At 43.9% G+C, this 142,192-nt stretch overlaps 9 protein-coding genes and 2 pseudogenes across 15 annotated transcripts in view; 8 read left to right on the top strand and 3 right to left on the bottom strand.

The window, feature by feature from the left end:
- ube2q1 (ubiquitin-conjugating enzyme E2Q family member 1) overlaps positions 1–996 on the bottom strand; it is an 18,100-nt gene extending 17,104 nt beyond the window's left edge. The window contains exons 1-2 of one of the 2 annotated variants that reach the window (XM_015952871.3): positions 615–996; positions 297–513 (exon numbers count right to left, since the gene is read on the bottom strand). In XM_015952871.3, the coding sequence (XP_015808357.1) occupies positions 297–455 (159 nt within the window). In that variant the 5' untranslated portion in view covers positions 456–513; positions 615–996. The remainder of the gene's footprint in view (positions 1–296; positions 514–614) is intronic. The other variant, XM_015952872.3, reaches the window with a different exon arrangement.
- Positions 997–26,352: 25,356 nt separating this feature from the next.
- On the top strand, positions 26,353–36,486 carry chrnb4 (cholinergic receptor, nicotinic, beta 4 (neuronal)). Its single transcript, XM_015952870.3, has 6 exons — positions 26,353–26,628; positions 29,468–29,613; positions 33,269–33,313; positions 33,490–33,599; positions 34,327–35,374; positions 36,020–36,486. Exons 1-6 carry the CDS (start codon positions 26,577–26,579, stop codon positions 36,182–36,184), a joined length of 1,566 nt encoding a protein of 521 aa, XP_015808356.1. The 5' UTR covers positions 26,353–26,576; the 3' UTR covers positions 36,185–36,486.
- Positions 36,487–39,444: 2,958 nt separating this feature from the next.
- Positions 39,445–54,593, top strand: chrna3 (cholinergic receptor, nicotinic, alpha 3). Its single transcript, XM_015952869.3, has 6 exons — positions 39,445–41,283; positions 41,552–41,691; positions 43,435–43,479; positions 44,696–44,805; positions 52,740–53,940; positions 54,023–54,593. Exons 1-6 carry the CDS (start codon positions 41,223–41,225, stop codon positions 54,149–54,151), a joined length of 1,686 nt encoding a protein of 561 aa, XP_015808355.1. The 5' UTR covers positions 39,445–41,222; the 3' UTR covers positions 54,152–54,593.
- Positions 54,594–59,536: 4,943 nt separating this feature from the next.
- On the bottom strand, positions 59,537–72,048 carry chrna5 (cholinergic receptor, nicotinic, alpha 5). 2 transcript variants are annotated; one of them, XM_015952868.3, is made up of 8 exons: positions 71,808–72,048; positions 71,413–71,541; positions 65,364–65,515; positions 65,205–65,249; positions 64,345–64,454; positions 64,090–64,267; positions 63,330–64,013; positions 59,537–60,745 (listed from the first exon to the last, which is right to left on the bottom strand). In XM_015952868.3, the coding sequence occupies exons 2-8, from the start codon at positions 71,495–71,497 to the stop codon at positions 60,587–60,589; spliced, it is 1,413 nt and encodes a 470-aa protein (XP_015808354.1). In that variant the 5' UTR covers positions 71,498–71,541; positions 71,808–72,048; the 3' UTR covers positions 59,537–60,586. The 2 variants fall into 2 exon arrangements, with proteins under 2 accessions (XP_015808354.1, XP_054587874.1); XM_054731899.2 differs by lacking the exons at positions 71,413–71,541; positions 71,808–72,048 and adding an exon at positions 65,616–65,658.
- An 817-nt stretch (positions 72,049–72,865) lies between these two features.
- Positions 72,866–77,917, top strand: LOC129152236 (UDP-glucuronosyltransferase 2C1 pseudogene; annotated as a pseudogene). Its single transcript, XR_011521535.1, has 2 exons — positions 72,866–72,981; positions 73,914–77,917. The product of XR_011521535.1 is annotated as a UDP-glucuronosyltransferase 2C1 pseudogene (transcript).
- Positions 77,918–79,810: 1,893 nt separating this feature from the next.
- Positions 79,811–83,012, top strand: LOC129153085 (UDP-glucuronosyltransferase 2A2). Its single transcript, XM_054731894.2, has 2 exons — positions 79,811–79,973; positions 80,424–83,012. Exon 2 carries the CDS (start codon positions 80,424–80,426, stop codon positions 82,002–82,004), a length of 1,581 nt encoding a protein of 526 aa, XP_054587869.1. The 5' UTR covers positions 79,811–79,973; the 3' UTR covers positions 82,005–83,012.
- Positions 83,013–84,225: 1,213 nt separating this feature from the next.
- LOC107381276 (UDP-glucuronosyltransferase 2A2) lies at positions 84,226–93,137 on the top strand. Of its 2 annotated transcripts, none has more exons than XM_054731889.2 (2): positions 84,226–84,917; positions 88,044–93,137. In XM_054731889.2, exon 2 carries the CDS (start codon positions 88,062–88,064, stop codon positions 89,643–89,645), a length of 1,584 nt encoding a protein of 527 aa, XP_054587864.1. In that variant the 5' UTR covers positions 84,226–84,917; positions 88,044–88,061; the 3' UTR covers positions 89,646–93,137. The 2 variants fall into 2 exon arrangements, with proteins under 2 accessions (XP_054587864.1, XP_054587863.1); XM_054731888.2 differs by having other exon boundaries at positions 84,226–85,111.
- A 6,303-nt stretch (positions 93,138–99,440) lies between these two features.
- Positions 99,441–111,951, bottom strand: LOC129153086 (neuronal acetylcholine receptor subunit alpha-5-like). The gene is made up of 8 exons (XM_054731897.2): positions 111,712–111,951; positions 111,317–111,445; positions 105,268–105,419; positions 105,109–105,153; positions 104,249–104,358; positions 103,994–104,171; positions 103,234–103,917; positions 99,441–100,649 (listed from the first exon to the last, which is right to left on the bottom strand). Exons 2-8 carry the CDS (start codon positions 111,399–111,401, stop codon positions 100,491–100,493), a joined length of 1,413 nt encoding a protein of 470 aa, XP_054587872.1. The 5' UTR covers positions 111,402–111,445; positions 111,712–111,951; the 3' UTR covers positions 99,441–100,490.
- An 818-nt stretch (positions 111,952–112,769) lies between these two features.
- Positions 112,770–117,821, top strand: LOC107381274 (UDP-glucuronosyltransferase 2C1 pseudogene; annotated as a pseudogene). The gene is made up of 2 exons (XR_011521534.1): positions 112,770–112,885; positions 113,818–117,821. The product of XR_011521534.1 is annotated as a UDP-glucuronosyltransferase 2C1 pseudogene (transcript).
- A 1,894-nt stretch (positions 117,822–119,715) lies between these two features.
- LOC107381277 (UDP-glucuronosyltransferase 2A2) lies at positions 119,716–122,916 on the top strand. The gene is made up of 2 exons (XM_054731895.2): positions 119,716–119,877; positions 120,328–122,916. Exon 2 carries the CDS (start codon positions 120,328–120,330, stop codon positions 121,906–121,908), a length of 1,581 nt encoding a protein of 526 aa, XP_054587870.1. The 5' UTR covers positions 119,716–119,877; the 3' UTR covers positions 121,909–122,916.
- Positions 122,917–124,118: 1,202 nt separating this feature from the next.
- Positions 124,119–133,029, top strand: LOC129153084 (UDP-glucuronosyltransferase 2A2). Of its 2 annotated transcripts, none has more exons than XM_054731891.2 (2): positions 124,119–124,809; positions 127,936–133,029. In XM_054731891.2, exon 2 carries the CDS (start codon positions 127,954–127,956, stop codon positions 129,535–129,537), a length of 1,584 nt encoding a protein of 527 aa, XP_054587866.1. In that variant the 5' UTR covers positions 124,119–124,809; positions 127,936–127,953; the 3' UTR covers positions 129,538–133,029. The 2 variants fall into 2 exon arrangements, with proteins under 2 accessions (XP_054587866.1, XP_054587865.1); XM_054731890.2 differs by having other exon boundaries at positions 124,119–125,003.
- The last annotated feature ends 9,163 nt before the right edge of the window (positions 133,030–142,192 follow it).

The following is a 142,192-nucleotide window of genomic DNA, read 5'->3' as shown; positions in this document are numbered from 1 at the left end:
ACTGAACGCTGAATTAAAAAAGTTAAATTCCGACTTGACATCCTGATTTCAGTTTGATAGCTAGCCTGATGCTAAGGTAGCTTCCTAACCGCTGAACTTCACATTCCCCGAACGTAAACCCCGCCGAGAACAACGCCTCACTTTGTAACAAAATTAGTTTTAAACACCGACGTATCCTGCCAGTATAGAAGTAACCTGCAGTCTGTTTAGCAGGTTCACTGGCTCAGTTTTGAACCGAGCACCAAGGGAAGTGCCTAACTAGCTTAACCTCGGTGCTGCTGCTCCAGCTTACTTACCGTAATGTTACAGTGGATAATTAACAGCTTTTCCCCAGTAACATTAAACTGGCAGCTCAGCTCATCCGGCTTCCAGTCAATGATCCTGAATCGTTCGTGGTTTGGATCAAATATCGACTCCAAAAACTTCAGTTCGGCCTTCAGCCCCGACACAGACATCTTCCACGCATCTCCGGCTGGGCCGCTGGGGAGAAGTCAGGACTTAGCTTTCAGCTAGCTAGGGCGACAGCATCAACTTTACTCAAAAATAAAAATGAAAAAGAAAATAACAAGAAATTAAAACAACGACTGTCTCAATCTGTAGGTGTGACAGGGTACCCGGTGCCAACTGCGGTTCCCGTCCGGCTGAATTTCAACACAAGCTGGGAGCAATGCTAATGAGTTAGCTGACGTTAGCTAGTGCTCTGCAAACTGCTAGCGTTGTTGTTGTCTTTCCGTCTATTGTTATTCTCTGCCTATGTTCACAACATTGTAGGTCTCGCGGTTTCCCGGGACGGTCCTCTGAAAGTCCCACAGGACAAGTCGCAAATAAGGACTCGAGCTTCAAACGACGAGACTATCTCGTATATTTGACCTGATATCAGGCAGTACGAATGTTGTTTTTTATCCCAGTGCAATTGTAGCTGGCCTCCAGTGGGGTTTAAAGATGGCGTTGGTCTAGCTCCCCATTCCCGCAGAATCCCACACTCCAGCGCCTCCTCTCCTCAGCAGCTCTACAAATACAACAACTCGATGCAACTGGACCATCAGAGGAGTTGTTTTTTATTAAAGAAAAGAAAATTCAGAAATTGTTTCAAATTAAAAAAGATTTTATTCAAATTGTGTTTACATTTTAATTACGTGACCTGCATAATAAATATTGTCCTCCAAATTATTTACTTTAGGTTGATGTTTAGCAAAAAATCAAATGCATTTTTCTAACGATGCACAGTGACGTGAAATACTGCTAAATAATTCCTTCCATTAACTATGATGAACTGCGTTTTATTTTTTAATGAAACATAAAACGTTGAACTTTGAATTTATTTAAACATATGTTTGACAAACAAATAATTTAATTTTTTAACACGTGCGAGTTTTTTCTGATTAATTTTATTTTTGAAAATGGAACATTATGACATGTAAATATGTGAGATCAAAGAGACTTTTTTTCTAGACCCACTGGCAGGTTTGTGTCAAACATACAAACAAATATGGAAATAAAAGTGAAAATACTTTGTCATGAAACTTAAATATAGCTGTGACGACAGCTCCGATTTTATGATAACTACTAATTAAGATGTTTGGTGAAACTTTATCTTTTGCACTTGATTTTGTCATGCCATATTCTTGCACAGTTGCCTCTAACCTGGACTCTAGCCTTTCTCCAAAATGGTAAAGTTACCTCATGAATGGACAAGTGGGGGATTACAGGGAGGTGGAGTGTACAGTCGGTAAAGACGGCTCTCCCTTGTCCTGCCTCCAACATGCCTACATCTAAAAGGATAGGTTATCCAGAGTTAACTCTGTAGTTATGCTGCTATAGGCTTAGACTGCTGGAGGATACACTGACCACTTTCCACACTCTACTGCTTTCTTCTACAATCTGCTCTTTAACTGTATTATTTCCTGCTATTCCAGCTGTTAACTATTTTCTCTCTAAGTGTTTTTCTCCCCAGAAGAAACTACAACGATGTTCTGCTGAGCTGTGGTGGCCTCATGGAGGGGGCCATCGACTAGCACACTGCTGCTAACCACTAAAACATTCTCTCTCTCCTGATAATAACTTTTTACTTTCCTTGACGTTGGATGTGCTACTACTAGTTTATCAGTTTAATTATAGATCCACTAGGATAAATACAATAAAGTTTATCTCTCACCAAATAGAATATTTACTAAGACATCACAATATAATTATAGACACATTGCTTGGGGTGTGTGTGTGTGTGTGTGTGTGTGTGTGTGTGTGCGTGCGTGCGTGCGTGCGTGCGTGTGTGTGTGTGTGTGTGTGTGTGTGTGTGTGTGTGTGTGTGTGTGTGTGTTCTCCATCCCCAGTGAGTCGTGGAGGATGGCTGCTTATACTGAGCCAGGATTCTCTGGAGGTTTCTTCATGTTAAAAGGGAGTTTTCCTCTCCACTGTCGCTGCATGCTTGCTTAGTATGAGGATTGCTGTAAAGACTCTGACACTCGTCAGTGACTCGATGCGACCCGTTGGGTTCCTTCTATAGGAATCTTGTTACTGATTGGCTTAATGACCTGACCTGTATTGGAATGTTTACTGTGTGAAGGTCCTTGAGACGACTCATGTCGTGACTTGGCGCTTGATCCTTGAATCCTGTTGTGAAGATGAAGCTCCACCAATGTTGGTGCATATGACAGAGTCCAATGTCTGTTTACCATCAACATCACTGTAGTGTTAAACACCATCAGGCCACTTGTTTTAATTTCTTTAGATGTATGATTGAAGACCTTTGAGCATACTTTGGAATGTTTGCTGAATGATTAGTAAGTCTGATAAATGATGTGCTACTAATAAATCAAGTGGTGGACAATTTTCCAGTTGTTTAATGATACTAAACTGATAGTAAATTTATTAAGATGCCATCCATACATTTAGATTATTCTAATTAAGGCTGCCTTTTCTGCACTGCACTAAAAGCAACATTCTTACTGCCTGTGTCACCTGACCCGGTGTTGTGTTTGCACCTGAACTGATCTGCTCTGATCAGCACACTGTCTTGTATTTAGTAGCCGTTTCTCCAAGTTTTGCCCCTTTACATTATTATTTTATCATGATTATATTCTTACTTCCTATGTTTGCTTATCCCTTATTTTCATCTTTCTTTTGCACCAAGTACTGCAGCAATTTCCTAATGTTGTGATTTCTAGCACATAGTAAAACCCTTCTGATTCTTTTTATTGTCCTAAAACGTTCAGAAACTGAAGAATCCCAGTGAGACACAACAAAATAAAACTTAATATTTAGTTTTAGTATAAGCGCTGCAGCTGCTGTTGCTCTGTGGTTCATGTAAAAGCACTGATTTAAGACTTGCAATGCAGGAAACATGTAGTCCACCAGTACTGGTGCATCTGCACTGCTTACTTTATCCCACTAGAGGGCAGTGTGAGTTCAATAAATGCTTCAAACGTGTGAGGGAGAGTACATTTATGTGTTACAAAAGCTATTTACAGGGCTGTCAACTGTCACATGTGGGACACACACAGCTGACTGTGTTCCCATGCCACACGACCAATTCCCCACACTGAAAAAGAAAAGAGATCCTTCAAACCTTCAAAAAGCTGCTGAAAACTCACTTCTTCAAGCTGGCTTTTGCATGACCTTCATCATCACTCTCTCCTGCACTTTCCATAGATGTGTACATACATCTCTCTATAATTAATGAGTTAATTATTAATTAACTGAATTAATCAGTTTGAACTGAAGCTGAACTCTATGAGTGCAAAAGTCGCAGTATCCATATGGCTTTCCCCCTGCTGCACAGTGGGAGCATCAGTGAGGCGGAACGGCAGCGGAAAGGTTTACTCGCGACGATCGCTGCACTCCAGGGCACATCAGGAGAGTCTCAGCCGTGAGGCGGCTGCTCCGCTGTGCTCCTCGCTCGACTCACGAGATCATAAAATCCTTCGGGTTACTGCTGTCCACCATTAAACCCTAAAGAAGGAAATCATATGTGCCATCACTGTTTGATGTCATTTATGATGTTGTTCCTCCCCACTGCCGGGATTAAAGCCATGAAAAACACACCGCTGCACGTTAGAACGATGCAGGGAGTAAATAAGCTGTTAGGCCACTTGCACAGACATAGTCTACATTGATAAGAAAACGCATCGCTGCAATACACTTTTATTTTGAAAATTTGCGGGATTTTACACTGAAACCGTGTCTGATTTCCTGTCTAGATCTATGTTAACTGCAGAAATTGTCACGGCAAAAACAGAACCCGATCCTTAGCGGTGCGGCGCAGCGTGCAGCTTCTGGGATGCTCCTGAAAATTGTTAGGTAAATGTGTAAAACAACATTTATCGTACGGGCTCCCACACCTGGAAAAATGGCGTTCCCATGTATTTTAAACCCGATTTTTATGGTTAGATGTTACAGAGTGAATCAAAAGGGTCAATTTTCACCATTGAATTGACACAATAACCTTTCACACACGCCAGATCTGCAAAGTCAAAGTTACACCAGCTGGAAGATCCAGACGCACATCAACCTTTTGCTCACTTATTGTTCTTCAACGCAGACATAAATAAACTGTCATGGTCTCCCACAAAAGCCCTTCTCTCTCTGCTAAAAGTCAGACTGCTGGATTCCTCACTCTGATTAAAAGTGAATCCTACAAGGTTTTACAACTTATAAGTTAAATAATCATATGTGAGGAATAAACAAGATGTCTAAATGAAATGTTTGAATAATCTGTGCTTAAATCAATGAATTTGAAATGAATATTGTTCTTACAATGATCCGTTTATATCACAAATCACTATGTGTTTGATTTAACAAGTTCATCGTTGTTTACACTCACACACATGACAATAAGACACATGTTAAGTTAAAAACATGTTTGTATCTGAAGGAAGGCGTGGCTTTCTGAGGGATGTTTTGCTAAAGCCTTCCAGACATGGCACATTCTGATTGGCCAGAATGGTCAGAAATCATAACAAAGTAGTTTAATAAAACAAGAATTAATTCCTGAGTGATTCAGGTTCTAGCAGAGTTCTGAACCGGCCAATCCGGAACAAGCATCCTTGAGACATCTTTTGACATTCATTTAAAACCTGTTTGCACGCTGCAAGCTGACACAACCAGACGGCTCCCTAAGAGCCACGTCCACTTTGGACACAGAAAAGCAATCCAGCTACTGTTGTGACCTGGAGACATCTCAAGACTGGACGGGTCGTATCGGAGTTAATCTATGAAATCCCGGTGCCGTGAGGTCCACCCGACGTCTGACAGTCCGGATCTGCTGGGGGGTCTCCGCCAGGGTTTGTAGACACAACAGATTGCGTCTGATGCTGTTTTATTAATAATCAACTCTAGTTTATAGCAGACAACAATTTCTTTTACACCCAGATTTCACATTTTCTTTCAGATACAAAGATTCTGATAAACATCTAGCTTACATCACACCACCTACACATCTCACTCCATCACCGCGTATCCACTCCATCACATCTCACTGTTCATATCTTGTCATGTATAATCATTAGTTTAGAAAAGAATAAAACTCCTTCTTAACTATTTACATGACTCTGTCTGAATAATACGAAGTGTGTTTATGGTCCCTGAACAAGTAAAAGTAACTGTAATCATATGAGAGTGTATGTGTGTGTGTGTGTGTGTGTGTGTGTGTGTGTGTGTGTGTGTGTGTGTGTGTGTGTGTGTGTGTGATAACCTCCCAGAATCAGCCTACTGTGTGCAGTGAGGCCAGGACATTTGTTTATGTACTGGTTCCTGCAGAAAGGTCACGTTTCCAGTCCAGCAAAGGTAATCTTCGTTTGGAGGCTTTAGGGTTTCAGGTGAAGCTGACGTCGTTTATTCGGCACACGAGGAGTCCGAAGAAGAACGCGTTATCTCATGTAAACGTAACAGAAATCTTCATCACATGAAGGAAAACGGGCAGGAATTGTATCTTTTGTTCTAAAAGTATTTTTTACACATTAACATTCATGTAGAATAAAACGTTGTATAGACATAAATATATCATTAATGCATTTAAATGCTTTAATAATCAGAGTGAATCAGTCTAACGTTTACATGTTTACACCCACTTCTGTGGACCAATATAAACCTCAGCGGTTTTTGTTGATGCTATTTTTACCTCATTTACCTGAAGAAGAAGAAAATATCATTTCTATAGCGTCTCTCAAGATAAAGATAACGAGGAGCTTCACAAAAACAAAAAATGTAAAAATATAAAAATAATTTACAAAATTGTTAAAAAGAATATTTCAAATGAGCAAAAAAATAGACAATTGTGATTAAAAACATGTTAAGAAAGAGAGAGAGTGAACAGGAAAGAGGGAAATCAGTGGTTTCTGAGGAAGGTGGAATAGGTGGGGAGAGCAGAATAAAGAGAGAGAGGTGAAGAAGGTCATACAAAAGCCAGCTTGAACAAGTGAGTCTTCAGCTGCTTTTTAAAGGAGACCACTGAGTCCACTGGTCTCTGTCAAAGAAACAGGAGCAAAGCTATCTAGGATGATGGGCCTGGTTGGAGTCGGGAGAGGCGGCGATAAGGCTGAAGGAGAGATGCTAGATCTAACCTTATTGACTTTGTCCACAAAGAAAGACAGAAAGTTCTCACAGTCTGCAACAGAGTGGATGGAGGCTGTAGGAGAGGCAGGAGAGACGATGCTGCTGATGGTGTTAAACAGCACCTTGGGGTTCCCTTTGCTCTGGGACACCAGGCTGGAGAAATAGGAAACCCTAGCATCTCTGACTGCAGAGTTAAAGGATGTCAGAAGATCCTTTAGGTGCAGCAGATGGACGTGGAGATGGGTTTTCTTCCACAAACGCTCAATTTTTCTGCATTGGCGCTTCAGGCTGCGAAGGCTGTCATTAAACCAGGGAGTAGGGTTCACTGCAGGAACTGATCTGGTTCTGACAGGACAGATGTTGTCCAGAATGGAGAGGCAGTGCTTGTTAAACTGAGAAGTTAAGGAATCTGGGTCGTTATCAGAAGAACAGGGTGGATCAAAAGCAGCAGAAAAATTGCTAGCTGTGCTCTCATTAAGAAAACGAGAACTAACCAGACGGCGAGCAGGAGGTGGGGACGCAGAAACTGACAAGTTAAAGAAAATGCAACGGTGATCTGAAATATAAACGTCCTCAGGACAAACACGGTCAGCATTTAGACTCAGGGTAAAAACAAGGTCTAGAGCAGGGGTGTCAAACATGCGGCCCGCGGGCCGGATCTGTCCCGCAAGCGGGTTAAATCCGGCCCGCGAGATGGTTGTGTAAACTTTATTTTCATACTTTACAATGTAGAGTGAAAATAAACTTATCTTTGTGAGCAAGTTTTATCTGTAATGAGTATAAATAAAACAAAGCTGCGCTCAAGGCTCACACAAGAACTTGAGTCCCATCCTGAAGTTGGCCGCCACTCAGGATGTGACTTCTGATGTTGATGTTCTGGTGAAAGCTAAACGATGTTAAGTAACATGAGTCAAATATACTTTAAGTGCTGCATGAAACTGATCTAGCCATGTGATCTGTAAGCTCTGAATCACTAAGGAATGTTTTTATTTATTTATTGATTTTTTATTTTTTTCAAAATTTCAAGTACACTTCAGGTGTTGTACTTGTACTACGCTGTCCTCAGGCTCCAGCCTTGTTTTATAGTGATTGTATTAAAACAAAGAAAACAATCTTTAGTTGTTTTTAATTTACCGGTCCGGCCCACTTGGGACTAGATTTCCCTCAATGTGGCCCCTGAGCTGAAATGAGTTGACACCCCTGGTCCAGAGTGTGCCCCCTGGTGTGTGTGGGGCCAGAAACATGCTGGGTAAACTCTTACTTGTGACGCTTTATTAGTTTATTACTGCATATCAGCGGTTACTTTGTGCTAGCTCGCACCGAATTGGGCTAACTCTGCTCCTTCTACATGGAGCAGCAGCAAAACTGGAAATGAACCGAGTTTCTCTCCTTGAATACATTTAAAACCAGACTGACCCTTGAGACGGATTCCCTGTGTTGTAACTACCTTCTGTAGTGTGTATATGACACGTCTGTGCAGCTGAAACATCTGCAAGCGTGACTTCTGCTGCCAGGACTACCTTGATGATCAGGTTTTTAATCTCAATGGGAATTAAATAAAGTATAAATAGGACAGTTACTGCATTGAAGAACCTGCAGGTTTGTTAATAATTCTCTAAACTAACAAAGAGTTGCTCATTTTCCATTTCCTGTCCCAGTCATTGTGATTACATCTAATCAGGTCACATGTAGCTGATTGTGGGAAATGATGGAGATATGCTCATCAGCTGTTTCATGTCAAAGTTGTAAACAAAGAAGAAAACAACTTAAACAAAATGAAAGACTTCAGGATTATTAACATCCTGGGTTTTATGGACTAGTTTTCTTTCCATCTTCATGCCTGAGCTCGCATGCATTCAGCCGCCTCACCTGGATCACGTTATTTATGGGCTGGTTCGTTTGGAAGCTGCTGGTCCGACTGGAGGAGAAATCGATGGTGTCCATTCGGGCTGGAGGGTAATAAACTCTGCATTGATTGTGCTGATCGAGGAGGTCTGCTCAGGATATCATGCTACAGACGATAACATCCTGCTAAATCCAACCACCCTGGCACGCTGCTAACCCTAACCCACACACAGGTGTTTTGGGCTCGTTTCACAGGAACATCTGCGTTTCACTCGTTTGCATTGAAACAATTGTTGATTTTAGGGTCCATGAAACAAACGAGAGCAAATGTAAGAACGTAGAAATGGAAAGCATCATGCCTTTAGGCAGTTATTTTATTGACTTTGGGACCGAAGACAAACACAAACCTCATCACGGGTCAGAAGAGGTTTACGCCGGAGCAGCGCTGTTGGTCTGAGCGACGCTCTGTGTGCTCTAATGAAGAAGCAGATTGCTCTTGTCCTCTGAGATTTATCCCACTCTTCTGTCCTCCATCTGCACAAGAGAAGAGTTAATTAAAACCCGTGTTGTCACCTCATCTCGTCCCCGGCAGCATGAACAAATCATCTCCCACCATTCACAGCTTTGATCCGTTCTCCACAAACACCCGCGTGTGATTCCTCTGGACGACCTCGTGTAAAACACGTCATCACCCCCCTGCAGACTCCAGCTCACTTCTTCGTCTGTGGAGGACGGGACGCCAGCAGGACGGGGCTGGAGGACGCCATAACTCTTACCCTGCTTTATGTTTTGATGCTCATGTCGGTTTATCCAGGCTGAGTGTTTAAAGTTTATTAAGGATTCTAACGGGAGACGCTGCAGAGTTAAGCTAATGTGCTGTGGGTGTTTGGAGGCACTTAAACGTTCATCTTTGGATCACTGAAGCCATTCCTCCTGCCTCTACTGCTGATTCACCAGATACAGCCGGCTGTTTATCAGAGAGGACAGCGCCGTCCTCGCCGGGAGGGGAGATATATCCTGCTGGGCGACAGAGAGGAAGCTTTATATCCACGTTACCGAAGACAATATGTCGTCTTTGAGATTTTCCTTTCCCCCCACTGGTGTTTAAATTTGTGCTTTGATGAAATGTTCAACACTCATTCCTTCACAAAAGGCCTACTTCATCACTTCATCACTTCATCACTTCATCACTTCATCAGGGTCATCAGCAGTCTGCCGGCGTCTACGAGAGATCACATGTTGGGTTGGAGTTAAGATTAGGTGAAGTTCAGATATAATCCAGATGAAACGCGACAGAAAACCCAGAGATCTGGTGTCAAATGGAGAGATTTTCAGTCCCTATTGGGGGGCTTCTATTTCAGCCACAAAGCGAGAAATAAAACTTTGTAGGTGCTGGTAGTAATAATAATAATAATAATAATAATAATAATAATAATAATGAAAATGATAATAATAATAATAATAATGTAAATAATAATAATAGTAATGAAAATGATAATAATAATAATAATAATAATAATGAAAATGATAATAATAATAATAATAATGTAAATAATAATAATAATAATGAAAATAATAATAATAATAATAATAATAATAATAATGAAAATGATAATAATAATAATAATAATAATGTAAATAATAATAATAATGAAAATGATAATAATAATAATAATAATATTTTCATTAATAATAATGAAAATAATAATAATAATAATAATAATAATGACAATGATAATAATAATAATAATAATAATAATAATAATAATGAAAATAACAATAATAATAATTATAATTTTAATCATCATAATAATAATAATGAAAATAATAATAATAATAATAATAATGAAAATAACAATAATGATAATAATAATAATAATAATAATAATAATAATAATAATAATAATAATAATTATTATTATTATTATAGGCTGCACAGTGGCGCAGTGGTTAGAGCTGTTGCCTTGCAGCAAGAAGGTCCTGGGTTCACTTCCCAGCCTGGGATCTTTCTGCATGGAGTTTGCATGTTCTCCCTGTGCATGCATGGGTTCTCTCCGGGTTCTCCGGCTTCCTCCCACAGTCCAAAAACATGACTGTTAGGTTGATTGGTCTGTCTAAAATTGTCCTTAGGTGTGAGTGTGAGTGTGTGTGTGTGTGTGTGTGTGTGTGTGTGTGTGTGTGTGTGTGTGTGTGTGTGTGTGTGTGTGTGTGTGTGTGTGTGTGTGTGTGTGTGTGTGTGTGTGTGTGTGTGTGTGTGTGTGATTGTTTGTCCTGTGTGTCTCTGTGTTGCCCTGCGATGGACTGGCTCTCTGTCCAGGGTGTACCCCGCCTGATCGCCCGCTGACCGCTGGAGATAGGCACCAGCCCCTTCGTGACCCTACATGGACGAAGCGGGTTCAGACGATGGATGGATGAATGGATAATAATAATATTGACAAAATAAAGATTGTAATTGACGTTTCATCTTGTTCTCTCCGTGTTTAACATCGGTATCATTTAAAACACTATTAGGTTAGATGGGTACTTCTCAGTTGGCCGGGTCGTGGCCGGTTTAAGTGTCTCTTCCATGGCTCTTAGGGACATTAGCTCTTCACAGTATTGAATAAAGAACCAATGTCACCCTGAACTGCAGAAGTATCAGAGCACTTTATCAGAAGGGTACTGACGAAGTCTGTTTGAAAGAGAAGGTCAACGTACCCTAACCCTAACCTGTGATTACATACATCGTGTAGACGAGGCTTCACATTGATGAGCTGCACCTGCATCGTGGTTTCTGAGCTCGTGGAACTGACACGTTCAGAAATTTAAGCTCATAAAAATCTGAAGTGTGGCATGCAGTTTTGTTCAGCCCCCCTGCAGCAGGAGAGCTGTCATTACAGCTGCAAGTCTGTTGAGATGCGTCTACCAGCTGCCACAGATGCTCACAGGGTTGTGTCTGTCTGTCTGTCATGGACGGACGGACAGATAGAGAGACAGACCGTCCATCCGTCTGTCCGCCCGTCTATCTATCCGCTCACAAACGGTATTCAGCAGAGACGGTTTTGGTCTTTGGCTCCTGGCTACCTGAGCGAGATCGGTCTTCGGGCCATGGTGAGACCATTTACCGGACCCGGTACTGGAGGAGAGTCTGGTGGAGAAACGGCTCGAATGAGATGCTTTTCTGTTTTAATCTACTTAGATGAAACCTGACATTCATGCGTTTGTTGTTGTTCCCTTTGCATGATTTCATGTTTCCTAAGGTTAGCAGAGTAATGGCTAGATGCTCTGGGTAAGTGGATAAGGGTTATCTGTGGAGCATCTCCTGCTCGGTGGGATCTGCTGTTCCTCTCATGCACTAACCAAGTCAACTGCTGCCTAATCACATTCAAGCCAGACTCTATTTACTCTGTGGGGCACTGCTGCTCTGGCAAAAGGGGGTCTCATAACGCACGCACCATTCCTAATCCATCCACCCTAATGCTCGTACAGTTTACGGGGCTGCTGAGGGGCTCTGACAGGCTGACTAGAGGGGAATGAGGTCCAAGCAGCCTAAATCAATTAGCTTAGAGGACAAATATCATCTAAATCATACTCTGCCTGGCCTGGAGCAACGAGGCTGAAATGGAAGGCTGGGAACAGCGCTCACGCAGACCGGGCCAGAGTCAAAACACAACGAAGCGACTCTCAGCGTATTCATGAGAAAGCCTCAAGTTAAACTTTGTACAAGTCAGCAAACCTGGATTATTCATCTGGATCAAATGTAGGACTGTCCTCCGTCCCTAGCAGCACCAACTCTGTGGTCTCGTCTCTTCTTTGAAATTTTTCCTCGTGAACATGTCGACACCTCTGTGACCATAAAGCTGCTGGGCCCATCCAAGGAGCTCTCCCAGTTCAAACTGGAGGATTTAAAGAAAATCAAAACCACACCAAAACCCGGCTCAGGCCAGCTCCTCTGGTCAGGACGCTGCTGTCTTCATCCATCTGAAGGACCATGAACACCATTCGAGGACCTAAATGCCCACCTGCGGTTTCTGTACCTCACACTGAGGTTCTGGAGCAGATGAATCCAGCTGTTACTGAATGTGAACTTTAGAGGGCAACACTGGAGAAAAGTGAATCCTTCAGAAGCACTTAGCTAACTCTGTCGCTGTTTGCCACCCAGCTGTTTACGTTCCTTCCAAGTGGAGCGCGTTGATGGCCTTTAAGCTCACGATGCATGGCGCCACTTGTATTTGCTACCGTTTCATTTGCATCCCAGCGATTAGTGACAGAAACGTCTCGTTTTTGTCCTTTTTGGTTTCAGTGGAGCCGCCTGCTTCGTTTATTTCACTGACAGAAGGACTCTAGCGTGGCCAGACTGCACAGACTAGATTCACACACCTTGCTCTGCGGGTGGGTCTAGCCACGGTCCATTAAAGCCTCAGCTGGCCCGACCAGCACTCTGGTGGGCGAGTTGATGTGACCGAGTCAAGCAAGGTGGCGGTGGCTCATTTGAAACAGCTATGGCATCAACTGTGGACGGTTTAGACTCGGGCTTTTCTTTGAGTCAAGAGCAGATAAAGGTACTTATGCCCTTTATTCAGGAAAATGATGTATTTGCAGTTTCTGCAACAGAGGATGAAGGGCTGCTCTGTTGACTGACAACCGTAGTGGTGAGTACACAATGTTGTTTGGTGTCCAACAGCACGTGGAGACGGTTCGTGAGTTATAAATGAATCTAATATCGTAGTTTCACTTTTGAATAGAATTACTGAAGTAAGTCAGCTTTGTCACAATGTTCTGATTTTCTGACCTGCACCTGTAGGACGGGTTGCCAGGCAACAGGAATCACAGCAGGGATGCTGCAGAATGAGAGACGGCGCATGGTGGAAGCTGTACGTAGCAGATGATGTTTCCCACAAAGACTCTGATCACTGTGGAGACTTTCAGCAGGAGACGGTCGCAGGGGAGGAAACGCGCCATCTGGAGTCCCACGAGCTGTGACACATCTCATCACCTGTGGAGCTCACAGGGTGACAGCCAGCTCCGATCGGGTTGACAACACCACAGCAGGACTCAGAACAATAACGGAGTTCAGATTTAGTTCAGAATAAAAAGCCTTGGCTTCAACTCCGACTGCCAAGCAAACGTCTCTTCCTGTTACGACCGCACTGAGAGCACAGCGACATCATTCACTCCAGCGTTTTGATTGCTGCGCTGATCCAATCAGACCAAAGTCGTTGCTCTAATCTTCTCCTGGGGTTTGATGCCAAGAAGAAGCACCTGACCTGCTCATTAAGCTGTGGTGAAAAAGCCATCAGCCACATTTAGCAGGAAGGTTCCTCCCCTAACCCTGACCCCCTTGCAGCTTTTCTCCGTTGGTTTGGCTCATTTCCTGAAACAGGAATTACGTTTTCAAAACAACACGGACAAACCTCCGAACCTCTTGGCAAATAATCACAACAGAACGGCACTTCTCATTCATCTTATCACACGGCAAATGCCTTAGTACATGTCTCAAATGTCTCAGTGCATCACGTAGCCCGCAGTTATACAGCTAGCCCACATTTAGCACATTTTCCACATGAATAGATCTTGTAGATCTAAACTGATCAGTTGATTCTCAGTCTGACGATCGTTCTCGCAAAAACATGTCAGCATGATGTCATTGTACAAGTCCTTGCATGCACAACATGAATACCATGATGACAGTCGGGTGAAACTAGACTAACGAATGGGGACGGTCACACACGGGTGTTTTCCATGATCGCGTGCTGCCAAACACAGAAATATAGAGCTTGGGGAAGTTCTTCCTCAAGGAAGAGGAGGAAGTATCCGCTGTGACGTGGACCAGAACCTGTGGCCAGACGGACAACAGCGTGTAAATGATCAGGAGGGTGAAGACAGTGGACAAGAGCGGGAGACTGAGTACAGCGACCGCTGAATACGTCCTTGTTTTTTGATTTTGTGTTCATACAATTTACACTTTTACTGTAATGCACATTTTCTTTCTACATATGTATGACACTTTATCTGCATGTGAATAAAAAAGGGTTATAATCTCCTTGGTAGTGTGAGTGCGACCTGCTCTTGTCGGTTGTGTGTTGTTGGTCCTCTGCCTCAGGGACATGTTGCCTGGCAGGACTCACACGATGCCAAAGGGATGATGCGTTTGGGGGCACTGACTCTTCAGATTAGAGTGAACTGTTTCAGGAGAGATGAGCTTTTGCAGGTGAACCATGTTGTTGTGGTCAACCATCCAGGTTTACTTTGACTAGAGCACCAAGAATGACGAGAATGTCCGATCTGTGTCGAGGAATGAGCCAAAGCTGTTCAGAAGGATCTTTGGAGACACTGACTGTTAAAATGAGAGCGGGACTGAGGTTGAAGCCTGACTGAACAGTTTTGCAGGTGAGCTGTAGCGTTGCGCTGAACTGTAAGCGTGTTTTGCCAAATGATCTTAGAGGTCTGAGAATGTAATTTCTGTTTCAAGGAATGAACCAAACCAATGGAGAAAAACTGTAAATGAATGTCCTGATGTGGGCCGATCAGAATGAAGCAAGACAACACAGGAACTAACCATCTGGTAACTCCAACAGCAGACATCCAATGTTTATGAGTTTGCTTTTATTTATCATATTTTCACCTTTTTCATGGTTGTTATAGTAAATCAGGACCAGAGAAGCTGGAGTTTTAGGGTCAAGGCGCCTTGCTCATGAGGACACTGTCCTTCCTCTAGTGGAACAGACCTGCATCACGTGACCACAGCTTCTGTCATGTGACACGGGAGGTATCGTTATATTTTGCACGTATACGTTTCAATACAAATATATAACGAGCCTTTTACTTTTTAAATTTTGTTTATAATAAAATTAAATGTGTACGCGAGCTACTACCTGCTAGCCACCGGAGCTAACCATGGAGCTAACCAACGATAGATAACTGCTTTGATATGAAAAAACATTTCAGGTATCAGCCCGATTATTGGACCGGCTTGGGGGGGGGGGGGGGGATTGGTGGGTGGGTGGGGGTGGGGGTACTACTGCTATAGAGCATCTTCTTCCACCTGAGGCCTTCACCTGCAGCTAATTGATGGATGATCAGATTTCATTGGCAGAAAAAGCAGCTTTACATCTAATCTGTTTCACTTATGTTGGAGTAACGACCAGCCATGAAGCCTGGGGTCGGTTCATTATCTCAGCCCTGCATCATTAGCAGCACGTCCAGGCAGACGTCCTGCAATCAGTCACCCACCCTCTGAGCCCCCCCCCCCCCATGATGGGATCTCTGGGATTGCGAGGTGCTACGACGTCGCTCTCCCTGGAGAGTCGGTCTGATGGCAACAAAGCCATTCAACTGAATCACAGAGATACGATCTCTGCAGACGTCACCGGCTCAAAGGCTGGAAGGTGCAATCAGCTGCAGAACCATTCCTCCTCAGAGTAGCCCTCATTACTTCAGTTGAGTCATGATCAATACTTCTGCTGCCAGGAACCGGTCTCAGCGTCACACTCCCGTTTTGGCGTAGGCTCTGGTAGTGATTTCATCTGGTCACCCCCCCTCTACAAGCCCCATCAGGGGGCCTTGGCTAGTTGTGCTGTCCGTCCTCATCCATCATCATTACCTCCATCCAAATCTGGTGTCTCCTGCTCTTCCTGTTCTACACGAATGAGCTGAGAGGACTGGGTTTTGCATCGTGAGCCCGTTAGTGGCAGAGCTGATGGAGGGAACTTTAGCTCCAGATCTCCGGGGTAAACATGGCAGCTTCATTACACAACAAACATGTTCTCGTATTTTCATTGTTGCCTAATTTCAAGATTAGGTCAAAATGTCAAGTCTAGCTGATGCGCGCACCGAATTACCTACAAAACAAACAAGAAAATAAACAAATAATGACAAAAACTGACAACAAATACTTACAAGTTAACATTAAAAATGTTAAAAGTAAAAAAGTTAAACATTTGGGCTCAACTAATTATTATTATTATTATTATTGTCCGCAGTCACTGGTAATAATAACAATAATAATAATAATAACAATAAAATAATAAACTTTGACATCACTTCACTTTCAATAATAACTTTTTTTTGTCTCACATGAATAAAAAAATGCAAAAAAACAAATTTCTACTTAAGTTTTTACTTAACTAAAAACATCTAGAATATAATGGCTGCTTTAAACTTCCTGTCCCTGCTCCTGCTCCTGTCCCTGCTCCTGTCCCTGTCCCTGTCCCTGCTCCTGTCCCTGAAGAAGGCAGTAAGATTAAGACTCATATTTGCTTTTCTTTGTCTGGACTCGAGTCTCGGACATGTTTCCAAACATGTTCAGATCCAATCTGAAGCAGGAAGAATTGATTCCAGTCGGCTCCGATGGAGTCCGGGGACGGTGGACATGAAAATGAGTTTACAGAGATAAATTAGATCAGTTTGGAGTTTTCTTCCCACAGAAGGACGGGTGGTGCACTAACGTCATTTTCAGGCCAACAGAACCATCCTGCTTTTTATTTCCTGTTTTATCTCTTTTGAACCCAAAAAAGACGTCTTTAGTTTCCTTCTAACGACCAAAGACAGAAACTGCACCCGTCCCCAGTCTGGCAGCCTCCCAGTCACCTTCAGAGGAGGCTTTGATGGCAACTTAAAAGAAGAAGAGAAAAAAGAAGAGTCCAACGAGGTCCTTGACTGCGGACATCAGCAGAAGGCCACCTCTAAATCAGACCTCTGGGGGGATGGGGGCTGGAGGGGGCGGAGGTCTGAGATGGCCCAAACCAATCGATTCATTGGGGATTTGTAGGCGTGCGCCTGAAGACAGGTGAGGTTTAGTACCAACCCGAGAGCGTTCAGGGCCACAGCGTTAAGTCATGCTCCATCTGCAGGAGTCACACAGAGCCATCCATCTACTTTACTCCTGCTGTATGAGTCCCAGGACACACAAGTCCGGAGTGGTGTCACCTTCCTGCCCGTCACCAGGAAGCAGAACACATTAATGAACGGCTAATCTGTTCCTCCTGGAGACTTTTCATTAGTGACTGTTCAGCCTAATGAAACAGACACCGAGCACTGAGACAAGCCTGAGCTCTGGCTGACTGCTGCGTCTCTGCACTCACCGCTCCAGTCTCAGCCTGAAATCAGCATTTGGGTTTAATCAACCTTCAAACAGCATCAGATCTTCTGCCTGAAGACAGTTTCTAGAGGTTCTCTGCAGCTTAGTTGTACCGAACACTTGGGAGAAGCAAAAACAAATCTTCAGGATAACTCTGGCTCGGATCCATTGGAACTCTGCAGTGACGCTGTCACGAACTCCTCCAGCTGACTCCATTTCCCAACATTCCCGCCACCAGCGTGGCCGCCGACGTCATCACGCCGACACTATATAAGGAAGTGCCGGCGTTTCATTCATTACTCTGTCATCGTTCTCACCAGACTTTGAATCGAGTTCTCAGGCTTGCCAGCCTTCAAACCTACCCTAAAGGATCTAACCACGCTGGTTATCTCCACCACTCCGCGTCTGGGCAACAGACCTTCTCAGCCACGCTTCAGCTCTGCCACCAAACTTGACAGATGCTAACTGGAGCAAACAGAAGAGCACATCACTCCTATTCTGATGTCTCTGCACTGGTTACCCGTTAACTTTAGAGCTCCTCCCTGTATTACTGACCTGTTGAAGCCTTGTGCTCCAACCGAGCCCTCAGGCCCACCCACCAGAACCTTCTAGAAGTTCCAAACACCAGACATGTTTTTTAACTCAAAGGTATAATCATGTTTTATTTGTTTTATGATATTTATGATCGTCTTATTAATGCAGTGTTCCTGAGTGAGTTTCTGCAGGAGCGATGATGACTAAGCAGTCCCTGCTAGTGACCTTGACTTCACTGCGATGCTTTAACTGCAGAGATCCTTTTCTCACTCCGGTACAGAACCTCGCAGCAGCTTTCTGAACCATCTGCAGCCTTGACAGCGATGCAGTAGTTGGATAGCAGTAGGATAGACCAGAATATCTGCACAATCAACAGAAAATGTCCTGGAAGAAAATTTCTAGGATAAAATAACCAAACCCAAATTCCCATTTCTAGTGTTGTTGTTTGCTGTTCTTCTGTTTTTGAGCAGACGGCAACAACGCGGCCAGTTAGCATCTGACTCACAGCGAACCAGTAGAGAGAAATGATGTCAGAGTGAAGTCATGCCTGAGGTCAAACGGCTGCTTCGGTCTCCGTCAAACTTTCTGAGCTGCGAAACTTGAAAGTATCAGTACTTCATCACCGAGTCGCTGATGTTGTACATTTGTGATTTTTACCTGAAGACGATCAGACGTTCAAAAAGGTTCTGAAGCTGAATCTAGGCACAACTCAACCAGATGATGATGAACTGGGTCAGTAGTTTACTTTACATCATGACAGTTTGAAACATGTTAGGATTACTTTTGCTTCAGACGTGTAGGGTCGTGGTGTGAGGTCACAACACGACCCTACACGTCTGAAGCAAAAGTAATCTAATAATCGTCTAAGAAGAGGACTTTATAAACGTTGTAAAGTAGTTTGAGATGCAGTCGTGTGCTAGAGTCAACAGAAATGCAGTCAGGCGCTGACTGACCTATAAGTCTACGGCCGTGCTGAGAGCTGCTGGTGTGCATCAAGCTGGAAAAGGTCACCAGGAGATTTGAGAGTTTCTGTTAACAAACGACGAGAACGCAAAACCAACGATGCCTTTAAAGTCAGCTCAAGCTGCAAAAACGACTCGTTTAGGTGTCAGATGTTCCGGCATGTCTTCCATAGCATCTTCTGAAGCAGGGCGCTGCAAACCTGGTCCTCAGGGTCACTATCTAGCATGTTTTTGTTGTGTCCCTGCTCCAACACACACGACTCACCTTTTCAGCAACCAGTCACGCTCTGCAGAAGTCTGTTAATCACCCGACATGCGCGCGCACGCACGCACGCACGCACGCACGCACGCACACGCACACACACACACACACACACCGTTCTCCTGCAGGTCAGACCTGCTGGCTGGTTTAAGGACCTCAGGGCCAGACAGGAAATGTCTGCTACCCTTTATTTTAGGACTCTTATTGCACAGCAGATTTTGTCTGACTTTCTTTTTTACTCCGCCCCCCCCCCCCCCCCCCCCCTTCCCCCGTGAAACGGACTGATGCTCCTGCAGGCGATGGGATGGTCGGTGATCAATATCTTCGCATGAGCTGAGACTGTGGCGGAGGAGCCAAGCACTTCAGGTAATGAACTGCCTCCTTGATATATTCCCCTCCCAGGGTGGGATTGCAGTGGTGCAACATGGTACTGCAACAGCAGCAATTCTCTGATTAGCCATCCCTCTTCCTCCGCACCCCCCAGCACACGCACAGCCTGGGCGCCTGTTTTATTGGGTCACAGGATCCAGTAAAAGCTCACCTTTTATTTCTGATCCAGCACGTTTACTTTTGTTTCACTCAAAGTGTCTTTTAAAGAAATGAACCTGCTGTTTCAGCATCAGTAACGTTTTTCATCATTACTGTCGTTCCCTGTCAGACTTACAGTGATGCTGATGAAACAGCTTCAACACATGTGAGACATTGGATGGCTCATGAGGCTTTAGGCAGCAGAATTACAACAGGAGCTCAGTAACAGCATGATCTTTCCCCCTTTTTACAGAGTCTCTCCATCTAAATGCTGCTTTTTAAAACATCTGTCATCCTAAGTGTCACTGCTTCTATGAAAATCCACTTTCCTCCCTGTTTTAATGCTATTGTTTGGTTTCAACAGCCTGAGTGAAATAAACTGGACTCCCTTCTGTAACTTTTGCTTGAATCCAGTGAACAAACCAACTTCCTGCATTCAGTCAGCTGCTGTGTTGTAGTTATGGAGACTTCCACAGTCTGTGACTGTAAATCCTCATCACTATTTAGTGAGACAGCAGGTGTGTAATATCCAAACATTGCTGAGAATAAATAAAGTGTTAGTTTATCTGATATTAGCGCTGTCGTCCTTGGTCCAGCGCGGGTATTGATCTGTTTGCAGTCATTTAGGTTTAAATTTATAACCCCAGGAGAGTCCTCGGGGCTTCCCTTCATGCCGGATGTGGGTCCTTTACTGGTCAGTATAATGAGGCTTTAAGCAGCTCGGTGATTATAAATCTGCTGTGCTAAGATTGCTCCACTGCAGCCGAACCGAACCTATAAATCCACCCGTGCAGGACAGGTGAGTTATTCACTCAGCTCCTCCGAGCAGCCAGTAAATGACCTGGAGTCACCCAGACGGTCGAGCTGCGTTGGGCCGAGCTTGACTGTGACGACGAGCAACTCGACGTTTACCCAGGATGCTGATGAATCTGGTTTCACTTTGTGATGTCATCGTGCACTTTAACCTGATCAGAGACGAAACATAAATATAGAAACAGAGTTTTATCTGTGAGGCGCCGATCCTGAAGGGATGCATAAAAGTGGTGTTCACCTTCTTTTTACTCAGCTGTTTTCTTTAAATCCAGATAAAATATTAAAAAGTTTTTAGCATCAAACTGACTTCTGCCAACATCAAAATGCGACACTGATGTCAGACAGGTGAGAAGCTCCTGTTTCACAACTTTACCAACAAAATGTAAACCGATCGTTTTGAAATTTTACGTTTATACAGACCGATCCGGACGCCAAAGAGCTTTAAACTACAGAGTAGGCTGGGTGTCTTGCCCAAGGACACAACAGCAGAGTTCTCTGCTAACTTGCAACCTTCCGATGCTGAACAACCCGCTCTCCCTCCCGAGCTACAGTGACTTTATGAATTTAGATTTCATTAGCGTCTAGTTGTGATTGGATACTGAGATTTTGTCTTTTTAAAATCAAACATTATTTGTAAATTTTTAGAAGCCATTTCAGATTTTTATATATTTCATCAGAAAAATTCAGCTTTTATTTGAAATGTTTAGTTGTTTCTGAAAGGAATGGATGAAAACTTTAGACTGGCGAGCTACGATGTGTAGCCTACGTCAGAGCTTGATTAAAGTGAGGGTCAAGGCCTGGGCGGAGACGCATTCCATCCACACTTCCTGTTAGGAAAACGCTTCTGAAAGAGGCGTCGCCTGGCGGACCGAGAGAGCAGCACTGAGGCAGTGGTAGACCGCACCCCCCTCAACCCCCCCGCATGCGCTGTCGGAGTTTCTTAATCTAAAAACTAGCTGTTAACGAGCTCGTGCACACATGCACGCACTCACACAAGACTTACCGCTCAGGATTAAAGCAGACACAGAACCTGCAGCATTCTGCAGGAGTTCCTGTTAACCCCGATCATTAGATGAAAAGGGGAGGAGGGCGTTTGTTTTCAAGTAGCGGAGCGGCTCAGAGCGCCAGCGTGTCATATCGACAGGTGAGTGGCTGAGCCAGGTGGAGGTGCGACTGCCTCACCTGGAGACCAGTGCAGCCACGGAGTAACCTGCTGACAGTTTTTCAGCGTAGCCGTCAGCCACAGCTGGTTCTACATGAATGTGGAGCAGTTTTAACCTGAAGATGGAGGCAGAATTATGGTTTGGGCTGAAAGGTTGCACTTACAGTAAGTTGCACTAAACTGCCACACTAATGATTACACACGTGTACAGCACCATTAGACACTCATCTGTACAGGTTGTCAGCAAGAAAAAGTTAATTTAGGCGTTACTTGCTCTTTAAAGTCTCTTTCTGGAATATTTATCCCATCCATGGCACCGTCTTTGGCTGACAAGCACATCACACAAATTATTTCTCTTTCTGTTTTTAAGATGACAACTTCACGTTTCTTACTTATAAATGTGCTTCTGTGGCCGACAAACAGAGTTAAAACATTGTTTTACGAGTATTATTCTCATGTCATTCCCCTCACATATTAATATTTTAGAGACTTACTTGTCTGCAAACAGTTCATTAACTCTGCATCAGTTGAGGTATTCCTTACATTTGAAGCAGGTAAGCGGTAGTCTAACGCTATTGGTTAGTTCCAGTCAACGCTCAGTTTCCTGTTGCACGGAGCTCTGCGGGGCAGGGGGCGTGCTTAGCAAAAAAAAAAAAAAAATAAAGACGTATCGCTTACATTATATCACAGTACATGATACGATATTCACTTTTATGGATTTGAAAAAAATCATACGTATTTTCTGAAAGGCGAAAACTCCAGAAAGATACCCTAAATGTTTAAAATAAAAATCAAATCACGTTTATTTGCATAGAACAGCAACTCCACCCCTAGTCAAGATTTGAAAAATGCCATGAAGGTGGGCGTTGCCAGGAGGCACAGAGTGGCATGGCCAAGTGTGGGAATTTCCATCCTGGGAGGGCGTGGGAGGAGACTGTACCGATGACGTGAACTTGTTCCAGTCCAGGCCCCCACAATGCAGCTTTAAAATTGAAGCCAACCCGGAAGTGAAATAAATTGCAGTTCCACCCTCATCCACTAGGGGCTGGTGTCAGAAGCGAGCAAATCCTCATTGACTCCCATGATAAAAATACCAATTTCACAGCAGAAATAAACATGTTTACAGCCTGGTACCAAAACATGTTTTTGGTTTAAATGATCTAGTTTACACTCATGACAACTCTGAGGGGGGTGAATTTTTTTCTCACTCTTCTGTTTAAGTGTATTAAAAGCCTAAAATTCTGTATAATTAATGAGCATCAGACCCACGTGACCACAGAGCTAGCTCCGGGGAAAGGCCTCAGTAGAGCCTCGGTCTGGCCTGGAAACTGCTCCGGGATTTTGAGTCTCTGTGTGTGTGTTTTCTGTTTTGGATATTTTTTGTGCAATTGTTGGACAAAATGACTTGCTGTGGCATTAATTGCACTAATAGAGCGTCCAAGGAGTCTCCACTTCATTTTTTTCGGTAAGTAAAATTATATTTATGTATTTTAGGTCACTGCCGAGCTGAGCTTAGATTTTAACATGTACTGTTTAACCATGAAATGTAAATGTAATAGGGTAAAACCCAGTGCATTCAACATAATGCTGCACTTTAGAAAATGGGTTCAAATATAACATGTTGGTGGAGCTGGGTTCCCACTATCGGCTTGTGGAGCTCTCGGGAGACCGATGTTTTCCACCCGGAATGCCGGCTGTTTCTCCCCACAGCCCGGTCCATCTCTGTCTGATCGCAGCTCCTGTTAGCTGCGCGGGCTGACGGCTGGTTCTTATGGCAAGCCAGAACCGCCAAAATATGCCACTTCTCCCCGCAGCTCGGCGCATCTCTGTCTGATCGCGGCTTCTGTGTGCTGTGCGGCTTGCCGGTCTCTCGGGAAACCTCTGTGTTCCACCCGGTTTTACCCAGCGGTCAGCCCGGCGTATCTCTGACTCAGGAGCTCTGGTGTTGTGCAGTTAACTCCGGTTGTAGCTAGGTTGCTACCTCCGTTAGCTTAGCTCCCACCTCCGCGTTAGCTTTGAGTTAGCTTCAGGTTAGCTTGTAGCTAGTTCGACCGGGTGTCGTCAGTTGATCCCAGCCTTACAGCCCCACCCTCAGCTCCTCCACTCTTCCCTTTTATGGAATTGTCTGGGCTTGACGGAACCTGTGACACGGTCAAAATGGCGGTGGTGGCCACCTCCCATTTTAGCAGAAAAACTTGATATTTCAGTCTATGGAAACACATTGTCCATGTATTAATGTCGATGTTCCAGTCACAATCAATCACAAGTTTAAAATGCAGTAGCTGCTGTTCTGCCACAGGGGGCAGCACTGAGATGTTTTTAGACCTAAATTTACACGGACATGTCAAAAAATGCACAGAAACAGAAAGATTGCACTTGTAAAGACCCAATTATACAGATTATAAGCAAAAATAAGTTCTTTTTGGGGTTTAGTTACTCTTTAAATACGACAATGTTGGCCTAAGTGCTGAACATAGATGTATGAAAACATAAAAAAAATAAAAGCAGTCAAGGAAAAACACAATAAAACATAACAATGCATAAAAAATCTGGCATAAGAAATTATAAAAAAAAACAAGACTACCAAGTCAACTAGGACTAGTAAAAGCTGTCGAGAAAAAGTACGTTTTTAGTAGGTTTTAAAAAAACAGCAACAGATGACGCCTGCCTATACTGTATATGAAGATAGGCAACATATTCCACAGAGTCGGTGCTGCTGACACGGAGAAAGATCTCAAATTTTCTGTAGCCTTACCCTGGGCGCACTCGACCAATGCTGGTCAGCCGAATGCAGCCCACAAGATGGAACATATGCAGGAGGAGTTCAGATTAATAGCTAGGAGCATGTCCATTCAAACATTTGTAAGCTAAACCAAAATCTTAAACTGCATAAGGAACTTAGCTGGGATCCAGCACAGAGGTGCAAGAACTGGAGTGATATGATCAAACCTACATGTGCCAGTCAGGAGACGAGCTGCAGCCTAGCAATACATCCATGATTAATACCCAAGAAAAGATTACTGTAGTAGTCTAAACGAGATGTTATAAATGCTGGATAAGCTTCTCCAAGTCATTCCTAGTCAAAAATGATTTAACCTTATAAAGCTTCCTTAGGTGAAAAAAACAAAAACAAACTTGAACCAAATATTGACTCCAACATGAAAGTTAAAGAGCAAGTCACCCCTACCAGAATCTTACTCCACTCCCACTTCCTGTTTGAAAAATGCAACAAATGCTGTTGCCAAGCAGACCGAGAGAGCGAAGCCGCTAACAAAGACACACACATACAGGTTCACAATGACATTGTGACATCATATGGTACCAGCTGATGTAATTTGATACTTCTTAGCCAATAGCAATGGCAGATGAAAATTTAACTGCAGTGCAGAGTTTTTACCTGAAGGGGGTGCAACACTGACAGTTTTAGGCAGAATATTTATATTTTAACAAAGATGCACTACAGCACCAAATTATTGATGGCATCTGTCTACAGTACGATCAAACACTTATTTTTATAGATTATCAGCAAAAAAAGTTGATTTGGGGGTGACTTGCTCTTTAAGCTGAGAATCAATCTCAACAGCCAAATTAGAAACAACAACTTTTGCCTCATAGGAAAAGCCACACATACATGACTGAGTATCTACAGGAGCACCACTCGGTGCAAACATAATCAACTCAGTCTTAGACTTGTCAATCTTACAACCCATCCAGTCATTAACCTCATGAAAACAACTCAGACCTAATTCCTTAGCTTTAATAGAAGCATAGACCTGACAATCATCAGCATAAAGATGAAACTCAAGCTCATATTTCTTAAAGATGGCTCCAAGTGGGAGCAGGTATAAATTGAAAAGCAGAGCACCAAATACAGAGCCTTGTGGGACCCCATATTTCAGGGGAGCATCACTCCAGCAAAAGCTACCAATCTTACCAGTCACATACCTGTCAGACAGGTAGGAACTCATCCATGAGAGGGCGGAACCAGAAATACCAACAAACTTCTCCATACGATCGCGAAGTATCTGATCAAGAGTATCAAAAGCGGCGGTCAGATCTAAGAGTAATAAAAAAACTGAGTCACCCGCATCAGTATAATTATAAATATCACTGAACACTCTCACTAGTGCCGTCTCAGAACTATGCTTTGCTCTAAAACCTGATTGAATATTTTCTAAAAGTTGTTTATCATCTAGATGGTCAGACAATGGCTTAAAAACGACTTTCTCACGAACCTTAGAAAGAAACGGCAGCGTAGAGATAGGTCGATAACTGGATAATACCGAGGCATCAAGACCGGATTTAAACGTAAATGTGAATAGCCTGTATCTTATTTTATGTGTTTACATATTCATCTTCATTTGAGTTGAACCCGACAGATATATTCTAAATATTATTTTAACAAGATTAAATATGATTTTATTTTTTATTTTTTGGCCCCACAAGTCAACAATTGCAGCCATTTTATCATAAACAGAACCCGGAACACTCATTTTAACAGAACCCAGATGTTATTTTAATAAACAGAACCCGGAACAGCCTGAGTGAGTGTAGCTTCCTTGTGAACCTGCTGCTGCGCTCGTGTAAACTGATCCCAGAACGGTTTCCAGCTGCAGGAGACCAGCGCGGTCCGGTTCGGGCTGCTGCCGCTGCGCGGGTGCTACAGGGTCAGAGAACAGGTTCGGTGGACACCGTGATCCTCTGAAGGAACCGCTATGATTGGACAACAGGTATCAGCACGGTACCGGTGAAGTTACCGAACCGCCTCCAGCCCGGGATGTCCGAGGGAAAGAGCCCCACTCACCGAAGCAGCTCCCGGGCTTCCTCACTGAGAACTCCCGCTGACCGGATGGTTCCGCCGCCATGAGTCGGGCTCTCCTCCTCCTCGCTTTCTGCCTCTCTGCTCTGATTGACTGTAAGTGTTTTCCTTCTCATTCTGGCTCGGTACCGGTACCGGGAGTCTAAAGCCTTTTGGGCTCCAGTTGGACAGAAATAAATGCTCAAAAGTTGAAATGAAAGAAGAAACCCGCCGGACAGAAATAACATTTAGTCTCTAGTTTATTATCAGTCAGAATAATTATACCTGCGTAAGGAGCTGTCACTTGTTGTGATAAACCTTTAGAAGGATTAAACTATCTTACCGAACTTTAAAGTGATAAAGTCTCCTGATCTTTTATTATTTATTAACATTTTCCCCAAACAGCTGATAAAAGTGAGGTATGCTCATTAGGAAAGCAGCATCATTTAATCTTCTATTCTTTCTTTATGCGAACATTAATTTAAACGTTTAGAGGAGGAGGAGCATCTCTGACTCATTCATCTGCATCATAGTTTATTATAACAGGTTCAAATGTTCTGCTCAGGCTCATTCTGTTCTTCATCAACTCTAAATGTGGGATCTTTTCTAGAATAGTGGGTTTGTAGAGCGCTGTAGCTCAGTGACCTTATCAGTTTCAAAAATGGCTGACTCTGGCATCGTATTAACACGCCGGCCTCACCCCTGGGTCTGCTGTTCACTTTGCACACTTTTGCAGCCTGCACACGTGTGCGAGTGTGTTCAACTGGCTGCTTCTGTCACTTTCACCGCCTGGAAGGAACAGCTTGTTTTTCCAGGAGCTCTGGCACGCCATGGCGGTCTCGTTGGGTTGGACTCCATCCAAGGGACTGACAAAGGCACGGCCAGGTACCGCCCAGTGGGAGGCCAGCCTGTTGCTACACCACCCAGCAGGAGTTGATTTCTACCAAGAGGAAGTAAAAGTGAGCAGATTCACGGCGGGGAGGAATTCCTGGAGCCTTAAAGAGCAAGTCACCACCTACAAGAAACTTACTTCACTCCCACTTCATGTTTGAAAAATGCAACAAATGCTGTTGCTTGGCAGACCGAGAGGGCGGAGCCGCTAACAAATACACACACACACAGGCTCACAATGGCATTATGACATCATAATCTACCAGATGACATCATAGCATACCTCTTAGCCAATAGCGGTGGCAGATTTAAATTCAAATACAGTGCAGAATTTTTCCCTGACGACGGCGCAACACTGACAGTTTTAGGCAGAATATTTGAATTTTAACCAAGATGCACTGAACTGCCAAATTATTGACTACACATGTCTGTAGCATGATTAGACACTCCTTTATATAGTTTATCAGCAAAAAAAAAAGTGATTTGGGGGTGACTTGCTCTTTAACAAAAGACTGACGCATTCCTGGAAGGGATGCCTAACGTGCTCCACATCTGGACCAGAGGTGCCACTCATTTTCAGCATGGTTTCACACAACAGTGTAAGCTCTCGGCGATCCGTCAGCACGGCTGACGCTCAGCTACTGTGATGTAAAAGTTTCTTCCCAGCAGCGCTGCAAGGTTGGGCTGGCCCCGGCGTGAGGGTTGCCTTAAAGAGCAAACTGCAGGTTACATTTCTTTTCTAATTCATAATAAATGCTGTTCAAAAATACTATTTAAAAAGCTTATTGTGGATATTTGGTGTCAAAATCCATAACAGCAGAGATTTCTAGTAAAAAGTTCCTTTCTCTTGTTTCTGAATGTGAACCTCTGACGAGGGTTACAAGCCCCGCCCCCCTGCTTCTCCTCAGTCTCTCTGCTTTGGCCGATGGTTTCTCCCTCTGGTTGGTCTCTGCTCTCTGGGGCGAGCAGCGAACTCATAACTTTAGGGTTCTGGTCCACCAGAAGTAGAATTATAAACATTTAAAGTTTCCTCAGTGCCAGAGCTGCAGTAGAGTCCAGATTTTTCTCTGGATGAAGCTAACAGGACTCCCTCAGATGACGCCACTTGGTTTGGCTAGAAACTAAACTTTCCCACAAAAATTACTAACAGCCTAAATAATTTATGTTTGTGTAAAAATGTTTAAACTATTATATCTGTCTAAACATTGGTTCATGGGAGTCTAACCTGCTAGTTGCTCCTTAAGCGGCGGCCAGCTTTGACTTTGCAGAGTGGGGCTAGACCCATCCAATATGGCAGCGACACTGTTACACCCTCCAGCGCCCAAAGGGGCGTCTACATATTCATGTCTATGGGGTTTGGCCCATTTCTCCACACGCTCCAGAAGCTATTTTATTCAGTTCAGCTTCAGAAAGGGGCTTAGAACAGGGTTCGGGTCTTCACTGCCTTCCAGTGAAGACCAGCACGACCCCCCCCCCCCCCCCCCCATAGGCACGCTCCCTTTTAGTTGTTGGAAATAACACTTGAGCCTTTAACTGAGATATTTAAGACAGAAACTCACGCTTCACATCAGTGGCTTCAGGATAATCTGCTTGGTGGTAGGCCTTGCCCTCTTCTTGCCTGCATCTGTTTAATTCTGAGAAGGTTTTTGTTTCAAACACGGACACTCGGGTGCGCTCCAAAGTCTTTTTATTGTGTTATTCTAGCGACTGGTGTGTCCTACAGCTGTTCCATCAGAAGATTTATTAATCCACCTCGACAGTTTCTGATGAATAGAAAAACATTTTTGTAGAACAACATGGTGTAGATCTTCTCGTACCTCTGAGTCTTGGCCGCTCGATCACAAGGAGCCAGAAAATGTTTTCTGCACTCAGTTTTGACATTTGTGTGCAAATTGTGTGAAACAATAATCCTTAAAGGACTAAACGACTTACATGCAAATACAGCCAACGACCTGCAGCCATTCCTCTTGCACTCTGCGTTGACAATGTTCCTTATTCCAAAGCTTTCATTGAAGTGGATGCTTGTTAAACACAAACTAATGGTCAAACATCTTCGTGTCACCAGGCCGCTCATGCGCTGACTCAGAGGAGCGTTTAATGAACTGGCTGTTGGGAAAGGAGCGCTACAACCCGCTCATTCGCCCGGCGGTGAACAGGTCCGAGAGAGTCACGGTCACAATTCAAGTGTCTCTCGCCCAGCTCATCAGCGTGGTAAGACAGGAAACACACTCTGTATTTGTACCTGTGTACGATCGATCGATCAATCAATCAATCAATCAATCAATCAATCAATCAGATTTGATTTATAAAGCGCTTTGCAAACAAAGTGCTTTACAAAATGACCCCAAATTCCCATAACAGTTTAAAAACATTAACACACACACACACACACACACACACACACACACACACACACACACACACACACACACACACACACACACACACACCAGTAAAAATTACATTCGGCTGAGTCCAGATGAGCCAGGTAAGGTAAGGCAAGGAAACGCCATCAGAGGGGCCGTCTGCCCCGGCAGCATCAGGTCTTCCACAGTAAGTCAGGACGCTCAGAGGAGGGGGAGCAGAGACCCCCACCTCCACTCAAACACCACCTATATGTCCGAGGGAGAGACGACAGTAGAGATCAAGAGTGGGATATAAAATAAGGACGGGATGAGGGAGGGGGATGATGGAAAAGACAGAGGAGGAAGTAGTTCATAACAAAGCGCCGTCTACTTCAGGGACGCATTAAACAGACGGACGAGGAAGAGGATAGATCTGGTCATGTCCAGATTGAAACTGGATTAAAAGGGACCATAAAACAGCTTTAGCCAGAGTGGCTAGCTGATTTACACTTGAGGCCCATCTCGCTTTCACAGCCTCGTCTCGTAAGTTTACGACAGAGTCCTGGGGGCTGTTACCCATTCTGCATCGCGCCAAGCTTTCATTAAAACGAAACCAATAAATATGTTTTTGCACTTTGATTATTGTTATATTACGAACTAACGGTGGGAGTGTCTCACAATAGGAAGCATGTGGTTAGGATGAAAGGGTCAACTCACAGAGAGCTTGTCTATTTAATTTATTACAATTTAAGCCATAATTTACAGTAAATGTTGTGTTGTGATAAAGGAAAACAGTCATGTCAGCCAAACCGAAACATAAAACAACTTGTGATGGGATTAATCAAGTCAATGGGGATATAACTTCTATAATTTGGCTAATCGTGTCACTTAGTGAGTGAATGCCTCAGATGTGTGATGGGTTAGGGGGTGAATGCTGCAGATGGAAGCAAAAGCTCAGCAGGCCGAACTGGGAACCGCAGGTCAGCAGCGAATGGAAGATCTGTGCAGATCTGCTCAAACGTGACATTTTATTGTGACTTTCAAAACAAAACAAAACAAATAAGCTTGTTTTTTTTTTGAACATCTTAGGTGTGTTCTTGCTGTGTCGTATCTCTCATTCCATGCTGTAGTTCTTTTTTAAAACACAGAGCAGTTTTGTTTACCTGTTTTCCCGCGCGCGGGAAAACAGGTAAACAAAACTGCTCTGTGTTTTAAAAAAGAACTACAGCATGGAAGCTTGTTATTTATTTGTGTTTGTGTTTGCCCTTGTTCCTTCTGCCTGGTTATGAAATTAAAGCATTTCTGGGCTCCTCTACGCTACTCATAATTTCTGTGTATCCTATACAGAGTCCACCGACACCAGCTCAGGACTCCGACTCAGCCACTAGGTGGCGAGAGCGTCTGCTTTCACCACACATCCAAACAGAGGAAGATGTTTTTAGTTTACGATGGGGACTTGGTTGTGGGCTGAGCTGGATAATAACAGTCGGACTTGTTAACAAAGCAACGTTTAGCAGAATCAGGAAAAGGCCCAAATAAGCGTCTACGTCATATTCCAGTTTGTGTGTTATAAGAAGCATTTTCTCCCATAAAAAACAACCAAAAATGCATGACAAATTTTAAATATTCATCTGTAATAGTATAGAAATGATCTGAGAAGTAATCAGAAGGTTGCAGGTTTGAGCCCAGCTCAGTCGGTCTCTGTCGTTGTGCCCTTGGGCAAGGCACTTAACCTCCTTAGCCTGCTGGTGGCGGTCATAGGGACCGGTGGCACCTGTGCTCCGCAGGTGCTCTGTCTGTGCTCTGTCTGTGCGCCCCAGGCAGAGGCGGAGCTGGCCTAAATGGCGCCCTGTGCGAAATCCCCCTGTGACACCCCCCCCCCCCCCCCACACACACACACACACACACGAAAAAACATTACACCTACAACTTTGTTTCAAATTGCGTGGAGTGTATATATAACAACGTTTGCTAACTGAATACAACATCCAGCTCCTGGCCACCTTCTCACCACTTGTCAAAGTTCTACTGAAATAGACACACTTAACGCAACACGATGGCATCATCGACTTGTTCAGTACAGATGTGCTGAAAGGCGAGAGTCTCAACTTTCAGCTAAAAAAAGACCGCTCTAGCTATTATAGTTTTTATTTTATGGCAGTTTACAGTTTAAACGGGATCATACTAGCAGGGCACCTCCAGCGGCCCGCTGCCGCTCCGTTTTTCATGGGGTAAATAATAGCTCATTTCCCGATTCCAAGAAGAAAGAATGGTCCTACCAGCTCGCCACTTCAATATGAAGAAGATCAGTTCAACAAGGGGAAAAAAACCTGACCTGTAGGCCAGAGAAACCTTCATTAGCACATCAAGTTAGATTCAGTTTACCGGTGAACATATCACGAATGTACAACAGGTCAATTATTAATCATCTTGGCTACATAGCTCAATCTATGCATTCCAGTAGCGTTTGCTACAAACAAATACAAAAACAACAATAAAGGAAAACAACTGTCTGACAGACAGCATAGCCGAATTCAAGGCAACACAACAATAATCATTCGATTGCTCTTGGTTTCAAGTTAAGCCCATTAAAGTGCTTAAGTAAATAAAAGTGTTTCAAAAACAGCGTTTTTGAACCGGAGTTCTGCTCGCGGTGGGAACTCCGCCGAACAAGGTCATTTTTTATAGCGAAAACCATCGACTGGTCACTGACAAGTAAAAGGGTGTTATTGGTAGATGTTAAGAACACTTACCGCTGAGGTAAAATGAGAGTATAAATGAATTGAGGGGAGAAAAACGCTTTGTTTTCCAACGCCGTTCTACAAGCAACAAGCTTACAGCCACGGCAGGAGCAGCTTTCATGGTTGCCGCGACGTGGAAGGAGCCAATCAGGAGAGGGACCTCACATCAGCTGACGTGGGTCATGTGACAGGGAGTAGTTGATATGGGTTACACTTTGTTGTGCTTTTATTACAGAAATATTATTATCATCACTATTATTATTAAGAACATGCGATTTCTATGTTTTGTTTATGTATTGGTTGATGCTAAAAAAAATATTTTTAGAAAAAAAAAAAAGGAAATTAAATGCCGCCCCCTGCAGACTGCCGCCCTGTTCGGCCGCACATGTTGCACATATCAAGCTCCGCCACTGGCCCCAGGGCAGCTGTGGCTACATCGTAGCTCATCTCCACCAGGGTGTGAATGTGTGTGTGAATGGGTGAATGACTGATTGTGTTGTAAAGCGCCTTGGGGGGTTCCAGGACTCTAGAAGGTGCTATATCAAATACAGGCTGTTTACCTTCTTCCCAGACACAAGTGAGCAGTTTCTTATTGATGAACAAAATCTAAACCAGCAGGTGAATAAATGCAGGAATCAAAAGGTAACAGAAAGAAATTTGAACAGCTTGAAGTTTTTATCCCTCCTTCTTTAAAGTCTGCTACCCAGCTCCAGTAAAGATTGTTGTTTTTGCTAACAGCAGGAAAAGAAATTAATTCCTACCTAATGTGCCTCTTTTCAGAACGAGCGAGAACAGATAATGACCACGAATGTTTGGCTCACTCAGGTAAGTTTCGCAGCTCAAGTCCTTCCCCTGACCTCGGATTAGACCATGCCCTTCCTTTCCCTTCCAGCGTGGTAGATGTACTTCCCTCATAACGTAGCATGTAATGAGAAATGAATTGGTTTTTCTAAGGAGCATTAGGATCAGAACAATAAATGACGACCCGACTCTCTCTATAGCACTGGGTGGATTACAGGTTATCGTGGGATCCTGCGAGGTACGAAGGCATCGACAAGCTGCGTATTCCATCCAGACACATTTGGCTCCCAGATATTGTTCTGTACAACAAGTAAGCATCTGTAATGTTTTATTCTCTGGTCTTCACAGAACATTTACACAAAAGCCTCTGACACTAATCGTTGAGCGAGAGGCATTTCCACAGCAGCCATGACTTGTGGGGTCTGAGCTGCTGTGTTTGGTATAATGGACTGTTTTTGGATCTTTTGTGCCGTCCTCGCTCTGAGTTTCCCAGTTTCCACCAGCTACAGCTGGATAACGATGCTCCAGTAAACACACTGGAACTGCTTTTTTGTGCTGATTCATTGAAGAATGGCCTCTGAGCATTGCCTTCTCTTTGACCATCGATTAGAGATAATCTAACTAGCATAGCAAACTGGCTAACATTAAGCTAACACAAACAACATGTTCATAACTCCACAAAATGTACAAATTCTAACAGTTTACACACAAAATGAGAAGAAATCCTCGTTTTGGTAACTAGTACTTCTTGTCCAAGGCAGCAACAGTCTGAAATGGATAACTGCTCAACGCGGGAATGTTGCATCATTACGTTCAGCCATTTTGGATTTTCTGTGCCGTTTCAAGGCAACCAAAACAATACCACATGTAGCCACTAGAGGGAGCTGTAGGTCAATGTAAACCCATTACTCACTGTAGCTCACACAAGGCAGCCCATCCATGTTGGCTCGATTGATTCAATAATCACTAACAGCTCATCTTCAGATGCCTCCATGGCTAGATGGTGAGATGTTAACAACTTCCCTTCTTTTCTGCAGCGCTGATGGAACGTACGAAGTAACAGTCTTCACCAACGCCATTGTCCTTTTCAACGGCAGCGTCAACTGGCTTCCTCCAGCCATCTATAAGAGCGCCTGTAAGATTGAGGTCAAGCACTTCCCCTTTGACCAGCAGAACTGCACCCTTAAGTTTCGCTCGTGGACGTACGACCACACTGAGATCGACCTGATCTTGAAGTCTGAAGTGGCCAGTATGGATGACTTCACTCCTAGTGGGGAGTGGGACATCTTGGCACTGCCAGGTCGACGAACTGTCAACCCTCTGGATGCTACATATGTAGACCTCACATATGACTTTATTATCAAGAGGAAACCTCTTTTCTACACCATAAACCTCATCATCCCGTGTGTTTTGATCACCTCTTTGGCCATTCTGGTCTTCTACCTACCGTCAGACTGTGGAGAGAAGATGACGCTTTGCATCTCCGTCCTTCTCGCTCTCACCGTGTTCCTGCTTTTAATCTCAAAGATTGTTCCTCCCACCTCACTGGATGTACCTCTGATTGGCAAATACTTGATGTTCACTATGGTGCTGGTGACCTTCTCCATCATCACCAGTGTGTGTGTGCTCAATGTGCACCATCGCTCTCCCAGCACCCATACGATGCCCTCCTGGGTCAAGCTGGTATTCCTTGTTAAACTGCCTGCTTTACTCTTCATGAGACGCCCTCACAACTTCTCTGCACGCCAAAGACTGCGTCAGCAGCGGTGCCTACAGGCAAGGAGAACCATTCTGGGTCGTCAAGTAGCTCCAAAATCAGGTTTCACCTTGTCTTCTTCAGCCCTGCTGTCCTCCGACTCGGCCTTCTCCACTCCAGGACACAAAAATGTTGCTTCACCGATGGGACACAGCCACACCAACAGGAAGCTGGACTCGAGGTCCTCTGATTACCTTTACAGCGGCTTCACCTCCACCCAGGACCTCCAGCAAAGAAGCAGCTCAGATTGGGCCACCGACGTCCGGGAGGCAGTGGATGGGGTGCGCTTTGTGGCCGAGCATTTGATGGGAGACGACGATGATCAGAGCGTATGTATGCTGATATCAACCAATCGTTTTAGATTCTGATGCTAGGAGTGGTTCACGCGTTTATTCATCACATCTGCAGTGGTCTCTAGTAGGAACAACGGCCTTGTACGTCGTTGTCGGGGGGGGGGGGGGCATACAAGTTACCTACATCACAGCTGAGCTTCAGACGGCAGGATCTGGAGTCTTACTTCCTGATATCTGAACATCTCTACTCTGATTGGCTAACAGCAACACGACCCTACCACTGACTCTGCTTGCTCTGCAACGTTGATGTTTTATCTCCACTAATAACACAAGCCTGGAGGAGTTCTGCTGTGTGGTGGAGTTGCTAATGCTAATGCTTAGCTTCTGCTAGTAGAGATGCAAACGGCATTCACGAGGAAGTTTAAGGGCTCTCAGTGTCAACATAATTTTATACCGCTTCCAATTTTTCTCCCAAAATAGTCAGAATCAGAAAGTCTTCTTGAACCCAGCAAGTCAACAAGAGTCCCAGACCTGTGAGGAGCTGGCTTTAGGGATTCAGTCGGACTAATGAGGCCGTCCATGCAGCTCTGACCGCCAGCTCCATAAGTCATCTGCCACTCAGCCTTTGAAAGAAAACTGTTCAGACAAACTGGTTGAACTTTTATTTGTGTGCTTTTGTAGGTGATAGAGGACTGGAAGTATGTGGCCATGGTGGTGGATCGGATGTTCCTGTGGATCTTTGTGATTGTGTGTGTGGTCGGGACCCTGGGCTTGTTTCTCCAACCTCTCTTCCAGAGTCAGATTGTTCCCAACCAGCAGCCCGTTCCAGAGACACCTCGCATATGATGAACACCTTCTGCGCTTCGGCTCAAGCTCAGACGAGAGAGAGACGGTGTGTTCCTATGAGAAGACACCAAGTGAAAAATAAAGTCTCAATGTTTGCTGTATAAGTGTATGGCTGTCCGTTCAAGGGAAGAATGAAGGAGAAACCAGTTAAAATCAGTTTTTATCTCAGTATAACAGAAACTTTGTTTATTTATTATTAGTTTACAACAAAGTAGTTGTTAATCGTAGGGTCCGATTCATAAAATAAACAATGTCAACCATGGAAATGATATTTATGACATATTAAAATGGTAAAAATGAAACTGGTTATATTGAGTTTCTTAACAAGATAAAAGGAACGTTTGCTGTGAAGAACATCGATGTTAACGTCTCGTTACGGCGCGATGGTCCGTAACGGTCGAACAGCAACGCTCTGCAGGATGTTGGGAGGCGGGGCGTAACGCACCTTTTGTTGGAGCGCCGGTCTCTCTGTAATTCTTAAAACATCAAGAGCTGGAACAAGCTCAGCAGAAGTCACTGTTTTACTGTCACCATTGTTATTACGAGAAACTCGTTAAAACAAGGTTTAAAACCCAGAGAGACTTCAACCTTATTTAAACGTATTCACTGGAAAACATGATTGAGTCAGAAACAAATGTTAACAGAAAACATGTCGACCTAAAGGGTCTGATGCTTACGGAGGCTGCACACAGCCACAGCTGCAAAAGCAGTAGTTCAAAGGTGTGTTTAGTTGTTGTTTAACGCCTAATTTTCCTCATTGGTGCACCACGTTACGGACAAAAATAATAAAGACACAACTCTTCTCTTTTAGTCTGATTAACTGTCTAAATGTGCCAATGAAGGTCTTAAAGCAGGCAGGGTCCTGCAGAATCAGGCCTGCTGCTGAAGGTCTTAAAGCAGGCAGGGTCCTGCTGAATCAGGCCTGCTGCTGAAGGTCTTAAAGCAGGCAGGGTCCTGCTAAATCAGGCCTGCTGCTGAAGGTCTTAAAGCAGGCAGGGTCCTGCAGAATCAGGGCTGCTGCTGAAGGTCTTAAAGCAGGCAGAGTCCTGCAGAATCAGGCCTGCTGCTGAAGGTCTTAAAGCAGGCAGGGTCCTGCAGAATCAGGCCTGCTGCTGAAGGTCTTAAAGCAGGCAGGGACCTGCAGAATCAGGCCTGCTGCTGAAGGTCTTAAAGCAGGCAGGGTCCTGCAGAATCAGGCCTGCTGCTGAAGGTCTTAAAGCAGGCAGGGTCCTGCTGAATCAGGCCTGCTGCTGAAGGTCTTAAAGCAGGCAGGGTCCTGCAGAATCAGGCCTAGCAGCTGCTGAAGGTCTTAAAGCAGGCAGGGTCCTGCAGAATCAGACCTGCTGCTGAAGGTCTTAAAGCAGGCAGGGTCCTGCAGAATCAGGGCTGCTGCTGAAGGTCTTGAGCAGGCAGGGTCCTGCAGAATCAGACCTGCTGCTGAAGGTCTTAAAGCAGGCAGGGTCCTGCTGAATCAGGCCTGCTGCTGAAGGTCTTAAAGCAGGCAGGGTCCTGCTGAATCAGGCCTGCTGCTGAAGGTCTTAAAGCAGGCAGGGTCCTGCAGATTCAGGCCTGCTGCTGAAGGTCTTAAAGCAGGCAGGGTCCTGCAGAATCAGGCCTGCTGCTGAAGGTCTTAAAGCAGGCAGGGTCCTGCAGAATCAGGCCTGCTGCTGAAGGTCTTAAAGCAGGCAGGGTCCTGCAGAATCAGGTCTGCTGCTGAAGGTCTTAAAGCAGGCAGGGTCCTGCAGAACCAGGCCTAGCAGCTGCTGAAGGTCTTAAAGCAGGCAGGGTCCTGCAGAATCAGGCCTAGCAGCTGCTGAAGGTCTTAAAGCAGGCAGGGTCCTGCTGAATCAGGCCTGCTGCTGAAGGTCTTAAAGCAGGCGGGGTCCTGCAGAATCAGGGCTGCTGTTGAAGGTCTTAAAGCAGGCAGGGTCCTGCAGAATCAGGCCTGATGCTGAAGGTCTTAAAGCAGGCAGGGTCCTGCAGAATCAGGCCTGCTGCTGAAGGTCTTAAAGCAGGCAGGGTCCTGCAGAATCAGGCCTGCTACTGAAGGTCTTAAAGCAGGCAGGGTCCTGCAGAATCAGGCCTGCTGCTGAAGGTCTTAAAGCAGGCAGGGTCCTAAAGAATCAGACCTGCTGCTGAAGGTCTTAAAGCAGGCAGGGTCCTGCAGAATCAGGCCTGCTGCTGAAGGTCTTAAAGCAGGCAGGGTCCTGCAGAATCAGACCTGCTGCTGAAGGTCTTAAAGCAGGCAGGGTCCTGCAGAATCAGGCCTGCTGCTGAAGGTCTTAAAGCAGGCAGAGTCCTGCAGAATCAGGCCTGCTGCTGAAGGTCTTAAAGCAGGCAGGGTCCTGCAGAATCAGGGCTGCTGCTGAAGGTCTTAAAGCAGGCAGGGTCCTGCAGAATCAGGCCTGCTGCTGAAGGTCTTAAAGCAGGCAGGATCCTGCAGAATCAGGCCTGCTGCTGAAGGTCTTAAAGCAGGCAGGGTCCTGCAGAATCAGGCCTGCTGCTGAAGGTCTTAAAGCAGGCAGGGTCCTGCTAAATCAGGCCTGCTGCTGAAGGTCTTAAAGCAGGCAGGGTCCTGCAGAATCAGGGCTGCTGCTGAAGGTCTTAAAGCAGGCAGAGTCCTGCAGAATCAGGCCTGCTGCTGAAGGTCTTAAAGCAGGCAGGGTCCTGCAGAATCAGGGCTGCTGCTGAAGGTCTTAAAGCAGGCAGGGTCCTGCAGAATCAGGCCTGCTGCTGAAGTTCTTAAAGCAGGCAGGGTCCTGCAGAATCAGGCCTGCTGCTGAAGGTCTTAAAGCAGGCAGGGTCCTGCAGAATCAGGCCTAGCAGCTGCTGAAGGTCTTAAAGCAGGCAGGGTCCTAAAGAATCAGACCTGCTGCTGAAGGTCTTAAAGCAGGCAGGGTCCTGCAGAATCAGACCTGCTGCTGAAGGTCTTAAAGCAGGCAGGGTCCTGCAGAATCAGGCCTGCTGCTGAAGGTCTTAAAGCAGGCAGGGTCCTGCTGAATCAGGCCTGCTGCTGAAGGTCTTAAAGCAGGCAGGGTCCTGCAGAATCAGGCCTAGCAGCTGCTGAAGGTCTTAAAGCAGGCAGGGTCCTGCAGAATCAGGCCTAGCAGCTGCTGAAGGTCTTAAAGCAGGCAGGGTCCTGCAGAATCAGGCCTAGCAGCTGCTGAAGGTCTTAAAGCAGGCAGGGTCCTAAAGAATCAGACCTGCTGCTGAAGGTCTTAAAGCAGGCAGGGTCCTGCAGAATCAGACCTGCTGCTGAAGGTCTTAAAGCAGGCAGGGTCCTTCAGAATCAGGGCTGCTGCTGAAGGTCTTGAGCAGGCAGGGTCCTGCAGAATCAGGCCTGCTGCTGATGAGGCCAGTGTTCTGAATGAAGACCACGCAGGATCTTTTACTTGACAGCTGGGAAAGCCGCTCACTTTAAACGTGAGAATGAGGGACCAGGCAACTAAATAAAAATGTTGATACAGCATAACTACTGAAGATGGGTTTGGTTCGAACGCCTCGGGTCATAAAGAAGTCACGCAGGTTTGTGAAGGAGGGAGAACCATGTCAGGTTGATCTCTAAGGGAAACGTAAGCAAACACGTGCACGGTTTCACTGCTGACACGTGCACGGTCTCACTGCTGAGCCGGCTCATTAGAGATGCTGCAGACGGTACACGGGCACAAACGGAGCGTTCTTTAAATCAGCATTTAGTGGGTTAGTGTTCAGACCCAGGGATGGACTGGCACCAAAATCCGGCCCTGGCTTTTCTACGAACCGTCGGCCCTCGGAGTGGGTGGGGCCCGTCGAACATGAGTGCGGGGGGTGGTGAGTGATGCTCGCGGCCATCTGATCAGACCTACTCATCCTCACCTTTATCATAAACCATTAGGGTTCAAAAAGATGTTTGTTTACCTTTCATTTCCATAAACTTATGATGTCAAAGTCTCGTGTTCAATAACCAGTTAAACTGTCTATGAAGGTTGGTCAGTAGCAGGCTACTACTCCCGGTTTAGCCATGACAATTTCATATGGTCAATCGTGTGAAAGGAAGCTAAAGAAGCCACTTTTTAGGTTCATCTGTTGTCACCAAATAGCCAATCAGCTAATGACATCACAGCGATGCATCTGGGCGTCTCAGTGATCTGATGACGTCCATCAGAACGAGTTTAAACGTGGATGTTGGCAGCTGGGTTGGTCTGAGTATTTCAGAAAGCTTCACCCTCAACCACAAACAACGGAGATGGTCCAGACAGGAACAGCAGCAGTTGTGTGGGTCAGGGTCAGTGGCGCTTTCACAAGGCTGAAGATCTTAATTAGAACTGTACAGGACCATGGTGGCATGCTCCATGTCTGTAAGGTCTGGTGTATCAATACACCAGCTGCTCCCGCATGGAAATTCCCACAGGATCACCAGAACCGGACCAGAGGAGTCTGGGAAAACCTTTCCTAGTCTGATGAGTCTGGATTGGGTCTGAATTTGGGATCACCAACCGGTGGTGGTGCTAAATGGTAACTGAGGACTGGTTCCAGGCGGTTTACCAGGATAATAAAGTTTAAAACAAGCTGACCCTGAAAAGGATGGATGTGTTTATTCTGAAGACTCTGGTTTGTTTGCACGCCTCCTCTTCCTGCTGAAACACAGACTTACAGGAGAAGGTGTGATGCAGAGGCGACCAACCCCAGCAGATCATTTTAATATTTAATCTATCAGGAATGTTTGTGAGAGGAAACTACCACCTGCTCTGCAGGAAACAGTAGCTTCACATAAAAAGAAGCTTTTCATTCATCCAACAGCTTTCTGTTCATTAGTATTCATCATAGTGGCACCCCACCTCCTCCTGCTTGGTCTGGTGAGGTGTTGGTTGGTCTGAGCATCGCGTGGCTCCTCTCAGGGACTGGCTGATGGTGTTGGCGTGGCTCTGCCTCCTCCCCTCGCTCTCTGCCTCTGTCTGCAGCCACAGGCTCCTTCCCACTGTCCACACGTTCTCCGTGTGTCTGCCTCGTGGAGCGTTGCTGCGGCTGACCCTGGATCCATCTGGCATCCGTCAGCAGGATGAGCGCCAGAATGTGCTTCACGTTTCTCAGCTGTCTGGTCTTTCTGCATCTTTGGTCAGGTAAGAGATGTTCTAATGGTGACTTGTTGCTACTCTGGACACAGAAGAGTCTGTAGGCATGTCTCCCTCAGCTTTCTCCTACGAAAGCAGCTGCTGTGTGAGTTTTATAAGCCTGTACTCTAACATCAGTGGGAGACCCTGGTTGTGCTTATTGTTGTGCTAACAGTCGATCTGCACTGAGATGAAATAAAGTGAGGGTAAATTGATAGAAAATGACAAATAATCATCAGGATTATTGTTAAAATAACGATAATCTGCTCTGATCCAGGAGGCTCATGTTCAGAAGCAGAACACCGGCTCTTCTCTGTGATTTTCTCCAACTACAATCAGTACATACGGCCGGTGGAAAACGTGTCTGACCCAGTCGTCGTGCAGTTTGAGGTGTCCATGTCCCAGCTGGTCAAAGTGGTGAGCAACAAAAAGCTTTTCTCTCTCTGTGCTGATTGCTCCGTCATTTATGGGCCCTGCAGGTCTAAATCACGGGAGCTGGAGTCAACGCAAAGAAAATGAAAATAATCCACTTATTTCATGCCTTCATGTCAACTTTCATGACCTTTGCATGGTGACAGCATTCAAATGAGACGCGCCGCTGCCTCGTGAACCCGAGGATCCTGAGGATGGAGAAGGACGAGATGGGAAATGCCAGCTGCTCCCAGGAACGTCTCCATCGTTTTCTGGTGTTCTTCTGACCAGCAGACATCATTTTAACGTTGGGATTCTTGTCTGCAGGCCCTTTAATTTGATTTTGGTTTGACACAAAAAGCTTTATAAAAACTTGAGACTTAATTTAGGATTTTAGCGTGCAAAACACGATTTGTTTGCACCAAAGGGGAAATGTCAAACTTCATGTTTGTCTGAAGAGAAAATATGATTTAAGTTTTCTGCCATAAAATACGACAACAACCAGACCTGACTGAACTCATCTCAGTCTGATGTTTCTGTTTTAGAGCTATGATGATTAATTAATTAATTAATTATTAATGACCTGCCTGGTTCAGAGCAAAAGAAGAGAGGTTTATTTGTCTGCATTCGTCGTAACTCGGGAACATCAGTGGTGAATCGAGGTTTTATGAAACCCATTTAGCGTAGCGGACCACTGAGCTGCAGCTGCTGATGGATGACCAACACCACCTGGTGCTCCTCACATACATGCATCCGGGTTTGACCGAGATGATTACAGCCTGCTGCTCTGTGGGCTCAGCATCGATAACCCACACAGCTGATGATGAGCTAAGCAAACATTCCCCTCATATTTCTGCAAGAAGCCACAAAATTAGAGTTAAAAGAGGCAAGTTATGCAAACCGTGCTGCTGCGTGTGTGTCTCCTGCCTCCATAAACACTCCAGATGTGAAAGAAATGTGTCCATCCACTTTCTGTCAGTTTTTAATTTTAGGAAAACAACCCACTTCAAAAAGTCCCCGTTTGTGATGTCACAAATGGGAACCGTAGAACTGATGCTACCTCTCACAGGTAAGAAAGACCTGCTGCTGGACGAGCAGCAGCTCTGCACCAAACCGGAGCTTTTCAGCTTATAGCAGCCTGAGCAGGGGGTGGGTGACACAGCCCTGACAAGGCTCATTCAGGAAGGTTCTGAAACTACCAAGAAGAAAACTGCTGAATAGCTTCATGTGTGAGAGGGATGATGCTTTAAGCCACTGACGCAGATTTTTGGTTGGCATCCCATCTGTCCCACCTGTTAGAAGATAAAGCAGGAGCTCCGTAATTGGCAGCTGGATGATTTGAATCAAACAAGCCTTTGTTTACATGTGCTCACCACAGAACCAGTGATCTGTTCTGGACCTGGGCACACGGATGGGTAATGTCATGAGATTTGTTCCTTCACGGTCTGAGTCACACAAACGTCCCAAAGTTTCCTCCCGCCCCTCCGCCCCTGCTCCAGATTCACCACCGATCCGTGGGAAAGAAGTCGCTCTGACCTCGCAGCTCCAGCTGTCACGCAGGTTCTGCCTCAGACTTGGAGGGACTCAGGTGCACGTCTGGATCCTCGTGTCAGGGAGGCACTAGAGCAAACTAAACCTCAGATACTTGATCACATGTGACAGTTTCCCTTCAGTTTGCGGTTGAAATGCTAACATTTATCTGATTGTTGTCTGTTTTCATGTCTTTGGAAACGAATCTGCTGCTCCCAGGACGAAGTCAATCAGATCATGGAGACCAATCTGTGGCTGAGACACGTGAGTCCTGATCGGTGACGATAAACCCTGAGTGGGATCAGCCTGGCGTGCTGTCTCACATGGTTCTTCCAAACTGACAGCATGAATTATTCACAGGAGGAAGGTTTTCAAACGCATCGATCCACATGATTTGATTAAAAAAGGGAAAAAAGAAATCCTAATTTAGATTTCAGCCTCTGTTCTGGAGAGTTTCCAAGCCGTTTAGATTAAAACTCAAGAAAATGAAGCTTTTTAAAATTAAATCTAAAGACCCAAACTTGACCTAATCTTAATAATCATGAGCAATATTAAACTAAAAGCTAAGCAGATGCTTTCATCTCCACACCGCCTCAGTGATGCTCGGTGCGGCGGGTTTGAGGCGGGGCAGGTCACCAGGTCGCGTTTTACCACCTCTCCAGAGCGGCTTTTCCTCTAAAGGTCCGCTGTAACGTACGTTTGCTGCTAAAAGAGCTGAAACAGTTTCTTTTGCTTTAATATCGTCTACCTGTTTCAGAGTCTCTGGGGAACGTGCGAGGCACATTTCCCCTGCTGCCTATTCCGGTTTTACCGACACACACACACACACACGTTTGTAATTAAATTAACTTCTTATTCCTCTGCAGCGTTGCTTTATTATAGCAGCTTTATGAGTCTCAGGAGGGTCAAACACTAGGGCCAAAGTCCATAAAACACACACACACACACGCACGCACGCACGCACGCACGCACGCACGCACGCACACACAAGTCATCATGAGGCAACGCAGCCTTACAAACACATTTATGAACATCTGGCTGGTTCTCTTATCCTAATGCTTGTCCTGATGTTGAGAGCAAACAGGCAGATTATGGCCCCCAAAATGATGCAGCCATTTGTAATCCCGACTCTCCAAGAGACGGAGCGAGATTATTTTTCATGCCAGCAGACCGGTTCAATAAAGCGGAGTGAGCCTCTGATTTCCCTGGCTGATGATTTTTTGCTGTACCCCTAACCTCAGCTCAAAGGCCGGAGAGTCGTACTGAATTTAATGCAGTTCTGATGCAACAGAACCAGTTTTACACCCACAAAAATGCTTGAGTTATTTTCAGTCTTACATATTCAAAATAGAAAGATTCCATTAATAATTAATCATTTATTCCTAATTTCTCCAGTTATTGCCATATTTAGATGTTTGTGACTTTGTGAATTCTCTGACTGTTTTTTGCATAATTAATAATCCGGATACATTTTTCCCAGATCTGGAACGACTACAAACTCAAATGGGATCCAAAAGATTTTGGAGGCGTGGAGTTTATTCGAGTGCCATCCAACCGGATATGGAAGCCGGACATCGTCCTGTATAATAAGTGAGTTTAAAAATGAAGCATAACGACGCCCGTCTCTGGTTACTCATGCTTTAGGTTGTTTGAAAAGGACATATTGGGTGAAACTCATGTCTGCCATGTGGGTCTCTACTGCCTCCATAAACGCTCCAAACGTAAAAGATCCATCCATTCTGTTTCTGTCAGTGTTTGGTTTCAAGAATCGTTTGCTTAAAATGAGCCATTTCAAAAAAATCCTTGTTTGTGATGTCACAAATGGGGATTTTTGCAGAAAGTCCTGCCTCAGCTGTTGACAATAGAGGAGCAGTTGCTCTACGCTAAAGCCTTCACAGATATTGGAGCTCCTCACCTCAAAGCAGCCAATCGGTGGATGTGTGCCTGGGGCCAGTTACAGATGGTTTTCTTAAAGGGACAGAGCCCTGAAACAGCTCGTTCTGGAAGGTGCTGATGCTAAATAAAACTTCTCAATTTGCTTCGTGAGAGGGATTTAATGTCATAAACGTGTTTTTTATTCACCACTATTATACTTCAGGTCATTATTAGTCTCCTTTAAAGCGACACTGAGCAGTTTTAACACTTTAACCAATTCCTTCGAAAGTAGGGTTCAGTGATGGCGCTGGTAGGAACGTGGGACAGCTCTCTGTTGACCGGAAACAGCTCAACAGTTTTACTCAGCTGGTTGGTGACCTAGGGGGTGCTCTTTAACTGCTTAACGGCTGTTAGCTATTTTGTCTGCCGGTAGCTAATTTAACAGTTTGTTCTTACAGGGTTGAAAAGCGCATTGAGCAGCACATTGGCTCACTGAGCTTCTTCCTCTTGTCTAAAAGGCGGAGACAGAGAGATTTTTCAGCATTTTACCAAAGGACTTAACCGACATTCAACAGAGCTGAGCAGGCTCAATTACCGGTACCTAGCTGAAAAAGTAGCTGTACCAGCCACCAGGCCCGGAGTCCAGGCCCCAGAATCAACATCAGCCATCATGCCTGGTCCAGGATCCAGCTTCTAGACTGTTCCACCGGGCAGGGTCTGGGCTCCAGCCTCAACACTTGATCCTGGCTCCAGGCCCAGCTGCCACACCCGGCCCAAGCAGGTTCCAGCATTCAACACCAGACACCAGGCCCTGGCCAGGAACCAACTCACAACAACAACCATCAGCACCAGCTGCCACACGCGGCCCATGCACCAGTCCTAAGCACTGGCCGTCCGGCCGGTTCGAGATCCATCCTCAAACACCAGTCATTAGATGAAACATTGGAATCTACACAGGTGCTATGCTAATAACCGCAAGCCCCAAGCTACCAGGTTAACCACCAGGACAAACTGCCACGCCCAGCCTCTGGAGAAGAGGGGTAGATTTGTTGCAAAATGCCTCCTAAAAATGGACAAATTGGAGGAAGACATAGAGGAGATTAAAACATCAATGAATCTAATATCTGAAGAGTCGTCTTCCTGGAGTAGTTTGCTGAAGGAGGTCAAAGAACTCATTGTAGAGAAGGATAAACTTATTGAGATGCTTGAGCAAAGAGTGGATGATCTAGAACAGTATTCCAGGAAGGATGACCTTGTGATGTCTGGTTTGGAGACACAACACTTCTCCTATGCAAGAGCAGTGGATTCAGGTGGAGCGAAAGCAGAGGACGCGATGAAGTTCTACCCCTGGAACAGCAAGTTACTGACTGTCTGCAACATAAAGGTCGAGATCAATCGAGATTACATCTCTGACTGTCATACCATCCCACTTAAACGTGGTAAAAACAAACCGTCTACTATTATAGTTAGGTTTACGAGTAGGAAACACAAGAACAGGCTTCTCAAACAAGCTAGGAAGCTAAAATCCAATCCAATCCAGTTTTATTTATAAAGCACTTTAAAAGACCCAGCACAGGAACAAAGTGCTGTACAGAAAATACATTAAAACAATTGACTAAACAGAAAACAGCAAAGATAAATAAATAAATAAAACACATGATACATAAAATTAAAAATAGCCCTATATTAAAAAATAAAAACTTGATAAAACTTGATGAAACTGCAATGAATCACCTAAAACAGCTAAAATAAAATAAAAAAATAGAAACCAACATCTCACAAGGCATCAAAAGCCAGGGTAAAGAGGTGGGTTTTCAGGAGTGCCTTAAAAACAGATAAGGAACTGGCCTGTCTTATCTCTAAAGGAAGTTCGTTCCACAGTTTTGGAGCTGCAACAGCAAAAGCGCAATCTCCTCTAAGTTTACGCTCAGTCCTGGGTACAATCAGGAGCAGCTGATCAGAACCTGAGAGAGCGGGAGGGAGTGTAAGGCTGTATCAGGTCAGAGAGATAAGAGGGGGTGAGGCCATGAAGACCTTTAAAAGCAAACAAGAGGATTTTAAAAGGAATCCTAAAAGAAATGGGCAGCCAGTGAAGTGAAGCTAAAACAGGGGAAATGTGCTCAAACTTTCGAGTGCCAGTTAAAAGACGAGTTGCGGCATTTTGCACCCTCTGTAGGTGACTAATACATGATGCACTGACCCCAATGTAGAGTGCATTACAATAATCAAAATCTAAGAGGAACAAATGTTTATATAAATGAACATTTAACAAAGAAAATGCTGACATAGCTAGGGAAGCTAGAGGACTGAAAGAGCAGAACCAGATTGCAGAAACATGGGTGTGGAATCGTAGAGCGTGAAGGTGAAGGAACAAACAGCGTGCATGTGAGAAGCATTGATGACCTCAAACGATATACAACGAAATGGACAAAGGATGACGCAACCACTTACCAAGAATAGTGACAACCATACCTTGACTATGTAATGGAATATAAAATATATGATAGTTGGTTTAATTCGAATGAAACATGTTGTGACTACTGTAGTCAAGACCAGTTAAATTGTGAACCAAGTTATAATAACATGTTTTCATTAATACACTTAAATAGTTGAAGTTTATTCTATAAGCTACCAACCATAAAATATTACTTAAGCAAATTTAAATATAAATTCAAGGTCATTGCAATTACTGAGACATGGCTTAATGATGACCTCATGGATGATGTTCATATCGAGGGATACGAGCTGTACTACTTAAACAGGAAAAACAAAAAAGATGGAGGTGTAGACTTGTACTTATCTATAGACATGAAATCAAAATTAGTTGAAAAAATGACTATGAAAAAAATGTTATGGAAGTAGTAACTATAGAAGTTAGTAATGTAAAAGAAAAAATATAGTAATTTGTTGTGTATACAGAACACCTGGTTCTGATGTGGTAGCATTTACTGACAAAATCAGCAAGTTGGTTGGTCCAGTCAAGATTAAGACCTTATTTATGTGGTGAATTTAATATAAATTTAGATAATCTTGGGGGACTAAAACATCTGACTTTGTTGACTCAATGTTTAGCATGGGTCTTTTACCCTTAGTCACCAAACCAACTAGGAATAATACACAGGGTGCTACTATTATTGATAATATTTTTACAAATAAAAAGCATGAAGTCATTTAAAGTGGTATATTGATGACTGATATCAGTAACCATTTACATACCAGTATTTGTTGTATTCAAATATAATCATTGGCTAAAGCACAAAAATAAATTCAAATACAAAAGAGATCAATCTGTTAAAGCTGCAGATGCACTTATTCATGACCTCAGGGTACAAAACTGGAATGAAGTTCATGTTAAGGATGTGAATGTTACATATGATAAATTCATGAAAATCCTAATGGAACTATATAATAAACATTGTAAATTACAACAAATGAAGGTTGGTCGTGAACTTCATCCTTGGTTGACTAATGGCATAAAGAATGCTTGTGTAAAGAAAAACACTTTGTACAGACATTTTCTTAAATTACAGACGAAGGAGGCTGAGGAAAGGTATGAAAAATGTAAAAATAAATTAACCACAATCATAAGGAAACACAAAAAAATTATTATAGTGAATTTTTAAGCAGAAATTCAAACAATTCACGAGCTACATGGGGAATAATGAACAGTGTGACCAGGCTAAATAAAGCTGATTTGCCTAGCAACTTTGTGATGGGACATACTGATATTTATGATGTCAAAGAAGTCACTAATGAGTTTAATGACTTCTTTGTAAGTGTAGGGACTAGTCTGATAAGTACAAAACCAAATTTGGACGGCAAACTGAATACTATTACAGAAAATCCTAATAGCATTCACCTTACTAAGGTTGAGAAGAATAGGTGACTGATGTGGTAAAAAACTGTGGAAACAAAAGATCTACTGATAATGAGGATTTGGATATGATCATGGTAAAAAGTACAATTGAAACTGTTGTTGAACCGTTTACATATATTTGTAATTTGTCACGTTCATTGGGAGTATTCCCTGATGCAATGAAAATTGCTAAAGTGGTCCCATTATTTAATTTTACTAATTATCGACCAATATCACTGCTTCCACAGTATTCTAAAATAATGTTAAACATCTTTGTTACACGGAGGGATACGTTTATTGAGGAAAATAGTGTTCTAAATAATGGACAGTATGGCTTCAGGGCCAATCACTCAACTGCTACGGCTATAATGGAATTGGTTAATCGAATATCAACAGCAATAGACAATAAACAATATTTTCTAAGTGTTTTTACTGACTTAAAAAAAGCTTTTGATGTTATAGATCATGCTAGATTATTACAAAAATTACATCGCTATGGAATAAGAGGTGTGGCACGTCAATGGGTGAGAAGTTACTTAGAAAGTAGAAAACAATTCGTCCAGATAGATAATATTAAATCACAACTGAGGGAAATTAGTCATGGTGTTCCTCAGGGATCAGTTCTAGGCCCAAAACTGTTTTTATTTTACGTTAATGAATGCATTTCCTCAACTTGGAAGCTTATAATTTGCTGACGATACAACTTTGTTTCATTCAGGGTCTAACATTGCTGAAGGTATCGAAGTGATAAATGATGAGTTAATGATAATCACAAACTAGTTTGACACAAACAGGTTGTCACTTAATCTTAAAAAAACTAAATTTTTGTTGTTTAATGACGGCGGTACAAATGTATCGTTGAAAATGGATGGTATGGAACTTAGGAGGGTAAAGAAATCTAATTCTTGGGTGTTATGTTTGATGAAAATCTTTCATGGAAACCTCATACTATACACATAAAGGGTAAAATAGCTAAGGCCACTGCAGTATTACACAGTTTATTGAATAATTCTGGAAGGTTAACTCTTTAAAACACACTGATTACACCATATTTGATGTATTGTGTGGAGATCTGGGGTTCCACATATAAAACTTAAACTTTACCACTGTTTGTTTTACAAAAAAGAACATTAAGACTTATCAACAGAAATTGTTACAATGATCACTCTAATCCATTATTTATGCAATATAAAGTGCTTAAATTTTATGATTTGGTGGAGTTTAAAATATTGCAAATAATGTATAAAGCTTGCAAAACTATCTTGCCCACAAATGTACAGTCATTGTTCGTAAGAAGGGAAAGCAGTTATAATCTAAAAGGAACTGATGTATTCAAAAAAACAAAATTTAGAACTAAAGTCAAGGAGTTCAGTATTAGTGTCCAAAGAGTTTAACTCTGGAACAGTTTAAGCAATGAAGCTAAAGCCGCCAAGTCACTTAGTACATTTAATATACATATTAAATTAAAGGCTTATCATAACTACAGCATTAAATTATGAGGGGAATTGAGATATATTATTTTTTAACAAGACACTTGATTGTTAAATGTTAATCAACCTGTCTCTTTATTTTTATGTGGTCCTGTGTTTTATTTATATTCTAAATACAACTGTTGTGTTTTATTGAAAATTCTTTGTTAATAATTAAGCTGATGATGTTTCCATTTCATAAAAAGGGGCGGAGCTTCATAAGAATAAGTTATTTATTGTTGTAGATGTAGAGAATTCAACATCAGATGCTGAAGGCAAGGACGGTTGTGAGGAAGTGAGACCAGGTGAGCTGCTCATTGAGGCGACCTCAGGTTATTTACAGCAATCTTGTGTAACAGTAGTTTGAACTGAAAGTAGCTGCCAGTACTATTTCTAGGTATGATGTATATTTACAAGTAAAACTATAGACAGATTTAGGCTAACATACTGCACATGTGTTTCATATTTGTAGATGTGTGTAAAAGTGAGGAGGTAGGGGAGAGAGAACAGGAAGGACCGAGACAGGGAAATGCTGAGGAACTGTCCGAAGACCCAGGACTGTGGCCAGAAAAGCTAGCTGCTCAGGAGAGAGAGAGTCTAGTTTTCAGACTGTCTAGAGAAATTGTAGACTCGACCAAAGTGGCACCCAAAGACAAGGAAGGCAAAGAATTCCCCAACTACCAATATGTTAAGTCAACCAATGGGCGGGAAAAGATCAGGAGGGACTGGTTGATATATAGTGAGAGTGTAAAGGCTCTGTTCTGCATCCCATGTGTTCTATTCTCTCATGAGCAAACAAGGCCATCTAAAAGTCCGCTGAACAGCAAAGAGGGTCTCCGGTTGTCTGACATCAAGTGGCAAAAATTGTACAGGAATTTCCCAGAGCACGAGGCACAATTGTACTTATGGGTGGAATATCCCTTTAAGTATGAGAAATAGCTGGCAAAAATCCATATATAACTGACTGTTCTATAAAACCTTACCTATGCCTTATTTATTTATTTATTTATTTATTTATTTTTACAAATAAAACCACTTTTATGTTCATGTGCTGAATGGGGCCCAATGACATTGAGAGTGTACAGGGCCCAGAATTTGGTGCTACGCCCCTGCATAAGATGCATTCTTCTGTCTGCTCCTATTCATTCATGGATTTTGAATAAAATTTTATGTTTGTTGATTTTATTCTGATCTTGTTTTTTTTACATATTTTTTCCTTTGAATGAAATAAAGAATGAAAAAAAAGGCTAGCTGTTAGCTTTTCAGTTATTAATAAAAAACATAAGAAGGAAAAAAAGAAGTTTGCTTTATTTTTGGCATCATGGTGGAGCCTGGAGGTAAAGGCCCGAGAGTAGGAAGTAAAGGTCCGAGAGTAGGAAGTAAAGGTCCGAGAGTAGGAAGTAAAGGTCCAAGAGTAGGAAGTAAAGGTCCGAGAGTAGGAAGTAAAGGTCCGAGAGTAGGAAGTAAAGGTCCGAGAGTAGGAAGTAAAGGCCCGAGAGTAGGAAGTAAAGGTCCGAGAGTAGGAAGTAAAGGTCCGAGAGTAGGAAGTAAAGGTCCGAGAGTAGGAAGTAAAGGTCAGAGAGTAGGAAGTAAAGGTCAGAGAGTAGGAAGTAAAGGTCCGAGAGTAGGAAGTAAAGGTCCGAGAGTAGGAAGTAAAGGTCCGAGAGTAGGAAGTAAAGGTCCGAGAGTAGGAAGTAAAGGTCCGAGAGTAGGAAGTAAAGGTCCGAGAGTAGGAAGTAAAGGTCCGAGAGTAGGAAGTAAAGGTCCGAGAGTAGGAAGTAAAGGTCCGAGAGTAGGAAGTAAAGGTCCGAGAGTAGGAAGTAAAGGTCCGAGAGTAGGAAGTAAAGGTCCGAGAGTAGGAAGTAAAGGTAAGAGAGTAGGAAGTAAAGGTAAGAGAGTAGGAAGTAAAGGTCTGAGAGTAGGAAGTAAAGGTCCGAGAGTAGGAAGTAAAGGTCCGAGAGTAATGTCTTTGGAGGAAAAGGAAAGAGCTAAGCCTGGGTGAAAACTGGCCTACGCTAGTTTGAGGAAGCTGAAGGAGGCTATGAAACCACGGGCTGATGGTGACCTGGCTTTGTTGCTACTCCATTTATAAGTAATAATATTTTTTGTCCAACAGTGTGGGTGTTTTTACTTAATGGCTTATTTGGTATCAGTTGGCTCGTGTTAGCTTGTTGTTAGCACTAGCTACAGCAGGCTGATGCAGGGTTGTAGCTCCACTCTCAGCCAGTAGGGTGGAGAAGAGGAAACTGAGCTGCTGTTTGTCTCTTCGCCTTCTCGCTGGTTCTGATCTTTAAATCTGGCCGTTTATCCGTCTTTCTGTACAGCGCAGTTGGAGATTTCCAAGTTGATGACAAAACCAAAGCTCTGCTCCGCTACAACGGTGATGTCACTTGGATCCCTCCTGCCATATTTAAGAGCTCCTGCAAGATTGATGTCACATATTTCCCTTTCGACTACCAAAACTGCACCATGAAGTTTGGCTCGTGGACCTACGACAAGGCCAAGATCGACCTTGTGCTGATCGGTTCAACCATCAACCTGAAAGACTTCTGGGAAAGCGGCGAGTGGATGATCATCGACGCGCCTGGATACAAACATGACATCAAATACAACTGCTGTGAGGAGATCTACACGGACATCACGTACTCCTTGTACATCCGCCGCCTGCCTCTTTTCTACACCATCAACATGATCATCCCCTGCCTCCTCATCTCCTTCCTCACGGTGCTCGTCTTCTACCTGCCGTCTGACTGTGGAGAGAAAGTCACATTGTGCATCTCTGTCTTGCTGTCTTTGACCGTCTTCCTGCTGGTCATAACAGAGACCATCCCTTCCACCTCGCTGGTCATACCCCTGATCGGCGAGTACCTCCTCTTCACCATGATCTTTGTCACCCTCTCCATCGTCATTACGGTGTTTGTGCTGAATGTCCACTATCGCACACCGAAGACACACACCATGCCCTGCTGGGTGCGTCGTGTGTTTCTAGGACTTCTCCCTCGAGTCATGTTCATGACCAGGCCAGACAGGGACCCCGAGAAGGTGACGGTGGCCAGCAGTGTCCAGACGAATCATTCAAGGTCCTGTGCTGTCCACTCTTCAGGTAGTCTGCAAAAGCAGCACAAGCCTCAGGCTCTGGCCTCCAGCGTGGTGTCGAGTATCACAAACCGACAGCGACTTCTTAACAACACTGAGCTCTCAAACCTCAACAACTTGAGCGGAGACTCCACCAAATGTGCCGGATCTGGGTTCTTGTGCTGTGAAGGTCGCTGCAACTGCTGCTGGCAGAAGAGATCAGGAAAACTGCCTTCAGACTCCGGAGGAGGTGGAGGTGGACTGGGCAGCCTGGGAGCCCTGACTGGAGGAGGTACTGGAGGCGTCAGAAGGGAGAGTCAGTGCTCCAGCTCGGAGTCTCTGGATGGAGGGATCGTGTCCCTTCTGCCTCTGTCCCCAGAGGTCAGGGAGGCCATTGAAAGTGTGAAATACATCGCAGAGAACATGAAGCTACAGAACGAAGCAAAGGAGGTAAGGAAAGGTTCAGGTTCCCCTCGGGATTAGTTGAGGATGATAAACAATTTAAAATGTGTCCACTCTGATCCCCTCACAGGTTCAGGATGACTGGAAGTACGTTGCCATGGTAATCGACAGGATCTTCCTGTGGGTTTTCGTCCTGGTCTGTATCCTGGGAACAGCTGGCCTCTTCCTGCAGCCGTTATTACTCGGCGAGGAGATTTGATTCGATTTTATAAAACTAATTCTGCAGAAAGGCACCCAACTGTTGCATAAGAGCCTCTGCCAGAGCCCAGAGACGGTAGAAACACTGACTGGTTCATTCAGTTTGCTGAAAATGGAACACATGTTGGCTGGGAAACAGAAATGGAACGTGGGCTTTGAGCCGCATTCCAATCTCACTGAGAATCTAATGAGATTTCACGTTTCCATCAGTAATGATTAATGAACGAGTGAATATAAAAGCCGAGTGGCCGTGGCAGGTTTTACTGGTGTTACACACACCCAGCCACCAGACACGTGAAGCTGGTTTACATTCGACGGTGTGAAACTCGTCAGTCTCAAGTGTTCATGTCTGATGTGAGGATGATGATGATGTTCACTTTCTCTGAGTTGTACCAGACAGCATCTGTAGTTCCTGTCGGGGTGAATAAATACAGACACAGTGAGTACGGTGGTGGGTTGTAGCGTTGCTTAAATACTGAAACTGAAATGCTGCATGATGCTGCAGGTTTCTCTTCACTTTGTAACCGCTGCAAAGTTAGAGCGCTTCAAATATCACTAGTGTTTGTTTACTAAGTTAACAAGAAAAATACCAGAAATGTTTTATTATTTATTTATTCACGTGGAACGGCTGCTTCCAAAGAACAGTAGTATAAAGCAGCTCCTCTTAGTCTCTGTTCAGTGCTGTTTACCTTGAAGGTCGACTCCGTGATGCTCAGACCAGATCAGGAATCAGATCAGGAATCAGATCAGGAATCAGATCAGGAATCAGATCAGGAATCAGATCAGGAATCAGATCAGGATTAAACACGAACACAACAAAAATCCTGCAGCTTCAACCAACAATTTAAAAGAAAATCTCAGTATTCCTGTTGTAATCCAACATTCCCAGCATTAAACTTTAAATCAGTGACTTTTACAAACTTTTCTTTCAAGAATTTCAACAAATCAAAGTAAATGTGACAAAGCTGTGCACAAATATAAAATCTGCACCTCCCAGCAACAGCACGAGCTCAGATCGTGTTCAGTTGTTCAGGAGGACCAGAGTGAAGGTGGAGATTGTTTTGAAAGGGGGACCTCATGTGGTGGTCGGCAGTCATTACAGGTGACTTTGTGTCATTTAAAAAATATTTTTCACTCATTAGTTTAATGAATTCATGCTTGAGAAAAGGTGAATTATGGTAAATGTTCATCCATCATCCATCCATTTACCCATTCATTCATCCATTTAAAATGGTAAATGGCCTGTATTTGATATAGCGCCTTCTAGAGTCCTAGAACCCCCCAAGGCGCTTTACAACACAATCAGTCATTCACCCATTCACACACACATTCATACTCTGGTGGGGATGAGCTACTATGTAGCCACAGCTGCCCTGGGGCGCACTGACAGAGGCGAGGCTGCCGAGCACTGGCGCCACCAGTCCCTCCGACCACCACCAGCAGGCAACATGGGTTAAGTGTCTTGCCCAAGGACACAACGACAGCGACAGACTGAGCGGGACTCGAACCAGCAACCTTCCGATTACGGGGCGAGCACTTAACTCCTGTGCCACCGTTACCCATTCATCCATCCATCCATCATTTATCCATCCATCCATCCATCCATCATTTATCCATCCATCCATCCAATTCAATTCAATTCAATTCAAGTTTATTTATAAAGCGCCAAATCACGACAAGAGTCGTCTCAAGGCACTTCACATAATAAACATTCCAATTCACAGTTCATTAAGCCAATACATCCATCCATCATTTATCCATTTACCCATCCATCCATCCATCCATCCATCCATCATTTATCCATCCATCCATCATTTATCCATTTACCCATCCATCCATCATTTATCCATTTACCCATCCATCCATCCATCCATCATTTATCCATTTACCCATCCATCCATCCATCCATCATTTATCCATTTACCCATCCATCCATCCATCATTTATCCATCCATCCATTCATCATTTATCCATTTACCCATCCATCCATCCATCCATCATTTATCCATTTACCCATCCATCCATCCATCCATCCATCCATCATTTATCCATTTACCCATCCATCCATCCATCCATCCATCCATCAATCCATCCATCCATTCATCATTTATCCATTTACCCATCCATCCATCATTTATCCATCCATTTACCCATCTATCCACCCATTTACCCATCCATCCATCCATCCATCATTTATCCATCCATCCATTCATCATTTATCCATTTACCCATCCATCCATCATTTATCCATCCATCCATCCATTTACCCATCTATCCACCCATTTACCCATTCATCCATCCATCCATTACTTATCCATCCATCCATCCATCCATCATTTATCCATTTACCCATCCATCCATACTTTATCCATCCATCATTTATCCATCCATCCATCCATCCATCATTTATCCATCCATCCATCCATCATTTATCCATCCATCCATCATTTATCCTTCATTTATCCATCCATCCATCATTTATCCATCCATCCATCATTTATCCATCCATCCATCCATCATTTATCCATTTACCCATCCATCCATCATTTATCCATCCATCCATCCATTTACCCATCCATCCATCCATCCATCCATCCATCATTTATCCATCCATACTTTATCCATCCATCCATCATTTATCCATCCATCCATCATTTATCCATTTACCCATCCATCCATCATTTATCCATTTACCCATCCATCCATCCATTTACCCATCCATCCATCCATCCATCCATCCTTTATCCATCCATCCATCATTTATCCATCCATCCATCCATCATTTATCCATTTACCCATCCATCCATCATTTATCCATCCATCCATCCATTTACCCATCCATCCATTTACCCATCCATCCATCCATCCATCCATCCATCCACTTTTCTTTACTCCCACTCATCTTATGAAGGTCAAGAGGAAAATCTGGATCTCTTCCCCAGCGACACCAGAGAGGTCCGAGGGGTGCCACCAACATGGAAAACATGAAAATCCTCCAAACAGGAAATAAGGAGCCGTTGGTCAGACACCTGAACCTCCATTCTCAGCTGGCCTAATGCTGCAGCTCTCCTTTGTTTCTGTCGGGTGTTTAATGAGTAAGAATGTCCCCGTCAGAACGTTTAGAGGAGATCTACCATGGTGTCAGATGAGTGGGAGGCAGGTTTGGCGTTCTTACAGACGCGTTAATAAGCATCACAGAAGACTCAGGAAGTGGTGATGATGGCGTCTGTAGGGGTAGAAAAGACCGCCACCCCCTCCAAGGAGCTAACAGAGGCTGTGAGAGGGTTCGTGTGCAAGTGGAGATGAACCCATCAGCTGTTCTCCTCTGTGAGTAAACAGACCTCTGCTTGTCTGCTTTATTGTTCACATGTGTTATAAACATGGAGCGCTGCTTATAGATGATTTGAGTGGATCGGTTTGTTTTCTAAGGTGTTTTGGTGAATCAGGTCATGGTTGAGAACAAAGGTTTCATCAGTAACGTGTTGCTGCTGCAGATCTTTCTCCTGCAAAGATCTTCTGGAGGAAGACAACCGTACGTGGAAATGACGACCTGGACTTAGCCTGCAGCACATTTGGAACAAACAAGTCTGGCAACTTTTATTATTATTTACTGAGAGACGGAGCTGTTATTAGGAGAGCGGCAGGATGATTTTACATTCAGACCTTCCAGAGTTAGTCTGAATTACAGCAGGATCTACAGCTTCTCCTCTCATGCTCACAATCCGTCGCCGTAGCTGAGAGAGGATCCAGCGCTGATGAGATCCAGGTGACGGGTGAGTGCTTCCATAACGCGCCGTTTTTAACTGTTTCTTCTATTTCTGCTCTGTGAATAAACAGATGACTGGCTTTGTGAATGAAGCAGTTTGAATCCGGCCCCCGCCAGATTGGCTTTACTACTGAATCCATGTTTGATCCGCTAACAGACCCACATCTGCCCGAGAATTCATGCAAACACCCATGCTAGTCCAAATATGACGGCGTTGTGGAGGAACTTCCATAATGAGGATAATATTCAGACTTCTAGGAATGAGCTCTGTCTGTTCAGGAGGAAGGTAGCGGTTCACCTTCAGGCCTTTTATCGTGACTCCTCTCTGCTCTGACGGCTCTGCAGCTAGTTTTCCGTGGTTGGACCTTCCACGGTTAACGAGGGAGCCGAGGTTGAGTTCGAGGGCTCGGTCCCGTACGCACTCCACACGCTGGACAAACGCCAGCTCATCCAGTCGTAGCTGATGATGGAGGAAACGGTCCTCCAAGTGAAAGCCTTTGATGTTTCTCTGTCGGCGACTTCCTTCACTATCAAGGGGGCCGTCGGGAGGATTCAGGTCCTTACAGCTGCCTGCTGCTGCCTTCCATGTGCATCCGGGAGCAGCATCCTCACAGGAACTATCAAGTGTTTCTAGAGGTCAAAGGTGAGGATTCAAGCAGCTTTCCTTACTTCCCTCTCTAAAGCATTTTGCTCCTAAAACCAGTCGGTGCTTCAGAGCCTCTGATGCACCGTGTGATGGTCTACGGTGATGGTCAGAAAACAAACCCTTCCGTCTTCATCTTCATCACCTGAAGCTCAGAACTGATCATTTCTGTAGTTTGTTTTGAAGTTTGACTCTTGGAAAAAAGGCTGTTTTAGCTCAAGAGCGACAGCCGTTGGAAACGGTGAACGGAACAAAAAAACGGCGGAGTTGCAGGCGTGTTGTCCTAAATAAAAACACATTGCAGTCAGACACACACACACAATAGAAAAATGCAGGTTTGAAGCTGAACCCTCTCAGGCTCAAACTGCGTTTTGATGAAAGGACGAACAACTGAGTCCTTCAGGGGAACTTCTGAATTAAAAATGCTCATAAATACGTGTGAGGAGTGAGCAGGTAGGTAGGATTTAACCTGCCTGCCTCCGGAGGGTTAATAATGCTAATATATCGAACTTATAGAGCGCTTTTTAGGACACTCAAAGACACGTTCATGCACTCTCACATTCACACACTGCTAGTGATGGTAAGCTACTGTGTAGCCACAGCCGCCCTGGGGCGCTCTGACAGGCCGTTAAACTTAATTTTGCACAAAAACCCTGCAGAGAAAAATGAGACGGTTTGTGTCCTGCAGTCCCGGAGCGTGGGACACGTGCGAGTGCGCACGTCTGCTAGCAGAGTGCAGGGATGATGTTCTCAGAGCCGGGGTCAGAGGAGACGACGGCAAGCATCCAGCTGAGGCGGTCGCGTCAAGAAGAACAAGGAGTCCTGGAAGAGTCTTCATCTTCATGTTTACATTCATTTACTGACATGATAAATAAAATGTTATATCAGGCATTCTGGAGGCTGCTGCACGCTACGGTAGTTATTAAAATGGTTGGTGGGCCTGTTCAGTTTCTCCGGCGGGTCAGAATAAAACTAGGTGAGTTTCTAGGAATTTATTTGTATTTTGGGACATTTGAACAAAAACCTAAATAATGGAGATGATGAGGACGAGACCCATGAAGGAAACACACCAATGTCTTTCTGTGCTCCATATTAAACACGTTGTTTCCATGTAGTCTCGTAGCCTTTCTGCTGCTGCGTCTCACACACAAGGTCTGACAGCGCTTTTGTGTTTTCGTCGTAAAGCAAGAGAACGACCTGTTAATGCTAGTCGTGCTTTTTGGCTGCAGCAGGAACACACGGCCTCAGACGCTGCAGGTGCTCCAGCTGCTCGTTTCAATCAGATTATTACGTAATCTGTTCAGTCCATACAAAGGCAGTGTGTACTTCCGTGGATCATCTCACCACCGTTCCACAAACAAGTGAAGTTTGTCCTTAAATTAAAGGAAATGAGGCGAATTTTAGGGGCTGGAGCACAAGTCTGTGAGCGAGCCGGTGAGAGGTTTTCTCTTCTACAAAAGCTGAACAGAAATCGAGTCTGGCTTTAAAACGTCACCTTCCTCGTATTATAATATCATAATTCAGGCCGTTTTAAGAGAAATGGAGCGGAGCACGTGACGGGACCCGGTCCTGGGAAGTTCTGGAGTTTAGCTCAGGGAGGGATTTCTGGAAGTTTCCTACATCAGCAGCAAGTAGGACATCAGTGCTTCTTAAGAAGCTTTACATGAAAATGTTTACACAGAATGATGCACGTTAAAAAAGGGAAACATACAAAAAAGTGTTCTGTTTGCTTCACACGGCCGTTGTCATGACGATATGATCGTGTTTAACGTCTGAGAGGTTAGCAGCTTTGTGCGTTGCTCTTTGCAAGCATATATTTCTCAGTAACACAACAGTTTTAGCATGCATACGGTCCGCTTCAGCGTCCTTTTGTTGCATTTCCAGGCTTTGGATCCGTTTCTGAGGATGTTGTGCATGTCCTCCCCGCTGACGAGGCCTCTGAAGTTCAGCATGACTTCTGACACGCACTACTGGCCTTGAGGAGCAGCCAGTGAGCTTCTCTGTGATAAATGAGCTATGTTTGATTTTTACAGTGTACTTCCAGGATAAGCAGGAACAATGATGCTGGCCCATTTGTAAATGACCGGGATGAAGAGGAAAGCAGAACCGAGAATCGACACCAGGAGAAAAGCCCACAAGAACATTCGATCCAGAACCTGGGCAACAAACTTCCAGTCCTGCACCACCTGCAGCAAAGAAGTATCGTGTTAGAAACGCGGGGAACCTGTTAGGGCATTCAGGCTAAATCTACAGAACAAGCTAGCTTGTAGATGCAAACACTCGCCCCTCCCCTCCGGTATCTGCACTGTTCTGCTGCATCCACCGGAACCAGAAACCCACGTTACCAGAGGAAACGAGACGGCGCTGAACACCAGTTGCTGGTTTCTAGGTCCAAACATCTTTTGTTGTCTGTGACTTCAGACGGTGTTTTTATTTTTGGGACTCTGGAAGTTTGTCCTAAAGCAGAAGTCTGCCACATTCGGGGTTCTCAGTGGCATCCTCATCCTCAGGACCCTGGCTCCCATGTTTTGTTACTGCTGCTTGACCTGACAGCAGCCTTTGACTTGGCAGATCACACCATCCTACTTCGTAGCTCGAGTCATGGGGGGGAGTGACCGGTACTGCCCTTGCCTGGTTTAAATTGTTCCTGACTGATCGGTGTTTTAGTGTCCTCATTGATGACTGCTCCTCTCCTAATGCCCACCTCCAGTGGGGAGTCCCTCAGGGCTTTATCCTGGGTCCACTCCATTTTTCTATCTACATGCTTCCCCTCGGCAAGATTCTAGCCAGTCACAGGGTCAACTACCACTTCTACTCAAGTGATTGTCAAACTTACTTAAACCTCAGCCTCAGTCAGTCTCTGCTTTGACAGACTGCCTCTCTGATGTCAAAACCTGGCAATCCTCTTACTACCGGTGTTTAAACAACAGCAAGACGGAGGCCATCCTTTTGAATCCTACAAACGCCAGTAGTATATCAGCTGTGCCAACCCCACCTGCTCTCAGTGTCCAATCATGTGCCACTAGTTTGGGTGTGAAACTAGATTCAGACCTGTCTGACTTCTCAGGTCAACGCAACCGTCAGGTCGTGCTTTTCCAGCTTCGCCGGACAGACGCACACACATCCCTCCCATTCCTGCAGACTCCCACTGGCTCCCGGTTAAAGTTAGAATTAAATTCAGAATCCTGCTGTTTGTCTACAAGGCTTTGAACTGCCCTTCCCCCTCTCACCTGGCCGACCTGCTGCGTCTCTACACGCCCACTCACGCCACTTCGTTCAGCTGATCAGCTGCTGCTGATCGTTCCGAAGGTTCGTTATAAATCTCAGGGTGAGCGCGCCGTCTCACACGCTGCCCCTCCATGAGCGTCAGGCACCTTCCCTCGGTAGGTTTAAGTCTGCGCTCAAACACACAACTTTAGCCTGGCTTTTCCCACGACTGTCTTCAGACGTCCGTGCTTCTCGGATGGCGGCAGCTTGTGACGCTCTTCTGTACTCTTTAGCTCACTAACGCTGCTCCGTTAGTTTTGACTTGTTTCTCTTTTATCTCTTATCTTTGTGCTTTTACGTGTTTATGGTTAGTTAACTTTTATTGTAATTTATGCCTTGCTTGTATGTTTGTAGCTTTATATTTTACTCCTATGCTGTCTTTGTTGTTGTGTGTGAGGCTTTGGCTCTCAGCTACAGCACCTTGGTTAGCTGCAGGCTATTTTTAAATGTGCTTTATAAATAAACGGGTATGGTAAGCGGTAGCAGCCGGCTGTTTCTCCTCTGATGTCATAGAGTGGAGAGCCTCTCACACCAGTGGTGTTCTGCTGCTGAATGCGTGTGTGTGTGATGAGTGGAGGACCCTGCGGCGGTTCAGTGAGACGACAGCCGGATGGTCCGATGGTTGGTTTGAGTCTGAAACGTGATGTTGGCGGAGGTTTTTAGACAAATGCACCTAACCTCCACACTTAGAACGTTGTTAGGGGCAACGGTGGCACAGGAGTTAAGTGCTCGCCCCGTAATCGAGAGGTTGCACGTTCAAATCCCGCTCAGTCTGTTACTACTGTTGAGTCCTTGTGCAAGACACTTAACCCGCCTTGCCTGCTGGTGGTGGTCGGGGGTTAGGGTTAGGGTTCGGCAAGCTCTTCTGTACCAGATTTTAAATCCAAGCCGAAGATCCATTTTTCTGAGCTGTTTTTAAATCAGTGTGAGTGACTCTGTTGCTTTTTAGTCTCATTTTTAATGTTTTAATTCGGTTGTTTTATTCACTTTTAGTGGATCGGAAGTTTTTTTATCTGTCTGTGAAGCACTTTGGTGGCATGTGAGTGTCTGTAAGGTGCTGCGTAAATAAAGCTCCAGTCGAGAGTCGAGTCGAGGGTGTGAATGTGTGAATGACTGTGTTGCAAAGCACTTTGGGGGGGTTCCAGGACTCCAGAATGCGCTATATCAAAAACAGGCCATTTACAGTTTAAGAGGCATGAAAAAATGTTTTAAGCAATATTTTCTCTAAAATAGCAGCTTCCAATCCAATCCAGATGCATTTGTAGAGCACATCTAAAACCAGCTGACCAAAGTGCTGCACAGAGTAGAAGCATTTACACCTAAAACGCCATAAAAAGTCTAATTTACACACAAGCACATATAAACACGTCTCTGTCGACCCATTCAGTACTGAGTATTTGTCTCCTCTTAATCACATTTGTTTTGTGTTTTCAAACGTTGCTGCAGCAGCTTTAATGATGCGGTTTAAATGTGGGCTGGACATAAAACTGAGGGTAAACTCACCTCCCTGACCTGGTTTTCCTTCACCACATGCATGGTTATGTAGCGAATGGACTCCAAAGCTGCTTGGAGGTTGTGTTGAGTGTACAGGAGCGGTTTGAGTTCAGGTCCAGGGTCCTTCATCTTCACGGGTCCAAGTCCAGCTGCTCCAGCTGTGGCGTAACGGTCCACATGGCTGCGCATGCACAGCAGCTTAGGCAGCCGATGTAGGAAGATCCTCCTGACCCACGGGGCCATGTTGTTGTGTGTGGAAGAAGAGCGGTGGTGGATGTTGATAGCAAAAACGGTGATGACTATGGAGAGTGTGACAAAGATCATGGTGAAGACCAGGTACTCCCCAATCAGAGGGATAGCCTTGGAAGAGGAAGGGATGATCTCTTCGATGACCAAGAGGAAAACAGTGAGCGACACCAGCACCGAGGTGCAGAGAGAGATCTTTTCACCACCGTTGGAGGGTAAATAGAAGACAAGGATGGTGAGGAAGGACAAGCCAATGCAGGGGATGATGAGGAAGAGGGTGTAGAAAAGAGGCAACCTGCGAATGATAAAGAAGTAGGTGATGGTGGGATAGAGAGCATTTCCATCAGCTCTTATACCGCGACTGCCTGTGGCCTTCACAATCTCCCATTCTCCATTGTCAAAATAGTCCTGCTTGTCCACATGGAAGTCCTCCAGGATTATGTCCACCTGTTCAAACAGAAAGGTGTGATGGTGAAAACAGGACATGACTGATGCTGACGCTGGGGGAGGCAGAAAGGCGCACCTGGGAGCCATCATAGGTCCAAGATCCAAACTTCATCGAACAGTTCTGAAGGTCAAAGGGGAAGAAGGTCACGTCTATGGTGCAGGCGGACTTGTAGTTAGCTGGAGGGGTCCACGATATGGTCCCATCGTACTTAACAACAGCCTTGGTGACGGTCCCCTCAAAACGTCCATCTGAGCTGATAAACACAACCGAGTCAAGCCGGTCAGAAACTTTAGGAACACCAAAGTTCCCCTCATGGAGTTGTTTCCTTACTTATCATAAAGCACAACATCAGGAAGCCAGATTCTGTCCGACGGGACACGGATGGTCGTGATGCCCAGGAAGTCTTCAGGGCTCCATCTGAGTTTCATGTCAGTCCACTCCTGCAAAGCAGGAAAAATATGCGGGTTCAGACCACATCCTCTTTGCATTTGTCCAGACGTTAATCAGGTGATGTCATGCAACAAGAAAACGATGTTTCCTCCGACTGAAGAACAGAAAAAGCTGCCAGTCGGCACCAGCGGAGATAAAACTCAACGCTGATCTCATTTCTGTCATAGAAAAACTAAAGATGCAATTAGCATTTCTATCTGATTTGGATTAAACTCGTTTCGCTGACAAAAATAAAAGTCATGAACGAAGAAGATAAACCTTCATCTTCAGTTGTAGACATGTTGATGACATGGTGATTGATACGGGCTGGAATGAAACGTCAGATGGAGAGACGCCACCAGTGGCCACCGGCCTTTCATTTCCTCTTTTGCATGATGTCATCCATCACACTGACAGGAAGTGTCTGCGGCAGAGCCTGATATAATTTATAAGATGCATTTTCAGCAGGACACCCAAGTCCATGTTTAAGGCTGACAGGAGCGGGAGAGTGGGGGAGGGGTGGGCCTGTGGGAGGCAGGTGTGTGGGCATCGGGCCGAATCTGCTCATATAGATGAGAACTGTCAGCGAAATGCCACCAGCCTGATTAAAAAGCGCCGCGCAGGAGCAGCCTGTGTCGGCTTGTCATGTGAGCTCCACGCTGTTCCAGAATGCCCGCTTGAAGCCATGAAGTGACACAATTCACAAACATGTTTACGGATATGGAAATGCTATTTAAATGAGTTCCTCCCGCTCTACTTGCCTGCTTCATCCAAACGTTGGTTGTCATTAACTGGTTTTTCTCATCCTAGAATGAAAAGTCAACAAGTTAATCTTGTAAGCGTTAATGGGAACGTTGTTTAAGAGGTGTTGAATGTTCGGTAAACAGCTTTAAAACACTAAAAACACTCCGTATTCTCACCACGTCAACGAGCTGGGAGATAGCCAGGCCAAACTTCACACAGATGGTCTGGTTCAGATGTCCCACGGGACGAACCCATTTCTGGTAGTTTTCAAAAAGATATTTGAACAGTTTGTCCTCGGCTTTTGCATATGAGGAGAGATTTGGAATCCCTGGAGGAAAAACAGAAAATGCAACGCGTGAACGCTGATTCAAGAACAGCTGTGAGGTCTTTTGGCTGTTTTTTTTAAAAGGGGCCAAAACCACATTTACCTCGATGGATAAAGGTAGCTTGGGCTGTCGAATGTACCAAAAAGTCTGTTCCATCTTCAACCTGCCTTTTATATAAATTAATAAGAAAGTTTGCTCTGAGAAAATCTGGTTTAATGCGTCATAACACACACAGACACACATCCTCAAATCAGCAGGTCACATAATGCCAACCGCAGAACCACACTAGCCCGAGCTACTGCTAATGCTAGCCCGAGCTACTGCTAACTCTAGCCTGGGCTAATGCTAATGCTAGCCTGAGCTACTGCTAATGCTAGCCTGAGCAACCGCTAACTCTAGCCTGAGCTAATGCTAATGCTAGCTCGAGCTACTGCTAACTCTAGCCCGAGCAAATGCTAATGCTAGCCCGAGCAAATGCTAGTCCGAGCTACTGCTAACTCTAGCCCGAGCAAATGCTAATGCTAGCCCAAGCTACTGCTAACTCTAGGCCGAGCTACTGCTAATGCTAGCCTGAGCAACTGCTAACTCTAGCCCGAGCAAATGCTAATGCTAACCCGAGCTACTGCTAACGCTAGCCTGAGCAACTGCTAACTCTAGCATTAGCAAACGCTAATGCTAGCCCAAGCTACTGCTAACTCTAGCCTTAGCTAATGCTAGCCTGAGCAACTGCTAATGCTAGCTTGAGCAACTGCAAACTCTAGCCTGAGCTAATGCTAGTGATAATGCTAGCCTGAGCAATTGTTCACTCTAGCCTGAGCTAATGCTAATGCTAGCCCAAGCTACTGCTGATGCTAGCCTGAGCTAATGCTAAAACTAGCCTGAGCTAATGCTAATGCTAGCCCAAGCTACTGCTGATGCTAGCCTGAGCTAATGCTAAAACTAGCCTGAGCTACTGCTGATGCTAGTCTGAGCTAATGCTAATGCTAGCCTGAGCTAATGCTAGCCTCAGCTGCTGAAGAATGTCTGAGCTCATGTGTAACACCCCTAGATAAACTGGGAATGTCCAGACAATTAATGAATCCCAGATAAACCCATAGTTTGCCTTGAATATTCCGGATGCTGTACATGGTTGTGCTCAAGGTTTCTAGCTTCAGGCGGTCTTGAAGCTCTCAGGGTAAACCTGCCAATCAGCTCACAACTCGTTATATATTTAAGCCCTGAGTGGACGGGGTCTTATTATTGCAGGGCTTTATAGGAAGCCTGAGTCACACACATTTACTTCTGGACCAATGGCGAACTACAAAATGAGTGCAAGTGAGGGGGGCTAAAAGCACTATTTTCTAATCCCGCTTATGAGCCATGGATTTCACAAATGATGTCCATGACTTTTAAATACACATTCTGATGCCAAAAAAGTGTTAATTTTTGTGTGAAAATAAATCCAGGACTACAAATGTGCTTCATCAAAGTGACGTGATCGAACCAGACACGGAGAAAAACAGGGAAAATGGCTGCAAGTTCAGCGAACTTCAAATCCTTCCGTCAGGAGGAAAGAGCCACCATAAATCTGGCCATGTGGTGAGTAGCAGCTACGCTAGGGGGGAGGGGACTCTGTGGTGACATCATATATGGGACATACCAACGTCTGGTTTGTAGTCATGAAAATCATGACCCTTTACAAGCTGATAAATCTCAAAGTACGTGACTGGTGTGGTCGAAACACATCATTAGTTTGTGTGATTCGGGGCGTGAGGCAAAGCGGGTTAGAATATCTCTTTTAGCCCCGTTCAGGGACCCGTGAGCCGACCGGAGAAGGAAGAGCCTCAGGCTCCCTATTATGGGGTTGTGTTTGGCCCTTTATCAGGGCTCCTGGGTGAATGTGAACCCCAATAAAGTTGAACTTGATACTTAGAGGCTCATAGAGCAGTTTCCTGTTGCACATAAGGACCCATTTAAAACTGGCCTCCATCATTGCACCTTCCCCTCATGCCAAACTGCTGTTTGTGTGTACAAAGCTCATCGATGTGACCTCTGCTGAGGCTTCTGGTATCAAGAAAGTAAAATCAGAACAGAAACACTGACTGGAAACATAAAGCCAAAGAAAGCAGAGTGCAGGATTTATTGACGCAGTAAAGAAAACTAAACCCCAACCTCACCTCACACTCCTGTGAGCATGATAACAGATGTGGAAAGCATCAGCTCAGAAGCTGAATGTATTTATAAAACAGAAGGTATGACATCAGCAGAAGGACGATCACATCGAACGCGCTGTGGATGACCTCTACGGAGGTCAGGAGGTCTTTTAACCCACATATTTTATATTTTACAGAAGTGACATGAGAAATAAATGTTTATTTTGTTTGAGTCAGACTGCATCGTGTACAGAAGGTGTTCTCATCACAGCTCAAACAGTCTACGGTCAGATTACATTTTATTTAGGCTAACTGAGACAGAAGAAGCCTCTGAGTGACTGAAGCACGGCAGAGTAGGCCCACTTCCTGTCTGTCCCTCCATCAACACAGCACGACTCAGTTCTGCCGACTCGTCTCACCTCTGAACATCCGCCATTAAAATAAAGCTACTGGGTTTGCCTCGAGCTGAGAGATGTCTTTTAATCACAACCGACAGAAAAATGTTAAAATAAGTCAAAGTGAGTGGTGCCGCCTCTTCTCTGTCAGACGTGAGCATCCTACCAAAACTGAGCATCTAGTCTTTGCTCACACTGGAGGAGTCTTCATATATAATATTTACATTAACTTAACGTGTAATAAACTTACGTTTGCTTTTAAGCAGCAGCTCAGGAGGTGGAGCGGGTTGTCCAGCAACTGGAGGGTTCGATTCCCGCTCCTGGCTGAGAGTGCTGCTTTTATGTTACTTAAACCTCGCTGCCCGCTGGTGGTGGTCGGAGGGACCGGCGGCGCCCGTGTTCGACAGGCCCCGCCTCCGTCAGTGCGTCAGGGCAGCTGTGGCTACATTGTAGCTCATCACCCTCACATGTGAATGTGTGTATGAATGGGTGATTGTATTGTAAAGCGCCTTGGGGGGCTCTAGGACTCTAGGAGGCACTATATCAAACACAGGCATTTACCATGTAAAGACCAATAGGAGTTGTTGCAGCTGAAGTTTGACCCTTTACCTCCGATGTCTGAATCTTTGGTCTTCGGAAGTTTCTGAGGACTGAAGCAAAGCTGGTTGTTGTCATAAAAATGCCCAGGTGTGCTAAACAGCTGTAGAATAACGATGATGCTCAGTGATGACCAGAATCCTCTGTGATGTTTTGTTTTTACTAAATCCCCTGAAACCTCGAGTTGTCTTCGGCGTGGAAGAAGGAACATCACAGTCATTCTTTTTGCAGCCGTGGAGAAAAATCACCATTTTATTTTCAGCTAGTTGGCCAAATGTTTTTTTATTATTCTTCCTGCATCCGGATGCTGGGATAGGGACGGTGAACGAGTCAGTCTGAAGGGTTACCGGTAGTGATGTGGCGGTCGCAAACGAACCGGCTCTAAGAGCCGGCTCTTTGAAGTGAACGACGGGAGCCGGCTCGTCGTTGGGAGCCGTCACCCCCCCAACCCCTCCCCTCTTGTTTTGGTGAAAGCTACAGGCGATTGGTCAACATGTGTAACTGTGTGTCCAGACTGTCCACACACAGAGCGGTAGGGGCGGGGAAGAGGGAGGATCAGACTCAGACACACAGCAGAGCACAAGTGGGTGGAGGGAGACGAGAGGGAATGAGGAGGAGGAAAAAAGCGAGCGAGAGAGAGGAGAGTGCGACGAAGACGGTGAGAAACTGAGCGCCAGCAGTCGGAAAGTAGAGATTTCTGTAAGTGTTCAGTTATTAAATCCATAGAAATGATAAATATTTGATATATTGCATTTTTTTACATAATAAAATCATTTTACATATAGTTTTGCATTATTTTTGGAGATACTCTAAGCTTCAGAAAATCTGAGGAGCCACTTGGGAGCCGAAAGAACCGGCTCTCTAAGAAGAGCCGTAATTCCCATCACTAGTTCCTGGTGGTGCAGCTTTTCTGGAATTTCCATCGTTCAGCATCAGACGTTAAAGCCTTCGATGTATCACCGGACCGCGTGAAGGTTTTAAAGGCACATTGATCCCATCTGTAAGTAAATAGGTCAAAGTACTCCATCACTTCCCAGCAGCAGACCTTCACTGCATCTTAGCAGGCCTTGTGACAAACTATTGATTGACAATGAATGTGGCTGAAAATCTACCACAAGAATGGCCGTGAGGGTATATTTCACTCTGTTAGCGCGTGGATCGATGCGTGCACGAATGCAATGCCCGCAGTCAACGATCGTCTCATCAGCAAAGTCATCATCTCCTTGTCTGCTGTGTGCCGCCACTTCGAGCGTCTGACTAACAGTGCTGCCCTCATCTGCCCCAGACTCCCACGTTAACACCTGAGATGCTCCGGGTCAGAAATGCACCAACATGAAGCGCCGTTAGGAAGAGAGGACACTAAATAATCTGGAGAGGAGATTCTGCACAATTCTGAGTAGAGTTAATATTTAATGATGACTTGTTTAAACATGATGGCGACTGCTGCGGAATAATTCAGACAGTGTTTCTGCAGCTGAAGATTTATTTCCATCATCCCAGCCCTCAGAGCAGCTTTTAGATGTCTTTCAGGATTTATTTCTATAGATGGATTGTTCTGCCCTTGAAGGCTGACATCCTGCTTGTTTTTGACACACCTGTTTCACTAGCTGCTTTATTTACCTGTTCACTGTGCACTAGAGCCCTGCACTGAAGCCCTAGGCCCTCGGGTCGGCCCGGACATGGGCTCAGATTTTAGGCCCGTGCAGGGCTCTACTGTGCACCCAGGTGTTACAGATATCTGTGAGAGACCAGGGCATCTAAACCAGGTGTCAAAGCCCAGAAACGTCTGAATCACACAGGAGAGCAGACATCCTGGACCAGGACTGGACACCACCAGTCTCATTTTCTAGGACTTCAATGAAAGTCCAGTTTGCCCAGTAATCAGAAGGTCGCAGGTTCGATCCCAGCTCCGACCAGAGACTGCTGCTGTTGTGTCCTTAGGCAACACATCTACCAGAGTCGAACTCCACTTCCTGTTTAATTTTTATACAGAAAAGTAATCGCCTCTGTCAGCGCGCCCCAGGGCAGCTGTGGCTACATCGCAGCTCATCACCATCAGTGTGTGAATGGATGAACGATGCACTGTAGTGTAAAGCACTTTGGAGTCCTTACTCTGAGAGGCGCTATAAGTGTGGGTCATTTATCATTTAATATTAAAGCAACAATGAACTTAAGTCTAAAGAAGATTAAAGTCCCGTTAGTCGTCTCACGCACACTGTGTGTGACATGTGTTCTCCGTATCTGACCCATCCCCTGGGGAGCGGGAGCTGCAGACACGGCTGCGCTCGGGAACCATTTGGTGGTTTAACTTACGCTAAATGAGGCTTTGGGGTGTTTAGAACGGAGTTGAATGAATAAAATGATCAAATTTTTTGTCATCAAATCCACGTTTTATTCAGTGGATCAATGGTTTTATTGTGTTTGTTGCAGAAGCTGAACATTATCCCAGTTGCCACATCTCCCAGGATCTCAACAGTAATGTTAAATAAACAAATTCCCATTACCTATCTGATCCTCAGTGCCACTCCTGATCTCTAAACGTCTATATTCAGCAAATAACAGACATATTTATTAATATAAATACATAAATGAAAGATCTGCGGCCAATTTATACGCTGCCTGAGAAAACGTCTTTGTTTTGATGTTTGTGTTAAAAAAAGCTGTGTCTAAGGAGCTAAAAGTTTCATTTAGACCAAAAGATTAGATATTTATTAGAGAGTGAAAACGATAGAACAAGGCTTTCCTTTCCTTTAACATGAAGAGTTCAACACTCACGCAGAGAGTGGCACAGGTGGCACCAGCACAGGAGAGGAAGCAGCAGGAGGACAGAGGTGACCGCCCCTCCTGCTCCAAGCATCATATCAAAGTTGGCTCTGGACAGCTCGTCTCCGGGGCATCCTAAAGCTGCCAAATGGGAAAAAGAAAAACCCTTGTGTGAAAAAAGGGAAATCGTTAGAATCATGAGGACTGCATAGCTCTAAACATGCTTTGGGTTAAGGTTTAGTTTCCATGACAATCACACTGCTTGCATAAGGACCAAGCTGCAGCGATGCACCTTTAACACACTGAACAGCACCAATCAGGATGCCCTCTGCCTTTACTGTGCTACCACGACCCTCTCAGAGGTAATACATCTGATCTACAGGAGCATTAAAAGGCTGAACACGAACCTGCTCTGCCTCTCTTCCATTACACAGAATACAGCATGGCAGCGATGGTGGATGTGGGGGTCGTCTTGACGACAGCCTCAGCACAGCATCGATTTCCTCCATTCCATGCAGCTCCTTTTCTCTTCTAGACGCTGCCACTGCTCTCCCTGCTCCCTCCAACTGTGAAAAGGCAACAAATCCTCGTCTGCCCTGTCTCCTCCTCTCCCCTCCTCCGTCAGAGCTTCATCCAGCCCTTCCTTCTAAACCAGCATCACGCCCCTTTTTCTTTCTTTTCTTTTGGGCAGTTGTATTATTCACAGTATTGTGTTGTATTCATTTGGGTAAATTAGTGTTAAAATGATTAAAATATAAAAATAATAGTATTATTAAAATTCATGTGAGGTAATAATTTCTTATCTTGTATTTGGATATCTTTTTACTTTTTAGATTTTCTTCTAGGGTTAGCAATTTAGCATTTATTGCTACAATAAGATTTAAACATAACCTACCAATTGATCTGCGATTTAAGACCGCCAGCTGTCAGTATGAGGCACATAAACATGACATCCTGGATTTTATTTATACTTATTCAAATGTGTTTATAGTAAATTTATATTGTTATTTATAGTATTTCAAAAGGCTGGTCCTATAGCCTATTCCATAACTTGGATTTATGAGACACTATCTTTGGCAGAAATATTGTGATATTTTAGACTTGAGCTGTAATGCAGTAGTCATTTATATATTTTATGTATTTAATAAAATTATTTATGGTTTGTTTTTCCAATTGATGCTAATTAGTAAGACTTGGTAATCTTAGAAAATCAATGAACTCGAAAAACAGCTGTAACACAACACAACACAACATAATACAATGAATTTTGGTTTCGAGGACTTTACCATCAGGCACATGTCGTCATCAGGTTTTGGCTTAAAATACGTCAGAAAATCACTACATTGATTTTACATTCTCTGTATTTATGTTGTAAAATATGAGTTAAATGTGTTTTTAAGTTGTATAAGTCTAAACAACTTTAAAATGGTAAATGAAAACATGCTACAACCCCCCTGTTCTTGCCAGTGGATTGGACTGGTCCGTCGTTTCCCGCCGCACGTCCATAACCGGAAGTAAACAAACGTGCCCGATTAGGGAGACCAGGAAGAACTTGGGAAGAGTTCAATCAAACTATCCGAGGTGAAACATTTATTTTTTCCTCAGCCACTGACTAGAACTAAAACTAAAACGTTCACCGTTATGTCCAATGTTGTTTCCTCTGGTGTAGTTCGTCTCTCTCGGCCTCGGGAGCGCGCATTTACGGAACGGAAGCGGATGAACTTTTTCATTAGGATAAATATAAGAAACCCCTAACGTTGGTGGCTGATTTGGCAAAATTTGGCAAAATTTTCAGCGCGTGTTTAATACATTTTTATATAAAGTTGATGATTAGTTTATTTTTATTACGGGAGGTTGAGGCTTTATCAAGATAAATGGTGAGGCCTTATTTAGTAATAGGCCAAATGCAAAACGATCATTTAAATATCCGATATAACCTGATATACATTTTGTCTCCTCGTTTATCGATTCTTAGTGAAGCTGATGTTCTAAATGAGCAGAATGATGATGATGATGATGACATTAGCCGTAAGCGCTGACACTAAATGTTGCTCTGGACCTGTAATCAGCCTCCAGTTCTCACTGCTCAAAGGTTACTCAGCTTATCGTTACAGATAACAGTTTGGTTTTCACTTCACAAGCCTTTAATACATCGTCTTGTAACAATGTGTTATAAAAATGTAATAAGTGTGACTTTCACCCAATTTCTTCAGTGGTAAGTAAAATAAATCAAAAGTTTATAAAAAAAAGTCCTTCACTAAAGAACTTAGTGAGCTGAACTAAGCCATTGTAAGCTGACATAGAAATCCAAACATTTATGGAGAAATTCTTCCTCATTTTTGAAAATAATGTGAAAAGTGCTGCTGCTGATGTTAATAATGGACTATTTTATTTTAAACCCTTATTCAACAGTGAGGGGATGATTATCAAACCACATATTTCTAATTGTTTATTCTCAAAAAACAGATTAAACTTTTTAAAATGAAGTGATTGTCACGCGCCTCCCATTCCAGATGAGGCTGATCTGCTGCTGCAGTGTCCCATTCCTGCTCCTCCTGATTCCCGGAGCCTGCGAAGGCGGGAACATCTTGGCGATTCCCACTGAAGGCAGCCACTGGATCAACATGGAAGTTCTCCTTAAGGCTTTGCACTCCAGAGGACACAACATTACCGTTGCACATTCCAGTAAAAGCTGGTTTGTGGTGAATAACTCCTCCTTTTACAGCACCCTCACCGTTCCTGTGGAAAGAGGCGTAGAGAGAGACTTTGTACAGGAACTCTTGCTCCAGATGATAAAATTCCAACGGGGGACTCTTCCCTTGACCACTGTTCTCCATTTGGTAGCTAGCATGTTCAGCAAAATGTCAGAACTTCACAGAAACATTGGTGAATTTGTCCCTGCCCTGCTGGATGACCCAGGTTTGGTTAGGAAATTACACGATGGGAAGTTTGACCTGGTTCTTACTGACCCCAGCTGGGGCAACGGAGTTATTGTAGCCAAGTATCTGAATCTACCCCTGGTTTATAACGTTCGCTGGTTAATACCAGAAGATGCTCAATTAGCCATCGCTCCTTCACCATTATCATACATTCCTATAGTACAATCTGGTTTTACTGATAAAATGACATTCTTTGAAAGAGTAGTGAACATGCTGTTATATCTGGTGGGTCAAATACAAATGGTTTTAGCGAGTAAACTAGCTTACCAGCCTTTATGTGAAAAATATCTTGGTCCTGATCACGACTTTGATCAGATTAAGATTGATGCAGACATCTGGCTGATGAGAACCGATTTTGTGTTCGACTTTCCTCGTCCCACAATGCCTAATGTTGTGTACATGGGGGGCTTCCACTGTAAAGATCCAGAACCACTTCCTGAACACTTGGAGGAGTTTGTCCAGAGTTCTGGAGAACATGGGTTCATCATCATGTCTCATGGGGCCTTTGTCAGCAAACTTCCTGATGACGTGGCTGATGAGGTCGCCGCAGCCTTCGCTAAACTGCCTCAGAAAGTCATCTGGACCTACAAAGGTAACAGACCCACCACTCTGGGAAACAACACTCTCCTGGTTGACTGGATGCCACAAAAAGACCTTTTAGCACACCCGAAAATAAAACTGTTCGTAGCTCACGGTGGAACGAATGGAGTCCAAGAGGCCATCTGTCATGGGGTCCCACTGCTAGGCTTGCCTTTGGTTTTCGACCAATACGACAATCTGCTCCGTGTGAGACAGAAGAGAGCCGCTAAAATTCTCTCCTTGAGTACCGTGAACGAAGATAACTTCCTGAAAGGTCTACAAGAAGTCCTGACCGAGCCGTCCTACAGGACCAACATGCAGAGACTCTCCAGGCTGCACAAGGACCAACCGATGAAGCCGATAGACACCGCCCTCTTCTGGATCGAGTTTGTCATGAGGCATAAAGGAGCTGCTCACCTGAAAGCCCAATCCTACAAAATGCCCTGGTACATCTACCACTCTGTAGATGTAGTCCTCTTCCTGACTGGAGTAACTTTGCTCGTGGTTTTTACTCTCATCCTGTTCATCAGGTGTTTCTGTAGCGCCGTGTGCAGACGCAAAATAAAGCGTGAATAATGATTGGATATATTATGTTGGGCTGCAGCCATCAAATATTTTACAGAATCCTCTGTTGATTAATCGAATAATCTTTGTGACGACATTTGAAGTGAAACCAGATTGGTCCGCTGCCAATAACATGAAAATAGAACAACAAAATTCACCAATACTTCAGTAGTATTCTAGGTTTGTATTAGTATCACTCATCCTAGTAAAAATAACACATCTAAATATATCCATGTGCTAGCATTAGCCAGTCTGCTCCTAGTGTCACTCGATGCCATCCTTTGGGCCGTTTCTGCCTTTTACCTGCCTGGTTTGGGTGTTTTTTCCTCCACAGCACCTAGGTTACCACATTGTGCTTCAGGAAGACGTGTCCAGACTGCAGCGCACATTTAAAAAAAGCTAATCAGGAAAACATGATGTGAAGAATTTAATGAATCAAACTGTTCAATAATTAATTTCAACCCTATCAATATGTGTGGCCTTTTGCCACTAAATGCAATCATTTTGAGACGTTACTACTGTCCTTTTCTATTTGTTGGCTGCCCAAGTCCCCCATAGCTCGTCTGCAGCTAGTTCAAAACTCTGCAGCCCGTCTCCGGACAAACACATGCAGGTGGAGCCATATTACTCCCATTCTCTCAAAGCTACACTGGCTCCCGGTGTCTTTCTGAGTAGATCACTGTTCAAGAGTATCCACGGCCTCGGTGCTGCCCACCTCTCTGACTCTGTCTCTACGTAAGCAAGCACCAGCTACGAGGTCAATGGGCAAGGTCCTTCTAGAACTTCCACGTTCTAGATATAAACACTCGTATTCAGTGATGGCCCCTTCACTCTGGAACAAACTCCCCGACGACCTGCGCACTTTCAAATCAAAGCTTAAAACGCATCTATTTCAGCAGGCATTTTATTATCAGGGATTTTCTGGTAGCCACCCGCTCTTTTATTCTTCCTTTAGCCTTTTATGATTTGTGTTTTTACTTAGTTTTTGACTACGGTTTTTATCTTCTATCTTTTATTGTAATCTCCATATTTCATGGGCTGCATGGTGGCACAGTGGTTAGCACTGTTGCCTCGCAGCACGAAGGTTGCAGGTTTGAAACTCAGCTGCGGCCTTTCTGCGTGGAGTTGCGTGTTCTCCCCATGCATGCGTGGGTTACCTCCGGGTACTCCGGTTTCCCCCACAGATCACAACATGCCCTACAGGTTAAAAAAAAATTGTAAGTCGCTTTGGGTAAAAGCGTCTGCTAAGCACATAAACGTAAACATTTAGGCTCTAGGTCTTATTTTATGTAAAGCTCACATCTCAGAGCATCGATACGGGTTCTACCACTCTTCTAATGAGAACATTTGGACACATTTCTTCTGAATGTGGTTCTCCGGCTGCTCAGCAGGAGAACCCAGCAGACCACCTCCCCTCCCTAAGGACGGTACAGTTGACCACAGAATATGGTCAGGGACTCATCTCACCCCGTTACGCTCTCTGACCTCAGGCAGAGTTCAGAAAGTTTACAGCAAAAACTAAAACACACTTTGTGCACCGACAACATCCGTGCAGGAAGCAATGCTACTTTACACACTTCTAATATCTACATGATGTGTTGATGGAAGCTTTGTAAGGTCATTTCTAATTGTTTTTGTTTTGTAACAAAGACTTTATTTTCTAATAACAAGTCATTCCTTTGTGTTTCTGCACTATGAGCCAAAGTGCACGTGAGCTATTACACACCTGTTTGATCAGGCTGATGTTTCACCGACTGTAATCAGTAAACATGTCATCACTGTTCAGTCTGCACAGTTTGTTGCTTTTTAAGAGAGTTAGCATGATTCGTGGGGTTAGAGGGCATCCGCTCCTTATCTCTGTGTTAAATGGACTCTGAATTTACTCGAGTGCGGTAAAGTACAACACTAACATGACTTTTCTTATCTGGATCAGCCAGACTGTCGTGCAGGAAACCCTCAAAGTTCAGGTTAAACTGGTTTGAAGCAGAATACTTGTGAGAAATGCCAAGTTTGTTAACGCTGACCCATTTCTAACCTGGTTTGGAAAAGGTTCATGACACATCACTGTTTCCACATGCCTACCCCCCCAACACACACACAACGACAGCATGCAAAAAGTCTGGGATTTTTGCATATTTACTGAAATAATAATATATCATTATGCAGGACAGACATTTATGATGCAGGATTATGCATCACTCAGTATGTGTTTAATACTTGTGTACTACTGGTTTACCCAGCATGTCTGTGTCCCCTACAGTGTGCTGCATACTTCTGGAACCCGGGTTTTTCATTCTCCGTGGTCGAAGGTTACAATACTAGTGTACTGCCTATGTGTATATGTACATGTACCTTTGCTATTACTATACCAAGTGTTGGTGCTGCTGTAACAAGTGAATTTCCTCACTGTGAGATCAATAAAGTCTATTCTACTACACTGGTGTACATTCACACTTTGCACAAAACTTGGTTACAGTTAAAAGTTTTTTTGAACATGATGCCACAAGCTTGGCATGCCCATCCCTGGGTGGTTTCCTAGAGAAGGCTGGATGGGAGGTGTTGGTGGAGCCATTTCTAAACATGTTCTATTGAACTGATCTCTGGCAGAGCCAAAGACACTGTCCTGCTGAAAGACCAACGTCACCCAGCCTGAGGCCTAGAGCAGGTTTCATCCAGACTGTCTACAGTCGGTTCCTTTGACTTTGTGCCCTGACATGAACTGTGCGCTTTTCCATATCATGTAGAACATCTTTATAATGAATTATTTAATACTTTTATTATTGTGTCAAGGTACACGGAAGCTTTGTTCTTGTTTATTACATCAAGACTGGATTACTGTAATCCAATTACTCTCAGGAAGTCCACAGAATGTAGTTAAAAGTCTTCAGCTTGTCCAAAATGCTGCAGCTAGAGTTCTGATGAGAATTAAAAATAGAGATCATATCTCTCCTGTCTTAGCTTCCCTACATTGGCTACCTGTTAAATTCAGAATAGATTTTAAGATCCTTCTTCTCACATATAAAGCTCTTAATAATCAAGCTCCATCATACATCAGTGATCTGATTGTTCCATACGTTCCTAACCGAGCACTTCGCTCTCAGACTGCAGGTCTACTGGTGGTTCCCAGAATGTCTAAAATTAGGATGGGAGGCAGATCTTTTAGTTATCAGGCTCCTCTCCTGTGGAACCAGCTCCCAGCTTTAGTCCGTGAGGCAGACACTTTGTCTACTTTTAAGAATAGGCTTAAAACATTTTTATTTGATAGGGCCTATGGTTAAAATCTGATGTTAGCCTAGATCTGGACAAGTGGGGGAGTAGAGGGAGGTGGAGTGTACAGTCGGTAAAGACGGCTCTCCCTTGCCCTGCCTCCAACATGCCTCCATCTAAATAGGATAGATTATCCAGAGTTATCTCTGTAGTTATGCTGCTATAGGCTTAGACTGCTGGAGGATACACTGACCACTTTCCACACTCTACTGCTTTCTTCTACAATCTGCTCTTTAACTGTATTATTTCCTGCTATTTCAGCTGTTAACTTTATTTTCTCTCTAAGTGTTTTTCTCCCCAGAAGAAGCTACAACGATGTTCTGCTGAGCTGTGGTGGCCTCATGGAGGGGGCCATCGACTAGCACACTGCTGCTAACCACTTAAACATTCTCCCTCTCCTGATAATAACTTTTTGTTTTCCTTGACGTTGGATGTGCTACTACTAGTTTATCCGTTTAATTATAGATCCACTAGGATAAATACAATAAAGTTTATATATGTGTGCGTGTGTGTGTGTGTGTGTGTGTGTGTGTGTGTGCTCTGTCTTCTCCATCCCCAGTGAGTCGTGGAGGATGGCTGCTTATACTGGGCCAGGATTCTCTGGAGGTTTCTTCCTGTTAAAAGGGAGTTTTCCTCTCCACTGTCGCTGCATGCTTGCTTAGTATGAGGATTGCTGTAAAGACTCTGACACTAGTCAGTGACTCGATACAATTTGCTGGGTTCCTTCTATAGGAAACTTGTTACTGATTGGCTTAATGACCTGACCTGAATTGTTTACTGTGTGAAGGTCCTTGAGACGACTCTGGTCCTGACTTGGAGCTTTATAAATAAACTTGAATTGAATTGAAAGTTTATGTAGTATAAACTGAAAACAGCAAAATTGTAATGAAAGCGTTTTTATGCACTGCAGTCCAGGTAGACACGATTAACCACAAAAGAAGAAACATGCTGCTTTACCAAAATTAAAGACTAACAGTAAAACAGATTTTACACAACTATTAGGTGTGAGTGACATCTCACTGACCCTGTCAATCAGTAAACCTGTTATCACTGTTCTCTCTGCACACAGGTTGTTTGCTTTTTAGTAGCTTTAGAGGTATCCTGTAGGTTGGAGGGCACCTGCTCCTCGTCTCTGCATGACTTCGCTCGACTCCGACTTTCTCCTGTTGGTGCGACACCCCCCAGTCCTCAGAAGTGACTTTCCTATCTGGACAAAGACCGACAGTAAGTGGAAACAATTCTTTATCAACAAATGTTCATTGGTTTTAAATCAAACTGGTTTTTGTGAATAGAAAACTTTTTTTCTGAAGTCAAAGCTGAGAAATGATAAAGATGAAAAGCCTAACGTACAAGAAGCGCCTCAAGATAAAAACCACGAGGCACTTCACAAAAACAAAACATGTAAAATATAAAAACTCATTTAGAAAATTATTTAAAATATGTTTAAAATGAGCAAAAAATAAACAATTGTGTTTAAAAAATGTAAAGAAAGAGAGAGAGTGAACAGGAAAGAGGGAAATCGGTGGATCCTGAGGAAGGTGGAATAGGTGGGGAGAGCAGAATAAAGAGAGAGAGGTGAAGGTCATACCATCACCACAAAGAGGGGACAAGGAAAATCATAGTCTTCTGCTTATTTCTATATTTTATTTTGTTCAATGGATGTTTTAATTCCAGATGAGGCTGATCTGCTGCTGCAGCGTTGTGTTCCTGCTCCATCTGATTCCCAAAGCCTGTGAAGGTGGGAATATCCTGGTGGTTCCGACCGAAGGCAGCCACTGGATAAACATGGAGGTCCTTCTTAAGGCGTTGCACTCCAGAGGACACAACATAACTGTTGCACGTTCCAGCAAAAGCTGGTTCATCAAGGAAAACTCCTCCTACAACACCCTCACCGTTCCTGTGGAAAAGAGTTTGGATAAAAAGTTGGTGACTAAACTTCTCAGTGAGTTCATCGAGTTTCAAAGGGGAGCTCTACCCTTCATCAGCTTTCTCCACATGACTGTAGGAATGGTGAGCACGCTCGCTGAGGTTCACAGAGATGTGAGTGAACTAGTCTCATCCTTGCTTGGTGATCCAAAGCTGGTGAGAACGTTAAACGAGAGCAAGTTTGACCTGGTTCTTACTGACCCCTGCTGGGGCAACGGAGTTATTGTAGCCAAGTATCTGAATCTACCCCTGGTTTATAACGTTCGCTGGTTAATACCAGAAGATGCTCATTTTGCCCTCGCTCCTTCACCGCTGTCGTACGTTCCTGTCGTAGGAACTAGCTCAACGGACAAGATGACCTTCTTTCAAAGAGTTAAGAACGTGTTTTTGTACGAAGTCACCCAATTACAAACGTTCACAGCGATCAGACAAGTCTACCAGCCTTTATGTGACAAATATCTTGGGCCTGATCACGACTTTGATCACATGATGAAAGATGCAGACATCTGGCTGATGAGAACCGATTTTGTGTTCGACTTTCCTCGTCCCACAATGCCTAATGTTGTGTACATGGGGGGCTTCCACTGTAAAGATCCAGAACCACTTCCTGAGCACTTGGAGGAGTTTGTCCAGAGTTCTGGAGAACATGGGTTCATCATCATGTCCCTGGGAAGCTTTGTGAGTCAGCTTCCTGATGACGTGGCTGACGAGGTCGCCGCAGCCTTCGCTAAACTGCCTCAGAAAGTCATCTGGACCTACAAAGGTAACAGACCCACCACTCTGGGAAACAACACTCTCCTGGTTGACTGGATGCCACAAAAAGACCTTTTAGCACACCCGAAAATAAAACTGTTCGTAGCTCAAGGTGAAACGAATGGAGTCCAAGAGGCCATCTGTCATGGCGTCCCAGTGGTGGGTTTACCGCTGTTTTTTGACCAATACGACAATCTGATCCGCCTGGAAGACCGAGGAGGAGCCAAAATTCTTTCACTGAGTACCGCAGACAAAGATGACAACTTCTTTAAAACTCTACAGGAAGTCCTGAACGAGCCGTCCTACAGGACCAACATGCAGAGACTCTCCAGGCTGCACAGAGACCAACCGATGAAGCCGATAGACACCGCCCTCTTCTGGATCGAGTTTGTCATGAGGCATAAAGGAGCTGCTCACCTGAAAGCCCAATCCTACAAAATGCCCTGGTACATCTACCACTCTGTAGATGTAGTCCTCTTCCTGACCGCAGTAGCTCTGCTCGTGGTTTTTACTCTCATCCTGTTCATCAGGTGTTTCTGTAGCGCCGTGTGCAGACGCAAAGTAAAGCGTGAATAATGAGAGGGTTTCCCACGGTGGCGGTAGTTGGCTTTAACGTTCTGAACATGGCCGTGTTATTTATTCACACGTTTGTTATTTAAAGCTGTTATACAGATTGCAGCCATGCACGTGCCCCTCGGTGGCTTTAGGCAGAACCTGCTGCAGCTCACAGGAAGACTCGGACAGCTTGCCTTCTGTTGTTTGGGAGTTCATTTGCTTTAAACAGATAAATGGCCTCCTTTATAAAACTTTTAAAGAGCAGATGGCTCTACAGATCATTATTACATTCATTCTCCAACAGTTCTGACTGTCAGCCTTTTTCCAAGTTCAGCAAACATTAGTGAGGGCGTAGCCTGCCTTATGAAGGAGCCACCCACACACACCTGCTGGTGATCTAATCAGTCGTGCTGCTGCACCTGAGTGAAGAAACTCAATAAATACTCAACTCTAAACTTAAATTGGTTTGTTTTTGCATAAGAAAGTTTTCTGTTTTTCCTTAAATGACTGAATGGACTTGTGATGATGTCATTTTCTTTTCTGCTTGTTTTTTTTTTACTTCTAGCGGCGTCAGAACGGAGCGTCTTTTCCTTTTAAAAATGTTTAATTTGCCTGAAAATGTACATTTTTTTATTATTTTTTTCTTTTTCCAGACAAACAGCAAAAGCTTCACAACAACATGGCAACTTGACACAAATATTAATAAAAAAATGAACAGTAAATAAACACAAGCATGGCGGAGCTACTTTTCTGTATTTCTGTGTTTTAGAGTCAAACACGAGGCGGGCCGACAGCAAGCTAAAGCTCTCCTGAGCCAAGAGCCGCAAATGAAGGACGCCATTAAAACAATGCTGCTTTAAATCAGCTGTAAACACGTGTTTATTTATACACGCAGCAGCTGACACCTAACGAGCTCTTGCAACTTTTGCAGGTGGAAACGTTTTCAGGTTGTTTTCCTTTGTTACCTGAAACACGTTTAGTTGTGAGACTGAACTGCCCCACATGAAATAAACACTAAATAAAACATGATCACATTTGTTTCTTTTATTCTAACTTCATGAAACACAGGCCCACGAACCTCTTCTGACCATCCATTTTCCTCCACTTAGTCAGAGTCGGAAAAGGGTAGAACGCCTTCTCCGGGTCAGGGATGAGGTCCTGCCCCGAGTGGAGGAGTTTAAGTATCTCAGGGTCTTGTTCACGAGTGAGGGGAAACTGGAGCGTGAGATCGATAGGCGGATTGGTGCTGCATCTGCAGTGATGCGGGCGTTGTACCGGTCTGTCGTGGTGAAGAGAGAGCTGAGTCAGAAGGAGAAGCTCTCGATTTACCGGTGGATCTACGTTCCTACCCTCACCTATGGTCATGAGCTTTGGGTAGTGACCGAAAGAACGAGATCACGGATACAAGCGGCCGAAATGAGTTTTCTCAGAAGAGTGTAGAGATAAGGTGAGAAGCTCCGTCATCCGGGAGGGGCTCGGTGTAGACCCGCTGTTTCTCCACATGGAGAGGAGCCAGTTGAGGTGGCTCGGGCATCTGGTCAGGATGCCTCCTGGACGCCTCCCTGGTGAGGTTTTCCAGACACGTGCAACCGGGAGGAGACCTAAAGGTAGACCCAGGACACGGTGGAGGGACTATGTCTCTCACCTGGCCAGGGAACACCTCGGGATTCCCCCGGAGGAGCTGGCCCAAGTGGCTGGGGAGGGGGAAGTCTGGGCCTCCCAACTTAGTCTACTGCCCCTGTGACCTGACCCTGGATGGATGGATTAGAAAGACATTAATGATAAATGATCCACACATGCTTTTCTGAGTCCGAGGACTCTACAGCACTTTACAGTGAACCATTCATCCATTCACATGCTGATACTCAGATGCAGGCATGCTGCATGCATCAAGTTAAATGAAGTAAAGGTTTGCAGCGATGTCTTCATGTCTAACATGTTGCTTCCACTCGCTGGAGCTAAAGAGGTGTGTTTAGTTTTCATGTAGCAGGCGTGGTGGAGCGTCAGCGACTCACAAACCAGCCAGAGAAGCACCGCTGGAAGTTCACATGAACTTAACCTAATCAATGTAAACCAGTCAGAATGACACCATCACCTTTCAGACGCACCAGGTTCAGCTTAAACAGTGGCTGATCAGACCACTCCAAACAAGAGGGGAACAATTAACACACACACACACACACACACACACACACACACACACACACACACACACACACACACACACACACACACACACACACACACACACACACACCAGTCTAATCAGTTCGGGTAACTCAGATAACTAAATCATAATTACAAACTCCCTATCCATAACAGAAAATATCCTTAAACACAAGCAGAAACATGAATCTCCCCTCCCTTGGGAGTAGGCAGATGCCATCAGTGCTGATTAGGCTTCCTGAGGAGGTGAGCTGCAGGTGAGAAACTCCATGGGAAACTCCAAGTCACTGGTAACTCAAACAGAAGTAGAAAATCAACACATGCATTCATAAACAGAAGACTGATTGTGTGCACATCAACCAGTCATCCTGGACAGAACACAGAAAACAAACATTACCAGAGGACCGTGTCCCTGAGGGGACAGACCCTGCTGTCACATGGAGCCCGTCTGAACACGAACCAGGAGCCGTCAGACGGTGCAGGCGGCATCTGTTTGTCTCTACTTGTTTCTGCAGACATGCGAACACTTCATCAGGCAGACTGTTTCATCATTTCGCCTTTTTCACTTCAGATAAAGACGAGTTTCTCAGATCTTTCTTGAGGTTTGGCAGTTTTAATGAGCTTGTAGCAGAGAAACACTTCCTGAATAACGCTGCCCTTAAAAAAAGCCACAAGGAAGGAAGTACTTTTTTTCAAAGCGGCCACTTTTCAAACTCGTTCCTCAGCTTTACCGCAGCAGAGTGCAGACACGCCACAGAAGGCTCATTTGTGAGTTGTTGTCTTGTTCCTCGTCTCCTGGTTTGAGGTCGTGTAGCTTAATGACGGCAGCAGAAACACGTCATGTAAAAACGACGGTCTGAACGCTGACGCGACCCAGAAAGACAAGAATCTCTCCCAAGCAGCTTTAAGGGTGGGACGGCTCTGTAACAAGGAAGAGGTCCGCTGCAGCTTCAGCCTTGCAGGTTTCAGCTCTTATGTCACGTTCACGCCTCATTTTTCAGTTTGTGTGGAAAAAGAAACGACTTTCCGTTACGTGCAGGCTGAGCCGCGTTCTGCTGTTTATCTACAGCTGTGTGATGATTTAATTTATATGTTATTTAATAAGCCATAAGACAAAAGATCCCATAGGAAATATGAAATCCACCTTATGGATCTGAGAGATTATTTAAACCAGAAGGTTGGACCTTTTTATTGCAGAGATTAGATAACAGCTTCATATTCACTCAGAGACAACAGAAGAGAGAGTCAAGTTTAAAAGTTTAAAGATTTATTACTAAACAAATTAAACTAGACCGACTTTAACACTAAATGTGTGGTGTAACTAAGGTGAATGAGACGGTGAATGGGGTGGGGTGGAATGTTGTTCAGAACCAGCAAATCCGAAGAAACGATTAGTTCTGATGGGAGTGAAGGTGATGTCTTCACTCTAAGCCTTGATCTGGAGATTCATAAACACATTCGACGCCGTTTTGTCGGCCTACGTACCCTCCAGGAAGTCCCCGTTAGATCAGGAATGTCGAGGTCCAGCTTGACCTTATAGAGCCGGAGCTTGTAGAAGCAGCCAAGGCAGCCGACCATCCGTCTTGAGATACTTCCAGGTCACGACGGCTTTGTTGGCATCTAGCAAGACCCAAAACTGGGTCGTGATGGTTCAGCTTTTATTCTGAAAGGAACCGTTGCAGCAGGTGGAACAGCAACAGATTTTATCCAGCTTGTCGTTGGTTCTGTCGGCTGAAGAGGAAAGTTACGGATTGGCCACTCCGACAACTTCTCTAGAACACTTTGAACTGGCGTTAAAGATGACGTGGGCATAGTTTTATACTTCGGATGTTTTGGTTTATGGTCGAATGAAAAGATGACAGATTTACCAAACACCACCAAAACCACGCCTCCGTCAGATCTGTCAGATTCTGATTGGATCAGTAAAGCAATGTGTCATGTCTTAACGCTACGTGAGATCAGTCCTAGTGGAACATTTAAAGTCATATTACTTATTATATTCTGTAGGATTATAATAAAGTAATTAATATTTTCATTTCACAGATTGGCCACATCTTATTATTGACTAACACTTTGTTTGATTAGCTTTATTGAATGGTAAATGGCCAGTGTTGGGAACGTTACTTTAAAAAAGTAATTAGTTATAGTTACTGATTACTTTGTCAAAAAAGTAACTCAGTTACTAACTGAGTTACAAGATCATAAAAGTAACTAATTACCAACAAAAGTAACTACTTAGTTACTTTTTCATTAAAGAATGCAAGAATGACTACAATAGTAAAATATAAATGACTAATGACTGAACATAATAAAATGTATGTCCAAATGTTTTATATAAACCTGAATAATTTAAACAAATACGCACTTAACAGGAGGAACTACTAATAGGAACATTACACTAATCTAGACTATTAAAAGGTCACTGTGTGATATTTAACAAGACCCCAATCAGCCAAAATGTATAATTGCAAATAGAAACACCTGTAAAGGTTCCCGAGCCTTTAAATGGTCTCTCAGTCTAGTTAAATTACAGAAATAAATGTAATTTTGCACAGTATTTTAATTTTTCCAGCTTCACATAGTTGTGTGTTTTTAGCAGCATTTCTGTTGCAGGTAATCTAGTAACGGTTAAATAAATAAATAAAATACTTTAAAATGACACTAGAAGAGGCACAAGCCTGATGGAGGACTCACATTTACTAACTTGGGTCAGACCCAACCACAGAAGAGCTGAAGCTGGGTGGTAAACACACACAGGTAGTTCTGATAACACCTGAGCTCCATGCCGTCTGAGACTGATGCATCAGTGTTACAGCGGGGCTAAAGACATGATCAGAAACAGGTTACAGCTGGATGATCTAGGAAGGTAGAAGATCAGGACGTCTGAGCGGTGAACAGGTGAGCGGACCTTCAGGACGTCCCGCTGTCACGCTAAGGGCACGACTGCAGACCCGCAGATTCGCTGCTGCAGCAACAAATCTGCGGGGGGTCTGCAGCCGTAGATATTCATCACGTCTTCCTCGTTCTTCACGGGCCGTGACGCACTTGGATGAAAACATCTGCCTCTTTAGCTCCTTCCTGATCAGCTGATGATGACAGCTTCAACACACCGCGCTGCTTAACGCACGCTTTTTCTTATCAGTAACAGAAACGACGTTTTGATACAAGAAGACATAATTAATTAGTTTGCTCGTTACAGAAAGAAATATTTTTTATTAACGCGGTTATTTTAAACGGAGTTATTCCCATTGTGTCTACAGAATGCAGCGACTGAGACCGTGAGGGTCTCCGCCCACCCGGCCAATCATCATCGTGTTTGTAAGTGCGTTACTGACACTTCTCTCTCCCTGGCTGCAGCTGAAGTGTGGCGGTCAGAAAGCCTCACGCTGTTGCTCAACGTTCGACAAGCACATAGTAACGCACAACGTTCCATCCCCAGTAACGGTAACGGCGTTGCAACGGCGGGAAAAGTAATTCATTAGATTATTCCGTTACCTATAAAAGAACGCCGTTAGAAACGCCGTTATACTTAAACGGCGTTACTCCCAACACTGTAAATGGCCTGTATTTGATGAAATTAAAATAGAGTTCTTTGATTTATTAAAAGGAGAGAGTCCATTCTTCATTCTTGAGCTGGAAAGGAAGCAGTTTAGAGCAAATGCATGAGACCTTGAGGCCGTATCTCATGCAGACTAGTTCTGTTTCAGAGGAGAGGGGGAAAACGACTTTTAGGTGGAAAACAGTCATTTCATACCGTTACGTCGGACGCACCGTCCACGCAGGGCTTCATCTTCCCAGAGGCCCCGTGTGTTGGGAGCTCCTCCTACAAACAGAGACGCTCTTTGCTGGATCAGCAACCTTGTAGGATGACGTTTTCTTTTCCTCTTGTTTCAGACGGCACCAAAACTTAAGATGCTTCTGTCATCATTCTGCGTTTCCGTCCTCTCCGTGCTGTGTCTCATGGTCACAACTGCCCGTGGCGGGAAGGTCCTGGTGTTTCCACATGACGGGAGCCACTGGGTGAACATGAAGGTACTTGTTGAGGAGCTGCATCTACGGGGACACTCTGTGACTGTAATCCGAGCTGCGGACAGCTGGTACATCAGCGAGACGTCCCCACATTATCAGGCAGTCACGGTGGATTTTGCCCTGGGAGGAAACGAGGATTTCTACCGCCTTTTTGTCTCCGAGGTCATTAAAATTAAACGGAGCTATGGGTCTGCATGGGCCCGGTTTGCTTTAGACATGGAGCTGAAAGACAAGTTCTTTGAATTCCACAGAAAGGTTTGTGAAATGATTGTTTCCATGTTTGAAAACGAAGAGTTGATGAAGTCCCTCCGAGACGCTGGATATGAAACAGTTCTGACCGACCCTGCGAACGGCGGAGGCGTGTTCCTGGCCCACCACCTTGGTTTGCCAGTTGTGTTCAACGCTCGCTGGACTGTTCACGGCGAGGCGCACTTTGCGATCGCACCTTCTCCTCTGTCCTACGTCCCACTTCCACCATCAGAACTGACAGATGGGATGACCATCTTAGAAAGGGTGAAAAACATGATCTTTTACAACGTGAGGATGCATCTGTACAGGCGGGTGGTCGGACCACACTACTCCGCTCTGTCGAAGCGCTACTTTGGTCCAGACGTGGACTACTTCTCCCTGTTTCAGGCAGCAGACCTGTGGCTCATGAGAGTGGACTTTGTGTTCGAGTTTCCCCGACCCACCATGCCTAATGTCGTCTACATGGGAGGGTTCCAGTGTAAGCCTGCCAAACCTCTCTCTCCAGATTTGGAGGCGTTTGTGCTAAGTTCTGGAGAACACGGAGTCATCATCATGTCGTTTGGGACTTTGATTGGAGATCTTCCTCCTGACTTAGCCCATGAAATCGCTGCTGCATTTGCTAAGTTACCCCAGAAGGTCATCTGGAGGTATACGGGCATCAAGCCTGCGTCCCTGGGCAACAACACTTTAGTGCTCGACTGGATGCCCCAGAATGACCTGCTCGGGCACCCGAGCATTAAGCTCTTTATAAGTCACGGGGGTACAAACGGGATTTATGAGGCTATGTATCACGGAGTTCCTATGGTAGGCATTCCCTTTGTTTTTGATCAAGCAGACAACCTCTCCAGACTGAGAGCTAAAGGTGTTGCGAGGATTTTGGATGTTTCTGAACTGAATCAGAAGACATTAGTGAAAACCATCCAGGAAGTGCTGACCGAGTCCTCCTACAGGGCGAACATGCAGAGGCTCTCCAGACTGCACAGAGATCAGCCGACGAAGCCGCTGGAGCGAGCCGTCTTCTGGATAGAGTTCGTCATGAGACACAAAGGAGCGGCTCACCTGAGAAGCGACGCCTACAAGCTGCCCTGGCACGTGTACCGCTCTGTAGATGTCATCCTGTTTCTCCTCACGGCAGCAGCCGCGGTGCTGTTACTGATCGGTTTGTTAGTGAGCTTCTGCTTCAGAGTCTGCTGGAAAAGAAAAGACAAATCAGACTGAGCAGGAGCGATGAACGCCAGTGCCGGGCGGAGGAGAGGCGGTTCATTTACTGTCGCACCACACAAAATGTTTTCCAGCTTTAGGAAGAAAAGGACCAGCAGATAAGAGCCTGGAGTCTGTTCATCCGGCTGTAAGGTTCAGCATCTTAAAGAAAACCCGGCCAGCCTCTGCATGACAACTGTAGATTCAGTGTAACTAGACTTTATCATCTAAGATAAACTGGGTTGAGTTTTTTAATTTTGTTAAGGAATTTTGTCAAAAGTCATAGAAAATAGAAATTCTCTCCTCTAATCAGTGAATTACTGTTTCGCATTCGTCCCTTAAAGACGTCTAACGGGAAACCCAACACCCGTCCTCGCCGAGCAGAGGTTTCAGGAGCTACGTCTGACTGATGACACGTCGTCGTCTGCTGCAAGGCTGACGCAGGAAGTGTCCAGAGTGATGTCATCAGCTGGTTTGAAGATATCTTCTGTTCTAAAAAACAGGATTTTCCTGAAAATCCAGTGGTGAAAATCCCAAACTCCGTTTCAGCTGAGCTTTTAGTTCGCTTCACATAAGTCTTTGGAGGAAGCTCATTTCAGTCGTGTCCCAGTCAGAGGAACGCAGAGACGGAAGAGGGTGCCACGCCCTGGCTCGCCCATCTGACATTAAACCCGAGGTATCGAGCGAGCATGGCGGCCCCAGCTGTACCAGGCAGGTCAGGGAAAGGTCATGTTTGGCTTCTTCTCGCATCGTCTTTTGGTTTTCAAAAGCATTTACACTACACTTCTGCCTCTGGCCGATCATTTACATAATCAACCCTCTAGATTGGAATGACCGTACCGCTGTTACATTGCTGCGCTGCAGACAGCAGCTGTTCTCCGTCAGCTTCGTACGGCCTCGTCTGTGGATCTAGGAATCAAACGCTGTGGGAACCCAGGCTTTGGGCCAATCAGCAGCTTCACAACAAACGGTTCTGGCAGCTAAAAAAGATAACTTGAATGTTTTCTTTCCAAAACCGTAACTCAACTGAAAGTTTTATTATTAAGAATTTTTCTGAGCAAAAGGTTTCCAAATTTCAGAGAAATTCGTGTGAAATTCATCAAACGGGTTTTGAAAACCAAAAGACGATGCGAGAGGAAGCCAAACATGACCTTTCCCTGACCTGCCTGGTACAGCTGGGGCCGCCATGCTGGCTCGATACCTCGGGTTTAATGTCAGATGGGCGAGTCAGGGCGTGGCTCCCTCTTCCGTCTCTGCGTTCCTCTGACGGGGACACGACTGAAATGAGCTTCCTCCAAAGACGTATTTTTGCTTTCAACAAACTCTGAACTGTGCAGCATGTGTTGCCACACATGAAGGGTCAATTAAAAATCTGTTTCAGGATTTGGAGCATTTTGTGAAAGTTCCGGAGAACATAGAGTCGTCATCATTGTGTCTCTGGAGACTTTGGCTCGTGATCGCTGGAGCGTTTGCAGAAGGTCATCTGGAGGTAAAGGGGTCAGGCCACTTTATAAGAGACAGAATGAGCTTTTAGGACATCCTAAAATTATATTTGTTTTTGATGGGGGAACAATGGTGTTCAGAAGGCCCTTCATCATGACGTTCCTGACTTTTGACCAGCACGATCATTTATTAAGGACTGGAGTAAGAGGAACAAGGAAGAAAATTGGTATTTCTACTAGGAGTGAAGAAATATTCCTGCGGGGTGTTTAGGAAGTCCTTACAGATCCGTCCTACACATCGACATAAATATACTGGACATCTCCTTTCCATAGACTCCAATAATACGTTTTTGTACTAAAATGGGAGGTGGCCACCACCGCCATTTTGACCGTGTCACAGGTTCCGTCAAGCCCAGACAATTCCAAAAAAGGGAAGAGAGGTGGAGCTGAGGGTGTGGCTGTAAGGCTGGGATCAACTGACGACACCCGGTCGAAATAGCTACAAGCTAACCTGAAGCTAACCCAAAGCTAATGCGGAGGTGGGAGCTAAGCTAACGGAGGTAGCAACCTAGCTACAACCGGAGTCAACTGTGCACAACACCAGAGCTTCTGAGTCAGAGATACGCCGGGCTGACCGCTGGGTAAAACCGGGTGGAACACAGAGGTCTCCGAGACCTCCACACGCCGTCAGCCTGCGCAGCACACAGAAGCTGCGATCAAACAGAGATGCGCCGAGCTGCAGGGAGAAACAGCCGGTGTTCTGAGAAAATGTCCTACTTTGGCAAAACGTCCTACCCGTAGGATAATTTTACGGTGTTTTACATGACACAAACCCTAACCATAACCCAAAAAATCAAGTATCAACGTCAATAAAAAGTACTAATACTTACTACTTATCTATTTTCCTGCAAATATGACAGCGGAGAAGCATTCCCATTTTGTGTTGTGCGCATGCGCGCACATGCTCAGTAACAACGAGTAGGACGGTTTACGGGGTAGAAATTCCCAGAACACCGGCATTCCGCGCAGCAAACAGAAGCCGCGAAGCCAGGGGAGAACGGGTGGAAATCATCGGTGTCCCGAGAGCTCCACAAGCCGATAGTGGGAACCCAGCTCCACCAACATGTTATATTTCATCCCATTTTCTAAAGTGCAGCATTATGTTAAATGCACTGGGTTTTACCCTATTACATTTAAATTTCATGGTTAAACAGTACATGTTAAAATCTAAGCTCAGCTCGGCAGTGACCTAAAATACATAAATATAATTTTACTTACCGAAAAAAATGAAGTGGAGACTCCTTGGACGCTTTATTAGTGCAATTAATGCCACAGCAAGTCATTTTGTCCAACAATTGCACAAATAATATCCAAACAAGAATACACACACACAGAGACTCAAAATCCCGGAGCAGTTTCCAGGCCAGACCGAGGCTCTACTGAGGCCTTTCCACGGAGCTAGCTCTGTGGTCACGTGGGTCTGATGCTCATTAATTATACAGAAGTTTAGGCTTTTAATACACTTAAACAGAAAAGTGAGAAAAAAATTCACCCCCCTCAGAGTTGTCATGAGTGTAAACTAGATCATTTAAACCTAAAACATGTTCTGGTACCAGGCTGTAAACATGTTGATTTCTGCTGTGAAATTGGTATTTTTAACATGGGAGTCAATGAGGATTTGCTCGCTTCTGACACCAGCCCCTAGTGGACGGGAGTGGAACTGCAATTTTTGGTACTTCCGGGTTGAGACCAATTTCTGAGCGGCATTGTTCAATAATACCAGCAGCCGGCGCGCAAAGCATGCTGGGATACCCTTGCTCTTGTGAGGATCCATCAGACCCATCCTCGAAATGTGGGTGGAGCGAGGACGCGTTTGAGGACGCGAGAATGAGTATTCTTTTTTTTTATTGCAGAAAAGCATATTTACATTACAAATAAGGCGAACATGCCAATGTATTCAGATGAGAATTGAACAGTCAATGAAAAGGGGGAGGACAAAAAAATAAAAATAAACTAGAACTGCAAGCAGTTATCAACGGGTTCCAAGCCCCCAGCGCCAGTCGCCCACCCGCCCCGCCCTCAACTTCGCCAGTCCTCACGCGGTCCCGCCCCAAAAACACGTTCTCCCGCCGGCGTCCCGTCAGCTCACTTCAACCGGCGCAATGAAAGTAACACTCAGGATACGTCATTAAACCTGCAAAGCCTATACACATATCTTTCAGAGGCATGGCTGACTTCTCAATCGTGATTACAATGGAATTCCACTGTTTCCTTATTAAAGAACGTGAAGATTTAATGAGTGAGATTATCAAACAATCATCTATACATCAACAGAATATTACAAATAACATAAAGACTTGATAATGTCTTTAGATTTAATAGATTTTCAACAAAAACAATGAGTTTCATTTTGTGACTTACTGATCAATTGTTTTAAAAAATCATGAAAAATACATAAATCATCATAAAATTACCAAAATATTCTCACATGGCAGTGTTAACATGCGGAATAATATGATGTTGTTTTTAAATCAGTTGACTCAAAGCTTTTTTGAAGAAAAATTAGGAAATATAACTATAAAGGTCACAACAAAAATTTAAATATTCATAAAAAAATAGTGCTACTTTCTATAATTAGGAGAAAAATCTCAGATCACCATAGGTACGTGTGGAATGTTGTAAATGGCTTATATTTACTGTATACCTAAAAAGTTTTCTAACAAAAATTAATTACGTTGTTGTCCAACTATACAGAAAAACTGGTAAAAAGTTAAAAATTAATTAAAAATCTATGCTTTTGTACAGAAATCTCAAAATATTCCCAGGTTGCCTCTGTGACGTGAGAATTCTTCTTATATTTTTGTTGGGGTCATAAATGTAAAACTGTACTTACAATAAAATAATATTTGCATTAGTGTCTGTAGACAAAAATATGTCCTAAAATTAAACACAAGGGGGAGCTCATATCAAGACGACATTTTTTTTGTTTCATAAACCACCTAAGAGTGAACTTTGTAGCAAATTACAAGAAGGTTGTGAGAACAGAATTTGCGCTACAATTGCTAGCCTAAAAATGTATTTTCATAAATATAAAGCGTAAACCTCAACATGGAGCTGCGGCTTTCGTGACATAAGCTCTAGCCTATCCAGCTAACACAATCTGGAAATCTTAGCCTCTTACATGCAAATAATGATTTTTAGGAAATTTTTCAAATTTGAAATTTTAAATGATCATAAGCCACGCCCACTTTGATAAATCATTACCATATTGATAATGTAATCTTAAGACTCTATAGTGATGACAACCACTAAGTTTCGTGCAGATCCATTTAGCCAGTTCAGCAGTATAATTTCTTCCCAGTTATAGCGCCCCCTATTGTTTAATCAAGTTGAAAACCAGGACATACACTTGAATTGACCTTAGGTATGACTGTTATGAACAGCTTTGAAAAATGTCAAAATCTTTTGAAGTTACTCTAAAAAAACTTTTTCATTCTCCAAAATTTTTAAAAAAAATCATATTAAAAAAAATAAGCAAATTATCCAAAATCCCTTCACATCTTTTGGTCAGCCGCTCCTCCTCTCTTGTCAGGGAAAGATGTGATGTGATTGAGTTTGACGGCCGGGAGGAGTTAACGAAAGTACGTTGGACTTACTATGCAAATTTCTACTAATTTGCATAAGTTTAAAACATTTTTTAAAATACTCATCTAAATTTGACTGACTCAATGAACATACTGGATGAGATCATTTGTTTTTTTACGAAAGTAATGGGGAGAAACATGCCAAAAATATTTTTGGGGTACCACAGCGCCACCTATTGGACAAAATTAAAAAAAATTTCTGTGATTGTAGATGTCATTATGACTGATATGAATTGTAATTTTCTGTATAGAATATGTATTTTTCAGGAGTAAATGGGCGAAAACGTTTAAAGCCTATTTATAGCCTATAAGCCACGCCCACTTTTTAATCATTTTCAAAATATAGCTTAAGGGTCCGATGATTAACATATGTGCCAAGTTCTGTGGAAATCCATCAAGCCGTTTAGCTGAAACAAACTTTTTGACTCTTTAGCGCCCCCTATTGGTGAATCCACACAAAATCGGGTAGATAGGGCTTACCGCTCATACTTCATAAGGGTGTAGAGTCTCATCAATTTATCTTGAGAAATGGTGAAGATATCATCAATTACCACATGTGCTAGCTAGCACACTGATTGGTAAATGGCCTGTATTTGATATAGCGCCTTCTAGAGTCCTAGAACCCCCCAAGGCGCTTTACAACACAATCAGTCATTCACCCATTCACACACACATTCATACTCTGGTGGGGATGAGCTACTATGTAGCCACAGCTGCCCTGGGGCGCACTGACAGAGGCGAGGCTGCCGAGCACTGGCGCCACCAGTCCCTCCGACCACCACCAGCAGGCAACATGGGTTAAGTGTCTTGCCCAAGGACACAACGACAGCGACAGACTGAGCGGGACTCGAACCAGCAACCTTCCGATTACGGGGCGAGCACTTAACTCCTGTGCCACCGTTACCCATTCATCCATCCATCCATCATTTATCCATCCATCCATCCATCCATCATTTATCCATCCATCCATCCAATTCAATTCAATTCAATTCAAGTTTATTTATAAAGCGCCAAATCACGACAAGAGTCGTCTCAAGGCACTTCACATAATAAACATTCCAATTCACAGTTCATTAAGCCAATACATCCATCCATCATTTATCCATTTACCCATCCATCCATCCATCCATCCATCCATCATTTATCCATCCATCCATCATTTATCCATTTACCCATCCATCCATCATTTATCCATTTACCCATCCATCCATCCATCCATCATTTATCCATTTACCCATCCATCCATCCATCCATCATTTATCCATTTACCCATCCATCCATCCATCATTTATCCATCCATCCATTCATCATTTATCCATTTACCCATCCATCCATCCATCCATCATTTATCCATTTACCCATCCATCCATCCATCCATCCATCATTTATCCATTTACCCATCCATCCATCCATCCATCCATCCATCAATCCATCCATCCATTCATCATTTATCCATTTACCCATCCATCCATCATTTATCCATCCATTTACCCATCTATCCACCCATTTACCCATCCATCCATCCATCCATCATTTATCCATCCATCCATTCATCATTTATCCATTTACCCATCCATCCATCATTTATCCATCCATCCATCCATTTACCCATCTATCCACCCATTTACCCATTCATCCATCCATCCATTACTTATCCATCCATCCATCCATCCATCATTTATCCATTTACCCATCCATCCATACTTTATCCATCCATCATTTATCCATCCATCCATCCATCCATCATTTATCCATCCATCCATCCATCATTTATCCATCCATCCATCATTTATCCTTCATTTATCCATCCATCCATCATTTATCCATCCATCCATCATTTATCCATCCATCCATCCATCATTTATCCATTTACCCATCCATCCATCATTTATCCATCCATCCATCCATTTACCCATCCATCCATCCATCCATCCATCCATCATTTATCCATCCATACTTTATCCATCCATCCATCATTTATCCATCCATCCATCATTTATCCATTTACCCATCCATCCATCATTTATCCATTTACCCATCCATCCATCCATTTACCCATCCATCCATCCATCCATCCATCCTTTATCCATCCATCCATCATTTATCCATCCATCCATCCATCATTTATCCATTTACCCATCCATCCATCATTTATCCATCCATCCATCCATTTACCCATCCATCCATTTACCCATCCATCCATCCATCCATCCATCCATCCACTTTTCTTTACTCCCACTCATCTTATGAAGGTCAAGAGGAAAATCTGGATCTCTTCCCCAGCGACACCAGAGAGGTCCGAGGGGTGCCACCAACATGGAAAACATGAAAATCCTCCAAACAGGAAATAAGGAGCCGTTGGTCAGACACCTGAACCTCCATTCTCAGCTGGCCTAATGCTGCAGCTCTCCTTTGTTTCTGTCGGGTGTTTAATGAGTAAGAATGTCCCCGTCAGAACGTTTAGAGGAGATCTACCATGGTGTCAGATGAGTGGGAGGCAGGTTTGGCGTTCTTACAGACGCGTTAATAAGCATCACAGAAGACTCAGGAAGTGGTGATGATGGCGTCTGTAGGGGTAGAAAAGACCGCCACCCCCTCCAAGGAGCTAACAGAGGCTGTGAGAGGGTTCGTGTGCAAGTGGAGATGAACCCATCAGCTGTTCTCCTCTGTGAGTAAACAGACCTCTGCTTGTCTGCTTTATTGTTCACATGTGTTATAAACATGGAGCGCTGCTTATAGATGATTTGAGTGGATCGGTTTGTTTTCTAAGGTGTTTTGGTGAATCAGGTCATGGTTGAGAACAAAGGTTTCATCAGTAACGTGTTGCTGCTGCAGATCTTTCTCCTGCAAAGATCTTCTGGAGGAAGACAACCGTACGTGGAAATGACGACCTGGACTTAGCCTGCAGCACATTTGGAACAAACAAGTCTGGCAACTTTTATTATTATTTACTGAGAGACGGAGCTGTTATTAGGAGAGCGGCAGGATGATTTTACATTCAGACCTTCCAGAGTTAGTCTGAATTACAGCAGGATCTACAGCTTCTCCTCTCATGCTCACAATCCGTCGCCGTAGCTGAGAGAGGATCCAGCGCTGATGAGATCCAGGTGACGGGTGAGTGCTTCCATAACGCGCCGTTTTTAACTGTTTCTTCTATTTCTGCTCTGTGAATAAACAGATGACTGGCTTTGTGAATGAAGCAGTTTGAATCCGGCCCCCGCCAGATTGGCTTTACTACTGAATCCATGTTTGATCCGCTAACAGACCCACATCTGCCCGAGAATTCATGCAAACACCCATGCTAGTCCAAATATGACGGCGTTGTGGAGGAACTTCCATAATGAGGATAATATTCAGACTTCTAGGAATGAGCTCTGTCTGTTCAGGAGGAAGGTAGCGGTTCACCTTCAGGCCTTTTATCGTGACTCCTCTCTGCTCTGACGGCTCTGCAGCTAGTTTTCCGTGGTTGGACCTTCCACGGTTAACGAGGGAGCCGAGGTTGAGTTCGAGGGCTCGGTCCCGTACGCACTCCACACGCTGGACAAACGCCAGCTCATCCAGTCGTAGCTGATGATGGAGGAAACGGTCCTCCAAGTGAAAGCCTTTGATGTTTCTCTGTCGGCGACTTCCTTCACTATCAAGGGGGCCGTCGGGAGGATTCAGGTCCTTACAGCTGCCTGCTGCTGCCTTCCATGTGCATCCGGGAGCAGCATCCTCACAGGAACTATCAAGTGTTTCTAGAGGTCAAAGGTGAGGATTCAAGCAGCTTTCCTTACTTCCCTCTCTAAAGCATTTTGCTCCTAAAACCAGTCGGTGCTTCAGAGCCTCTGATGCACCGTGTGATGGTCTACGGTGATGGTCAGAAAACAAACCCTTCCGTCTTCATCTTCATCACCTGAAGCTCAGAACTGATCATTTCTGTAGTTTGTTTTGAAGTTTGACTCTTGGAAAAAAGGCTGTTTTAGCTCAAGAGCGACAGCCGTTGGAAACGGTGAACGGAACAAAAAAACGGCGGAGTTGCAGGCGTGTTGTCCTAAATAAAAACACATTGCAGTCAGACACACACACACAATAGAAAAATGCAGGTTTGAAGCTGAACCCTCTCAGGCTCAAACTGCGTTTTGATGAAAGGACGAACAACTGAGTCCTTCAGGGGAACTTCTGAATTAAAAATGCTCATAAATACGTGTGAGGAGTGAGCAGGTAGGTAGGATTTAACCTGCCTGCCTCCGGAGGGTTAATAATGCTAATATATCGAACTTATAGAGCGCTTTTTAGGACACTCAAAGACACGTTCATGCACTCTCACATTCACACACTGCTAGTGATGGTAAGCTACTGTGTAGCCACAGCCGCCCTGGGGCGCTCTGACAGGCCGTTAAACTTAATTTTGCACAAAAACCCTGCAGAGAAAAATGAGACGGTTTGTGTCCTGCAGTCCCGGAGCGTGGGACACGTGCGAGTGCGCACGTCTGCTAGCAGAGTGCAGGGATGATGTTCTCAGAGCCGGGGTCAGAGGAGACGACGGCAAGCATCCAGCTGAGGCGGTCGCGTCAAGAAGAACAAGGAGTCCTGGAAGAGTCTTCATCTTCATGTTTACATTCATTTACTGACATGATAAATAAAATGTTATATCAGGCATTCTGGAGGCTGCTGCACGCTACGGTAGTTATTAAAATGGTTGGTGGGCCTGTTCAGTTTCTCCGGCGGGTCAGAATAAAACTAGGTGAGTTTCTAGGAATTTATTTGTATTTTGGGACATTTGAACAAAAACCTAAATAATGGAGATGATGAGGACGAGACCCATGAAGGAAACACACCAATGTCTTTCTGTGCTCCATATTAAACACGTTGTTTCCATGTAGTCTCGTAGCCTTTCTGCTGCTGCGTCTCACACACAAGGTCTGACAGCGCTTTTGTGTTTTCGTCGTAAAGCAAGAGAACGACCTGTTAATGCTAGTCGTGCTTTTTGGCTGCAGCAGGAACACACGGCCTCAGACGCTGCAGGTGCTCCAGCTGCTCGTTTCAATCAGATTATTACGTAATCTGTTCAGTCCATACAAAGGCAGTGTGTACTTCCGTGGATCATCTCACCACCGTTCCACAAACAAGTGAAGTTTGTCCTTAAATTAAAGGAAATGAGGCGAATTTTAGGGGCTGGAGCACAAGTCTGTGAGCGAGCCGGTGAGAGGTTTTCTCTTCTACAAAAGCTGAACAGAAATCGAGTCTGGCTTTAAAACGTCACCTTCCTCGTATTATAATATCATAATTCAGGCCGTTTTAAGAGAAATGGAGCGGAGCACGTGACGGGACCCGGTCCTGGGAAGTTCTGGAGTTTAGCTCAGGGAGGGATTTCTGGAAGTTTCCTACATCAGCAGCAAGTAGGACATCAGTGCTTCTTAAGAAGCTTTACATGAAAATGTTTACACAGAATGATGCACGTTAAAAAAGGGAAACATACAAAAAAGTGTTCTGTTTGCTTCACACGGCCGTTGTCATGACGATATGATCGTGTTTAACGTCTGAGAGGTTAGCAGCTTTGTGCGTTGCTCTTTGCAAGCATATATTTCTCAGTAACACAACAGTTTTAGCATGCATACGGTCCGCTTCAGCGTCCTTTTGTTGCATTTCCAGGCTTTGGATCCGTTTCTGAGGATGTTGTGCATGTCCTCCCCGCTGACGAGGCCTCTGAAGTTCAGCATGACTTCTGACACGCACTACTGGCCTTGAGGAGCAGCCAGTGAGCTTCTCTGTGATAAATGAGCTATGTTTGATTTTTACAGTGTACTTCCAGGATAAGCAGGAACAATGATGCTGGCCCATTTGTAAATGACCGGGATGAAGAGGAAAGCAGAACCGAGAATCGACACCAGGAGAAAAGCCCACAAGAACATTCGATCCAGAACCTGGGCAACAAACTTCCAGTCCTGCACCACCTGCAGCAAAGAAGTATCGTGTTAGAAACGCGGGGAACCTGTTAGGGCATTCAGGCTAAATCTACAGAACAAGCTAGCTTGTAGATGCAAACACTCGCCCCTCCCCTCCGGTATCTGCACTGTTCTGCTGCATCCACCGGAACCAGAAACCCACGTTACCAGAGGAAACGAGACGGCGCTGAACACCAGTTGCTGGTTTCTAGGTCCAAACATCTTTTGTTGTCTGTGACTTCAGACGGTGTTTTTATTTTTGGGACTCTGGAAGTTTGTCCTAAAGCAGAAGTCTGCCACATTCGGGGTTCTCAGTGGCATCCTCATCCTCAGGACCCTGGCTCCCATGTTTTGTTACTGCTGCTTGACCTGACAGCAGCCTTTGACTTGGCAGATCACACCATCCTACTTCGTAGCTCGAGTCATGGGGGGGAGTGACCGGTACTGCCCTTGCCTGGTTTAAATTGTTCCTGACTGATCGGTGTTTTAGTGTCCTCATTGATGACTGCTCCTCTCCTAATGCCCACCTCCAGTGGGGAGTCCCTCAGGGCTTTATCCTGGGTCCACTCCATTTTTCTATCTACATGCTTCCCCTCGGCAAGATTCTAGCCAGTCACAGGGTCAACTACCACTTCTACTCAAGTGATTGTCAAACTTACTTAAACCTCAGCCTCAGTCAGTCTCTGCTTTGACAGACTGCCTCTCTGATGTCAAAACCTGGCAATCCTCTTACTACCGGTGTTTAAACAACAGCAAGACGGAGGCCATCCTTTTGAATCCTACAAACGCCAGTAGTATATCAGCTGTGCCAACCCCACCTGCTCTCAGTGTCCAATCATGTGCCACTAGTTTGGGTGTGAAACTAGATTCAGACCTGTCTGACTTCTCAGGTCAACGCAACCGTCAGGTCGTGCTTTTCCAGCTTCGCCGGACAGACGCACACACATCCCTCCCATTCCTGCAGACTCCCACTGGCTCCCGGTTAAAGTTAGAATTAAATTCAGAATCCTGCTGTTTGTCTACAAGGCTTTGAACTGCCCTTCCCCCTCTCACCTGGCCGACCTGCTGCGTCTCTACACGCCCACTCACGCCACTTCGTTCAGCTGATCAGCTGCTGCTGATCGTTCCGAAGGTTCGTTATAAATCTCAGGGTGAGCGCGCCGTCTCACACGCTGCCCCTCCATGAGCGTCAGGCACCTTCCCTCGGTAGGTTTAAGTCTGCGCTCAAACACACAACTTTAGCCTGGCTTTTCCCACGACTGTCTTCAGACGTCCGTGCTTCTCGGATGGCGGCAGCTTGTGACGCTCTTCTGTACTCTTTAGCTCACTAACGCTGCTCCGTTAGTTTTGACTTGTTTCTCTTTTATCTCTTATCTTTGTGCTTTTACGTGTTTATGGTTAGTTAACTTTTATTGTAATTTATGCCTTGCTTGTATGTTTGTAGCTTTATATTTTACTCCTATGCTGTCTTTGTTGTTGTGTGTGAGGCTTTGGCTCTCAGCTACAGCACCTTGGTTAGCTGCAGGCTATTTTTAAATGTGCTTTATAAATAAACGGGTATGGTAAGCGGTAGCAGCCGGCTGTTTCTCCTCTGATGTCATAGAGTGGAGAGCCTCTCACACCAGTGGTGTTCTGCTGCTGAATGCGTGTGTGTGTGATGAGTGGAGGACCCTGCGGCGGTTCAGTGAGACGACAGCCGGATGGTCCGATGGTTGGTTTGAGTCTGAAACGTGATGTTGGCGGAGGTTTTTAGACAAATGCACCTAACCTCCACACTTAGAACGTTGTTAGGGGCAACGGTGGCACAGGAGTTAAGTGCTCGCCCCGTAATCGAGAGGTTGCACGTTCAAATCCCGCTCAGTCTGTTACTACTGTTGAGTCCTTGTGCAAGACACTTAACCCGCCTTGCCTGCTGGTGGTGGTCGGGGGTTAGGGTTAGGGTTCGGCAAGCTCTTCTGTACCAGATTTTAAATCCAAGCCGAAGATCCATTTTTCTGAGCTGTTTTTAAATCAGTGTGAGTGACTCTGTTGCTTTTTAGTCTCATTTTTAATGTTTTAATTCGGTTGTTTTATTCACTTTTAGTGGATCGGAAGTTTTTTTATCTGTCTGTGAAGCACTTTGGTGGCATGTGAGTGTCTGTAAGGTGCTGCGTAAATAAAGCTCCAGTCGAGAGTCGAGTCGAGGGTGTGAATGTGTGAATGACTGTGTTGCAAAGCACTTTGGGGGGGTTCCAGGACTCCAGAATGCGCTATATCAAAAACAGGCCATTTACAGTTTAAGAGGCATGAAAAAATGTTTTAAGCAATATTTTCTCTAAAATAGCAGCTTCCAATCCAATCCAGATGCATTTGTAGAGCACATCTAAAACCAGCTGACCAAAGTGCTGCACAGAGTAGAAGCATTTACACCTAAAACGCCATAAAAAGTCTAATTTACACACAAGCACATATAAACACGTCTCTGTCGACCCATTCAGTACTGAGTATTTGTCTCCTCTTAATCACATTTGTTTTGTGTTTTCAAACGTTGCTGCAGCAGCTTTAATGATGCGGTTTAAATGTGGGCTGGACATAAAACTGAGGGTAAACTCACCTCCCTGACCTGGTTTTCCTTCACCACATGCATGGTTATGTAGCGAATGGACTCCAAAGCTGCTTGGAGGTTGTGTTGAGTGTACAGGAGCGGTTTGAGTTCAGGTCCAGGGTCCTTCATCTTCACGGGTCCAAGTCCAGCTGCTCCAGCTGTGGCGTAACGGTCCACATGGCTGCGCATGCACAGCAGCTTAGGCAGCCGATGTAGGAAGATCCTCCTGACCCACGGGGCCATGTTGTTGTGTGTGGAAGAAGAGCGGTGGTGGATGTTGATAGCAAAAACGGTGATGACTATGGAGAGTGTGACAAAGATCATGGTGAAGACCAGGTACTCCCCAATCAGAGGGATAGCCTTGGAAGAGGAAGGGATGATCTCTTCGATGACCAAGAGGAAAACAGTGAGCGACACCAGCACCGAGGTGCAGAGAGAGATCTTTTCACCACCGTTGGAGGGTAAATAGAAGACAAGGATGGTGAGGAAGGACAAGCCAATGCAGGGGATGATGAGGAAGAGGGTGTAGAAAAGAGGCAACCTGCGAATGATAAAGAAGTAGGTGATGGTGGGATAGAGAGCATTTCCATCAGCTCTTATACCGCGACTGCCTGTGGCCTTCACAATCTCCCATTCTCCATTGTCAAAATAGTCCTGCTTGTCCACATGGAAGTCCTCCAGGATTATGTCCACCTGTTCAAACAGAAAGGTGTGATGGTGAAAACAGGACATGACTGATGCTGACGCTGGGGGAGGCAGAAAGGCGCACCTGGGAGCCATCATAGGTCCAAGATCCAAACTTCATCGAACAGTTCTGAAGGTCAAAGGGGAAGAAGGTCACGTCTATGGTGCAGGCGGACTTGTAGTTAGCTGGAGGGGTCCACGATATGGTCCCATCGTACTTAACAACAGCCTTGGTGACGGTCCCCTCAAAACGTCCATCTGAGCTGATAAACACAACCGAGTCAAGCCGGTCAGAAACTTTAGGAACACCAAAGTTCCCCTCATGGAGTTGTTTCCTTACTTATCATAAAGCACAACATCAGGAAGCCAGATTCTGTCCGACGGGACACGGATGGTCGTGATGCCCAGGAAGTCTTCAGGGCTCCATCTGAGTTTCATGTCAGTCCACTCCTGCAAAGCAGGAAAAATATGCGGGTTCAGACCACATCCTCTTTGCATTTGTCCAGACGTTAATCAGGTGATGTCATGCAACAAGAAAACGATGTTTCCTCCGACTGAAGAACAGAAAAAGCTGCCAGTCGGCACCAGCGGAGATAAAACTCAACGCTGATCTCATTTCTGTCATAGAAAAACTAAAGATGCAATTAGCATTTCTATCTGATTTGGATTAAACTCGTTTCGCTGACAAAAATAAAAGTCATGAACGAAGAAGATAAACCTTCATCTTCAGTTGTAGACATGTTGATGACATGGTGATTGATACGGGCTGGAATGAAACGTCAGATGGAGAGACGCCACCAGTGGCCACCGGCCTTTCATTTCCTCTTTTGCATGATGTCATCCATCACACTGACAGGAAGTGTCTGCGGCAGAGCCTGATATAATTTATAAGATGCATTTTCAGCAGGACACCCAAGTCCATGTTTAAGGCTGACAGGAGCGGGAGAGTGGGGGAGGGGTGGGCCTGTGGGAGGCAGGTGTGTGGGCATCGGGCCGAATCTGCTCATATAGATGAGAACTGTCAGCGAAATGCCACCAGCCTGATTAAAAAGCGCCGCGCAGGAGCAGCCTGTGTCGGCTTGTCATGTGAGCTCCACGCTGTTCCAGAATGCCCGCTTGAAGCCATGAAGTGACACAATTCACAAACATGTTTACGGATATGGAAATGCTATTTAAATGAGTTCCTCCCGCTCTACTTGCCTGCTTCATCCAAACGTTGGTTGTCATTAACTGGTTTTTCTCATCCTAGAATGAAAAGTCAACAAGTTAATCTTGTAAGCGTTAATGGGAACGTTGTTTAAGAGGTGTTGAATGTTCGGTAAACAGCTTTAAAACACTAAAAACACTCCGTATTCTCACCACGTCAACGAGCTGGGAGATAGCCAGGCCAAACTTCACACAGATGGTCTGGTTCAGATGTCCCACGGGACGAACCCATTTCTGGTAGTTTTCAAAAAGATATTTGAACAGTTTGTCCTCGGCTTTTGCATATGAGGAGAGATTTGGAATCCCTGGAGGAAAAACAGAAAATGCAACGCGTGAACGCTGATTCAAGAACAGCTGTGAGGTCTTTTGGCTGTTTTTTTTAAAAGGGGCCAAAACCACATTTACCTCGATGGATAAAGGTAGCTTGGGCTGTCGAATGTACCAAAAAGTCTGTTCCATCTTCAACCTGCCTTTTATATAAATTAATAAGAAAGTTTGCTCTGAGAAAATCTGGTTTAATGCGTCATAACACACACAGACACACATCCTCAAATCAGCAGGTCACATAATGCCAACCGCAGAACCACACTAGCCCGAGCTACTGCTAATGCTAGCCCGAGCTACTGCTAACTCTAGCCTGGGCTAATGCTAATGCTAGCCTGAGCTACTGCTAATGCTAGCCTGAGCAACCGCTAACTCTAGCCTGAGCTAATGCTAATGCTAGCTCGAGCTACTGCTAACTCTAGCCCGAGCAAATGCTAATGCTAGCCCGAGCAAATGCTAGTCCGAGCTACTGCTAACTCTAGCCCGAGCAAATGCTAATGCTAGCCCAAGCTACTGCTAACTCTAGGCCGAGCTACTGCTAATGCTAGCCTGAGCAACTGCTAACTCTAGCCCGAGCAAATGCTAATGCTAACCCGAGCTACTGCTAACGCTAGCCTGAGCAACTGCTAACTCTAGCATTAGCAAACGCTAATGCTAGCCCAAGCTACTGCTAACTCTAGCCTTAGCTAATGCTAGCCTGAGCAACTGCTAATGCTAGCTTGAGCAACTGCAAACTCTAGCCTGAGCTAATGCTAGTGATAATGCTAGCCTGAGCAATTGTTCACTCTAGCCTGAGCTAATGCTAATGCTAGCCCAAGCTACTGCTGATGCTAGCCTGAGCTAATGCTAAAACTAGCCTGAGCTAATGCTAATGCTAGCCCAAGCTACTGCTGATGCTAGCCTGAGCTAATGCTAAAACTAGCCTGAGCTACTGCTGATGCTAGTCTGAGCTAATGCTAATGCTAGCCTGAGCTAATGCTAGCCTCAGCTGCTGAAGAATGTCTGAGCTCATGTGTAACACCCCTAGATAAACTGGGAATGTCCAGACAATTAATGAATCCCAGATAAACCCATAGTTTGCCTTGAATATTCCGGATGCTGTACATGGTTGTGCTCAAGGTTTCTAGCTTCAGGCGGTCTTGAAGCTCTCAGGGTAAACCTGCCAATCAGCTCACAACTCGTTATATATTTAAGCCCTGAGTGGACGGGGTCTTATTATTGCAGGGCTTTATAGGAAGCCTGAGTCACACACATTTACTTCTGGACCAATGGCGAACTACAAAATGAGTGCAAGTGAGGGGGGCTAAAAGCACTATTTTCTAATCCCGCTTATGAGCCATGGATTTCACAAATGATGTCCATGACTTTTAAATACACATTCTGATGCCAAAAAAGTGTTAATTTTTGTGTGAAAATAAATCCAGGACTACAAATGTGCTTCATCAAAGTGACGTGATCGAACCAGACACGGAGAAAAACAGGGAAAATGGCTGCAAGTTCAGCGAACTTCAAATCCTTCCGTCAGGAGGAAAGAGCCACCATAAATCTGGCCATGTGGTGAGTAGCAGCTACGCTAGGGGGGAGGGGACTCTGTGGTGACATCATATATGGGACATACCAACGTCTGGTTTGTAGTCATGAAAATCATGACCCTTTACAAGCTGATAAATCTCAAAGTACGTGACTGGTGTGGTCGAAACACATCATTAGTTTGTGTGATTCGGGGCGTGAGGCAAAGCGGGTTAGAATATCTCTTTTAGCCCCGTTCAGGGACCCGTGAGCCGACCGGAGAAGGAAGAGCCTCAGGCTCCCTATTATGGGGTTGTGTTTGGCCCTTTATCAGGGCTCCTGGGTGAATGTGAACCCCAATAAAGTTGAACTTGATACTTAGAGGCTCATAGAGCAGTTTCCTGTTGCACATAAGGACCCATTTAAAACTGGCCTCCATCATTGCACCTTCCCCTCATGCCAAACTGCTGTTTGTGTGTACAAAGCTCATCGATGTGACCTCTGCTGAGGCTTCTGGTATCAAGAAAGTAAAATCAGAACAGAAACACTGACTGGAAACATAAAGCCAAAGAAAGCAGAGTGCAGGATTTATTGACGCAGTAAAGAAAACTAAACCCCAACCTCACCTCACACTCCTGTGAGCATGATAACAGATGTGGAAAGCATCAGCTCAGAAGCTGAATGTATTTATAAAACAGAAGGTATGACATCAGCAGAAGGACGATCACATCGAACGCGCTGTGGATGACCTCTACGGAGGTCAGGAGGTCTTTTAACCCACATATTTTATATTTTACAGAAGTGACATGAGAAATAAATGTTTATTTTGTTTGAGTCAGACTGCATCGTGTACAGAAGGTGTTCTCATCACAGCTCAAACAGTCTACGGTCAGATTACATTTTATTTAGGCTAACTGAGACAGAAGAAGCCTCTGAGTGACTGAAGCACGGCAGAGTAGGCCCACTTCCTGTCTGTCCCTCCATCAACACAGCACGACTCAGTTCTGCCGACTCGTCTCACCTCTGAACATCCGCCATTAAAATAAAGCTACTGGGTTTGCCTCGAGCTGAGAGATGTCTTTTAATCACAACCGACAGAAAAATGTTAAAATAAGTCAAAGTGAGTGGTGCCGCCTCTTCTCTGTCAGACGTGAGCATCCTACCAAAACTGAGCATCTAGTCTTTGCTCACACTGGAGGAGTCTTCATATATAATATTTACATTAACTTAACGTGTAATAAACTTACGTTTGCTTTTAAGCAGCAGCTCAGGAGGTGGAGCGGGTTGTCCAGCAACTGGAGGGTTCGATTCCCGCTCCTGGCTGAGAGTGCTGCTTTTATGTTACTTAAACCTCGCTGCCCGCTGGTGGTGGTCGGAGGGACCGGCGGCGCCCGTGTTCGACAGGCCCCGCCTCCGTCAGTGCGTCAGGGCAGCTGTGGCTACATTGTAGCTCATCACCCTCACATGTGAATGTGTGTATGAATGGGTGATTGTATTGTAAAGCGCCTTGGGGGGCTCTAGGACTCTAGGAGGCACTATATCAAACACAGGCATTTACCATGTAAAGACCAATAGGAGTTGTTGCAGCTGAAGTTTGACCCTTTACCTCCGATGTCTGAATCTTTGGTCTTCGGAAGTTTCTGAGGACTGAAGCAAAGCTGGTTGTTGTCATAAAAATGCCCAGGTGTGCTAAACAGCTGTAGAATAACGATGATGCTCAGTGATGACCAGAATCCTCTGTGATGTTTTGTTTTTACTAAATCCCCTGAAACCTCGAGTTGTCTTCGGCGTGGAAGAAGGAACATCACAGTCATTCTTTTTGCAGCCGTGGAGAAAAATCACCATTTTATTTTCAGCTAGTTGGCCAAATGTTTTTTTATTATTCTTCCTGCATCCGGATGCTGGGATAGGGACGGTGAACGAGTCAGTCTGAAGGGTTACCGGTAGTGATGTGGCGGTCGCAAACGAACCGGCTCTAAGAGCCGGCTCTTTGAAGTGAACGACGGGAGCCGGCTCGTCGTTGGGAGCCGTCACCCCCCCAACCCCTCCCCTCTTGTTTTGGTGAAAGCTACAGGCGATTGGTCAACATGTGTAACTGTGTGTCCAGACTGTCCACACACAGAGCGGTAGGGGCGGGGAAGAGGGAGGATCAGACTCAGACACACAGCAGAGCACAAGTGGGTGGAGGGAGACGAGAGGGAATGAGGAGGAGGAAAAAAGCGAGCGAGAGAGAGGAGAGTGCGACGAAGACGGTGAGAAACTGAGCGCCAGCAGTCGGAAAGTAGAGATTTCTGTAAGTGTTCAGTTATTAAATCCATAGAAATGATAAATATTTGATATATTGCATTTTTTTACATAATAAAATCATTTTACATATAGTTTTGCATTATTTTTGGAGATACTCTAAGCTTCAGAAAATCTGAGGAGCCACTTGGGAGCCGAAAGAACCGGCTCTCTAAGAAGAGCCGTAATTCCCATCACTAGTTCCTGGTGGTGCAGCTTTTCTGGAATTTCCATCGTTCAGCATCAGACGTTAAAGCCTTCGATGTATCACCGGACCGCGTGAAGGTTTTAAAGGCACATTGATCCCATCTGTAAGTAAATAGGTCAAAGTACTCCATCACTTCCCAGCAGCAGACCTTCACTGCATCTTAGCAGGCCTTGTGACAAACTATTGATTGACAATGAATGTGGCTGAAAATCTACCACAAGAATGGCCGTGAGGGTATATTTCACTCTGTTAGCGCGTGGATCGATGCGTGCACGAATGCAATGCCCGCAGTCAACGATCGTCTCATCAGCAAAGTCATCATCTCCTTGTCTGCTGTGTGCCGCCACTTCGAGCGTCTGACTAACAGTGCTGCCCTCATCTGCCCCAGACTCCCACGTTAACACCTGAGATGCTCCGGGTCAGAAATGCACCAACATGAAGCGCCGTTAGGAAGAGAGGACACTAAATAATCTGGAGAGGAGATTCTGCACAATTCTGAGTAGAGTTAATATTTAATGATGACTTGTTTAAACATGATGGCGACTGCTGCGGAATAATTCAGACAGTGTTTCTGCAGCTGAAGATTTATTTCCATCATCCCAGCCCTCAGAGCAGCTTTTAGATGTCTTTCAGGATTTATTTCTATAGATGGATTGTTCTGCCCTTGAAGGCTGACATCCTGCTTGTTTTTGACACACCTGTTTCACTAGCTGCTTTATTTACCTGTTCACTGTGCACTAGAGCCCTGCACTGAAGCCCTAGGCCCTCGGGTCGGCCCGGACATGGGCTCAGATTTTAGGCCCGTGCAGGGCTCTACTGTGCACCCAGGTGTTACAGATATCTGTGAGAGACCAGGGCATCTAAACCAGGTGTCAAAGCCCAGAAACGTCTGAATCACACAGGAGAGCAGACATCCTGGACCAGGACTGGACACCACCAGTCTCATTTTCTAGGACTTCAATGAAAGTCCAGTTTGCCCAGTAATCAGAAGGTCGCAGGTTCGATCCCAGCTCCGACCAGAGACTGCTGCTGTTGTGTCCTTAGGCAACACATCTACCAGAGTCGAACTCCACTTCCTGTTTAATTTTTATACAGAAAAGTAATCGCCTCTGTCAGCGCGCCCCAGGGCAGCTGTGGCTACATCGCAGCTCATCACCATCAGTGTGTGAATGGATGAACGATGCACTGTAGTGTAAAGCACTTTGGAGTCCTTACTCTGAGAGGCGCTATAAGTGTGGGTCATTTATCATTTAATATTAAAGCAACAATGAACTTAAGTCTAAAGAAGATTAAAGTCCCGTTAGTCGTCTCACGCACACTGTGTGTGACATGTGTTCTCCGTATCTGACCCATCCCCTGGGGAGCGGGAGCTGCAGACACGGCTGCGCTCGGGAACCATTTGGTGGTTTAACTTACGCTAAATGAGGCTTTGGGGTGTTTAGAACGGAGTTGAATGAATAAAATGATCAAATTTTTTGTCATCAAATCCACGTTTTATTCAGTGGATCAATGGTTTTATTGTGTTTGTTGCAGAAGCTGAACATTATCCCAGTTTCCACATCTCCCAGGATCTCAACAGTAATGTTAAATAAACAAATTCCCATTACCTATCTGATCCTCAGTGCCACTCCTGATCTCTAAACGTCTATATTCAGCAAATAACAGACATATTTATTAATATAAATACATAAATGAAAGATCTGCGGCCAATTTATACGCTGCCTGAGAAAACGTCTTTGTTTTGATGTTTGTGTTAAAAAAAGCTGTGTCTAAGGAGCTAAAAGTTTCATTTAGACCAAAAGATTAGATATTTATTAGAGAGTGAAAACGATAGAACAAGGCTTTCCTTTCCTTTAACATGAAGAGTTCAACACTCACGCAGAGAGTGGCACAGGTGGCACCAGCACAGGAGAGGAAGCAGCAGGAGGACAGAGGTGACCGCCCCTCCTGCTCCAAGCATCATATCAAAGTTGGCTCTGGACAGCTCGTCTCCGGGGCATCCTAAAGCTGCCAAATGGGAAAAAGAAAAACCCTTGTGTGAAAAAAGGGAAATCGTTAGAATCATGAGGACTGCATAGCTCTAAACATGCTTTGGGTTAAGGTTTAGTTTCCATGACAATCACACTGCTTGCATAAGGACCAAGCTGCAGCGATGCACCTTTAACACACTGAACAGCACCAATCAGGATGCCCTCTGCCTTTACTGTGCTACCACGACCCTCTCAGAGGTAATACATCTGATCTACAGGAGCATTAAAAGGCTGAACACGAACCTGCTCTGCCTCTCTTCCATTACACAGAATACAGCATGGCAGCGATGGTGGATGTGGGGGTCGTCTTGACGACAGCCTCAGCACAGCATCGATTTCCTCCATTCCATGCAGCTCCTTTTCTCTTCTAGACGCTGCCACTGCTCTCCCTGCTCCCTCCAACTGTGAAAAGGCAACAAATCCTCGTCTGCCCTGTCTCCTCCTCTCCCCTCCTCCGTCAGAGCTTCATCCAGCCCTTCCTTCTAAACCAGCATCACGCCCCTTTTTCTTTCTTTTCTTTTGGGCAGTTGTATTATTCACAGTATTGTGTTGTATTCATTTGGGTAAATTAGTGTTAAAATGATTAAAATATAAAAATAATAGTATTATTAAAATTCATGTGAGGTAATAATTTCTTATCTTGTATTTGGATATCTTTTTACTTTTTAGATTTTCTTCTAGGGTTAGCAATTTAGCATTTATTGCTACAATAAGATTTAAACATAACCTACCAATTGATCTGCGATTTAAGACCGCCAGCTGTCAGTATGAGGCACATAAACATGACATCCTGGATTTTATTTATACTTATTCAAATGTGTTTATAGTAAATTTATATTGTTATTTATAGTATTTCAAAAGGCTGGTCCTATAGCCTATTCCATAACTTGGATTTATGAGACACTATCTTTGGCAGAAATATTGTGATATTTTAGACTTGAGCTGTAATGCAGTAGTCATTTATATATTTTATGTATTTAATAAAATTATTTATGGTTTGTTTTTCCAATTGATGCTAATTAGTAAGACTTGGTAATCTTAGAAAATCAATGAACTCGAAAAACAGCTGTAACACAACACAACACAACATAATACAATGAATTTTGGTTTCGAGGACTTTACCATCAGGCACATGTCGTCATCAGGTTTTGGCTTAAAATACGTCAGAAAATCACTACATTGATTTTACATTCTCTGTATTTATGTTGTAAAATATGAGTTAAATGTGTTTTTAAGTTGTATAAGTCTAAACAACTTTAAAATGGTAAATGAAAACATGCTACAACCCCCCTGTTCTTGCCAGTGGATTGGACTGGTCCGTCGTTTCCCGCCGCACGTCCATAACCGGAAGTAAACAAACGTGCCCGATTAGGGAGACCAGGAAGAACTTGGGAAGAGTTCAATCAAACTATCCGAGGTGAAACATTTATTTTTTCCTCAGCCACTGACTAGAACTAAAACTAAAACGTTCACCGTTATGTCCAATGTTGTTTCCTCTGGTGTAGTTCGTCTCTCTCGGCCTCGGGAGCGCGCATTTACGGAACGGAAGCGGATGAACTTTTTCATTAGGATAAATATAAGAAACCCCTAACGTTGGTGGCTGATTTGGCAAAATTTGGCAAAATTTTCAGCGCGTGTTTAATACATTTTTATATAAAGTTGATGATTAGTTTATTTTTATTACGGGAGGTTGAGGCTTTATCAAGATAAATGGTGAGGCCTTATTTAGTAATAGGCCAAATGCAAAACGATCATTTAAATATCCGATATAACCTGATATACATTTTGTCTCCTCGTTTATCGATTCTTAGTGAAGCTGATGTTCTAAATGAGCAGAATGATGATGATGATGATGACATTAGCCGTAAGCGCTGACACTAAATGTTGCTCTGGACCTGTAATCAGCCTCCAGTTCTCACTGCTCAAAGGTTACTCAGCTTATCGTTACAGATAACAGTTTGGTTTTCACTTCACAAGCCTTTAATACATCGTCTTGTAACAATGTGTTATAAAAATGTAATAAGTGTGACTTTCACCCAATTTCTTCAGTGGTAAGTAAAATAAATCAAAAGTTTATAAAAAAAAGTCCTTCACTAAAGAACTTAGTGAGCTGAACTAAGCCATTGTAAGCTGACATAGAAATCCAAACATTTATGGAGAAATTCTTCCTCATTTTTGAAAATAATGTGAAAAGTGCTGCTGCTGATGTTAATAATGGACTATTTTATTTTAAACCCTTATTCAACAGTGAGGGGATGATTATCAAACCACATATTTCTAATTGTTTATTCTCAAAAAACAGATTAAACTTTTTAAAATGAAGTGATTGTCACGCGCCTCCCATTCCAGATGAGGCTGATCTGCTGCTGCAGTGTCCCATTCCTGCTCCTCCTGATTCCCGGAGCCTGCGAAGGCGGGAACATCTTGGCGATTCCCACTGAAGGCAGCCACTGGATCAACATGGAAGTTCTCCTTAAGGCTTTGCACTCCAGAGGACACAACATTACCGTTGCACATTCCAGTAAAAGCTGGTTTGTGGTGAATAACTCCTCCTTTTACAGCACCCTCACCGTTCCTGTGGAAAGAGGCGTAGAGAGAGACTTTGTACAGGAACTCTTGCTCCAGATGATAAAATTCCAACGGGGGACTCTTCCCTTGACCACTGTTCTCCATTTGGTAGCTAGCATGTTCAGCAAAATGTCAGAACTTCACAGAAACATTGGTGAATTTGTCCCTGCCCTGCTGGATGACCCAGGTTTGGTTAGGAAATTACACGATGGGAAGTTTGACCTGGTTCTTACTGACCCCAGCTGGGGCAACGGAGTTATTGTAGCCAAGTATCTGAATCTACCCCTGGTTTATAACGTTCGCTGGTTAATACCAGAAGATGCTCAATTAGCCATCGCTCCTTCACCATTATCATACATTCCTATAGTACAATCTGGTTTTACTGATAAAATGACATTCTTTGAAAGAGTAGTGAACATGCTGTTATATCTGGTGGGTCAAATACAAATGGTTTTAGCGAGTAAACTAGCTTACCAGCCTTTATGTGAAAAATATCTTGGTCCTGATCACGACTTTGATCAGATTAAGATTGATGCAGACATCTGGCTGATGAGAACCGATTTTGTGTTCGACTTTCCTCGTCCCACAATGCCTAATGTTGTGTACATGGGGGGCTTCCACTGTAAAGATCCAGAACCACTTCCTGAACACTTGGAGGAGTTTGTCCAGAGTTCTGGAGAACATGGGTTCATCATCATGTCTCATGGGGCCTTTGTCAGCAAACTTCCTGATGACGTGGCTGATGAGGTCGCCGCAGCCTTCGCTAAACTGCCTCAGAAAGTCATCTGGACCTACAAAGGTAACAGACCCACCACTCTGGGAAACAACACTCTCCTGGTTGACTGGATGCCACAAAAAGACCTTTTAGCACACCCGAAAATAAAACTGTTCGTAGCTCACGGTGGAACGAATGGAGTCCAAGAGGCCATCTGTCATGGGGTCCCACTGCTAGGCTTGCCTTTGGTTTTCGACCAATACGACAATCTGCTCCGTGTGAGACAGAAGAGAGCCGCTAAAATTCTCTCCTTGAGTACCGTGAACGAAGATAACTTCCTGAAAGGTCTACAAGAAGTCCTGACCGAGCCGTCCTACAGGACCAACATGCAGAGACTCTCCAGGCTGCACAAGGACCAACCGATGAAGCCGATAGACACCGCCCTCTTCTGGATCGAGTTTGTCATGAGGCATAAAGGAGCTGCTCACCTGAAAGCCCAATCCTACAAAATGCCCTGGTACATCTACCACTCTGTAGATGTAGTCCTCTTCCTGACTGGAGTAACTTTGCTCGTGGTTTTTACTCTCATCCTGTTCATCAGGTGTTTCTGTAGCGCCGTGTGCAGACGCAAAATAAAGCGTGAATAATGATTGGATATATTATGTTGGGCTGCAGCCATCAAATATTTTACAGAATCCTCTGTTGATTAATCGAATAATCTTTGTGACGACATTTGAAGTGAAACCAGATTGGTCCGCTGCCAATAACATGAAAATAGAACAACAAAATTCACCAATACTTCAGTAGTATTCTAGGTTTGTATTAGTATCACTCATCCTAGTAAAAATAACACATCTAAATATATCCATGTGCTAGCATTAGCCAGTCTGCTCCTAGTGTCACTCGATGCCATCCTTTGGGCCGTTTCTGCCTTTTACCTGCCTGGTTTGGGTGTTTTTTCCTCCACAGCACCTAGGTTACCACATTGTGCTTCAGGAAGACGTGTCCAGACTGCAGCGCACATTTAAAAAAAGCTAATCAGGAAAACATGATGTGAAGAATTTAATGAATCAAACTGTTCAATAATTAATTTCAACCCTATCAATATGTGTGGCCTTTTGCCACTAAATGCAATCATTTTGAGACGTTACTACTGTCCTTTTCTATTTGTTGGCTGCCCAAGTCCCCCATAGCTCGTCTGCAGCTAGTTCAAAACTCTGCAGCCCGTCTCCGGACAAACACATGCAGGTGGAGCCATATTACTCCCATTCTCTCAAAGCTACACTGGCTCCCGGTGTCTTTCTGAGTAGATCACTGTTCAAGAGTATCCACGGCCTCGGTGCTGCCCACCTCTCTGACTCTGTCTCTACGTAAGCAAGCACCAGCTACGAGGTCAATGGGCAAGGTCCTTCTAGAACTTCCACGTTCTAGATATAAACACTCGTATTCAGTGATGGCCCCTTCACTCTGGAACAAACTCCCCGACGACCTGCGCACTTTCAAATCAAAGCTTAAAACGCATCTATTTCAGCAGGCATTTTATTATCAGGGATTTTCTGGTAGCCACCCGCTCTTTTATTCTTCCTTTAGCCTTTTATGATTTGTGTTTTTACTTAGTTTTTGACTACGGTTTTTATCTTCTATCTTTTATTGTAATCTCCATATTTCATGGGCTGCATGGTGGCACAGTGGTTAGCACTGTTGCCTCGCAGCACGAAGGTTGCAGGTTTGAAACTCAGCTGCGGCCTTTCTGCGTGGAGTTGCGTGTTCTCCCCATGCATGCGTGGGTTACCTCCGGGTACTCCGGTTTCCCCCACAGATCACAACATGCCCTACAGGTTAAAAAAAAATTGTAAGTCGCTTTGGGTAAAAGCGTCTGCTAAGCACATAAACGTAAACATTTAGGCTCTAGGTCTTATTTTATGTAAAGCTCACATCTCAGAGCATCGATACGGGTTCTACCACTCTTCTAATGAGAACATTTGGACACATTTCTTCTGAATGTGGTTCTCCGGCTGCTCAGCAGGAGAACCCAGCAGACCACCTCCCCTCCCTAAGGACGGTACAGTTGACCACAGAATATGGTCAGGGACTCATCTCACCCCGTTACGCTCTCTGACCTCAGGCAGAGTTCAGAAAGTTTACAGCAAAAACTAAAACACACTTTGTGCACCGACAACATCCGTGCAGGAAGCAATGCTACTTTACACACTTCTAATATCTACATGATGTGTTGATGGAAGCTTTGTAAGGTCATTTCTAATTGTTTTTGTTTTGTAACAAAGACTTTATTTTCTAATAACAAGTCATTCCTTTGTGTTTCTGCACTATGAGCCAAAGTGCACGTGAGCTATTACACACCTGTTTGATCAGGCTGATGTTTCACCGACTGTAATCAGTAAACATGTCATCACTGTTCAGTCTGCACAGTTTGTTGCTTTTTAAGAGAGTTAGCATGATTCGTGGGGTTAGAGGGCATCCGCTCCTTATCTCTGTGTTAAATGGACTCTGAATTTACTCGAGTGCGGTAAAGTACAACACTAACATGACTTTTCTTATCTGGATCAGCCAGACTGTCGTGCAGGAAACCCTCAAAGTTCAGGTTAAACTGGTTTGAAGCAGAATACTTGTGAGAAATGCCAAGTTTGTTAACGCTGACCCATTTCTAACCTGGTTTGGAAAAGGTTCATGACACATCACTGTTTCCACATGCCTACCCCCCCAACACACACACAACGACAGCATGCAAAAAGTCTGGGATTTTTGCATATTTACTGAAATAATAATATATCATTATGCAGGACAGACATTTATGATGCAGGATTATGCATCACTCAGTATGTGTTTAATACTTGTGTACTACTGGTTTACCCAGCATGTCTGTGTCCCCTACAGTGTGCTGCATACTTCTGGAACCCGGGTTTTTCATTCTCCGTGGTCGAAGGTTACAATACTAGTGTACTGCCTATGTGTATATGTACATGTACCTTTGCTATTACTATACCAAGTGTTGGTGCTGCTGTAACAAGTGAATTTCCTCACTGTGAGATCAATAAAGTCTATTCTACTACACTGGTGTACATTCACACTTTGCACAAAACTTGGTTACAGTTAAAAGTTTTTTTGAACATGATGCCACAAGCTTGGCATGCCCATCCCTGGGTGGTTTCCTAGAGAAGGCTGGATGGGAGGTGTTGGTGGAGCCATTTCTAAACATGTTCTATTGAACTGATCTCTGGCAGAGCCAAAGACACTGTCCTGCTGAAAGACCAACGTCACCCAGCCTGAGGCCTAGAGCAGGTTTCATCCAGACTGTCTACAGTCGGTTCCTTTGACTTTGTGCCCTGACATGAACTGTGCGCTTTTCCATATCATGTAGAACATCTTTATAATGAATTATTTAATACTTTTATTATTGTGTCAAGGTACACGGAAGCTTTGTTCTTGTTTATTACATCAAGACTGGATTACTGTAATCCAATTACTCTCAGGAAGTCCACAGAATGTAGTTAAAAGTCTTCAGCTTGTCCAAAATGCTGCAGCTAGAGTTCTGATGAGAATTAAAAATAGAGATCATATCTCTCCTGTCTTAGCTTCCCTACATTGGCTACCTGTTAAATTCAGAATAGATTTTAAGATCCTTCTTCTCACATATAAAGCTCTTAATAATCAAGCTCCATCATACATCAGTGATCTGATTGTTCCATACGTTCCTAACCGAGCACTTCGCTCTCAGACTGCAGGTCTACTGGTGGTTCCCAGAATGTCTAAAATTAGGATGGGAGGCAGATCTTTTAGTTATCAGGCTCCTCTCCTGTGGAACCAGCTCCCAGCTTTAGTCCGTGAGGCAGACACTTTGTCTACTTTTAAGAATAGGCTTAAAACATTTTTATTTGATAGGGCCTATGGTTAAAATCTGATGTTAGCCTAGATCTGGACAAGTGGGGGAGTAGAGGGAGGTGGAGTGTACAGTCGGTAAAGACGGCTCTCCCTTGCCCTGCCTCCAACATGCCTCCATCTAAATAGGATAGATTATCCAGAGTTATCTCTGTAGTTATGCTGCTATAGGCTTAGACTGCTGGAGGATACACTGACCACTTTCCACACTCTACTGCTTTCTTCTACAATCTGCTCTTTAACTGTATTATTTCCTGCTATTTCAGCTGTTAACTTTATTTTCTCTCTAAGTGTTTTTCTCCCCAGAAGAAGCTACAACGATGTTCTGCTGAGCTGTGGTGGCCTCATGGAGGGGGCCATCGACTAGCACACTGCTGCTAACCACTTAAACATTCTCCCTCTCCTGATAATAACTTTTTGTTTTCCTTGACGTTGGATGTGCTACTACTAGTTTATCCGTTTAATTATAGATCCACTAGGATAAATACAATAAAGTTTATATATGTGTGCGTGTGTGTGTGTGTGTGTGTGTGTGTGTGTGTGCTCTGTCTTCTCCATCCCCAGTGAGTCGTGGAGGATGGCTGCTTATACTGGGCCAGGATTCTCTGGAGGTTTCTTCCTGTTAAAAGGGAGTTTTCCTCTCCACTGTCGCTGCATGCTTGCTTAGTATGAGGATTGCTGTAAAGACTCTGACACTAGTCAGTGACTCGATACAATTTGCTGGGTTCCTTCTATAGGAAACTTGTTACTGATTGGCTTAATGACCTGACCTGAATTGTTTACTGTGTGAAGGTCCTTGAGACGACTCTGGTCCTGACTTGGAGCTTTATAAATAAACTTGAATTGAATTGAAAGTTTATGTAGTATAAACTGAAAACAGCAAAATTGTAATGAAAGCGTTTTTATGCACTGCAGTCCAGGTAGACACGATTAACCACAAAAGAAGAAACATGCTGCTTTACCAAAATTAAAGACTAACAGTAAAACAGATTTTACACAACTATTAGGTGTGAGTGACATCTCACTGACCCTGTCAATCAGTAAACCTGTTATCACTGTTCTCTCTGCACACAGGTTGTTTGCTTTTTAGTAGCTTTAGAGGTATCCTGTAGGTTGGAGGGCACCTGCTCCTCGTCTCTGCATGACTTCGCTCGACTCCGACTTTCTCCTGTTGGTGCGACACCCCCCAGTCCTCAGAAGTGACTTTCCTATCTGGACAAAGACCGACAGTAAGTGGAAACAATTCTTTATCAACAAATGTTCATTGGTTTTAAATCAAACTGGTTTTTGTGAATAGAAAACTTTTTTTCTGAAGTCAAAGCTGAGAAATGATAAAGATGAAAAGCCTAACGTACAAGAAGCGCCTCAAGATAAAAACCACGAGGCACTTCACAAAAACAAAACATGTAAAATATAAAAACTCATTTAGAAAATTATTTAAAATATGTTTAAAATGAGCAAAAAATAAACAATTGTGTTTAAAAAATGTAAAGAAAGAGAGAGAGTGAACAGGAAAGAGGGAAATCGGTGGATCCTGAGGAAGGTGGAATAGGTGGGGAGAGCAGAATAAAGAGAGAGAGGTGAAGGTCATACCATCACCACAAAGAGGGGACAAGGAAAATCATAGTCTTCTGCTTATTTCTATATTTTATTTTGTTCAATGGATGTTTTAATTCCAGATGAGGCTGATCTGCTGCTGCAGCGTTGTGTTCCTGCTCCATCTGATTCCCAAAGCCTGTGAAGGTGGGAATATCCTGGTGGTTCCGACCGAAGGCAGCCACTGGATAAACATGGAGGTCCTTCTTAAGGCGTTGCACTCCAGAGGACACAACATAACTGTTGCACGTTCCAGCAAAAGCTGGTTCATCAAGGAAAACTCCTCCTACAACACCCTCACCGTTCCTGTGGAAAAGAGTTTGGATAAAAAGTTGGTGACTAAACTTCTCAGTGAGTTCATCGAGTTTCAAAGGGGAGCTCTACCCTTCATCAGCTTTCTCCACATGACTGTAGGAATGGTGAGCACGCTCGCTGAGGTTCACAGAGATGTGAGTGAACTAGTCTCATCCTTGCTTGGTGATCCAAAGCTGGTGAGAACGTTAAACGAGAGCAAGTTTGACCTGGTTCTTACTGACCCCTGCTGGGGCAACGGAGTTATTGTAGCCAAGTATCTGAATCTACCCCTGGTTTATAACGTTCGCTGGTTAATACCAGAAGATGCTCATTTTGCCCTCGCTCCTTCACCGCTGTCGTACGTTCCTGTCGTAGGAACTAGCTCAACGGACAAGATGACCTTCTTTCAAAGAGTTAAGAACGTGTTTTTGTACGAAGTCACCCAATTACAAACGTTCACAGCGATCAGACAAGTCTACCAGCCTTTATGTGACAAATATCTTGGGCCTGATCACGACTTTGATCACATGATGAAAGATGCAGACATCTGGCTGATGAGAACCGATTTTGTGTTCGACTTTCCTCGTCCCACAATGCCTAATGTTGTGTACATGGGGGGCTTCCACTGTAAAGATCCAGAACCACTTCCTGAGCACTTGGAGGAGTTTGTCCAGAGTTCTGGAGAACATGGGTTCATCATCATGTCCCTGGGAAGCTTTGTGAGTCAGCTTCCTGATGACGTGGCTGACGAGGTCGCCGCAGCCTTCGCTAAACTGCCTCAGAAAGTCATCTGGACCTACAAAGGTAACAGACCCACCACTCTGGGAAACAACACTCTCCTGGTTGACTGGATGCCACAAAAAGACCTTTTAGCACACCCGAAAATAAAACTGTTCGTAGCTCACGGTGGAACGAATGGAGTCCAAGAGGCCATCTGTCATGGCGTCCCAGTGGTGGGTTTACCGCTGTTTTTTGACCAATACGACAATCTGATCCGCCTGGAAGACCGAGGAGGAGCCAAAATTCTTTCACTGAGTACCGCAGACAAAGATGACAACTTCTTTAAAACTCTACAGGAAGTCCTGAACGAGCCGTCCTACAGGACCAACATGCAGAGACTCTCCAGGCTGCACAGAGACCAACCGATGAAGCCGATAGACACCGCCCTCTTCTGGATCGAGTTTGTCATGAGGCATAAAGGAGCTGCTCACCTGAAAGCCCAATCCTACAAAATGCCCTGGTACATCTACCACTCTGTAGATGTAGTCCTCTTCCTGACCGCAGTAGCTCTGCTCGTGGTTTTTACTCTCATCCTGTTCATCAGGTGTTTCTGTAGCGCCGTGTGCAGACGCAAAGTAAAGCGTGAATAATGAGAGGGTTTCCCACGGTGGCGGTAGTTGGCTTTAACGTTCTGAACATGGCCGTGTTATTTATTCACACGTTTGTTATTTAAAGCTGTTATACAGATTGCAGCCATGCACGTGCCCCTCGGTGGCTTTAGGCAGAACCTGCTGCAGCTCACAGGAAGACTCGGACAGCTTGCCTTCTGTTGTTTGGGAGTTCATTTGCTTTAAACAGATAAATGGCCTCCTTTATAAAACTTTTAAAGAGCAGATGGCTCTACAGATCATTATTACATTCATTCTCCAACAGTTCTGACTGTCAGCCTTTTTCCAAGTTCAGCAAACATTAGTGAGGGCGTAGCCTGCCTTATGAAGGAGCCACCCACACACACCTGCTGGTGATCTAATCAGTCGTGCTGCTGCACCTGAGTGAAGAAACTCAATAAATACTCAACTCTAAACTTAAATTGGTTTGTTTTTGCATAAGAAAGTTTTCTGTTTTTCCTTAAATGACTGAATGGACTTGTGATGATGTCATTTTCTTTTCTGCTTGTTTTTTTTTTACTTCTAGCGGCGTCAGAACGGAGCGTCTTTTCCTTTTAAAAATGTTTAATTTGCCTGAAAATGTACATTTTTTTATTATTTTTTTCTTTTTCCAGACAAACAGCAAAAGCTTCACAACAACATGGCAACTTGACACAAATATTAATAAAAAAATGAACAGTAAATAAACACAAGCATGGCGGAGCTACTTTTCTGTATTTCTGTGTTTTAGAGTCAAACACGAGGCGGGCCGACAGCAAGCTAAAGCTCTCCTGAGCCAAGAGCCGCAAATGAAGGACGCCATTAAAACAATGCTGCTTTAAATCAGCTGTAAACACGTGTTTATTTATACACGCAGCAGCTGACACCTAACGAGCTCTTGCAACTTTTGCAGGTGGAAACGTTTTCAGGTTGTTTTCCTTTGTTACCTGAAACACGTTTAGTTGTGAGACTGAACTGCCCCACATGAAATAAACACTAAATAAAACATGATCACATTTGTTTCTTTTATTCTAACTTCATGAAACACAGGCCCACGAACCTCTTCTGACCATCCATTTTCCTCCACTTAGTCAGAGTCGGAAAAGGGTAGAACGCCTTCTCCGGGTCAGGGATGAGGTCCTGCCCCGAGTGGAGGAGTTTAAGTATCTCAGGGTCTTGTTCACGAGTGAGGGGAAACTGGAGCGTGAGATCGATAGGCGGATTGGTGCTGCATCTGCAGTGATGCGGGCGTTGTACCGGTCTGTCGTGGTGAAGAGAGAGCTGAGTCAGAAGGAGAAGCTCTCGATTTACCGGTGGATCTACGTTCCTACCCTCACCTATGGTCATGAGCTTTGGGTAGTGACCGAAAGAACGAGATCACGGATACAAGCGGCCGAAATGAGTTTTCTCAGAAGAGTGTAGAGATAAGGTGAGAAGCTCCGTCATCCGGGAGGGGCTCGGTGTAGACCCGCTGTTTCTCCACATGGAGAGGAGCCAGTTGAGGTGGCTCGGGCATCTGGTCAGGATGCCTCCTGGACGCCTCCCTGGTGAGGTTTTCCAGACACGTGCAACCGGGAGGAGACCTAAAGGTAGACCCAGGACACGGTGGAGGGACTATGTCTCTCACCTGGCCAGGGAACACCTCGGGATTCCCCCGGAGGAGCTGGCCCAAGTGGCTGGGGAGGGGGAAGTCTGGGCCTCCCAACTTAGTCTACTGCCCCTGTGACCTGACCCTGGATGGATGGATTAGAAAGACATTAATGATAAATGATCCACACATGCTTTTCTGAGTCCGAGGACTCTACAGCACTTTACAGTGAACCATTCATCCATTCACATGCTGATACTCAGATGCAGGCATGCTGCATGCATCAAGTTAAATGAAGTAAAGGTTTGCAGCGATGTCTTCATGTCTAACATGTTGCTTCCACTCGCTGGAGCTAAAGAGGTGTGTTTAGTTTTCATGTAGCAGGCGTGGTGGAGCGTCAGCGACTCACAAACCAGCCAGAGAAGCACCGCTGGAAGTTCACATGAACTTAACCTAATCAATGTAAACCAGTCAGAATGACACCATCACCTTTCAGACGCACCAGGTTCAGCTTAAACAGTGGCTGATCAGACCACTCCAAACAAGAGGGGAACAATTAACACACACACACACACACACACACACACACACACACACACACACACACACACACACACACACACACACACACACACACACCAGTCTAATCAGTTCGGGTAACTCAGATAACTAAATCATAATTACAAACTCCCTATCCATAACAGAAAATATCCTTAAACACAAGCAGAAACATGAATCTCCCCTCCCTTGGGAGTAGGCAGATGCCATCAGTGCTGATTAGGCTTCCTGAGGAGGTGAGCTGCAGGTGAGAAACTCCATGGGAAACTCCAAGTCACTGGTAACTCAAACAGAAGTAGAAAATCAACACATGCATTCATAAACAGAAGACTGATTGTGTGCACATCAACCAGTCATCCTGGACAGAACACAGAAAACAAACATTACCAGAGGACCGTGTCCCTGAGGGGACAGACCCTGCTGTCACATGGAGCCCGTCTGAACACGAACCAGGAGCCGTCAGACGGTGCAGGCGGCATCTGTTTGTCTCTACTTGTTTCTGCAGACATGCGAACACTTCATCAGGCAGACTGTTTCATCATTTCGCCTTTTTCACTTCAGATAAAGACGAGTTTCTCAGATCTTTCTTGAGGTTTGGCAGTTTTAATGAGCTTGTAGCAGAGAAACACTTCCTGAATAACGCTGCCCTTAAAAAAAGCCACAAGGAAGGAAGTACTTTTTTTCAAAGCGGCCACTTTTCAAACTCGTTCCTCAGCTTTACCGCAGCAGAGTGCAGACACGCCACAGAAGGCTCATTTGTGAGTTGTTGTCTTGTTCCTCGTCTCCTGGTTTGAGGTCGTGTAGCTTAATGACGGCAGCAGAAACACGTCATGTAAAAACGACGGTCTGAACGCTGACGCGACCCAGAAAGACAAGAATCTCTCCCAAGCAGCTTTAAGGGTGGGACGGCTCTGTAACAAGGAAGAGGTCCGCTGCAGCTTCAGCCTTGCAGGTTTCAGCTCTTATGTCACGTTCACGCCTCATTTTTCAGTTTGTGTGGAAAAAGAAACGACTTTCCGTTACGTGCAGGCTGAGCCGCGTTCTGCTGTTTATCTACAGCTGTGTGATGATTTAATTTATATGTTATTTAATAAGCCATAAGACAAAAGATCCCATAGGAAATATGAAATCCACCTTATGGATCTGAGAGATTATTTAAACCAGAAGGTTGGACCTTTTTATTGCAGAGATTAGATAACAGCTTCATATTCACTCAGAGACAACAGAAGAGAGAGTCAAGTTTAAAAGTTTAAAGATTTATTACTAAACAAATTAAACTAGACCGACTTTAACACTAAATGTGTGGTGTAACTAAGGTGAATGAGACGGTGAATGGGGTGGGGTGGAATGTTGTTCAGAACCAGCAAATCCGAAGAAACGATTAGTTCTGATGGGAGTGAAGGTGATGTCTTCACTCTAAGCCTTGATCTGGAGATTCATAAACACATTCGACGCCGTTTTGTCGGCCTACGTACCCTCCAGGAAGTCCCCGTTAGATCAGGAATGTCGAGGTCCAGCTTGACCTTATAGAGCCGGAGCTTGTAGAAGCAGCCAAGGCAGCCGACCATCCGTCTTGAGATACTTCCAGGTCACGACGGCTTTGTTGGCATCTAGCAAGACCCAAAACTGGGTCGTGATGGTTCAGCTTTTATTCTGAAAGGAACCGTTGCAGCAGGTGGAACAGCAACAGATTTTATCCAGCTTGTCGTTGGTTCTGTCGGCTGAAGAGGAAAGTTACGGATTGGCCACTCTGACAACTTCTCTAGAACACTTTGAACTGGCGTTAAAGATGACGTGGGCATAGTTTTATACTTCGGATGTTTTGGTTTATGGTCGAATGAAAAGATGACAGATTTACCAAACACCACCAAAACCACGCCTCCGTCAGATCTGTCAGATTCTGATTGGATCAGTAAAGCAATGTGTCATGTCTTAACGCTACGTGAGATCAGTCCTAGTGGAACATTTAAAGTCATATTACTTATTATATTCTGTAGGATTATAATAAAGTAATTAATATTTTCATTTCACAGATTGGCCACATCTTATTATTGACTAACACTTTGTTTGATTAGCTTTATTGAATGGTAAATGGCCAGTGTTGGGAACGTTACTTTAAAAAAGTAATTAGTTATAGTTACTGATTACTTTGTCAAAAAAGTAACTCAGTTACTAACTGAGTTACAAGATCATAAAAGTAACTAATTACCAACAAAAGTAACTACTTAGTTACTTTTTCATTAAAGAATGCAAGAATGACTACAATAGTAAAATATAAATGACTAATGACTGAACATAATAAAATGTATGTCCAAATGTTTTATATAAACCTGAATAATTTAAACAAATACGCACTTAACAGGAGGAACTACTAATAGGAACATTACACTAATCTAGACTATTAAAAGGTCACTGTGTGATATTTAACAAGACCCCAATCAGCCAAAATGTATAATTGCAAATAGAAACACCTGTAAAGGTTCCCGAGCCTTTAAATGGTCTCTCAGTCTAGTTAAATTACAGAAATAAATGTAATTTTGCACAGTATTTTAATTTTTCCAGCTTCACATAGTTGTGTGTTTTTAGCAGCATTTCTGTTGCAGGTAATCTAGTAACGGTTAAATAAATAAATAAAATACTTTAAAATGACACTAGAAGAGGCACAAGCCTGATGGAGGACTCACATTTACTAACTTGGGTCAGACCCAACCACAGAAGAGCTGAAGCTGGGTGGTAAACACACACAGGTAGTTCTGATAACACCTGAGCTCCATGCCGTCTGAGACTGATGCATCAGTGTTACAGCGGGGCTAAAGACATGATCAGAAACAGGTTACAGCTGGATGATCTAGGAAGGTAGAAGATCAGGACGTCTGAGCGGTGAACAGGTGAGCGGACCTTCAGGACGTCCCGCTGTCACGCTAAGGGCACGACTGCAGACCCGCAGATTCGCTGCTGCAGCAACAAATCTGCGGGGGGTCTGCAGCCGTAGATATTCATCACGTCTTCCTCGTTCTTCACGGGCCGTGACGCACTTGGATGAAAACATCTGCCTCTTTAGCTCCTTCCTGATCAGCTGATGATGACAGCTTCAACACACCGCGCTGCTTAACGCACGCTTTTTCTTATCAGTAACAGAAACGACGTTTTGATACAAGAAGACATAATTAATTAGTTTGCTCGTTACAGAAAGAAATATTTTTTATTAACGCGGTTATTTTAAACGGAGTTATTCCCATTGTGTCTACAGAATGCAGCGACTGAGACCGTGAGGGTCTCCGCCCACCCGGCCAATCATCATCGTGTTTGTAAGTGCGTTACTGACACTTCTCTCTCCCTGGCTGCAGCTGAAGTGTGGCGGTCAGAAAGCCTCACGCTGTTGCTCAACGTTCGACAAGCACATAGTAACGCACAACGTTCCATCCCCAGTAACGGTAACGGCGTTGCAACGGCGGGAAAAGTAATTCATTAGATTATTCCGTTACCTATAAAAGAACGCCGTTAGAAACGCCGTTATACTTAAACGGCGTTACTCCCAACACTGTAAATGGCCTGTATTTGATGAAATTAAAATAGAGTTCTTTGATTTATTAAAAGGAGAGAGTCCATTCTTCATTCTTGAGCTGGAAAGGAAGCAGTTTAGAGCAAATGCATGAGACCTTGAGGCCGTATCTCATGCAGACTAGTTCTGTTTCAGAGGAGAGGGGGAAAACGACTTTTAGGTGGAAAACAGTCATTTCATACCGTTACGTCGGACGCACCGTCCACGCAGGGCTTCATCTTCCCAGAGGCCCCGTGTGTTGGGAGCTCCTCCTACAAACAGAGACGCTCTTTGCTGGATCAGCAACCTTGTAGGATGACGTTTTCTTTTCCTCTTGTTTCAGACGGCACCAAAACTTAAGATGCTTCTGTCATCATTCTGCGTTTCCGTCCTCTCCGTGCTGTGTCTCATGGTCACAACTGCCCGTGGCGGGAAGGTCCTGGTGTTTCCACATGACGGGAGCCACTGGGTGAACATGAAGGTACTTGTTGAGGAGCTGCATCTACGGGGACACTCTGTGACTGTAATCCGAGCTGCGGACAGCTGGTACATCAGCGAGACGTCCCCACATTATCAGGCAGTCACGGTGGATTTTGCCCTGGGAGGAAACGAGGATTTCTACCGCCTTTTTGTCTCCGAGGTCATTAAAATTAAACGGAGCTATGGGTCTGCATGGGCCCGGTTTGCTTTAGACATGGAGCTGAAAGACAAGTTCTTTGAATTCCACAGAAAGGTTTGTGAAATGATTGTTTCCATGTTTGAAAACGAAGAGTTGATGAAGTCCCTCCGAGACGCTGGATATGAAACAGTTCTGACCGACCCTGCGAACGGCGGAGGCGTGTTCCTGGCCCACCACCTTGGTTTGCCAGTTGTGTTCAACGCTCGCTGGACTGTTCACGGCGAGGCGCACTTTGCGATCGCACCTTCTCCTCTGTCCTACGTCCCACTTCCACCATCAGAACTGACAGATGGGATGACCATCTTAGAAAGGGTGAAAAACATGATCTTTTACAACGTGAGGATGCATCTGTACAGGCGGGTGGTCGGACCACACTACTCCGCTCTGTCGAAGCGCTACTTTGGTCCAGACGTGGACTACTTCTCCCTGTTTCAGGCAGCAGACCTGTGGCTCATGAGAGTGGACTTTGTGTTCGAGTTTCCCCGACCCACCATGCCTAATGTCGTCTACATGGGAGGGTTCCAGTGTAAGCCTGCCAAACCTCTCTCTCCAGATTTGGAGGCGTTTGTGCTAAGTTCTGGAGAACACGGAGTCATCATCATGTCGTTTGGGACTTTGATTGGAGATCTTCCTCCTGACTTAGCCCATGAAATCGCTGCTGCATTTGCTAAGTTACCCCAGAAGGTCATCTGGAGGTATACGGGCATCAAGCCTGCGTCCCTGGGCAACAACACTTTAGTGCTCGACTGGATGCCCCAGAATGACCTGCTCGGGCACCCGAGCATTAAGCTCTTTATAAGTCACGGGGGTACAAACGGGATTTATGAGGCTATGTATCACGGAGTTCCTATGGTAGGCATTCCCTTTGTTTTTGATCAAGCAGACAACCTCTCCAGACTGAGAGCTAAAGGTGTTGCGAGGATTTTGGATGTTTCTGAACTGAATCAGAAGACATTAGTGAAAACCATCCAGGAAGTGCTGACCGAGTCCTCCTACAGGGCGAACATGCAGAGGCTCTCCAGACTGCACAGAGATCAGCCGACGAAGCCGCTGGAGCGAGCCGTCTTCTGGATAGAGTTCGTCATGAGACACAAAGGAGCGGCTCACCTGAGAAGCGACGCCTACAAGCTGCCCTGGCACGTGTACCGCTCTGTAGATGTCATCCTGTTTCTCCTCACGGCAGCAGCCGCGGTGCTGTTACTGATCGGTTTGTTAGTGAGCTTCTGCTTCAGAGTCTGCTGGAAAAGAAAAGACAAATCAGACTGAGCAGGAGCGATGAACGCCAGTGCCGGGCGGAGGAGAGGCGGTTCATTTACTGTCGCACCACACAAAATGTTTTCCAGCTTTAGGAAGAAAAGGACCAGCAGATAAGAGCCTGGAGTCTGTTCATCCGGCTGTAAGGTTCAGCATCTTAAAGAAAACCCGGCCAGCCTCTGCATGACAACTGTAGATTCAGTGTAACTAGACTTTATCATCTAAGATAAACTGGGTTGAGTTTTTTAATTTTGTTAAGGAATTTTGTCAAAAGTCATAGAAAATAGAAATTCTCTCCTCTAATCAGTGAATTACTGTTTCACATTCGTCCCTTAAAGACGTCTAACGGGAAACCCAACACCCGTCCTCGCCGAGCAGAGGTTTCAGGAGCTACGTCTGACTGATGACACGTCGTCGTCTGCTGCAAGGCTGACGCAGGAAGTGTCCAGAGTGATGTCATCAGCTGGTTTGAAGATATCTTCTGTTCTAAAAAACAGGATTTTCCTGAAAATCCAGTGGTGAAAATCCCAAACTCCGTTTCAGCTGAGCTTTTAGTTCGCTTCACATAAGTCTTTGGAGGAAGCTCATTTCAGTCGTGTCCCAGTCAGAGGAACGCAGAGACGGAAGAGGGTGCCACGCCCTGGCTCGCCCATCTGACATTAAACCCGAGGTATCGAGCGAGCATGGCGGCCCCAGCTGTACCAGGCAGGTCAGGGAAAGGTCATGTTTGGCTTCTTCTCGCATCGTCTTTTGGTTTTCAAAAGCATTTACACTACACTTCTGCCTCTGGCCGATCATTTACATAATCAACCCTCTAGATTGGAATGACCGTACCGCTGTTACATTGCTGCGCTGCAGACAGCAGCTGTTCTCCGTCAGCTTCGTACGGCCTCGTCTGTGGATCTAGGAATCAAACGCTGTGGGAACCCAGGCTTTGGGCCAATCAGCAGCTTCACAACAAACGGTTCTGGCAGCTAAAAAAGATAACTTGAATGTTTTCTTTCCAAAACCGTAACTCAACTGAAAGTTTTATTATTAAGAATTTTTCTGAGCAAAAGGTTTCCAAATTTCAGAGAAATTCGTGTGAAATTCATCAAACGGGTTTTGAAAACCAAAAGACGATGCGAGAGGAAGCCAAACATGACCTTTCCCTGACCTGCCTGGTACAGCTGGGGCCGCCATGCTGGCTCGATACCTCGGGTTTAATGTCAGATGGGCGAGTCAGGGCGTGGCTCCCTCTTCCGTCTCTGCGTTCCTCTGACGGGGACACGACTGAAATGAGCTTCCTCCAAAGACGTATTTTTGCTTTCAACAAACTCTGAACTGTGCAGCATGTGTTGCCACACATGAAGGGTCAATTAAAAATCTGTTTCAGGATTTGGAGCATTTTGTGAAAGTTCCGGAGAACATAGAGTCGTCATCATTGTGTCTCTGGAGACTTTGGCTCGTGATCGCTGGAGCGTTTGCAGAAGGTCATCTGGAGGTAAAGGGGTCAGGCCACTTTATAAGAGACAGAATGAGCTTTTAGGACATCCTAAAATTATATTTGTTTTTGATGGGGGAACAATGGTGTTCAGAAGGCCCTTCATCATGACGTTCCTGACTTTTGACCAGCACGATCATTTATTAAGGACTGGAGTAAGAGGAACAAGGAAGAAAATTGGTATTTCTACTAGGAGTGAAGAAATATTCCTGCGGGGTGTTTAGGAAGTCCTTACAGATCCGTCCTACACATCGACATAAATATACTGGACATCTCCTTTCCATAGACTCCAATAATACGTTTTTGTACTAAAATGGGAGGTGGCCACCACCGCCATTTTGACCGTGTCACAGGTTCCGTCAAGCCCAGACAATTCCAAAAAAGGGAAGAGAGGTGGAGCTGAGGGTGTGGCTGTAAGGCTGGGATCAACTGACGACACCCGGTCGAAATAGCTACAAGCTAACCTGAAGCTAACCCAAAGCTAATGCGGAGGTGGGAGCTAAGCTAACGGAGGTAGCAACCTAGCTACAACCGGAGTCAACTGTGCACAACACCAGAGCTTCTGAGTCAGAGATACGCCGGGCTGACCGCTGGGTAAAACCGGGTGGAACACAGAGGTCTCCGAGACCTCCACACGCCGTCAGCCTGCGCAGCACACAGAAGCTGCGATCAAACAGAGATGCGCCGAGCTGCAGGGAGAAACAGCCGGTGTTCTGAGAAAATGTCCTACTTTGGCAAAACGTCCTACCCGTAGGATAATTTTACGGTGTTTTACATGACACAAACCCTAACCATAACCCAAAAAATCAAGTATCAACGTCAATAAAAAGTACTAATACTTACTACTTATCTATTTTCCTGCAAATATGACAGCGGAGAAGCATTCCCATTTTGTGTTGTGCGCATGCGCGCACATGCTCAGTAACAACGAGTAGGACGGTTTACGGGGTAGAAATTCCCAGAACACCGGCATTCCGCGCAGCAAACAGAAGCCGCGAAGCCAGGGGAGAACGGGTGGAAATCATCGGTGTCCCGAGAGCTCCACAAGCCGATAGTGGGAACCCAGCTCCACCAACATGTTATATTTCATCCCATTTTCTAAAGTGCAGCATTATGTTAAATGCACTGGGTTTTACCCTATTACATTTAAATTTCATGGTTAAACAGTACATGTTAAAATCTAAGCTCAGCTCGGCAGTGACCTAAAATACATAAATATAATTTTACTTACCGAAAAAAATGAAGTGGAGACTCCTTGGACGCTTTATTAGTGCAATTAATGCCACAGCAAGTCATTTTGTCCAACAATTGCACAAATAATATCCAAACAAGAATACACACACACAGAGACTCAAAATCCCGGAGCAGTTTCCAGGCCAGACCGAGGCTCTACTGAGGCCTTTCCACGGAGCTAGCTCTGTGGTCACGTGGGTCTGATGCTCATTAATTATACAGAAGTTTAGGCTTTTAATACACTTAAACAGAAAAGTGAGAAAAAAATTCACCCCCCTCAGAGTTGTCATGAGTGTAAACTAGATCATTTAAACCTAAAACATGTTCTGGTACCAGGCTGTAAACATGTTGATTTCTGCTGTGAAATTGGTATTTTTAACATGGGAGTCAATGAGGATTTGCTCGCTTCTGACACCAGCCCCTAGTGGACGGGAGTGGAACTGCAATTTTTGGTACTTCCGGGTTGAGACCAATTTCTGAGCGGCATTGTTCAATAATACCAGCAGCCGGCGCGCAAAGCATGCTGGGATACCCTTGCTCTTGTGAGGATCCATCAGACCCATCCTCGAAATGTGGGTGGAGCGAGGACGCGTTTGAGGACGCGAGAATGAGTATTCTTTTTTTTTATTGCAGAAAAGCATATTTACATTACAAATAAGGCGAACATGCCAATGTATTCAGATGAGAATTGAACAGTCAATGAAAAGGGGGAGGACAAAAAAATAAAAATAAACTAGAACTGCAAGCAGTTATCAACGGGTTCCAAGCCCCCAGCGCCAGTCGCCCACCCGCCCCGCCCTCAACTTCGCCAGTCCTCACGCGGTCCCGCCCCAAAAACACGTTCTCCCGCCGGCGTCCCGTCAGCTCACTTCAACCGGCGCAATGAAAGTAACACTCAGGATACGTCATTAAACCTGCAAAGCCTATACACATATCTTTCAGAGGCATGGCTGACTTCTCAATCGTGATTACAATGGAATTCCACTGTTTCCTTATTAAAGAACGTGAAGATTTAATGAGTGAGATTATCAAACAATCATCTATACATCAACAGAATATTACAAATAACATAAAGACTTGATAATGTCTTTAGATTTAATAGATTTTCAACAAAAACAATGAGTTTCATTTTGTGACTTACTGATCAATTGTTTTAAAAAATCATGAAAAATACATAAATCATCATAAAATTACCAAAATATTCTCACATGGCAGTGTTAACATGCGGAATAATATGATGTTGTTTTTAAATCAGTTGACTCAAAGCTTTTTTGAAGAAAAATTAGGAAATATAACTATAAAGGTCACAACAAAAATTTAAATATTCATAAAAAAATAGTGCTACTTTCTATAATTAGGAGAAAAATCTCAGATCACCATAGGTACGTGTGGAATGTTGTAAATGGCTTATATTTACTGTATACCTAAAAAGTTTTCTAACAAAAATTAATTACGTTGTTGTCCAACTATACAGAAAAACTGGTAAAAAGTTAAAAATTAATTAAAAATCTATGCTTTTGTACAGAAATCTCAAAATATTCCCAGGTTGCCTCTGTGACGTGAGAATTCTTCTTATATTTTTGTTGGGGTCATAAATGTAAAACTGTACTTACAATAAAATAATATTTGCATTAGTGTCTGTAGACAAAAATATGTCCTAAAATTAAACACAAGGGGGAGCTCATATCAAGACGACATTTTTTTTGTTTCATAAACCACCTAAGAGTGAACTTTGTAGCAAATTACAAGAAGGTTGTGAGAACAGAATTTGCGCTACAATTGCTAGCCTAAAAATGTATTTTCATAAATATAAAGCGTAAACCTCAACATGGAGCTGCGGCTTTCGTGACATAAGCTCTAGCCTATCCAGCTAACACAATCTGGAAATCTTAGCCTCTTACATGCAAATAATGATTTTTAGGAAATTTTTCAAATTTGAAATTTTAAATGATCATAAGCCACGCCCACTTTGATAAATCATTACCATATTGATAATGTAATCTTAAGACTCTATAGTGATGACAACCACTAAGTTTCGTGCAGATCCATTTAGCCAGTTCAGCAGTATAATTTCTTCCCAGTTATAGCGCCCCCTATTGTTTAATCAAGTTGAAAACCAGGACATACACTTGAATTGACCTTAGGTATGACTGTTATGAACAGCTTTGAAAAATGTCAAAATCTTTTGAAGTTACTCTAAAAAAACTTTTTCATTCTCCAAAATTTTTAAAAAAAATCATATTAAAAAAAATAAGCAAATTATCCAAAATCCCTTCACATCTTTTGGTCAGCCGCTCCTCCTCTCTTGTCAGGGAAAGATGTGATGTGATTGAGTTTGACGGCCGGGAGGAGTTAACGAAAGTACGTTGGACTTACTATGCAAATTTCTACTAATTTGCATAAGTTTAAAACATTTTTTAAAATACTCATCTAAATTTGACTGACTCAATGAACATACTGGATGAGATCATTTGTTTTTTTACGAAAGTAATGGGGAGAAACATGCCAAAAATATTTTTGGGGTACCACAGCGCCACCTATTGGACAAAATTAAAAAAAATTTCTGTGATTGTAGATGTCATTATGACTGATATGAATTGTAATTTTCTGTATAGAATATGTATTTTTCAGGAGTAAATGGGCGAAAACGTTTAAAGCCTATTTATAGCCTATAAGCCACGCCCACTTTTTAATCATTTTCAAAATATAGCTTAAGGGTCCGATGATTAACATATGTGCCAAGTTCTGTGGAAATCCATCAAGCCGTTTAGCTGAAACAAACTTTTTGACTCTTTAGCGCCCCCTATTGGTGAATCCACACAAAATCGGGTAGATAGGGCTTACCGCTCATACTTCATAAGGGTGTAGAGTCTCATCAATTTATCTTGAGAAATGGTGAAGATATCATCAATTACCACATGTGCTAGCTAGCACACTGATTTTGACATGGTGTCATTAGCCCAATTTTCAATATTTCTGCCTTTTTCTTCATCACCACAACTTATCTTAGTCCATAGATCATATGTACGAAGTTTGAAGTTGATTCGACGAAAAATGACGAATAGGTGATTAAAAGTAAGTTTTGAGTTTTTTGCGATCTAGCAAAAAATCTAGTTAGGCGGAAATGGGCGTGGCCAATACAAAAAAGATGGAGAATCACCCAAAGATCATGTACATATAAAGTTTATGACTGTAGGACCTACGGTTTGGGAGCTAGTAGCTGAAACGTGTTGACCTCCGCAATAGCGCCACCTAGGTGACGCGGGGTCCAAATTTTCGAATCTGAGTAGCGGTCAGGATTTTGTATCAGACTGCCATGTCAGATTTTTCCTGGCAATTTCTGGCTCCTGCCCCCATACAAACGTAGCGGAGAAGAATAATAAATAACTAGAACTGCAAGCAGTTATCAACGGGTTCCAAGCCCCCAGCGCCAGTCGCCTACCCGGCCCCGCCCTCCACTTCGCCAGTCCTCACGCGGTCCCGCCCCAAAAACACGTTCTCCCGCCGGCGTTCGTCAGCTCACTTCAACCGGCGCAACGAAAGTAACACTCAGGATACGTCATTAAACCTGCAAAGCCTATACACATATCTTTCAGAGGCATGGCTGACTCCTCAATCGTGATTACAATGGAATTCCACTGTTTCCTTATTAAAGAACGTGAAGATTTAATGAGTGAGGTTATCAAACAATGATCTATACATCAACAGAATATTACCAATAACATAAACACTTGATAATGTCTTTAGATTTAAAAGATTTTCAACAAAAACTATGAGTTTCATTTTGTGACTTACTGAACAAATGTTTTAAAAAATCATGAAAAATACATAAATCATCCTAAAATTACCAAAATATTCTCACATGGCAGTGTTAACATGCGGAATAATATGATGTTGTTTTTAAATCAGTAGACTCAAAGCTTTTTTGAAGAAAAATTGGGAAATATAACTATAAAGGTCACAACAAAAATAAAAATATTCATAAAAAAATAGTGCTACTTTCTAAAATTAGGAGAAAAATCTCAGATCACCATAGGTACATGTGGGATGTTATAAATGGCTTATATTTACTGTATACCTAAAAAGCTTTCTAACAAAAATTAATTACGTTGTTGTCCAAATATACAGAAAAACTGGTAAAAAGTTAAAAATTCATTAAAAATATACGCTTTTGTACAGAAATCTCAAAATATTCCCAGGTTGCCTCTGTGATGTGAGAATTCTTCTTATATTTTTGTTGGGGTCATAAATGTAAAACTGTACTTACAATAAAATAATACTTGCATTAGTGGCTGTAGACAAAAATATGTCCTATAATTAAACACTAGGGGGAGCTCAAATCAAGACGACATTTTTTTTGTTTCATAACCCACCTAAGAGTGAACTTTGTGGCAAATTACAAGAAGATTGTGAGAACAGAATTTGCGCTACAATTGCTAGCCTAAAAACGTATTTTCGTAAATATAAAGCGCAAACCTCTTTGTGGAGCTGCGGCTTTCGTGACATAAGCTCTAGCCTATTCATTTAACACAATCTGGAAATCTTAGCCTCTTACATGCAAATAGTGATTTTTAGGAAATTTTTCAAATTTGAAATTTTAAATGATCATAAACCACGCCCACTTTGATCAATCATTACCATATTGATAATGTAGTCTTAAGACTTTATAGTGATGACAGCCACTAAGTTTCGTGCCGATCCATTTAGCCGGTTCAGCAGTATAATTTCTTCCCAGTTATAGCGCCCCCTATTGTTTAATCAAGTTGAAAACCAGGACATACACTTGAATTGACCTTAGGTATGACTGTTATGAACAGCTTTGAAAAATGTCAAAATCTCTTGAAGTTACGCTAAAAAAACTTTTTCATTCCCAAAAAATTATTTAAAAAAATCATATTTAAAAAAATAAGCAAATTATCGAAAATCCCTTCACATCTTTTGGTCAGCCGCTCCTCCTCTCTTGTCAGGGAAAGTTTTGATGTGATTGAGTTTGACGGCCGGGAGGAGTTAACGAAAGTACGTTGGACTTACTATGCAAATTTCGACTAATTTGCATAAGTTTAAAACATTTTTTAAATTACTCATCTAAATTTGACTGACTCAAAGAACACATTGGAATAGATCATTTGTTTTTTTACAAAAGAAATGGGGAGAAACATGCCAAAAATATTTTTGGGGTACCAGAGCGCCACCTATTGGACAAAATTCAAAAAATTTTCTGTGATTGTAGATGTCACGATGACTGATATGAATTGTAATTTTCTGTATAGAATATGTATTTTTCATGAGTAAAAGGGCGAAAATTTTTAAAGCCTATAAGCCACGCCCACTTTTTAATCATTTTCAAAATATAGCTTAAGGGTCCGACGATTAACATATGTGCCAAGTTCTGTGGAAATCCATCAAGCCGTTTAGCTGAAACAAACTTTTTGACTCTTTAGCGCCCCCTATTGGTGAATCCAAACAAAATGGGGTAGATAGGACTTACCGCTCATACTTTGTAAGGTTCTAGAGTCTCATCAATTTATTTTGAGAAATGGTGAAGATATCATCAATTAACACATGTGCTAGCTAGCGCACTGATTTTGACATGGTGTCATTAGCCCAATTTTCAATATTTCTGCATTTTTCTTCATCACAACAACTTAGCCTAGTCCATAGATCACATGTACGAAGTTTGAAGTTGATTCGACGAAAAATGTCGAATAGGTGATTAAAACTAAGTTTTGCATTTTTTGCGATCTAGCAAAAAATCTAGTTAGGCGGAAATGGGCGTGGCCAATACAAAAAAGATGGAGAATCAATCAAGGATCATGTGCATATAAAGTTTTTGACTGTAGGACCTACGGTTTGGGAGCTAGTAGCTGAAACGTGTTGACCTCTGCAATAGCGCCACCTAGGTGACCCGGGGTCCAAATTTTCGAATCTGAGTAGCGGTCAGGATTTTCTATCAGACTGCCATGTCAGATTTTTCCTTGCAATTTCAGGCTCTTGCGCCCATACAGACACAGCGGAGAAGAATAATAATAATAAATAATAAATAATAAATAATGAAAAATCCGTAGAAAAACAATAGGGTTCCCTGCCCTTTGGGCTTGGAACCCTAACTAGAACTGCAAGCAGTTATCAACGGGTTCCAAGCCCCCAGCGCCAGTCGCCCACCCGCCCCGCCCTCAACTTCGCCAGTCCTCACGCGGTCCCGCCCCAAAAACACGTTCTCCCGCCGGCGTCCCGTCAGCTCACTTCAACCGGCGCAATGAAAGTAACACTCAAGATACGTCATTAAACCTGCAAAGCCTATACACATATCTTTCAGAGGCATGGCTGACTTCTCAATCGTGATTACAATGGAATTCCACTGTTTCCTTATTAAAGAACGTGAAGATTTAATGAGTGAGATTATCAAACAATCATCTATACATCAACAGAATATTACAAATAACATAAAGACTTGATAATGTCTTTAGATTTAATAGATTTTCAACAAAAACAATGAGTTTCATTTTGTGACTTACTGATCAATTGTTTTAAAAAATCATGAAAAATACATAAATCATCATAAAATTACCAAAATATTCTCACATGGCAGTGTTAACATGCGGAATAATATGATGTTGTTTTTAAATCAGTTGACTCAAAGCTTTTTTGAAGAAAAATTAGGAAATATAACTATAAAGGTCACAACAAAAATTTAAATATTCATAAAAATATAGTGCTACTTTCTATAATTAGGAGAAAAATCTCAGATCACCATAGGTACGTGTGGAATGTTGTAAATGGCTTATATTTACTGTATACCTAAAAAGTTTTCTAACAAAAATTAATTACGTTGTTGTCCAACTATACAGAAAAACTGGTAAAAAGTTAAAAATTAATTAAAAATCTATGCTTTTGTACAGAAATCTCAAAATATTCCCAGGTTGCCTCTGTGACGTGAGAATTCTTCTTATATTTTTGTTGGGGTCATAAATGTAAAACTGTACTTACAATAAAATAATATTTGCATTAGTGTCTGTAGACAAAAATATGTCCTAAAATTAAACACAAGGGGGAGCTCATATCAAGACGACATTTTTTTTGTTTCATAAACCACCTAAGAGTGAACTTTGTAGCAAATTACAAGAAGGTTGTGAGAACAGAATTTGCGCTACAATTGCTAGCCTAAAAATGTATTTTCATAAATATAAAGCGTAAACCTCAACATGGAGCTGCGGCTTTCGTGACATAAGCTCTAGCCTATCCAGCTAACACAATCTGGAAATCTTAGCCTCTTACATGCAAATAATGATTTTTAGGAAATTTTTCAAATTTGAAATTTTAAATGATCATAAGCCACGCCCACTTTGATAAATCATTACCATATTGATAATGTAATCTTAAGACTCTATAGTGATGACAACCACTAAGTTTCGTGCAGATCCATTTAGTCAGTTCAGCAGTATAATTTCTTCCCAGTTATAGCGCCCCCTATTGTTTAATCAAGTTGAAAACCAGGACATACACTTGAATTGACCTTAGGTATGACTGTTATGAACAGCTTTGAAAAATGTCAAAATCTTTTGAAGTTACTTTTAAAAAAACTTTTTCATTCTCCAAAATTTAAAAAAAAAATCATATTAAAAAAAATAAGCAAATTATCCAAAATCCCTTCACATCTTTTGGTCAGCCGCTCCTCCTCTCTTGTCAGGGAAAGATGTGATGTGATTGAGTTTGACGGCCGGGAGGAGTTAACGAAAGTACGTTGGACTTACTATGCAAATTTCTACTAATTTGCATGAGTTTAAAACATTTTTTAAAATACTCATCTAAATTTGACTGACTCAATGAACATACTGGATGAGATCATTTGTTTTTTTACGAAAGTAATGGGGAGAAACATGCCAAAAATATTTTTGGGGTACCACAGCGCCACCTATTGGACAAAATTCAAAAAATTTTCTGTGATTGTAGATGTCATTATGACTGATATGAATTGTAATTTTCTGTATAGAATATGTATTTTTCAGGAGTAAATGGGCGAAAACGTTTAAAGCCTATTTATAGCCTATAAGCCACGCCCACTTTTTAATCATTTTCAAAATATAGCTTAAGGGTCCGATGATTAACATATGTGCCAAGTTCTGTGGAAATCCATCAAGCAGTTTAGCTGAAACAAACTTTTTGACTCTTTAGCGCCCCCTATTGGTGAATCCACACAAAATCGGGTAGATAGGGCTTACCGCTCATACTTCATAAGGGTGTAGAGTCTCATCAATTTATCTTGAGAAATGGTGAAGATATCATCAATTACCACATGTGCTAGCTAGCACACTGATTTTGACATGGTGTCATTAGCCCAATTTTCAATATTTCTGCATTTTTCTTCATCACCACAACTTATCTTAGTCCATAGATCATATGTACGAAGTTTGAAGTTGATTCGACGAAAAATGACGAATAGGTGATTAAAAGTAAGTTTTGAGTTTTTTGCGATCTAGCAAAAAATCTAGTTAGGCGGAAATGGGCGTGGCCAATACAAAAAAGATGGAGAATCACCCAAGGATCATGTACATATAAAGTTTATGACTGTAGGACCTACGGTTTGGGAGCTAGTAGCTGAAACGTGTTGACCTCCGCAATAGCGCCACCTAGGTGACGCGGGGTCCAAATTTTCGAATCTGAGTAGCGGTCAGGATTTTGTATCAGACTGCCATGTCAGATTTTTCCTGGCAATTTCTGGCTCCTGCCCCCATACAAACGTAGCGGAGAAGAATAATAAATAATAATGAAAAATCCGTAGAAAAACAATAGGGTTCCCTGCCCTTTGGGCTTGGAACCCTAATAACTAGAACTGCAAGCAGTTATCAACGGGTTCCAAGCCCCCAGCGCCAGTCGCCTACCCGGCCCCGCCCTCCACTTCGCCAGTCCTCACGCGGTCCCGCCCCAAAAACACGTTCTCCCGCCGGCGTTCGTCAGCTCACTTCAACCGGCGCAATGAAAGTAACACTCAGGATACGTCATTAAACCTGCAAAGCCTATACACATATCTTTCAGAGGCATGGCTGACTCCTCAATCGTGATTACAATGGAATTCCACTGTTTCCTTATTAAAGAACGTGAAGATTTAATGAGTGAGGTTATCAAACAATGATCTATACATCAACAGAATATTACCAATAACATAAACACTTGATAATGTCTTTAGATTTAAAAGATTTTCAACAAAAACTATGAGTTTCATTTTGTGACTTACTGAACAAATGTTTTAAAAAATCATGAAAAATACATAAATCATCCTAAAATTACCAAAATATTCTCACATGGCAGTGTTAACATGCGGAATAATATGATGTTGTTTTTAAATCAGTAGACTCAAAGCTTTTTTGAAGAAAAATTGGGAAATATAACTATAAAGGTCACAACAAAAATAAAAATATTCATAAAAAAATAGTGCTACTTTCTAAAATTAGGAGAAAAATCTCAGATCACCATAGGTACATGTGGGATGTTATAAATGGCTTATATTTACTGTATACCTAAAAAGCTTTCTAACAAAAATTAATTACGTTGTTGTCCAAATATACAGAAAAACTGGTAAAAAGTTAAAAATTCATTAAAAATATACGCTTTTGTACAGAAATCTCAAAATATTCCCAGGTTGCCTCTGTGATGTGAGAATTCTTCTTATATTTTTGTTGGGGTCATAAATGTAAAACTGTACTTACAATAAAATAATACTTGCATTAGTGGCTGTAGACAAAAATATGTCCTATAATTAAACACTAGGGGGAGCTCAAATCAAGACGACATTTTTTTTGTTTCATAACCCACCTAAGAGTGAACTTTGTGGCAAATTACAAGAAGATTGTGAGAACAGAATTTGCGCTACAATTGCTAGCCTAAAAACGTATTTTCGTAAATATAAAGCGCAAACCTCTTTGTGGAGCTGCGGCTTTCGTGACATAAGCTCTA

Source organism: Nothobranchius furzeri, chromosome 9 (genome assembly GCF_043380555.1).
Source record: "Nothobranchius furzeri strain GRZ-AD chromosome 9, NfurGRZ-RIMD1, whole genome shotgun sequence".
Taxonomy (NCBI): domain Eukaryota; kingdom Metazoa; phylum Chordata; class Actinopteri; order Cyprinodontiformes; family Nothobranchiidae; genus Nothobranchius; species Nothobranchius furzeri.
This window is presented reverse-complemented; position numbering and strand designations above follow the sequence as displayed.

What these genes read in the sequence shown, in the direction of transcription:
- chrnb4 (XM_015952870.3), top strand. Translation starts at nt 26,577, where the DNA reads ATGAGTCGGGCTCTCCTCCTCCTCGCTTTCTGCCTCTCTGCTCTGATT. An exon ending in TCGCCCAGCTCATCAGCGTG is followed by an intron (nt 29,614 to 33,268) that starts GTAAGACAGGAA and finishes GCCTCTTTTCAG; the next exon opens with AACGAGCGAGAACAGATAAT. An exon ending in GAGACGACGATGATCAGAGC is followed by an intron (nt 35,375 to 36,019) that starts GTATGTATGCTG and finishes GTGCTTTTGTAG; the next exon opens with GTGATAGAGGACTGGAAGTA.
- chrna3 (XM_015952869.3), top strand. Translation starts at nt 41,223, where the DNA reads ATGAGCGCCAGAATGTGCTTCACGTTTCTCAGCTGTCTGGTCTTTCTG. An exon ending in GACATCGTCCTGTATAATAA is followed by an intron (nt 44,806 to 52,739) that starts GTGAGTTTAAAA and finishes CTTTCTGTACAG; the next exon opens with CGCAGTTGGAGATTTCCAAG. An exon ending in TACAGAACGAAGCAAAGGAG is followed by an intron (nt 53,941 to 54,022) that starts GTAAGGAAAGGT and finishes ATCCCCTCACAG; the next exon opens with GTTCAGGATGACTGGAAGTA.
- chrna5 (XM_015952868.3), bottom strand. Translation starts at nt 71,497, where the DNA reads ATGATGCTTGGAGCAGGAGGGGCGGTCACCTCTGTCCTCCTGCTGCTT. An exon ending in CCACCTGTGCCACTCTCTGC is followed by an intron (nt 65,516 to 71,412) that starts GTGAGTGTTGAA and finishes TTTTTCCTCCAG; the next exon opens with GGATTCCAAATCTCTCCTCA. An exon ending in AGGAAAACCAGGTCAGGGAG is followed by an intron (nt 60,746 to 63,329) that starts GTGAGTTTACCC and finishes TCTTTGCTGCAG; the next exon opens with GTGGTGCAGGACTGGAAGTT.
- LOC129153085 (XM_054731894.2), top strand. Translation starts at nt 80,424, where the DNA reads ATGAGGCTGATCTGCTGCTGCAGCGTTGTGTTCCTGCTCCATCTGATT.
- LOC107381276 (XM_054731889.2), top strand. Translation starts at nt 88,062, where the DNA reads ATGCTTCTGTCATCATTCTGCGTTTCCGTCCTCTCCGTGCTGTGTCTC.
- LOC129153086 (XM_054731897.2), bottom strand. Translation starts at nt 111,401, where the DNA reads ATGATGCTTGGAGCAGGAGGGGCGGTCACCTCTGTCCTCCTGCTGCTT. An exon ending in TCTCCCAGCTCGTTGACGTG is followed by an intron (nt 105,154 to 105,267) that starts GTGAGAATACGG and finishes TTTTCATTCTAG; the next exon opens with GATGAGAAAAACCAGTTAAT. An exon ending in AGGAAAACCAGGTCAGGGAG is followed by an intron (nt 100,650 to 103,233) that starts GTGAGTTTACCC and finishes TCTTTGCTGCAG; the next exon opens with GTGGTGCAGGACTGGAAGTT.
- LOC107381277 (XM_054731895.2), top strand. Translation starts at nt 120,328, where the DNA reads ATGAGGCTGATCTGCTGCTGCAGCGTTGTGTTCCTGCTCCATCTGATT.
- LOC129153084 (XM_054731891.2), top strand. Translation starts at nt 127,954, where the DNA reads ATGCTTCTGTCATCATTCTGCGTTTCCGTCCTCTCCGTGCTGTGTCTC.